Here is a 143,085-nt window from a genome sequence, read left to right as displayed (position 1 = left end):
AAGTTAAAGATGCTGTAAAGAGTCAGTGCTATGTTCAAGATTTTTGTATAACTGAAATATATCCACAGGTAGATTTATTATCGAATAGTTCAAATGAGTGCTAATATAAAAAGAAATGTAAAGAATACTTAGATGAAATCATAAGAAGGATAGACAATATTTAGAAATTAAAACCTAGGGGCGCCTGGGTGGCTCAGTCATTAAGCGTCTGCCTTCGGCTCAGGTCATGATCCCAGGGTCCTGGGATCGAGCCCCGCATCAGGTGCCCTGCTCGCGGGGAGCCTGCTTCTCCCTCTCCCACTCCCCCTGCATGTGTTCCCTCTCTCGCTGTGTCTCTCTCTGTCAAATAAATAAATAAAAACTTAAAAAAGAAATTAAAACCTAAAATAATAATATTGAATAAGTTGATATAATTCTTATAATGTATGTATTAACACTAAGCTTGTTAAACATCTAAAACGATCTCTTCTGAGACTTTTAAATGTGTCTTATGTAATATTTTTGCATCACTGGCTCAACCGATGAATTCTTAATATGTTGAAACTTTTTTAAAGATTTCTTGAGGAGGGCTCTTGCAATAAGCTCTGGGTGCAGCCTTGGGGGTCCCTGAGATGTCTTGGCCTACACGGAGCCTCCAGAAGACCCCCGGGACTATGTCTGAACTGCACGCTTGCTTCCTCCCATTTCCCAAGCCAGAGGCCCAGCCCTTCAACTAGGACCCTAGGATGCAGAAGTGGACAAGGACAGTGTTTGCTGATATCACAGTTTCTAAAATGCAAACCCAGGTACCCAGGAGTGGGAGCTGCTCGCTGGTGCAGAGCTCTTCTCCCCAGCCTGCTGCCCTAGTTGCTGCGTGGAAACTAGGAGGAAGAGGAGCCTGAGCACAGGTTGGGCCAAGAGGGTCCTGCAGCCAAAAGGGGGCACAGGGGACTCTTGGTGGCTCCTGCTGGGACAGACTCCCTCCTGGAGTGACAACTGTCCAACCCCCCACATGGTGACTTGCATGCCCCTGGTGTTCTCCCACTGGTTGCCCCAGGAGCTGGTTAAGAGTGCAGAGTTTGGGTTCTGGAGGTGGAAGGGGTTCCTCAGAGGAGGGTCTAAAAAGCACAGCCCCAGGGCTTGTCCCTGGACACAGCAGGGGTGTTTGGGGCAGAGACCCAACCTTAGTTCAAAGAGAGTGGTCCCAGTGATGGGGCCCACATGACGAGGACATGACAAGGACACCCAAGGGTGGCATGTGGCGAGGACACCTTGAGAAGGGGGAAGGAACCAGCATTCTCAGACTTCTCAGCCCATCCAGGCAGTCAGCTTTCTTCATCCTCAGAAGAAACTGAGCTCAGCAAAGGGAGAGTTTGTCCAGCTTAGGTCACTGCTAAGTGTCAAAGCCAGGGTCTGACCCTGAGTCTGTCTTCAGAGTCCAAGCTCTGACCGTGTTGAAATGCTGCCTCACGCCTGACATATGGAAATGCCCTACTCTTCAGTGAAGCAAAAGAGAAATATTTTCTCTATAATATTTGGAATTAGGTATTTCTTTTTGCAAATTCAGTATGTTTTTTTTTAAGTAAGTCTTTGGGGGAAGATATGAATAAAAGTGAAAGGAAGATGGGCCTATATTTAAATCTTCAATCTTTATTTTCCTAGGAGCATTTCTAAACACAATACCACAGGAAGAGTTTTGTATGCATATCTGAATTACCAAACTTCTGTCAGATTCCTTATAAATAAAAACCAATCATAAATCTGTCATTTGAAAAGTATTGTGTGTTTCTACTCACAATAGCCAAAGGCTTTATAAGAAGCAGTGAATTCCATCCTCCTGGATCACACATGTAGGAAAGATACTTTCTCACAGGGCAGAGTATTCCAGTTGCTATTGCGGGAAAACAAACTGCCCCCAAACTCAGTGGCTCAGAAAACCCCCATTTTATTAGATCTATGAGTTCCGTAGGTCAGGATTTGGGCTGGGCTTGGTGGAGCTATTCTTTTGGCCCGTGTGGTGTCAGCTGAGGTCCTTGGTGGTATTCAGTGGGCGCTTGCGTCGGTCCAGAGGGCCTGTGGTGGCCTCGCTCACACGGCTGGGGCCTTGGTGGAGACGACTGGGAGACTGGGCTGAGCTGGGACAGTCCGCTTGGGCGCCGACACAGTCTCTCCAGCAAGCTGGTTTAAGGATGGCCAGCTTCTTACGTGGGGCTGCCTTTCTGCAGAGGGAGCATCCTGGGAGAACAGGGTAGAAGTTACATGGGCTTTTTTGACCTAGTCTCAGAGGTCATGTGGGTCACTCCCCACATTCTGTTGGTTACAGGTGGGCAGAAGCCAGCCCAAAAGCTAAGGGAGGGGTTTAGACTTTACCTCTTGGTAGAGAGGTGGCAAGGTCACACTGGAGAAGACCCTGTGGGAAGGGAGAGCTTGTTGGGACCAACTTTGGAAAATACAGTCTGCTCTCTGGCCATGCCCCATGCACATACGAAATAAACCCCCCGGACCTCCAAGGCCTCATCCCATCGTGGCAGCTAGCACTCCAGGATCTCAGCACCCACATCAGGCCCACGTGCGGATGAGGTTCCTTGAGTGTGACACCTCAGGACAGCTTCTTGAATATGTTTCCTGCTCAACTTAGGACACAAGTGACCTGACTGCATGTCCCAGTGGTGGGACAGGGAGAGGCCAGCCATACTAGTCTCTCCTGTTCAAAAGGGGGAATGGGATGGTGGGAGCAGGCGCTGTGCATAGCAGTTCTGAAACCCAACCCGGCACACGTCACCAGTCCCTTGAGTAAGGGCCAGTCGTGTCCCTGCGAATGACTCTCCGTGGCTTCTGACCTTGCATTCTGGGATCTTGACTCCATCCTTCAAGTCATTCCTCCTTTTCGGTAAAAAGTAGCCCATGCTTGCCGCTGAGTAGTTTGCCTGCCTGTGGTGGCACCGGGCTCCGAATGCCTCTGTCCACTCTGTGCTATCTCTGGTTCTTTTAGTCCAAGTTGGTGTGGGTGCTGCTAGGACAGTTCTCCTAATAACTGAGTCTTGTATGGACTTCACTGACATTCACTCCACTAGACAGAACCGACACCCCGAACCTCTTTGAAACAGGCCCCTTGCTTGTCAGGGCCCGTGGGACTGTTGTGGCCAGGGCCCTTCGGTTCCTAGAAGGCTGCTGAGTGAGAGGCACATGGACAAGGTCCACAGAAGGCCCGGGCCCATCCGAATGGGTCTGCAAGACACCAACTGAAATTTTTCAGAGCCTTCACAGCGGGCTGTCCTGTCCCAGCATGCCTCGTGGTCATCTGAGACCACATTTTCCCAACAGTGCCATGGAGTCTGTCTTTGCCCTGAGCTCTCTCCTTTGAGAATCTTCTGCTGGGAGAGCTGGGGGTAAAACAGAGCTTCATTCTGAGCCCAGCCGCTCCTGGCTCCTTTGCAGCTCTTTCAAGGTCTATGTGAACACAGAATCATTCCTTCTCTGGCTGCTCTCTCTCTAAGCAGTCCTTATTATGTGCATCCACAAGGTGCCTCTTGACCCTTGTAACTCTGCCTGAAAACCTCCTTGACCAACCCTACAGTTGATGGACATTTTCTCCCCCAGCTCCATGCAGGCTACTGCCGCACCAGACTTCCCACCACCTAGTAGCAACAGACTTTTCCTCGCTTTTCGTTGGGACTTGCTGACAGCCTCTTCAAGCCCGGTCTGTCTCACACTAACATGGTCCACAGGGCCCTTCCAGCTTCTCTCTGTGGCCTCCCAAGCTCATGCCACAGGCTGTAGACTGGTTACGGCAGCATCCTGCTTCAAAGTACACAGTTCTGTTCCAGCTGACAGCTCGCAAACCTCAGCCGCTTTCCTAGTCTCACTGGGCGTAAGGCTCAGGGCACAGGGCACAGGGGGCACGGCTCAGCGTGGCTCCACAATGCTCGGGGCCTCAGCTGGGAAGACCAGCACAGCCAGACTGGCTCAAATGAGGGGGGCGGGATCACCCTGAGGCCTCCTCAGTCACCTGTCTGCACCCGGCGAGAAACCCTGAAGGCTGGGCTCAGCTGGGCCTGCTGTCTGGAGCACGGTGTGGTGGGCTTTTACAGTGCCTGGGTTCCTCGAGGGCTGTCCTGAGAACCAGCATTCCGGGAGAACCAGAGGAAGCCACGTGGTCTCTGTGAGCTCACCTCGGAAGTCACTACTGGTTAAAGCAGATACAGGCCCACCCGGATCCTAGGAGAGGGGACACGGGGCCTATTTCTTGATGGGAAGGGTGTCAAAGAATTCACAACCACTTAAAAAGTCACCACAGTTCACCTCCAGCCCAAAGTATTTACAAATCGTAGAGGGCACAAATCTTTTTAAAGACATCATAAAGATTAATTTCAGTTGAGGTATACTTTACATTGTGTATATTACATAGTATACTACACAAATTTTATCCTTTTAAAGGTATGGAACATTCCGGCATCCAGAAGACTCCTTCATGCCCATTCCCTTCACTATGAACCTTTCTTGTACTTGTCTTTTGATGAATATATGCTTTTTTTTTTTTTTTTTTCTGGAGAGGGTACACACCTATGAGAGGGATTACTGACTTATGGGATAGGCATATGTTTCACTTTTCTAGAAACTGTCCAATAGTTTTCTAATGTAATTATACCAGTTTACACCCCCCCCCCCCCAGCAGTAGAGGAGAACTCTAATTGCTCAAGATACTCACCAACACTAAGTATTCTTGGTCTTCTAAAATTCAACCGTTCTGATCGGTGTGTGGTGACATCTCATTGTGGTTTTATTTTTTTATTTTTTTTAAAAGATTTTATTTATTTGACAGAGTGAGAGCACAAGCAGGGGAACAGCGGAGGGAGAGGGACAAGCAGACTTCCCGCTGAGCAGGGAGCCTGACAGGACTCTGGACTCAATCCCAGGACCCCGGGATCATGACCTGAGTCGAAGGCAGACGCTTCACCCACTGAGCCACTCAGGCGTCCCTCATTGTGGTTTTAATGAGCACTTTTTTGATGTATCAGATGAATGCTGGTTCTCAGGACAGCCCTTGAGAAACCCAGTCACTGTAAAAGCCCAGCACACCGTGCTCCAGACAGCAGCATATGTTTGCTGCATACCAAACTGTCCCAACATTTAGAGTTCTAGAACAATTGTTTATTTAGCTCATGATTCTGCGCATTGGTTATTTGGGATTTGTTCATCTGGGCAGTTCTTTTTTCTTTTTTTTAGAAGAGTGGGAGAGAAGGGGGAGGTGGAGCAGAGGGAGAGGGAGAGAGAATCTTAAGAAGGCTCCACACCCAGCATGGAGCCTGACGCGGGGCTCCATCTTACAACTCTGGGATCATGAGCTGAGCCGAAATCAAGAGTCAGATGCTCAACTGACTGAGCCACCCGGTGCCCCTACCCAGGCAGTTCTAATGTTGGCCTCATCTGGCCTCATTCATTTGTCTGTAGTTCCCCTTGGTCATCTAGCTGGTTCTGCTCATTGAGGAGGCTGGTTGTTAAGTGTGTATGTGGGGTGTGTGTGTGTGTGTGACTCCGTCAAGAGGATGAGAATGGAAACTGAATGGCTTCTTGAACCCTAAACTGGGAAACCAGACAAGATCACTTTTGCTATTTCTGCAGGTGTATCACAAGACCAGCCCCAGATCCAGAGGTCCACCTCTTGCTGGAAAAAACTGCAGAGCATTATGGCCATTTTGGCAAATCTCCCACACTTAGCTCTCTGGCCACAAGATACGTTCCTCAAATGCAAAGCATTGCTCACCTTATCTCAGGAACCCCAAAGTCTCATCCAAGCTTGAAGCTCAGGATCTCACGATTTAAATCGGGTGTAGAAGCTGCCGAGGCTGCCTAGGTACAGCTCTTGTTCTAGAGGTCTGTGCACTAGGAGAACAAGTCCCCTGCGCCTCCCTGCACACACACCCAGCACGTGCTGGTGAGCAGGGACGGTAGACACAGTGGACACTCCCCTTCAAACAGGGGTAGAGTACAACGCGCATACTCATTACCGGTCCACCGCAATCCTGAAGTCCTGCAGGGTTCCCCAGGTCCAGGGCAGTAAATATGTCTTGATTAGAGCCTGGTCCTGCTCCTTGCAAGTGGCTCACAGATGAGAGTTGCCCAGCGCTCCCTGGGAGTGGCATCACTGGTCTCTGCCCTGTGAGATGTCCTTCCTTTTCCATAAGGAATGGCTCATGTTTGCTGCTGGGTTGCCCATAGAAATTTGGGGGTCCACAGGCAGGCCTGATTTCACTTTGAACTATCTCTGTCCCTTTTAGTTCAAGGGGGCCATGCTTCTGACAACGTAAACTTCCCGAGTCGTGTTCCACTGTATGAATATACTACAATTTGTATATCCATCTTCCTGTGGACCGGCATTTGTAATGGTACCAACTTTTTTGCTGTCGTAAATAAAGTTGCTAAGAACATTCTTGGACAAGGTGTTTTTTTGGATGTATGTTTTCATTTCTCTTGGACAAATGCCCTGGAGTTCTGTTCCTGGGCCATAAGTGTTATGAATTGTAAGCCCTCAATATCCATATGTTGGAGCTCCAACCCCTGATGTGACTATTTGGAGACAGGGTTATTTGGGAGGTAATTAAGGTTGATGAGGTCATGAGGGTGGGGCCGCAGTCCCATAGAACTGGTGTCCTTAATAAGAAGAGGAAGAGACGCTAGACTCTCGCTCTGTCACATGAGGACATGAGAAAGCAGCCGTCCACAGCCAGGATGAGAGCTCTCACCAAACTGAATTTGCTCGCACCTTGACCATGGACTTCCAGTTTGCAGAACTCTAACAGATAAATGTCTGCTGTTTAAGCCAGCCAGTCTGTGGTATTTCCTTATGGCAGGCAGAGCAGCAGACTTCCAGAATATGCTTAACGTGTTAGGAAAGTTAAGAAAAGACACAAAAAACAAAAAAACTCTACAGCTGCACCGAAAAAAAAAAAAAAAAGGTGGGGGGCACCTGTGGCTCAGTTGGTAGCGTGTGCGACTCTTGGTCTGGGGGTCCGGAGTTCAGCCCCACGTTGGGCCTAGAGCTTACTTCAAAAAAACAGCAACACAGCTGCCCCCACTCATTCACGTATTGTCCACAACTGTTTTCATGCTGCAGAGGTGGTGGTGAGTAGTTCTGCCTGAGGCTGCCTGCAATCCCGAACATATTTACCACCTGGCCCTTTACAAAACAATGTTTGTTGATCCCTGGTTTTATTTCCTGACTTCTAATTTTATTGTTAGTGCTTTTTACATCTAAGGAAACTTTGCGACCTCTAAGTTTGAAGTTCTACCTTTCACGTTTGCATCTATAATCCATCCCAATGAGCTTCTCTGTAGTGTAAGGTGGACATCTAGGTTCATCATTTCTAAGCAGCCAGGTCCTCCTGTGGCCCATCTTCTGGAAAGGCTTCCCTGTTGGAGATCAATGACTGTGAACGTGTGTGTCTACTTCTGAATTTTCTTTGCTGTCCCATTGAGTTTTTGCTTGTCATTTTGTTAACACCACATGGCCTTGAGTACTGTATCTTTACAGGAATTCTTGAAGTCAGAGGGTGTATATCATACAATACTATTCTCTTTTAAGATTGTTCTGTGATTGTAGGTCCTTTGCATTGCTCTATAAATTTTGGAATCAGTTTGTTGGTTTCTGGAAAAAAGGCCTGTTGGGATTATGTTGAATGCATTGATCACACTGTGGAGAATTGACTTCTTAAATTTGTTGAGTTTCCAATATGTAAACATGGAATCTCTCGCCATTTAGAGCTTTTAAACTTTCTCTCAGTGTTTAAATAGTTTTAGTGTAGAACTCATGCACATATTTTTGTGCACATTTTCGCATATTTTGTTAAATTTATTCCTAGGCATTTTATTGTTATACATTTTATTGTTGATGCTTGCTCTGCATTAGTCTTGGCCTGTCTCTGGTGATGCCACCCACTAGAAATGCCTGGGGGCGCTCACCTGCACAACCCCCCCCCCCGCCCTCCCCCCACCCCGGTCGTGGCAAGCCTGCACAGATTTTTCCCCAGGTGCAGCCAATGTTGTGGCTGGACCAGCCCTTGTTCTTATTAGGATTGCAAGACACATCACAGCAACAACCATCAGGGAACTTTGAAAATGTTTATTACTCACAGTCCCTGGAGGGTACATGCCCAGGGCCACACAGGGAGGTCATGGTGGGGTCATGGTGAGGCTGGGGGAGAGGAGAGAGTGTGGGCCTGGGGCTCTGCCTTTATTGGGGTCAAGGCTGGTGGCCTAGGGTTTCAAGGGTTCACTCTTTACTGGGGAATTTGAAACATAAAAGCAGGAATTAATCGCAGGAAAGGAAAAGCAAGTGATCAAAAGGTTGGTTTGGTCAACTAGTGCTTTCTGAAAAAGGGAACTTGATGGGTGGGTGGGGTGGCTTCATGGCTTTCCATCTAGTGTGTAGTTGGCAATGTGTCTGCTGGAGATGGGTGTCTGTGACAGAGGACGCCCTGGCAACCAAACCGTGATGTCAGGCACTCACATTACAGAAAGGTAACCGTCAGGTGCTTACCCTACAGTGCGACACATGGGTTTAAAGATTTTCTTTGAGAGAGAGAGTGAGTGGGGCGGGGAGGAGCAGAGGGAGAGGGGCAAGCAGACCCTGCACTGAGCGCAGAGCCTGAGGTGGGGCTTGATCCCACTACCCTGAGCCGAAATCAAGAGTCAGACGCCCAACCAACTGAGCCACCCGGCCACCCTACATGGGTTTTTTTAAAAAGTTCATTTTCGATGTTTTGCTCCTAGCAAATAAAAAAATACACTTCTTTTTCTTTTTAAAGATTTTATTTATTTGAGAGAGGGTGAGCAGGAGGGAGAGGGAGAGAGAATCAGAAGCAGACTCTGCACTGAGCAGAGGCCGACACAGGGCTTGATCCCGGGACTGCTAGATCATGACCTGAGCTGATACCAAGAGTCGGATGCTCAACTGACTGAGCCACCCAAGCACTCCTATAAAAATACACTTATTTTTCTATGTAGACCTTTATCCTACAATCTTGCTAAATTCACTTATTTATTCTAGTAGTTTTGTGATTCCTTAGGCTATTCGATGCAAACCATCTAATCATCTGTGAATACACATAATTGTGTTTCTTTTGTCCTAATAGTTATTCCTTTTATTTATTTATTGCTTGACTTACCTATTGTGCTGGCCAGGATTTCCTATAAAATGTTGAGTAGAAGTAGTGAAAGTGGAAACATTTGCTTGTTTTTAATGAAAACTTTCAGTATCATATCACTATGATTTTAGTGTTAGGGTTTCTGATAGATGCTTTTTTAGAGATAGAAGATGTTCTGTTTTTACTGATGAAGTAGGGAGGCTGAAGTGACTCCATTTGAGAAAGGCTCTGTCTCTGCCGTTTTTCTGCTAGGCCCCATTTACTCATGTTCCATATTTTGCCTTTGAATAAGCCAAAGAAGCTATGTTCCCACTTCAAGGGGCAAGTAGAAAATTAATCATTCTCTGAGTCTCATCCTAGGCCCCAAACACCTGATAACATCTAAGACAAGCCAGATCCCAACTGGACTCCAGGACGTTAACTTCGAACAAACCTTGGCTGACATGGCATCAACACCCTCTACCTTCAGGGCAACCCTGTTGGGACCCCTCTCACTCCTGAGAGCTTTTTCTGTATCCTTGCTTAATAAACTTCTATCGTTTTACTCACAAAAAACTCCCCCAAAACAAAAAACAAAACAAAACAAAAAACCCCCACCCTCTACCTTCAGTGACTTATGGCATAACACCTATCACTCATCTGACACTCACCTTTGGTTGGACCTTACCTTGGATTCCTGTAGGAACCCATCCCGTAGACCCCTTTCCAATATAAACCCCTAACCCCAAGTGACAACAAGACTCATTCTGTTCCCTTTTCCAAGTCTCCCAGACACTACATCTGCTATTCTCTGTCACTCACACTGTTCAATAAACTCTGTTTTCACTTTCTCTGGCTCACATTTGATTTCCATCCTGTGAGAAGCCAAGGACCCCCTTGGCTGGTCCTGCGGGACCCCTCCTCTGGGTCCTCTGACCTAGCCTGCCTGTATCACTGATATTTAAAAAAAAAATCATGATTGGGGCACCGGGGTAGTTCAGTGGATTAAGCGTCTGACTCTTGGTTTCCACTCAGATCATGATCTGGGGGTCATGCGATCCAGGCCTGCTTCGGGTTCCATGCTCAGCAAGGAGTCTGCTTGACACTCTCTCCCTCTACCCCTTCCCCTGCTTGTGCTATCTCTCTAAAATAAATAAATAAAATCTTAAAAAAAGTCATGATTTGATATTGAATTTTGCCAAATCCTTTTCAAAAATTTATTGAAAGACCATATGGATTCTCTCCTTCATTCTGTTAAGATTGTGAATTACATTGATTTGCAAGTGTTAGTCCAATTTTGCATTACTAGGATAAACTTCAGTTGACCTTAATAATGTATTACCTTTTCTATTTATTATTGGGTTGATTTGCTAATATTTTGTTAAGGATTTTTGTATCTATTTTTATGAAGGATATTGGTCTGTAATTTTCTTGTATTTGTCAGGTGCTTGTATCAGAGTTAAGCTTCCCTCATAAAACAAATTGAAGAAGTGTCCATTCCCTGTTTTCTTAAAATTTTGTTTAATACTGGTGTTATATTTTCCTTACACATTTGATGGAATTCACCAATGAAACAATTTGGGTTTGGCATTTTCTCTGTGGGAAGGTTTTTTGATAACACAATTTAGTATATATATTTTTCCTTTTCTGTTGTATCACTTTTGATAAATAATGCCTTTAAAGTAGTTTGTCCATTTCATGCAAATTATCAAATGTGCTGGCATAAAGTTGGTCATGGTCTTCTATTTAACTTTTTTTTTAAAGTTTATTCATTTATTTTTTCACAATCTCTACACCCAATGTGGAGCTTGAACTCACAACCCCAAGATCGAGAGTCCCATGCTCCTCTGACTGAGCCAGCCAGGCACCCCCTATTTATCTTTTTTAACATTGGTGAGATCTGGGAAGAAGGCCCCCTTTGCGTTTCTAATATTGATAGTTTTCTTTTTACATTTTTTCTTTTGATAATTCTTGCTTAAAATTTATCAATTCTAATATTTTTTTTCAAAAAACCAACTTCTGTTTTTGTTAACTTTTTCTTTGTTAACTTGTTTTCTAGTTCACTGGTTTATTTATTTAATATTTATTTAACTTAACATTCATTTAGTTAATATTTCCTTTCTTTGACTTAGTTGGGTTTTAATTTGCTTTTCCTTTATTTTTTTAATTTTAGCTTCTTAAATTGGAAATTTAGATCACTGCTTTTAAATTTTTCTTCCATTCTAACACAAGCATTGAAAGCATCAATTTCTTTCAAAACTCTGCTTTATCTGCATCCCCCAAATTTTAATACATATTTTCTAGTCCATTTGGGTTGTAATAAATGGCGTGGCTTACAACAATACACATTTCTTTTTCACAGTTCTAGAGGCTGGGAAGGCCAAGATCATGCAAATTCAGTATCTGGTGAGGGTTTCCTGGGTCACAGACGGCCATTTTTTTTTTTTTTTTTTTTTTTTTTTTGCTGTTACCTTGTATGGTAGAAAGGTAAAGTGTCTCTGGAGTGTCTTTTTAAGGGCACTAATCCCATTCATGAGGGTTCTGCTCTAATGACCCAATCTCCTTCCAGAGGCCCCACTTTTGAACACCGTTCTATTGGGGGTTAGGATTTGAATGTAAGAATTTTGGGAGAACACAGACTTTCAGACTATAGCAGTATATTTTCATTAGCATTCAATTCTTAAAAAACTCTCTGGTTTCTTCCTTTGACCCATGGGTTATTTATATGTATGCTGCTTAATTTCCAAATATTTGGGACTTTTCTAGATTTCTTTTATTTTCTAATTTTATTTCATTATGATCAGAGAACATACACTTTAAGATTTCAACCTTTGCAATTTATTGTGACTATTTTATGGTCCAGCATGTGGTTTATCTTGGTTAGCATTCCATGTGGTTTTAATAATAAGGTATATTCTGCAGTTGTTTATGATGGTTAATTAAATGATTGGTGTGATAGTGTTGTTTAGATCTATATCCTTACTGTGTACATGTTTGTCCCATTCTGTTATCTACTAAAAGACAGATGACATTTGATGTTACTTGGTGTTTTTTTTTTTTAAGATTTTATTTATTTGACAGAGAGAGACACAGTGAGAGAGGGAACACAAGCAGGGGGAGAGGGAGAGGGAGAAGCAGGCCTCCCGCGGAGCAGGGAGCCCGATGCGGGGCTCGATCCCAGGACCCTGGGATCATGACCTGAGCTGAAGGCAGACACTTAACGACTGAGCCACCCAGGCGCCCCTACTTGATGCTTTTGTACATGGAATTTTTAGATTGCATTTTCTGTTGATTGCTACTACATTGGCCCTTCATCTAGAGACTAGGGTATTCACTTATTAATTACAGTATTTTATTTGTAGATTATTTTGGATTATCTGCAAACACAATTATGCCATCTGTGAATAATGAATTTTACTTTTTTCTTTGAGTCTTTACACTGTCTTTCTTTTGCCTTCTCGCATTGGGGTAAGACCACCTGTACACTGCTGAGTACAAATTATGGAGGACATCCTTCTCTTCTTCCCGAATCCAGGAGAAAAGCACCCACTACTTTGCTGTTACTTGTTTTTAAATTATGTCTAAGATTTAGATATTCCTTTCTTTTTTATTTCTAGTTTTGTGAATTAGTGGGTGTTGAGTTTTATGAAATGCTTTTTTTTCTGCGTCTATGTAGATGTTCATATGGTTTTTGTCCTATAATCTGAAATGTGGAAATAGTGATTTTTAAATTTTAAACCATCTTTCATTCCTAGAGTAAATCACACTTGGTCATGATATGTACTCATTTTATCTTTCACTGGATTGTTTGTGCTAACATTTTATAGCAGAGTTATGCTGGTCTTGTAGAACCAGTTAGGAAGTATTGCACTTTTCTGTAATTTCCAGAATTTGTGTAGCACTGGTATCATTTTCTTCTTGTATAGTTGGAAGCATTTACTAGTGAAGCCATCTGGGCCTGGAGTATCCTTTGTAAGAAGGTTTTAAATTATAAAATTAATTCCCTTAACAAATATAGAACCATGCAGCTTTCCCAAATATTCTTTTGGGAAGAATTTGTTGTGTTTTTCAAGGAATTTTTCCAATTTATGTGATTTGTCAAATTTTTGACATCGTTTCATATTATCAGTTATCTTTTAAAAATCTACAGATCCTGTATTGAGTTCCTTTTTCTTTCCTCATGTTGATAATTTGTTTTCCTGCTCCTTTTTTATTGTGGTCAAATACATATAAACTTTACCACCTTCACCATTTATGAATGCACAGATCAGTGGTATTAAATACATTTCCTTCGTTTGTGACCATTGCCAACATCCACCTCCCTCTTCTCATTTTTTTTTAAAGCAGGCTCCACGCCCAGCACGGAGCTGACGCGGGCTCAGTCTCACCACTCAGACTGAGGCCTGAGTCAGATCAGGTCCCACGCTTAACCCACTGCGCCAGCCAGGCGCCCTCCCTCCGTCTCTGGAAACGGAAGCCCCACACCCCCCGCATCCATCACCTCCTTACTCCCCTCGCCCCCGCCACCACTACTCCACGGTTGGTTCCCAGGACTCCAGTGCTGCCACCTGCCCACCCCGAGGCCGCCCCACAGTCAGGGGCTCTGACGCTATCCAGTTTCCCTTTCAATCTCCACTTCCTCCCGGTGAAATAAAAGCTTCATCACTGCCTCCATTTGTCAAGTGAGAAGAATGACAGGTCTCCCTTCACAGCAGAGATGGGAAGGTGCAGAAGGGAGGTCCTGCTCCAGAAATCTGCCACTTCTGTCCCTCACAATGGGCTCTGTTCCCCAGGCCAGGACGGGCCCCGGGCCCAGCCACCCAGCTCCCCCCAACCCGGGTCGGGTCGCGGCCCCCGCGGCGACCCCACCGCCCACCCGTCACGACAGGAGGTCCGGCTCTCCCGCGCGCCTCGGCGGGAAGCGGAACCCGGGAAGTGCGCCTGCGCGGGGCGCTCTTCCCAGGCCAGGACCTTCTCCCAGACGGGCCTGAGCGACTGCGCCTGCGTGCGGCCGAAGGCGGTGGCTCCATTCTCCGGACGAAGGGGCGAGTACGGACTGCGCAGGCGTGGGGAGCGGGGCCCAGGGAGGGGCTCCGTCCGCGGCCGGCCTGCGCGTACTGCGCCTGCGCGAGCCGAGGGCGGTGGCTTGGGCTGCTGGTAGGCGTCGTCCGCCCCTCCGCACCCGCGGTGTGGACGCAGAACTCAGCGGAGAAAGGCGCCTGAGGTAGGTTTCCCGTGGGCAGCTCGGGCGGCTGGACCGCACTGAAGCAGGACGTGCCAAGTGAGTCTTTTCCGGGCGTGTGCGTCAGTGGGTCGACCGAGGCCTCTGCCCCCTTGAAGACCCCCAGCCTTCCCGGCTGTGTGCTGGGCGCTCCAGCGGCTGACTGCAGGCTGGGCAACTGCAGGGCCACGCCCCTTCCTCCGAGCCACGCCCACCGCCCTCGCTTCCTTCCCCCCACCCCGCACCACGCCCTGCCCCGCCGCGCCTCTCTCCCCAGCCACGCCTTCTCAGAGCCGCGCCCACCTCCCTTCCGGGTGCGCGGGCCCCTCCGAGCCCCGTCCCTTACCCCGGGTCCTGCTCCTGCATCGCAGCCCTCCGGCCCCCCCCATTCTTTCTCTTCCCACCCCACTCATTGCCGTTGGCCGCTAGTCCCTGGGGATCCTCGGTCCTCCTCCCCACCGCCTGGTCTGCTGACCTGGCCCTGCCCTGTCAACCAGGCCCCGCCCCACCCTGCTCTAGGCCCCCTCCATCAATCCAGCCCCGTGCAGGCTCCATCCCACCCTGGCCCCAATGCCAGGGTTTGCCAATGAAAATGCAATGTATATATAAGTGTTTGTTGCTAGCCTTAAAAAAAAAAAAACCCTGCTAGTTGTTTTACCAGCAAAAATGGGTTTATTTAAGAATAGCAGAGAATTGCAGTCCAGGATAAGGAAGCTAAGGCTGGGAGCTGGAAGTGTGGTGGCTTCTTGTTGGCTGGGCTGTTGCCGGGGCAGGAGGAAGCCCTTCCTTCTGCTGCAGGAGTGAAGTAGTATCCGCGGCAAGGTCTGCCTCTTTCTGCTGCGCGTGCAGGTAGCTCCCCTTGCTGGCCTCCCAGGTCCAGTCTGAACAAGGTCTCGCCTATTAATTTTTACGCTCTAATTACAGATGTCACAAAAATAAGTATTAAGTCTTGAGAAGTGAAGCGTGCATTTTAAACAAAGAATTGTTACGTAATAAAAAACATTCATCTTGGAGCATAGTATGGATTACACTGCCACTGGGAAAAATGAGAACTGAGAATGAGAAGGAAAACCCTCTGCAAGATGTAGAATTTGGTTCCTGTTAGTGGAAACACTTGAAATCCCCAGATGGTGTTGACCTTGAAAATAAAATAGCCAGTTATTTTACCTGCAAATTGGGTTTGTTCAGAAATGGCAGGAATTGCAATTTCAGACTTGCAAAACTAAAGGCAAGTCTGGCTAATGTAGGAGAGGAGGGTTACTTTGCAGAGAAAAAGGAGGAAGGTGGGAGGAGCTGCTTTGAAAGAAAATCCATTGAAGGATAGTGAGTGTGGGGTGGCAACAACCTCCCATTGGCCAGGCTGTGACGCTGTGACAACCTCCCATTGGCCGGGCTGTGACGCTGTGACAGCCTCCCATTGGCCGGGCTGTGACGCTGTGACAACCTCCCATTGGCCGGGCTGTGACAGCCTCCCATTGGCCGGGCTGTGACGCTGTGACAGCCTCCCATTGGCCGGGCTGTGACGCTGTGACAACCTTCCATTGGCCAGGCTGTGACGCTGTGACAACCTCCCATTGGCCGGGCTGTGCCACTGTGACAGCCTCCCATTGGCCGGGCTGTGACGCTGTGACAACCTCCCATTGGCCAGGCTGTGACGCTGTGACAACCTCCCATTGGCCAGGCTGTGACGCTGTGACAACCTCCCATTGGCCGGGCTGTGACGCTGTGACAGCCTCCCATTGGCCGGGCTGTGACGCTGTGACAACCTCCCATTGGCCGGGCTGTGACGCTGTGACAGCCTCCCATTGGCCGGGCTGTGACGCTGTGACAACCTCCCATTGGCCGGGCTGTGATGCTGTGACAACCTCCCATTGGCCGGGCTGTGACGCTGTGACAGCCTCCCATTGGCCGGGCTGTGACGCTGTGACAACCTTCCATTGGCCGGGCTGTTCCACTGTGACAGCCTCCCATTGGCCGGGCTGTGACACTGTGACAACCTCCCATTGGCCGGGCTGTGACACTGTGACAGTCTCCCATTGGCCGGGCTGTGACACTGTGACAGGCTACCATTGACTGGGCTGTGACGCTGTGACAGGCTCCCATTGGCCGGGCTGTGACGCTGTGACAACCTCCCATTGGCCGGGCTGTGACGCTGTGACAACCTCCCATTGGCTGGGCTGTGACGCTGTGACAATCTCCCATTGGCTGGGCTGTGACGCTGTGACAACCTTCCATTGGCCGGGCTGTGACGCTGTGACAGGCTCCCATTGGCCGGGCTGTGACACTGTGACAACCTCCCATTGGCTGGGCTGTGACACTGTGACAGGCTCCCATTGGCCGGGCTGTGACGCTATGACAGTCTCCCATTGGCCGGGCTGTGACAACCTCCCATTGGCCGGTCTGTGACGCTGTGACAACCTCCCATTGGCCGGGCTGTGACACTATGACAGTCTCCCATTGGCCGGGCTGTGCCACTGTGACAGTCTCCCATTGGCCGGGCTGTGCCACTGTGACAACCTCCCATTGGCCGGGCTCTGACACTGTGACAACCTCCCATGGGCCGGGCTGTGACGCTGTGACAACCTCCCATTGGCTGGGCTGTGACGCTGTGACAACCTCCCATTGGCCGGGCTGTGACGCTGTGACAGGCTCCCATTGGCCGGGCTGTGACGCTGTGACAGGCTCCCATTGGCCGGGCTCTGACACTGTGAGTCTCCCATTGGCCGGTCTGTGACACTGTGACAACCTCCCATGGGCCGGGCTGTGACGCTGTGACAGCCTCCCATTGGCCGGGCTGTGACTCTGTGACAACCTCCCATTGGCCGGGCTGTGACACTGTGACAACCTCCCATTGGCCGGGCTGTGACGTTGTGACAACCTCCCATTGGCCGGGCTGTGACGTTGTGACAGTCTCCCATTGGCCGGGCTGTGACGCTGTGACAACCTCCCATTGGCCGGGCTGTGACGCTGTGACAGTCTTCCATTGGCCGGGCTGTGACGCTGTGACAGGCTCCCATTGGCTAGGCTGTGACGCTGTGACAGGCTCCCATTGGCTGGGCTGTGACGCTGTGACAGTGTCCCATTGGCTGGGCTGTGACGCTGTGACAGTCTCCCATTGGCTTGGCTGTGATGGTCTCCCATTGGCCAGGGCTGTGACGCTGTGACAGGCTCCCATTGGCTGGGCTGTGACGCTATGACAGGCTGCCATTGGCTGGGCTGTGATGGTCCCTATTGGCCGGGCTGTGACACTGTGACAGTCTCTCTGGCCGGGCTGTGAAGGTCTCCCGTTGGCTGGGCTATTGCCTGGGTAGGAGATCGTCCTCCTGCTATGGAGGTAAAATGAGCTTTCTCCTGTTGGGTCTGTAAGCGGTGTGTGGGGGTGAGCGCTCCCCCTGCTGGCCTCCTGACTCCATTTCACATGAGGTTTCCTTTATTTTCACAGCAGGGAATTTCAGTTGGAGTGAATCAGTTGGAGCTATCAGGGTTCTAAGAAAAGATTTGACATTGATTTGTTGTTTTAAATCAACCCAGTAATCTAACAGAAACAGTGTTCATTCAGTAAATAAGATCAACACCTTTGCAGACTAGTGAAGAAAACATACTATTAGAAGTCATAAATTTTAAATGCTTTCCATTGTTTCTGTAAAGAATTGTATTTATAAATTTGATTTCTATTTCGTTCTTTAAACACCCGTTTTACTTCCATTTGGCATAGGATCTTTACTATAGGATCTTCACCAGGACCTTAGAAGTGAAGCGAATGTAACAAAGTATTTTCTCACTGTCTCTCTTTTTAAAAGTAGAAATGGAGGGGAAAATGAAGTATTAAAAGTGGCAGCGATGCGGCAGATCCTAAGAGAACCATGGCAACATCAGGTGACTGCCCCCGAGGTGAACTGCAGGTAATTTCAGCTCTGGTGTGTAAGGACGTGTATGTAAGGACCACAGACATTGCAGAGAGCATGGCTCCGCCACCAGCCATGGGCCGCGTAGATGGAAGAAATGCAGTGTTTGTAAGGCTTCCACGTGACGTTCTGAATTGGGTTGTAAATACCTGCATTGACTCTACCTTTGGTACTTAACTGCTGAAGCACGTACACTGTTTTAGTTGTTTAATAAAGTCCCAGGCTGGACACATTAGAAATGATTGACTTATTCATACTTTTTTTCTGCCTGGGACACACACATCTAGTTTCATTCAAGCTATTAATAAAAAAAAAAAAGACCCTAAATTTCAAGGAATGTTGATGATATAAAATTAAAAACCAGATGAATACTCTAACAAATGTTTTTTTAAAAATCAAACATTTTCATATCTGTGATGTCAATGTTAACATTTCTTTTTTTCTCTGTCCTTCCAATGGTGGTTGTAATTTCATTTGAGTTTTTATACATAGGAATTTGATTCATAATTGGGTCATTTCACTAATCTGTTTCTTAAAATTAATCATAAAACTTTTAAATTCTGTGGATGCCCTGTTCTTTTGAGAAATTTAAAAAATATTGGCAGATTTACAGAATAATATTGTAAACATCAAGTCCATACCACAGAGAAGTGACAACTTGTTAACATATTGTAGTATTTGCTTTAGAATGTGTATGTGTATACATAGGTGTACATATTCTGAAGGAAACCATAGGTGGTTTGCTCCCTAACCCCAGCCCCATTCTTCTTCCTCTGTTTCCGCAGGCAAGTACTACTGTGAATTATGAATTGATCTTTGTGCTTCTGCACCATTTTTTATGCTTTTATACCTAATATAGGCATCTTTGAACAGTATATGGTATTGTTTTGTGTACTTTTTAGAATTTGTCTAAGTGGCGTCATATTCTGTGTCATCTGCAACTTGCCTTTTCTGAGTGTTGCTTCGGGGGGTTTGCCCTTGGTGTGTGTAGGACTAGCTCAGTGCTGCAGGGCGCTTCTGCAGCGTGCTCCTCGTGTGGACGTCACATCTGTGCGGGTCTGCTGCGGTCTTACTGCCGTACAGCACGTGGGCACTTAGTGTTGTTTCTAGTTTTCCTCTGTTTCAAGCAGTGCTGCAGTGAATATTCTCCTACCGTCTCCTTGAGCATATGTGCTCCAGGGTGTATACCTAGTAATGGCATTGCAGGGTGGAAGGGTGGCACAGTTTCAGTTTTACTAGGTAATGAGCAATCGTTCTCCAGTTTATGGGTCTGCCAGTAGCCCACAGAGTACTTGCTGACACTGGAGAGCATCAGATTCTTTTTTTCCTAAGTATGTAAATTCAGTTTAGTTAACATATACTATACTATTGGTTTCAGAGGTAGAGGTCGGTGATTCATCACATGCATACAACACCCAGTGCTCATTCCATCACGTGCCCTCCTTAATGCCCGTCACCCAGTTGCCTCAACCCCCCACCCCCCACCCCTCCAGCAACCCTCAGTTTGTTCCCTAGGGTTAAGAGTCTCTTATGGTTTGTCTGTCTCTCTGTTTTTATTTTATTTTACTCTTCCTTCCCTTCCCCTATGTTCCTCTGTTTTGTTTCTTAAATTCCACATATGAGTAAAATATGGTATTTGTCTTTCTCTGATTGACTTATTACACTTAGCATAATACCCTCTAGTTCCATCCGCTTTGTTGCAAATGGTAAGATTTTATTCCTTTTTGATGGTAATATTCCACTGTATATGTATTCCATTGTATATGAACCACATCTTTATCCATTCATGTGTCGGCAGACATCTGGGCTCTTTCCATAGTTTGGCTATTGTGGACATTGCTGCTATAAACATTGGGGTGCATGTACCCCTTCGGATCCCTACATGTGTATCTTTGGGGTAAATACCTAGTAGTGCAGTTGCTGGATCGTAGGGTAGGAGAACATCAGACTCTTAAAATTTGCTCAGTCTGATAAGTTAGAAGTGGTATCTTGTTATTTTACTTTTCTCAATTACTTGTGAGTTAGTCATGGTAGTATTTCAGTAATATTTGTGTTTATCCTGTTAATTGTGTCCATCATTACAGAAGAGATCCTTGTTACAGTTTGTGTTTTATTTCTCCTTTCCTCTTGATCTATCTTTTAAGGGGTTTTATCAGTTTTATCTTTTCAAAGAACTGGTTTTGTCTTTGTTGACTTTCTCTTTGTTCATCTGCTTTCTATTTTATTGATTTCTGCTTTTATCTTTATTTCTTTTATTCTCTGGCTTTAATTTTCTCTTTTTATAGCGTCTTGTGATGGAAGTTTGCATCACTGACTTAAACCTTTCTTCTCTAATATATGTTTTTAAAGCCATAACTTTTCCTGTGATCATCAGTTTGCTGTGCCTCACACACTTAAATACATTATATTTTCATTGTTGATCAGTTAAAATACTTTATAATATGTCACAATGGAAATTAGAAAATTTCTGGGCTGTTCAGAAGTGTGCTGCCTATTTCTGGACATTTAGGAATTTTTATTCATCTTTTTGTTATTTAATTTTGGTTTGATTATGTTTGGTCAGAAAATATACTCTGTAAAATTTCAGTGTTTGGAAATTTATTCAGGCCTGCTTTGTGGCCTAGTCAGGTGGGCTATTTTGGTGAATGTCCCACATGCACCCAAAAGAATATGTTTTCTGTGGTTGGTGGTTTTCTATAAATGTCATTAAGGTGAAATGGGTTATTAGTATTGTTAAAATATTTGTGTTCTTTCTGACTTATTGCCCATTTGTTGTGTAATTATTGAGAGAGATGAGCTTCAAAAATTTCCACTATGGGTGTGCCTGGGTCGCTCAGTCAGTTAAGTGTCCGACTCTTGGTTTTGGCTCCGGTCATGATCTCAGGGTCGTGGGATTGAGCCCCCTGTCGGGCTCTGTGCTCAGCAGGGAGTCTGCTTGGGATTCTCTCCCTCTGCCCCTCCCCGCAATCACCCAGACACCTGCTCTCTCTGTCTCTAAAATAAATAAATGTTCAAAGAAATTTCTACTATGGTTGTAGATTTGTCTTTTTTTTTTAAATTTCCTTTTGAATCTATCACTTTTTGCTTCATATACTTTGAATCTGTTATTTGGCACATACATTTATGATACTTTTTACTTTCTAGACTAATTGACTTTTATTTTTATGAAATCTCTTTTTACCTGCTAATATTTCTTGCCTTGCATCTCTTTTGTCTTATATTAACATAGCTGTTCCAGCTTGCATGGTACACATATGCCTATATTTTGAATCTAAGACCTTATATTTAAAATGTTTTTCTTGTAAAGAGCCTGTAGGTGTGTCATTTTTTTTTTTTTTTTACTGTCAGGTAATTTATGCTCTTTAATTGGAGTATTTAGTCCATTAACATTTAACATAGTGACTAATATGGTTGAGTTGAACATCTTGCTGTTTGTTTTCTATTTCTTCTTGGTACCTTTCTCCAGTCTTGCCTCCTTTGGGATTAATGAAATATTATTTATAATTCCACATTATCTCCTCTGTTGGCTTTTCACCTGTATCATCTTTTACTAATATTTTAGCGGTTACCAAGAAATTGTGATATGCATCTTTAACCTATCCCAGTCTTTTTTTTTTTTTTTGACCACTTCACAATGTAAGACTCCTCCAAATTAGTTCCATTTACTAGCCCCCATTTTTGTGCTATTTGGGCTATTGATGTATCATATTTTACTTCTATATATGTCATAAACCCCACAATAAATTATTATTATCTCCTTATACTATTAAAAGTCTTTCTTATAGAGTATAAGAAATAGTCTTGTTTCCCCACATATTTACTTTTTCTGGTGTCTCTACACCTTATCACTCTGGCAAAAATTAAAGACCATCAGAATGCCTGTTGCTGGTGAGTATTCATCAGAGGGTACTCTCAGCTTTGCTGGTGAAGTGTGGAGTGCTACACCCTTTATGGAAAGAATCTGGCAAATGTGTGAATGAAAACCATGCTTATTTTTCAGCCCTGGTGATCTATCTCATAGAAATAAAATGTCATTACATAAGGATAAATGTGTATAAATGTTGTGGCCGCATTGTGGTAGAAAACTGGACACCAAGAGAAAGTCCATTAATCAAGAATGACTGAAGAATCAGGAAGAATTCCTACTGTGGAATATTATACAGTCATTGAAAATTATAAGTTAGAGTTCTAAGAATTGGGGAGTTTTTCACAAGGTATTATGTGAGTAAAAAAAGCAATATAAATAGAAGGGTTTGTGACATCCTTCACCAAACACTATATCAGAAGAACAACTGTGCATGTGTGTGAGTGCATGTGTGCATGTATGTGACTTGAACATGGAGAAGGCGGGAGAGGCGTACGCCAGGTGAGGACTAGGGACGGTGGTGAGAGGGTGATGATGTGGCTGGAGCAGGGACGGGATGGAGGGCAAGCTAAAAAGAAAATGATAACTGCATAAAACTAATCATGTTACTCTAGTAGGAAAATGTGCAAAGGACACAAATAGGCGACTAACAAAAAAGATGACCAATAAGTACTTGAAAAACATGTCTGCCCTCACCAGTAATTAAAGACAAATGGAACTAACAAAGACAGTGTTTCTGCCTCAGAGTGGCAGAGGTTTGAGTGATGAGGCATGCCCACTGTTGATCAGGGTGTGGGAAAATCATTCCATTATTCGCATGTAGGTCTGAGGAACCATCTTTCTGGAGGGCATTTGGTGATGACATTAAAAGTTATAAAAGTACACAGCATCTTAATCTGCCATTTTCCCATTCAGGAATTTATCCTAAGAAAATTGTCATGGATAGACAAAATGACATATGTTTAAGAAAGTTCGTCTTAACATAATTTGTAATTGTATAGACTGGAAACAGTTTAAGGGTACAAAACTAGGAGATTGGATAAATAAGTTATGATTCATAGAATGGAATACTATCAGATGTTAGCAATGTAGTATTTAGAAGTAATTTAATAAAGAGGAAAAATGGTCAGAATTTAATAAGTGGGTGTTATACACAACTAATGAATCATTGAACACTACATCAAAAACTAATGATGTACTCTATGTTGGCTAATTGAACTTAATAAAAAAAAGAATTTAATAAGTGGGAAACATAACACAAGGCAGAATTTCATGATCCCAATAAACACCCTGATGCACATGCTATATGTACACTTTAAAAGAAGCCTGGGGGCGCCTCGGTGGCTCAGTCAGTTGAGCATCCAACTCTTGGTTTCGGCTCAGGTCATGATCTCAGGGTCGTGAGATCGAGCCCCACGTTGGGCTCCGTGCTCAGCAGGGAGTCTGCTTGAAATTCTCTCTCTGCCCCTCCTCTCACACATGTGTGCTCTTTCTCTCTCTCAAAATAAATAAATCTTAAAAATAAACCAGAGGGACACCTGGGTGGCTCAGTCAGTGAAGCATCTGCCTTCTGCTTAGGTCAGGGTCCCGGGGTCCTGGGATCGAGCCCCACATCTGGCTCCTTGCTTAGCAGGGAGTCTGCTTCTCCCTCTGTCTGCCACTCCCCCTGCTTGTGCTCTCTTGCTCTGACAAATAAATAAAATCTTAAAAAAAATAATAAAGCCTGAAAAAATATAAATGTTAACGTGTTAACCATCATTATTTCTGACCAGTGGGCGAGATTACAGATGGTTTTAATTTTCCTCTGCGTACACGTGTGCCTCACACATTTTCCAAAGAACATGAATTATGTTTAAATTTAGGAAACTTTGTTAAAAATGTATATGTTGGGACGGGGTTGCTTCATTGAACGGGAACATGTGCTTGGAGGTCCTGCCAGCTCCAGTGGACACCTTCCAGACAAGCCTGTTCGGGTAGAAAGTGTAGACTGGGCAGTGTGTGGGCTCCTGAGCAGCCTGTGGGCTCGGGCTCCCCTCCGGCTCCTGAGCAGCCTGTGCGAGCAGCAGTGTGGTCCAAGTCAGGCCGTGAGGGTCGTGCCCAGTCACTGGCACCTTCCAGAAGCCTGCCCAGCTCTGTCCTTGGGTCTGATGAGGTCCCGAGAGCGTGAGGCCCAGAAACAAGTCTTCTTTCTCTTGGGGCCGGTCACAACTTTCAGAGGGAGTTGCTGGTGATCAGGGTCAGTCACCAAGTAGACACTAAAAGTGCCTCTTTTCTTATTTGATGATCTTCTTAGGATGCAAATAATTTTGTACTAGAAACAAACAGTAAAGGTGGAGTGAGGGTGAGATCCCTCGATCCTGCTAGTGAAGATGATCCAAATTGTATGATTAAACCTGGTCACATGAATCTTCATTTGAAACCATCCTAATAACCTGTAGCCTTTGGTTATTAGGATGGACAGAGAGAGAGAGAAGCCCCATAGTCATCCCCTGTTCTTTGCTTGGCTTTGAGCAGGAGGGAGAAGATCATGTGGAGTGTGGTGACCAGGAGCATCTCCAGGAGGGTGTGCACCCGGAAGAGTTTGTGGCCATTGCAGACTATTCTGCCACTGACCAGACGCAGGTAACCCTAAGCACTTGCTCACATGCAGGGGCCGTGGGCCTTGGGTCCATGTTTTATGGATTCGGCTAAATGCCATGCTGAATGACAGAATTAGATATAAATTTTGAAGAAGTCATACCAAAGTTAAGTAAAGAAGTATTCAGATGTTTAGAGCCAAATGAGACCTGTGAGGGACCCTTCTCTTCCCAGCCTAACAAATTCCGATGCCAAGCCTGAGGTGGAAGATACGTGGGTAAGGAAGGAGGGAAGGAAGCACCTGCTCCAGTTTCTTTTAGGAAACCTTGATTTAGAACCTAGTCTAGTTAATGAAAAATAAGGCTATAAAATAAAAGTATTGACTTGAGGGGCGTCTGGGTGGCTCAGATGGTTAAGCATCTGCCTTGATTTCAGCTCAGGTCATGATCTCAGGGTTGTGAGATCAAGTCCCGCATCGGGCTCCGTGCTCGGTGCTCAGCGGGGAGTCTGCTGGAGGTTCTCTCTCCCTCTCCCCTCTGCCCTTCCCTCCCACTCACACTCTCTCTCTCAAATAAATAAATCTTGAAAAAAACATCGACTTGAATGTAGCTTTTTCTACTCCAGTAAATGAATCAGCTATCACTTAACTGAGTTACAGTGAAGAGGCTGTAGAGAAATTCTGCCTTAAGCCATTCAAACATGTTTACTCTTTCCTTTAAAAAATATCAGTTAAGCTGTGCTTTTCTTTCATGTAGATGTTCCACAAAAGTCTCTAAGTCTTGGTATCATTTTCAGAAATTGTGAGTTTGTATAATTACCCATTGAGTCCTTTTTGAAATAGCTGTGATTTGGGCCCCAATGATGGGGGATTTATCACTGAGCCACAATTGAAATACCAACTACAGGTTTTTCTTGAATTTTGACTTCTATGCATGTTTTTTTCCAGCTCAGCTTCTTGAGAGGAGAAAAAATTCTCATCCTGAGACAGACAACTGCTGATTGGTGGTGGGGCGAGCGTGCGGGCTGCTGTGGGTACATCCCTGCAAACCACCTTGGGAAGCACCTGGAGGAGTGTGACCCTGAAGACACGTGGCAGGATGAAGAGTACTTCGGCAGCTACGGAACCCTGGTACTGCTGCCACCACTGAGGTGGTGGTGCCCTGTCTCTGGTTTAAAGTTAGCTTCGGCTGGGCTGCTGCTCTTCATGGTTCAGAGCAGGGTTTGCAGACTTTTTCTTCGGCTCACCAGGCCGTGTGGCTACTCATCTCTGCCATTGTAGTGCAAGAGCGGCCATAAAACCATAAAGAAATGAGCATGGCATGTTCTTTTGATTTTTAAAAAAAACGATTAAAAACTGTAAAAGCCATTCTTAGCTTGCGGGCCCTACAAAAGCAGGTGGTGGGCTGGATTGGCACGTGGTGGTTTAGAGATGTTATCTGAGCAATGGGATTATGAACTTTTCTCAGCATTTAAAAAATAGTAACATTTTATTTTAAATACAAAAACGTTACACAAGTCAAAAATAATACCTCTAAATAACTAGCTTATTAGTTTTTTGGATTTTTTTCCCAATTTGGATGAAGACCTATAACCTTATGGACCAGACAGCCCCTGTTTGTATTTTAAAGCTAGATAAAAACAGATGAGTGCAGAATAAACATTGCAGACATAACGTTGAGTGAAAGAAGCAAGACATCAAAGAATAACTTTTGATTCAGTGATATCAAGTTAAAAAGCAGTGTTAAAAGATGTTTATGAAGGTAAGTGATCAGGGAGCTGGTTCCTCGGAGAATCAGGATGGTGGTTCCTGTTACCAGGGGGTCTGTGATGGTGTCAACCTTAAAAATTAAATAACTGTCATACCAGCAAAATGGGTTTATTCAGGAAGAGCAGAGGAACTGCAACCGAGGACAAGCGCCTTGTGGGGCACCACGGGCCAGTCTGGACCCAAGGCGAGGAGGCTCTTTACAGAGAAGGCGGGGAGTGGGCGGGGCTGTGTGGAACGGAGGGCCTTTGCAGGGTGGCGGCTTCTCCTCGGAGGGGCTGTTGCTAGGCCTGGGGAAAATCTTCCTCCTGCTGGGTTAGTAAAGTAGGCTTCTTCCTTTGGAGTTTGCCATGGTGGAGGGCTAGTGCTGAGCCTGCCCACCCCCAGGGCACCCCCTGTCCATTTTAAGGGAGGTTTTCTTTCCCGGCTTTCGTGGCCGTGAGGCTGGGGTGGGAAGGTGTGGGATGCTGGCGAGTGTTCTGGTGTGGTTGCATGAGTGTTTGCTATGTAACTGTATTGACAAACTAAGCGCTTTTTAGGTAGGTAAGTCCTGTTTCACAGTTAAACATGTTACAATAAATGAAAAGCCCCTGATGTATGTTCATGATTAGAGCTTTCAAACTATAAGAGTATTTTGTTGATTTCAAAAGGACCCTATTGGTGATTTGCTTATTTAACAGCTTTGCCGTGTTGCCCCATGACAAGCCACGCTGTAATGGATTCCCTCTTACAGGAATCTTTAAACTTCTGCTAGACTTTCTGTTGGATAAATTTGTAGGGCGTGTGTATGTATTTCTTTTACTTTGGTGGGTCTTGCCAGTTCTGCCAGTCTGCAGAAAGATTGGCTGACTGTACGCCACCAGGGTAGGTGAATGCTCGTTTCACAACCGCACATCTCCAAAGCCAAGGGATTTCTCATCTTAAAGGTGAAATATGGTATCTCTTGATTTCGGTTTCCATTTTTTAAAGTCAGATTGGTCATCTTCTATATTTTGTTGGCCATTTCTATTTCTTCTTTTTTGGGTAAACTTTCATATAATTTGCTCATTTTTCTTTTTATTTCTGTCAGTTTATATGTTAAATAAGCAAGTTAGCCCGTACTTACGGTACGTATTACACTAACCACTCACCTCTCTTTTTTCCCATGGAACTTTTTACCTTTCTGTGGTCTAATTTGTCCTTTTTGTGTTTGTGACTTCTGGGTTTTGTGTCCTACTTCGAAGACCTTCTTCCCTCCAAGATTATAAATGTCCACACTTTCTTTTAGTACTTTTGTGACCCCATTTTTAACAATGAAATATTTAAATCAGTCTGGAGTTTACTAGTTGTAAAGAATAAGGTAAAATTACAACTTAATTTCCCCACAAATACCCAGCTGTTCCAGCATCAGTTATTCAATGAGCCTCCTTTTCCTGATTACATGAAATGCGTGTTTATCATATGTTAAATTTCTATGGTCTAGTTCTGTAATCTCTGTTTGTTTCATTGATCTGTTCATTTTTTCTGTCATTCCAGATGCTTTTCATTATTGAAGCTTTTAAACATCTGGGAGAGCTGGGCCTCTAGCAGTCCTCATACTTTTTAGTACTTTGATGGCTAGGCTGGTCTGTTTAATTTTTTGAAGCTAATTTTATTATCATTTGTTATTCACCCTTCCCCATGCCAAATTGGCTGGCATTTTAATTGGTATTGCGTGGAAAGTCTCCCATTAATTTAGGGAGAAGTGACATGATGGTAACATCACACTGACTGCCCATTTCTTCAGCCTTGTTTCTGACCATATAGGGTGCTGTATCTTTCTTGTTAAATCTATTCCTAGGTGGTTTTTGTGTATTGTTATTAAAATTGGTGGGGTGCAGTGTTCTATAAATATCAGATTAAATTGGTTTTGATAGTATTGTTCAAGTCTATGTCCTTACTGATTTTTTTTCTACTTCTCTATCAGTTACTGAGAGAAGGGTGTTGGGAGTCTCTGACCATAATTGTGAATTTGTCTATTTCTTGTTGCATTTCTGTTGCTTTTTGCTTTGTATATTTTGAAGCTTTGTTACTAGGTTCAAAACTATTTAGAATTACGTCCTTTAGCTGAAGTGATTCTGGTGTCACTGTGACCTCACCCTCTTTGTTGCGGGGAATATTCTTTGATCTGAAGTGTGTTTTGGGTGATGATAATGCCACCACCCAACTTTCTTCCCCTGACGTCAGCACGGTACACCTCAGCATCCTAGTTCTGACTTTCTACTTAGGTGGACGACTCCAGGCGGGATGGCTGAGTCCTGAGTGTGTCCACTCTGACCCTCAGTCTCTTTGTTTCTCAGTGCTCAGTGTCTGTGCGGAGCCACGGTGGGCTCGTGAAGGCCCTGTGCGCGCTTCCTGTCTGCTGACCTGGGCTGGGTAGCTTGCGTGGCTTCCTCGCAGCTGCGCTGTGTGCGGCTCGAGACCCGAGGCGTGGGGCGTGGGGGACGGTGCTCTGGGTTCAGCCCTTCTGGGCTCTGACTGCCACCCGTGGTTTCAGGGACCATTTGGAGGAGGCTTTCTCTGTTTCTCTGGGGAGTAGCATGATTCCCATGGGGTGTTATGTTATCTTGGGTTTCATGTGTTTTCCTCCCTCTGGACATGGCTGGGGGCCTTGAGCTCACCCCCTGAGGGTCATCGGGGTTGTGACGTCCCTCCGGAGCTATAGTTTCATGTGGGGTCTGTGTGCCTCCTCTAGCATCTCTCCTGGTGGCTTGTCCACATTCTCTCTTGGTGGATACTTGGCCAAGTTGTACCTGATGGGGAATTTGGTGGTTGCTCCTGTCTCAGGTGGGAACAGCGGTCAGGAGGGCAATGTCTGCGCCACCTCCCGAGTGGTCCACCCCTGCCTCTCTGCTCATCTGGCTGTTGGGGAGGTGTAGGGAGAAGCTGTAGGCAGCATCACACTGAACTGGAAGGATTCCAGAAGCTTCCATTTCATTCCTTCACTGTTGTATTTTTATCTACTGGCATATTTAGGTCTTTCGATTTTTGTGTCTTTTTGTTGCTCATATTTTTAGGCGTGGTATGGTGGGATCAAGGGGGTTAGCTCAGTCTCTGATCTTCCTTTTTAAACCAGAGCTCAGCACAGCTCAGATTACAAGCAATGATTCCTAATGTGTATTTCCTCTAGAAACTTCACTTGGAAATGTTGGCAGACCAGCCACGAACCACTAAATACCACAACGTTATCCTGCAGAATAAAGAATCCCTGAAAGATAAAGTGATTCTGGACGTTGGCTGTGGAACTGGGATTATCAGCCTCTTTTGTGCACATTATGCACAGCCGAAAGCCGTGAGTAAGACCCAGCTGCCCTTCAGCAGCTCCGAGCTGAGTCTTGGGGAAGTGTCATCCGTGTGCAAAGGCATCGTGTCGGTGAAACGGGTGGTGCGTTCTTGCACCCTGAGCCTGTCGGGTCATGACCTCGCTTATTGAGTCACAAACAGCACAGAGTAGAATAGGATGGAATAGAAAATACCTGAGTGAGTTGCATGTGGTGGGATATTTTTTGTAAAATGTCTATTTCAGTTAGATAGAGAAACACTTGTGTCCCTGTGTTGGGGCTGGGCCACTTGTGTAGATCACTATCCAAGTGTTATCCCTGCACCGAGCAGGGACCACCTGGTAAGGACAGAACAGACCAGTCTCTATGACCCATGTTGGGGTCCTTCATCCTCTTCCCTTCAAAGCATGTGTGGGGCCTCCAGAGTTGAAGGGTCATGATGGCCCCTGACACAGGTGGATGAAACTCCTAGTTCATAAGGGAAACTGCAGGACAGTGGTCCCTGGAGTTCAGATGCTGTCAGAACCAAGACGTAGCACTCAGGACCTTCCTCTGACAACCTGGGCTTGAAATTGTCTCAGCCACTGCTATCCTGAATGTCGGATTGTTCTCAGACCCGTGCTGGGAATCTCCGGTGTCAGTTACGGGGTATGTGGCTGTGTGTATGGGAGCCGGGCCACTGGGTCTGACCCATTAGGGCCCCTGCGATGGGTGCTCAGCGTGCATGCAGAGGCTTCTTTCCACCAGCAGCCCTCTGTCTGTTTCAGGCAGAAGGTAGAGTTAAGATTGGGGGTAGCTCCCTTGTTAGGGCTCCGTCTGTTGGAGGTCGCACAGTGTGGCCCAGCTGCTGTCCCTGCTATCCAGCACGCTCCCTTCCTTCTGTCCCTGTTTCCTCTGAGGCTGGTTCTGACTTGGCTGTAGCCACAGGCCCAGGGAGAGCAGATGACAGGCTGCTTTGTGGGTGGGACGCACACTGACGGCCCTGTGACGTGCAGGTGTATGCGGTGGAGGCCAGCGAGATGGCCCAGCACACAGGGCAGCTGGTCATGCAGAACGGCTTTGCCGACATCATCACCGTGTTCCAGCAGAAGGTGGAGGATGTGGTGCTGCCGGAGAAGGTAGACGTGCTGGTATCCGAGTGGATGGGGACCTGCCTGCTGGTAAGGGGCGCCGGGACACGCGGGATGGCCGTGGGTTGCGCCGAGGAAGTGCAGATTCCAAGGAAGGGGTGTGAACTGGGTTCGGGCTCTTGTGAGCAGAACATCTTGGGGAGAGCCGTGGCTGTCGTGCTCAGTCAAACCACCTGGTGCTTCTCCTGGCGCTGACTTCTGTTTAGTGCAGGGCAGCCGTGACGCCATAATGTCCCGCCGTCTGTGACGTGGACGGACCTTGAAGGCGTTATGCTAAGTGAAGTAAGTCAGAGAGGGACATGTGGTATGATCTCACTTACATGTGGAATCTAAAGACAGCAACACAAAACTCACGCACCACAGTCCTAGAAGAGGGATCACATTTGTGGTTAGCAGGGGGCGGGGGGGGAGGAATGGGAGGACTGTGGTCACAGGGTACAGACTTCAGGTGGCAGACAGGTGAGTCCCGGGCCATGATGTACAGCGTGGCGACTACAGCGCGCCCTGCTGTGAGATGTGTGGGACCGTCATTACCAGAGCACCTTCAACCCTCGAGCAACGTGGGTTTGAACCACGTGGACATGGGATTTACACGTGGGATTTTTTTTTATAAATATAGGACAGTACTGTAAGTGTATTTCCTTTATGATTTTAACATTTTCTTTTTTCTAGCTTACTTTATTGTAAGAACACAGTACACAATATAAATAACAAAATACATGTTGATTGACTGTTCATGCTCTTATTAAGGCTTTAGGTCACCAGTAGCTTATTAGTAATCAAGTTTTTGGGGAGTCAAAGGTTATATGTGGATTTCAGCTGCATGAAGAGTCAGTGCCCTATTCCCTGCTTGTTCCAAGGTCAGCCGTAGATCTAAGAGGTTTTATCACAAGGCAAAGTTTTTATCTTTTTAATGTGTCAATATGAGGTGGTAGATATTAACTAAACCTATTGTAATCATTTTGCAATATATATAAACCAAATTACCATGCTGTACACCTTAAACTTGTAATAATCCTAAAGAAAAAACATTGGTTGGTGGTATTTTTGAAAAAAGCACCAAAAAGCATGTACAATATGAGTCCAGTTTTTTTAAAAACCATACATAGTGGGGCATCTGGGTGGTACAGTTGGTTAAGTGTCCCCCTCTTGGCTTGGCTCAGGTTGTGATCTCAGGGTCGTGAGATTGAGCCCCGTGTGGGGCTCCGTGCTGAGCTCGGAGTCTGCTTAAGACTCTCTCTCCCTCTGCCCCTCCTTACTGTGCACTCACGCTGCCTCTCTCTCAAATAAATACATTAAAAAAAAAAAATCATACATAGCAATGACCTTGCTTCAGTTCCAGGTAAGATGGAGTAAGCACACTCCACCCTGTCTCCCAGTTAATACAGCTATAGATCCAAGACAGGGTGCAGGGAGATGCTGTTTGAGGACTTTGAAAAGCATATAGTAGCAGGAATGTTGGGAAAGAAGACCAGAGTTTGAAGTACACTGACCGGGTCTTGAGTTCATTGTTATTCCTTCTCTGTCTCTCTCTCCATACGTAGCTTCAGAAATTTAGATGAAAAAGATCCATTCTTTTGAAAACTGCAAACTTCCACAACTAACTCGCAATGAAGTAGATAACCTGAATAATGAAATAACTAATAAAGATATTGCACTTACAGTTGAAAACCTTCGGAAGAGAAATCTGTAGACCTAAATTATTTCACTGGCAAAATATGCAAACACATTTCAGGAAGAAATAACGCCATATCTGAACAATGTCTTTCAGAAAATGGAAGAGGACAGACTCTTCCCAGCTCATTTGGTGAGACCTGCATTACCTTAATACCAAACCCAAACCAAAAACTGCAACCTAATAACTCATGTTCATAAATGCACAAATCCTCAAAAATACTAGCAAATGTAATCCTGCAGTTAGAATAACATTCTAACAAAGAAGAGATTAGCTTTGGAATTCAAGGCTGGTTCAGTATGGAAAAATAAGTCCGTGTGATCTTTATTAACAGTCTACAAAAGAAAACTCACATGACTCTATCAATTAATGCACAAAAAGTTTGGCAATATTCAAAATATTTTTAAAATTTCTGTTGAGATGTCTTCTTTGATCCGTGTGTTTTTTTTTCCAGAAGTGTTTTTTAATCTCTCAAGTATTTTTTGATTTTCCAGCTATCTTTCTGTTAATTTCTAGTTTAATTCTGTTGTGTTCTGAGAGCAGACATTGTATAATTTCTGTTGTTTTAAATTTGTTCAGATGTGTTTTATGGCCCAGAACGTGTCTCTCTTGGTGAGTGCTCCATGTGAGCTTGAGAAGGAGGTGTGTTCTGCTGTTGGATGAAGTGGTCTGTAGGTTTGCATTATGTCCTGTTGGTGGATGGTGGTGTTGAGTTCGATTGTGTCCTTACAGACTTTCTGCTTGCTGGATCTGTCCTTTTCTGAGACAGGGGTGCCTGATTCATCTCTTTCTCCTTGCAGCTCTCTTTGCTTTTGCCTCACCCAGTGATGCTCAGTTGTTAGGTGTATAATGTCTTCTTGGAGAATTGACCCCTTCATCGTTATGCTGTGGCCTTCTTTATCTCTGATAACTTCCTTCCCCTGAAGCCTGCTCTGTCTGAAATTAACAAGTTACTCGGGCTTTCTTTTGATTAGTGTTAGAATCGTATATCTTTCTCCATCCATTTACTTTTAATTTATATGTGTCAGTATATTTATTCATTTTATTTTTCGTTTAAGTAATCTCTACACCCCATGTGGTACTTGAACTCATGACCCTGAGATCACGAGTTGCATGCTCTTCTGACTGAGCCAGCCAGGCATCCCTGTGTCCGTATATTTAAAGTGGATTTCTTGTAGACAGTGCCTAGTTGGGTCTTAGTTTTTGATCCACTCTGATAATCTCTGTCTTTTAATTGGTATATTTAGACCATTGGCATTCAGAGTGATTATTAATATAGTCAGATTAATATATCTACCATATTTGTTACTGTGTTCTATTTGTTGTTCCTGTTCTTTGTTCCTGTTTTTTTCTTTCACTCTTTTTTCTTATGTTTTTTTTTAAGCAAATAAAGTTAAGGAATTTAATGAGCATAAATTAAGGGTGAATTAATTTAATGCTCAGACGCATGTTGGTTTACAACCTGATATGAACATGCTTTGATAAAGTGAACAAGATTCATATTTTCATAAATTGATGTTATATTCACTTTGTAGACCATTTCCAACTTTTAAAAATATTCCTCAGTTGTAATCTCTCTTGAAGCTCACTTCTTTATGTGTGATCTATTTATCTGTTGTCTGTCTTCACTTCCATTGAGGTATAATTATAAAGTCATAAGATAGTAAAGTACAGGATGATGATTTGATATTTGTGTACATTATCGACAGCTTCCCCTCACCCCCTGCCCCACTGAGTTAGCACATCTGTCACCTCACAATGACGGCATTGTCACCTGTAGTCACCACGGTATGTAGTAGATACTCAGACCTGACTCAGTTAATAATTGACAGTTTGTACCCTTTTACCAATGTCTCCCTGTTTTCCTCACCCCTGAGCTCCTGGTAACCACTTTTTTACTCTCAGTGATTCTGTGAGTTCAACCTCAAATTTTTTTTTTTAAGATTTCACATATAAGTGATATGATGCAGTATTTGTGTATCTCTGTGGCTTTTTTCATTAGCACAAGGCCCTCTGGCTTCACCCATGGGTTTGCAGATGGCAGAGGTTCCTTCTTTCCCACGGCCGAGTAGTGCTCCGTTGTGCATGTCCCTGTCTGCGGCGACATGTCACACACGTGTCACGTCTGTGCCTCGTACTTGATCCATTCATCTGTCAGTGGACACCTAGGTTGTTCTCATATCCTGGTTATTGTGAACATAGGAGTACAGACACCTCTTTGAGATAATAATTTTGTTCCTCTGGATATAAAACCAGAGGTGGGATTGCTGGATCACATGGTATTTCTAGTTTTAATTTCCTGAGGAACCTCCGTACTGTTTTCCACACTGGCTGTTACATTCCCACTGACAATGTTCAGGGGTTCCCATTTCTATATATTCTTGCCAGCATTTGTTACCTTTTGTCTTTTTTTTTTTTTTAAAGATTTGTTTATTTATTTTAGAGTGAGAGAGAGGGAGAGAAGCAGACTCCCTGCTTGAGTGTGGAGCCTGACGCGGGACTCGATCCCATGACCCTGAGATCACAACCCGAGCTGAAGGCAGACGCTTAAACGACTGAGCCACCCAAGTGCCCCAGCTGATAAAAAGAAGAATAAAGTTGGAAGAATTACATGCTGCCTGACTTTAAAACTTAGCATAAAGCATAGTAGTCAAGACAGTGTAGTATTGGTGGAAAGGGTAGACACATAAGCCAATGGAATAAAATGGAGAAATAGATGCCTAAAACTATAGCCAATTGATTTTAACAGGGCAGCAAAATCAGTTTAATGGAGAAAAGGTAGTCTTTTCATTAGAAGATATTGGCAGTTAGTTGGCCATCCATATGTGAAATAAAAAAAAGAAGAAAGAAAAAAAGAGCTTCATTTTTAAGCCTCATACCTTCTACAAAAATGTTAATTCAAAATTGATTCTAGATCTAATAACTTGGACTATAAAACTATAAAACTTTCAGAAGAAATCTTGGGAGAAAATCTTCATGGGTTAGGCAAAGAGTTTTTAGTTGATTCTTAAAGCATGATCCATTAAAGAAAAAGTTGATATGCCAGACTATCAAAATTAAAAATGTCTGCTCTGTAAAAGAAAATGAAAAGCCATGGTAAGATTAGGAGAAAATATTTGCAAATCACATATCTAATGTGTATCCTGAATATACAAAGAACTCTCAAAATTCAGCAGGAAGAAAGTAAACAACCTAAGTGAAAAATGGGCAAAAGACTTGAATAGAGACTTTGTACCAAAGTATATATAGATGGATGAGAAATAAGCATGTGAAAAGACATTAAACAGGAACATACAAACTAAAACTAACGAGGTACCGCTACGCGCCTATTGAAATGGCTAAAATTGTAGTAATACCACGTGCCATGGACAGCTAAAACTCAGTAATGACACAGCCACCCTGGAAGACCGTTTGGCAGTTTCCTATAGGAAACTTACCCTCCGACCCCGTAATTACACTTCAGGGTATTGGTGTTGGAGAAGCAGGCTGTGCTCACACAGACCTGTACGTGAGTGTTCATACCAGCTCCGGTTACAATTGCCAAAAACTGCAAACAACCCAGGTGTCCTTCAGCAGGTGATTGGAAGCAGCTGTGGTACATCCACACAGTGGAATACTACTGGGCAATAAAGAATGAACTACTGGGGCGCCTGGGTGGCTCAGTCATTAAGCGTCTGCCTTCGGCTCAGGTCACGATCTCAGGGTCCTGGGATGGAGCCCCACGTCGGGCTCTCTGCTCAGTGGGGAGCCTGCTTCTCCCTCTCCTTCTGCCTGCCTTTCTGCCTACGTGTGCTCTCTCTCTCTCTCTCTGTCAAATAAATAAATAAAATCTTTTTTTTTTTTTTAAAGATTTTATTTATTTATTTATTTGACAGAGACACAGTGAGAGAGGGAACACAAGCGGGGGGAGTGGGAGAGGGAGAAGCAGGCTTCCCGCCGAGCAGGGAGCCCGACGTGGGGCTCGATCCCAGGACCCTGGGATCATGACCTGAGCCGAAGGCAGACGCTTAACGACTGAGCCACCCAGGCGCCCCAAATAAATAAAATCTTTAAAAAAAAAAAAAAAAAAAGAATGAACTACTGATACACAAATATGGACAAACCCCAGAGACGACATGCTGGCATCATTAAAGTCACATAGAGTAATTAAAACAGTGTGATACTATAACGAGGAAAGACACAGAACAGGATAGAAAGCACAGGACAGAACTTCTAGCCTATGAAGAAGTTGATATTATGAGTGAAAGAAGCCAGTCTCCGAAGAGTGTGTACTGTAGGATTCTGTTTATGTGACATTCTCAAAAAGACAAAGCCACAGGGAGGCCAGTTTGTGGCTTCCAGAGGTTGGAGGTGGTGGGAGGAGGTGACCACAAAGGATATCACGAGGAGTGCTTTGGGGTAATGGAACTGTTCCATATCCTGATTGTGGTTGTGTTACACAGATCCAAAGAAGTGTTAAAATTTGTAGACTGACTTACTATTGGTAATTTAACAAAATAAAATTAAAAATTATCTGTATACAATTTTCACACGTGTGCATGTGTGTGTACGTGAAGAAGAGTCCTTGAGGATAAGCTGCCAAGCAAACAATGGTTCCTTTTGGGTGCTGGGTTTACTCATGACTTTTATTTCTGTTTGTGCTTTTCTGAGTTTTCTGAATTTTTCCATACTGAACATAAACTACTTCTGTAATAAAAACTGCCTGAAGTTACTTAAGAAAAAGCCCCTCTGGGGCTTCCCATCGGCTGCAGGATGAAGTGCCTCTGGTCTTCCCTGCATGGTCCCTGCACACTCCCCACACACTCCCTGGTTCAGACACAAAGGCTGGCTTCTTGGGGCTGCTCCCAGCCCCCGCTGCCCATCTCAGGCATCACATGCCACCTGTCCGGTGCGTTCTGAGGGTGTGAGGTGGCGTTAAGCTGCTCTTATGACTTAAGTACCATATGAACTTCCGTGGCATGCCTGCTTTAATGTTTCATGTTTTTAAGAAGTGATCTCAGTCAACTTACAGGGTTACGAAAATGCTGAGAATACCCCAGAGGCCAGATTTATACGGTTTTACAGTGAAAACTCTGCAGTGCTTCGGGGCTGTTAAAAATGGAGTTGCAGTGGACTTGGGCTGACAGAGATGGTGAGAGGGAAGGGCTCTCCCGTCGGCCAGGCCCAGTTGTGAACCCAGTGCAGTGTGAGCTGGTGTGACTCCACCCCAGGCTGGGGTAGGGACCAGCGACACCACTGGTGTGGGTACGAGGTAAGTCCTCCCAGACCGTCTGTCGCAGGCACGGGCCTCAGTCACCATGTCCCCTGTGTGTCTCCCTCCTGTGCAGTTTGAGTTCATGATTGAGTCGATCCTGTACGCCCGGGACGTGTGGCTGAAGGAGGACGGGGTCATCTGGCCGACCACGGCCGCGCTGCACCTGGTGCCCTGCAGCGCGGACAGAGACTACCGCAGCAAGGTGCTCTTCTGGGACAACGCCTACGAGTTCAACCTGAGCGCCCTCAAGTGAGTGCAGCGGGGTGCGCGCCCGCGTGTTCCTGGCCGCCTGGCTGGGCGCGCCGCGGGCTTGCTAGACACAGAGTGCCTCCTCCGTCGTAGGGCCTGCCATGACGCGGATCTGAATTCATTCACAGGCCTGAGAGCTTCGCACGTTGACTTTCATGCCTTCAAACTCGTAACAGATGTGATGGGAAATGACAAGGCTTTTGCAGTCTAAGTTCTCAGATATAATGGGAAAAATGTGGTCATGGTTAGAAACCAGGCCTTTCTAAATATGTGGTCTGTTAACACACAAATACGTGTTCCTACTAAGAGCTATTCATTTTGAAAGGATCAGAAAATGTATTTGTGGAGTTGTTCCTGGCAGTTTGCAAAGGAAGCAGTGCTGCAGCATAGCATAATTGCTGTCCTCATTTTAACACACGGACACGCTTGTACAGTTGGACTTCAGGTTGTAATAGAAAATGATTGGCTGACACGGCCTCGTGTTTTTGGTGTTGCCTTTGGTAAGAGGACGTGACAGAAGCTAGCATGCCCTGGTTGTTCGGAGGCACCAGCGTCAGCCTGGAACGTGGGGGAGGCTCCCGCTGGTCAGGATCTGCAGGGAGCCTCGCTTACGCAGTGGGGGCCAGGTGAGCGTGGGTGCCTGCTGGCTGCCCCGATGGGGGGCTCTGGGCCTTTGTGGTTTCTTCTAAACAGTTCAAAAGACGAGATGATAATGCAAAGGTAAGAAATCTTCCCCAGTTAACATGTTGAAGCATTGCACTCTCGACCCGAGCCCCAGAGGGGATGGAGAGGAGAGGTCCCCGGCAGAGCTGTTCTGTCGTTGTCTAGGGGAAAATGGGCAGGCGGGGCTGGGAGGGTTGACAATAGAGCAGCGAGGAGGTTCCGATGTGGCCGGGTGTAATGTCTAAGCTGGAGGCACCGGGATGAAGGCAGAGTGGGCCTGAGACAAGGAAGGACAGAGCAGCGGCACAGGATGGACACGCGCAGAACGTGTGTGCGAGAGGTGGGGCGTGAGGGGCACAGGTGGCAGAGTGTTCTGGGCCATTGGTGAGCCCCTTGAAACCTCTTTCCTTCTCTCATACTGTACATTGAAATTTAATTTCACGTGGGTTTAAGAGTTTTGTGTTAAAACATCTGCATCAGGTACAGGAATCCGTGGGGGCCTCTGTGTCAGGCTTTAGCTAGGAAGTCAACAGGAAGAAGGCAGGCGGCACTGGACTTGAGTCTGTAAAAATCGACGTCTGTGTGTCAGCAGCATGAATACAATTTAAAAAGGCGGCGACTACTTAGAGGAAGTTGCTAGCTGACAGATCCTAGAGTCAGAAAAAGATGTATGTCCAGTGAAGTTATAGCCAAGTCACAGGAATAAGCAAGTCACAAAAACTAAATAGTCACCAGTTGATATTTGAAAGAAATCGCAACATCATTAGTGATTGAAATGCAAATTAAAATAAATGCCATTTTTGCCTACCAGATGAACAAAGATTAGACAGCAGTTGGTGCTGTTTGAGCTGCAGGTGAGATGGGGGAACGAGCCCGTGTGCCCAGAGCTGTGGGTGCGGGGGGCCCTGCAGGCTGGTGTCCGGCGTCCACCCCCATCTGTCCCGGTGCCACGTCGTGCTCTCATACACACAATGTGGGGAACAGACAGTGTTCCAAAGGAACGTGGCTGGGTTGCTGTATGTCCACCCAATGGATTAAGAGACGGTGAAAGTAGTAGGACACAGACCATGTCTACAGAATGGCTTCTACTGTGCATAAAAACATATATGAATATATGTCCGGGGGAGAAAATGACTAAATATATCCGAGTGCCGAGGCAAGGGCATGGGAAATTCAAGTTTTTTCTTTGTCCTTTTCTAGATTTTCCCAGTTCCTTATACGTGCATAATTATTTTTATCAGAAAATACTAAAAATATGTCCATATCGTGGCATCTTTATTTAAAATGTTGACTTTTAACTGCTATTTCAGAAGTTAGTGCTGTGCTTGATTTTTGAAGCGTTTCTGTGGTAAATGGTAGGTGACTTTGGGCAAGCACAGCGTTCAGCAGTGGAACGGGCGGGGGTTAGACGGGGTGACGACGAGACGACCGTGCAGGGGCTCAGCCCCTGTATGCAGGGACTCCTCCTGAGAGTCGGGCTCTACTTGCTGGTTCAGTACATTTCTTCCTGGGCCATCCACAACAGGAGTATCTTATTTGCTGTGACGATCTCAGGTCCGGTCCTCACCTTCTTACTCTGCGAGGTGATGAAATGTCCACGTAATGAGGTGAAGGCAGGCGAGGGACCCGTGGGAGGCTCCCGTGGACCTTCTGTCCACAGGTCAGGAGGAGGGCCTCGAAGTGGGTCCGGGCACTGCCCGTGTGGGAAAGGCTGGTTTCTGTGTGTTCAGGCCCCGTGAGGAGGATGGAGGTGGGAGCCCTCCAGCCCTGCCTCGGTGCCCTCGTGCGCTGGCCATGGCTTGGAATTCCTGCTAATGCCGGAGGGAAAGAGCGAGTGCTGTGGACGTGCGTGTGTGTGTCCCGGCCTGAGATGTGGTACACGCCTCAGAGCAGTGCCTTTGACTCTTTCCCTAGATCTTTAGCAATTAAGGAGTTTTTTTCGAAGCCCAAGTACAACCACATTTTGAAACCAGAAGACTGTCTCTCTGAACCATGCACCATCTTACAGCTGGACATGAGAACCGTGCAGATCGCTGACCTAGAGGTGAGAGAAGACGCGCGCTTCCCTTTCACCGTAAGGAAGCGGCCCACACACGCCGAGACTTCCGTGCGAATGTTATGAACTTGCCTTTGATTTTTCCAGTCTTTTTTTATGCTCTGATTTTGTATTTTATATTTTACATTATTTTCTTTATTGCTAACCTCTTTAACATCATCAGTCCTTCTTATATATATGTTTAATATTTTCAGCATCTTCAGATTCTAATCAATTATATCCAGTTTCTTCAAGGCCTTTCAATTAAAATTTTTTTCGCTACTGTTGATGACAGAATTCTTAATTCTTACTTTTACTTACGCCCTGTTGCCACGAGGTGGCGCGTGTGGATTCGGGAGGATCTCACTTTAAGGGTGTGCTGGGAGGCGCAGGTGCAGGAGAGTGGGGGTCACTGGGAGCCCCTGCTGGGGTCAGATGGGCAGAACAACGTGGGGACTGAGCTCTGGACTCTGCACTCAGCTTTGCAGAATAGAGACCCAGCCTGGAACTTTATTGATGCAAAGAATTGAGAAGAAACAGTATTCCACTCAAATTTGGGCAAATGAGGCCCAAATTGCTTGAAACCTTTTCTGATTATCTGCAGCATTTGAATTTATGATATCATTTTTAATACTTTCCGGAGGAGGAAATTTTATGTGGTGTTTGCTGTGTTCCACTAAACTAGCAAGTTACAGTCGTAGTTACTGAACTAGACGGTGGGGCTGCTGAGTGCGGTGCAGGGAGGTGGGATCTGTGAGGTGGGGCCAGGCGGAGGACAGTTGCTAATTCTTGCTCGGGGAGACCCTTGCGGCCTGGTGTGACGTGCTTACGGAAACCATGCCCCTTTCTTATCATTTGCTTGAACAGACAATGAAAGGCGAGCTGCACTTTGAGATCAGGAAAGCCGGCACTCTGCATGGATTCACAGCCTGGTTCAGTGTCCGGTTTCAGAGCCTGGAGGAGGATGAGCCCCAGCTGGTGCTGAGCACAGGCCCGTTGCACCCGTGAGTGTGCGCCTCCCGCGGGGGCTCCGCACAGCAGCCCCGGAGGAGCGGGCGCGGTTGGCCAGCCTGCGCGTTGTCAGCATGGCAGCCGTGGGCAGAGATCTGGCCGTGCTGGCTCGTTGGCCTGGGCTCTGCAGACCAGGCTGCCCTGGTCCTCGAGCAGGGTGTGCAGGCAGAGGGTGGGCGAGTCCCGGGGCCGTGCCCCACCCGGCCCTGCACTGGGCTTCCGTGGGCTGCCCTCTGACCCCTGCGTACATAGGAGCAGACTTGGGCTTCCTCAGTTGCCCCGGACGCTGCTTTAGCTTCCCATGGTCTCACACAAACACAGTCCACAGAGCTCTAGGGGCTTTTAACTCAGACTTCCTGGGGGAAGGTCAGTGCCTCTTGAGACAAATCTCTTAAAAAAAGATTTTATCTATTTGTCAGAGAGAGAGCACGAGCAGGGGGAGGGGCAGAGGGAGAAGCAGACACCGCACTGAGCAGGGAGCCCGACGTGGGGCTTGAACCCAGGACCCCGGGATCATGACCTGAGCTGAAGGCAGACACTGGCTGAGCTACCCAGGCGCCCCTCGAGACAAATTTTTTATGCAGTAACGTTTTGATGCTGCTCACTTGCTCGAGCATCCTGGGAAGCTGACGTCGTCTGCTTCTGTGCTGGACATGGCAGCCCCCCTGGAAACGCTGCCTGCCTCTGGGGCCTTTGCTGTCCTGTTCAGTAACTGCCCTGGACCAGGGAGGGTTGCAGCAGCGTCTGGGTTAGATGCTGGCTGTGGCAGTGGGCCCAGAAGGACCCCAGACGTCCTTCTGTAAAGCGGGGGCAGAGCCGAGGGGCTGTGTGCTCTGTGTGCTGAGTGTCCTGTGGCGGTGGCAGGGCTGGGGCTCCAGCCAGCCTTCCTTCCAGATCCGGCCAGCACAGATGCGAGCTGTCACCAGATGAGGGTAGGAACACGAGAAACCCAGTGGACAGTCATGTGCCTGGGTGGTCTTCCCCCAGTGTGTCCACACACAGGTGGGGTGGGGCTAGCAGGGTGCAGACAGGGGACAAACGCTCTGTGAAGGCGGAGAGAGACTCTCACAGTGGGTGAGGCAGGAGGGAGGGTGAGCCGGTGAGCGTGGCTGTGGGGTGCACGCCAGGTGTCGGCCAGAGGCGGTCGTGCCCTGCTCTCAGAGCCGGTAGAACCTAGAGCTTGGGAGTTGTGACCATTTCTCCCAAATGTTACAGTTGTCATGCTCACCTTCCGCCTGACTCTCCCAGGAATAATCACTTTTTTGGACTGCAGAGACTAGATCTCGGGCATTGGCAGCTTAGAGACCGCGCGGGGGACTTTGGGTAGATGCCTGCTGTGCCAGGATGCAAGGGGCCTGTGCCCGACCATGTGTCCTCTGAGCCACCAGCACCAGCTGCCCTCACTCTCCCGGAATCTGGGCAGCGTCCAGGAGCTGCGTCCGCCCTGGGTTGTAACTCAGTCCCTGCAACACACAGAGGCCGTCCGGGTCGTAGGGCTGGGCTGTGTCTGTCCCGCGCGCGGGTAAGCCTGAGAGTCCGGCTCCAGAGAGGTGACCTCATGCCCTGTGTCTTGCAGCACCACCCACTGGAAGCAGGTGCTGTTCATGATGGACGAGCCTGTCCCCGTCCTCACGGGAGATGTGGTCACAGGCTCGGTTGTGTTGCAGAGAAACCCCGTGTGGAGGAGGCACATGTCCGTGGCGCTGAGCTGGTCCGTCACTTCCACACAAGACCCCACATCGCAGAAAGTAAGAGACTTAGCTGTCAAGTCAGGTGCTGGGGCGCTGGTCCTGGGAGACGGGTCTGGGGTGATCACGTGGCCAGACCACATGGCCTCCTCTGCTGTGTTATTTTCCTGACCCTCCTGATGGGAAGTGAATGCTGTCACTTGCAGAACAGGAATCAGAGGGCGAGGAGGTGAGTCTGTGAGGGCAGAGGCCCAGCCCAGCCAAGGTCCACCCTTCGCGTGTCCAGGAGGCCCCGGTGGAGAGCCGGGGCTGGGGGCTGACCCACTGCCGGTGGTGCGTGATGTAGGCGTGTGGTGTGGGTCGCCTTCCCACCGTGGCAGCGGCTCGAGGGCTGAGGAACCATCCCGCCCACAGTGAAACTGTGGCCAGGTGGGGCCCGGGGCCTGTGTCTCCCAGAGGCTGCTGAGCGGGGGATTCTCATGGGTTAGTGCGGGGCAGAAAAGAAAATCAGAGGGCTTCTCTTTATGTTTTAATACCTCTTTTATGCTTTGTTTTATACTAATTGTATAAGTTTTAATGTTTGTCATTAAAAAAATTTCTGCACCTAAATGTCGTTCTTTTGTAAAATACTGTTATTAGGAAGTACTGAATGTTAATCATACTGAAGTGATTTCTGATTTGATTGCTTTGTTTTGTCTTTTTCAGGGTGGAGAGAAAGTCTTTCCCATCTGGAGATGACAGCTGAAGTTCCGTGGGAAGCAGTGTGCAGACACTGCAGGAGTGAACCCGAGCGAGCGGAGACGCACCGGGACGGGGGCCCACGTTCTCGCTGCCTGGCGGGCGGCAGCGCCCGCGTCTGTGGGCTCGGTCCCGTGGTCAGGGTCGGCCAGCGACGACTGCGCTGCGCTGGGCGGGAGCCCCCCACCGCCGTCACTGCCCGTGTCCGTCCTCTAGAAGTAGGCTGTGTCTCCGGGTGTCCACCAGTGGTGTCCACGGTGCCGGCTTGTGGGTGAGTCGGTGGCACAGTGTCCCTAGCTAGGTCTCGTTCTAAACTCGTAGGACACACACGCATCAACCTCGTACTCCTGTGACAGTGGCTCTTCACGCATCGTGTGTCATGGTGTCCTTGCTGCCCTGGTCCCTCCTGCGCCGTGCAGAGTGTGGGGTCCCTGCAAGCCGTGCGGGGCCTGCAGCTGGAAACGCATGTGACGGGACTCTGCATGGAAAATACAGTTGTAGAGACGTCTTCCAGATAAAGTATGTGTCGGCACACAGCACATGCCCAATAAATATTTTTAAATAAATGAATGTTGGTGTGTATCCCATTTCTGTGCACACACGCTCTGGTTACCAGCGTGGGGTCGCACTGTATGCCCTGCTTCGTCACCTTTCTCCTCCAGCCTGGAGGGACGGGTTTACAGTTTTTTGTGTGTATTGTTTTGATTTTTAGTTAACTTTTTATTGAAATATAAGCTATATAGCCCAACCGCATAAGTCATGAGTGTACAGATGGGTGAAATTTCACAGGGTGGACCTCCGTGTGACAGCGCCCCTTGCACTCAGCACCTCCCAAGGGTCGGTAATGCTGCACTTCTGACACTGTGGATTGCTTTTGCCTGGTTTTGAGGATTGCGTGAGTGGAGTTACAAGTTGTCTGTTTTCTCTAGAGTGTTTGTGTCCTCCCCAAATTCCCAGGTTGAAAACGACCCCCCAAGGTGACGCTATGAGGAGGTGGGGACTTTGGGAGGTGGTTAGGCCATGAGGGGGGAGCCCCCGTGATGGGATTTAATGCCCTTCGAGGGGAGAGTCCAGAGGGCGGCTCGCCCCTGCCCCCACGGGAGGACCCAGCAGAAGGTGGCCGTCTGGGAACCAGGAAGCGGTCTCTTCAGACACCAGATGTGCTGGGGCCTTGACGTTGGACGTCCAGCCTGCAGACTGTGAGAAAGAAGCTGATGTTTAGGCTGCCGGGTCGGTGGTGGGACAGTGTGGGAGCCTGGACGGTCTAAGGGTCCGTTTGCGTCTGCCTCCTTCAGCTCCCATTACAGGTGGGAGGCCGGTCCGCGGGTCGTGGGCAGTATCCTGCCGTCCGATGTGCCCCGGTTCACGTCTTCCTCCCCCGTGGGGGACAGCTGGCTTGTTCCCCGCGAGCGGCTGCCATGATGGGTGCACGTACGTACGTGCACACCGAGTTCAGCTTCGCTAGGAACGGCCAGATGGCCTTTCAGACGTCCCTCCTCGCGGTCGTGCGAGGTACGGCGCTGCTCACCCTCAGCCCGCACTGTCGTGGTGGTTCGCCCTTTGCCTGTCCTGGTGGGTGTGGGTGTAGCGGGCCGTCGTCTGTTTCTCCTCAGTTGTGCAGGCGTTCCTGAGATGATCCCGCTAGGAGTCCTTCGTAGGTTTGTTCTGTGAACACTGACTCTGTGGCTTGTTCTTCCCTCTCTTTAGAGTATTTTAAACAGAAGTTCTTAAGTTTTATTTTGTCCAGTTTGACATTGTTTTCTTTTATGGGTAACACTTGCTGTGTCCTGTTTAAGGAATCTTTTCCTATTCCAAGGTCTAGAAGATGTGCTGTAGTCCCTTGTATAGCTTAAATTGTTTTATCCTTGGCGTGTAGATCAGCACTCCACCTGGCCTGGGTTTCTGCCACAGCTGTGAGGGAGGGGTTGAGATTAATTTCCCCCCATGAGGTAGATGCTTCAGTCGTGGATTTTCAGCTTCTTTCCTTTTCTGATGCATGCACCAACACTTGACTTTTCCTTTAGAAATGCTTTAGCTGCAACTACATATTTTGATATATTTTTAATATCTCCCAGTTTCAAATATTCTGATTCCCATTATGATTTCTTCTGTTGTACCATGGGCTACTTAGAAATTGTGGCATAATTTCAAAAGATGGGATTTTCTAGTTATTTTTTCTTATTAATCTCTAGCTGAATGTCCCTGTGGTCCAAGAACAACCGGAGTGATTTCACTCTCCTGAAATTTGCTGACTCGCACGTGTCAGCTGCGTTCGCAAGTACTTGAGTGTGTCTCCTGTTGTTGGACACAGAGCTCTCGACACGTCATCAAGATCAAGTCTGTCAGTTGTCTTGTTCAGACAGTTGGCTCTTGACTGATACTTTTGTCTGCTTGTTCTGTCAGCCGGACTTAGAGTCTCTCAGTCTGCTCAGGCCGGGTGGTGGAAACAACGGTTGAGCTCTGGAGCCTGGGAAGACCAAGACCAAGGGGCCAGACAGTTTGGTTCCAGATGGCCGCCTTCTCCATGTGTCCAGGGAGAGGGAGCAGGGGCTCTCTGGTGTCTCTTCCTGGAAGAGACAGTTCTGCCTGAATGAGAATGCACCTCAGTGACCTCATTTAACCTCGCTATTTCCTTAAAGCCCCGATCTACAAATACAGTCACATTGGGGGTCAGGGCTTTGCTATGTACTGAATGTTGGTGCCCCTCCAAAACTCATAGGTTGAAATGTAATCCCCCCACTGTGATGGTATGAGGAGGTGGGGTCTTTGGGAGGTGATTAGTTCTTGAGGATGCAGCCTGCATGAGTGGGGTTAATGCCCTCATAAAAGAGACCCCAGAAAACACCTTGTCCCTTCCTCCACATGAGCACACAGCGAGCAGCCCATGTGGGAACCAGGAAGCAGGCTTTCACCAGACACGAATGTGCTGGTACGTTGATGTTGGACTCCCAGCCTGCAGACTGAAAGAAATGAATTTCTGTTATTTATAAGCCCCCGAGTCTATGATCATCTGTTATAGTGGCCGGAGCAGACAGGCCTCAACCCATGGATTTTGGAGGACACAATTCAGACCATAGCATCCTGCCTCCTGGCCCCCAAAATTCATGTCCTTCTCACATGCAAAATACATTCATTCCATCCCAACAGCCCCAAAGTCTTAACTCATCCCGGCACCTACTTCAAAGTCTACACCAGAGCCTGGGGCAGAATACCTCTCCTGTGCTGAGCTTCTAAAACGGTGATGGGGCGGGCACAGTGCAGACGTCTGCAGAGGAGAACTTGGAAGAACAACAAGGTGGGAAACCCAGCAAGCAAAACCCACCAGCTCTTCAGGATCATTAACCTTGTTGGTCGGATGCCCACTGGGGATGGGCATTGGGGCAGCAACCCATCCTGCTGCTCTAGGGGGAAAGAGCTGTGGGGGGCATGGCAGCCCTGGGGCCCTTCCCTTTCCTGGCTGGCGGGCTGTAATGTCGATCCCACGTTCTTCTGGCTTTTAACATTTGCTCTGCAGCTTTGGTCTTCAGCAGTTTTATCACATTGTCTCTGTGTAAACTTTTTGAATAGCCTGGAGTTCATGAGCTTCTTGAATCTGTGGGTGGATATTATTCATTGATCTTAGTACAACCGGGGGGTTTTGCTTTACATGTTTCTGCCCTGTTTTCTCTCTTCTCTGCATTTGGTCCCAGTTACACATCTGCTAGCAAACTACTTGCCACACCCCACATGACTCTACGGTCTTCTTTATTTTTCGTTATTCTGGATGCTCATGCTTCCATCTCATGCTGTCCTATCCTCTGTGTCTGATCCTGGGCTCTGGGGTGCTTTCTTGGCCATGGCCATGGGGAGCATGGGGGACACAGAGCCCCTGCTTGTTTTCAACACCCAGGAGACACCAAGCAGATGGTGCAGATGAACTGCCAGCCTGGAGGACAGGAGGAAGGGGAGGCAGCCCTGAGCCAGCAGAACAGAACTTCCCGCAGAGCGCCGAGCGGGGGGTACAGCTCAGAGGAACTGCCGAGCTTACTGAGTTGTGTGTTGTCCTGGGTGTCTGTGGTCACGTGCTGAGGAAGCTGAGTGTCAGTGCGGCCCCTGGAGCAAACGTGCAGTCGGGATGGCTGTGGACCTCGGAAAACCAAGTGGGGATGGGTGAGCCCACAGGGGATATAGGCTGTGCCTGGGTAATGTGGCGGGGAACGAGGAGTCACTTTGTAGGTATGGCCAGAACACGTCTTCAGAGTGTGGAGATCACCCAGGGGGAGAGGCTGAGGCTCCAGCCCTGTGAGGACATGCAGGAGGTGTGGGCCACGCCGGGGTCTGTGAAGCTCCATGGGGCCACTGTCCTCCGGGCATGGAAGGTGAGCTTCTGCAGACTGTGAGGAGGGCCAGGCTTGGGGAGGAACGGAGGGAGAGGGTGAAGGCCCTAAGTAACAGGTAAGCACCAGCAGGGAAGCAGCTCTGTCTTCAGCTGGCTCACCTGGGGGCAGGGCCATGGCAGCATGGAATCCAGAGTCCCTCTCTCACCACCTACCCCTCACCACAGCCATGTCCTAAATGGAGAGCTGTGGGTCTGAAGGGCAGGGGGAAATTGTCAACGGTGTCTCTCTGGCTGATCCTATGACTCAAGGTTCTTGTCCCAGCTGAAGATGCTAGAATGGGGGCAGGGCTCACCAGAAGCCCTCACCATCCAGGGGCACAGAGCATGCGGCCCCTGTGCCAGGCAGGAGCCCAGACTGGGCATAAGGGGGCTCTGTCTACCTGGCTCTCCCTTCTAATCCTAGGGCTCTCTCTCTGAGCACATCTGGAGTCCAGCCAGGGCTCCCTCTGCAGCACATCTGGAGTCCAGCCAGGACTCTCTCTCTGTAGCACATCTGGAGTCCAGCCAGGACTCTCTCTGCAACACATCTGGAGTCTAGCCAGGACTCTCTGCAGCACATCTGGATTCCAGCTGGGGGTCTCTCTGCAGCACACCTGGCGTCCAGCTGGGGCTCTCTCTTTGCAGATCTGGAGCCCAGCCAGGGCTCTCTGCAGCACATCTGGAGTCCAGGCAGGGGCTCTCTGCAACATATCTGGAGTCCAGCTGGGGCTCTCTCTGCAGCACATCTGGAGTCCAGCCAGGACTCTCTGCAGCACACCTGGAGTCCAGCTGGGGCTCTCTCTGCAGCACATCTGGAGCCCAGCCAGGGCTTTCTCTCTGCAGCACATCTGGAGCCCAGCCAGGGCTTTCTCTCTGCAGCACATCTGGAATCCAGCCAGGGCTCTCTGCAGCATATCTGGAGCCCAGCCAGGGGCTCTCTGCAGCACACCTGGAGTCCAGCTGGGGCTCTCTCTGCAGCACATCTGGAGCCCAGCCAGGGCTTTCTCTCTGCAGCACATCTGGAATCCAGCCAGGGCTCTCTGCAGCATATCTGGAGCCCAGCCAGGGGCTCTCTGCAGCACACCTGGAGTCCAGCTGGGGCTCTCTCTGCAGCACATCTGGAGCCCAGCCAGGGCTTTCTCTCTGCAGCACATCAGGAATCCAGCCAGGGCTCTTTCTGCAGCACATCTGGAGTTGAGCCAGGTCTCTCTCTGCAGCACATCTGGACTCCAGCTGGGGCTCTCTGCAGCACATCTGGATTCCAGCTGGGGCTCTCTGCAGCACATCTGGAGTCCAGCCGGGGCTCTCTCTGCAGCACATCTGGAGTCCAAGAGGGCTCTCTCTACACATCTGGAGTCCATCTGGGGCACTCTCTGCAGCACATCTGGAGTCCAGTCAGGGCTTTCTCTCTGCAGCACATCTGGAATCCAGCAGGACTCTGCAGCACATCTGGAGTTCAGTCAGGGCTCTCTTTGCAACACATCTGGAGTCCAGCTGGGGCTCTCTCTGCAGCACATCTGGAGTCCAGCTGGGGCTCCCTGCAGGACATCTGGAGTCCAGTCGGGGCTCTCTGCAACATATCTGGAGTCTGGCTGGGACTCTCTCTGCAGCACATCTGGAGTCCAGCCAGGGCTCTCTGCAGCACATCTGGAGTTCAGACAAGGGCTCTCTGCAGCACATCTGGAGTCCAGGCAGGGGCTCTCTGCAGCACATCTGGAGTGATGAGGGAAACCTGTGGAGCTCTGACCACAGTCCTTGGAAAAGTAACTGAATGAAACACCCCTCCTCCTTTGGTTAAAAATGATACTACTTATCTAGATTTCAAATACACTTTTTGTCTTCAGTGAGAGTATGTATAAATATTGACAAATATAAAAATGAGGATGGAACAAATGTGTTGCTACAATACAATGTTTTAATTAGATAATAATAAGTGCAACCTAAAATTTTTGTTTCTAAAAATGAAATAAAAAAAGACTTAGAAGCAGGGTTACTCATGTTCTACAAACCTGGACTTTCAAATGTTTCTAGAATCTGGTTTCTGTTCATGGTAGCATACACCAAACATGTTTCTGGGTCCATTTGGTCATGGTTTGGCCAGGACCCCTCAGCGGTGTCCAAAGCCTCAGGGCAGGGTGTTCGCCCTGTACACCTGTCTTCCCTGAAGGCGCCGCTCTCAGCGGATGGCTGTGCTTTCTGTGTCTACTGAGAAAATAAAGCAACCATAAGAGAGCTTCTGCACTCTGGGAGAACAGAATCAACAAACTCAGAAGGTCGAGTGATGATAGAGCTGTGAAGAGAATGTTCTGGATGTTTATATCAAGAAAAACAGAGGCTGTCAGTCTGGGTGTAGGTCACAGAGGGTGGTTAGAAGAGGTGTCTTTGAGGAGGTGGCCTGAGGAAAGTGGGCTCTGTAGGCAAAGGGTAGTAGTGCAAAGGCCCTGGGGTGGCGGGCACCAAGCAGCCTCTGGGCACCCATCGTCCTGGTACCCTCCCCACCTCAGCCCCTCGGAGTCTGCAGCTACAGACAAGAAGTTACAGAGCCCCAACCTATGTCGTTCAGAGTGTGAATAGCTTTCCAGTACCCTGCCTCCCAGCCCTCCTCCAGAGTCCCTTTTGGCTCTGAAGCCAAGCAGACAAGCAGTTGGCCTTTGCTTGGGGCGGGGGTTGTGTTTAGGAATACTTGTCTGCTCACTGGTCCTGGTCCCCACTGTGTGGTTTCTGTCCACCGAGTCCTTTGCATCCTCGAGCTGACAGCTGTGAGCATCTGACCCCAGAGACTGCAAAGCAATCTCAATATTGTGACAGGAAGACCTCGTGCGAGATGCATTTGGCCGGTTCTTTACAAAACGTGCTCTGCACACACGCAGATGGCGCCCCAGGGGTCCAGACTGTGCGTGCGGGGCTTCTTTCTCTGGAATTCAGCTGCTAACTGCATCAGCAGGCTTTCACCCAGCAGGGGGCTGGCTAATGCGTGTGCAGCCATGTGAGCTCAGATGAGACCCCAGGCCGCAAGACCACCCGCCGGCAGGATCTTTCTGCAGGGTGATGAAGATTCTCGGCTCCACCCTGCCTCAGGCTGGGGCGTTGGAAGTCCTGTCACTGGACTGGGCTCCGGCCTCTGAGGGTTTGCCTCATCCTGGCCAATCCGTGCACCCCAGGTGCTCTGAGTGTGGACAGTCCTGCTTAGCAAGGGGGACGAGAGGCCCCACACCTCACTGATGTTTCCAGCCCTGTGGGGCTGAGTCTTCCACAGCCAGCACCAGGGGCAGCATCTCCCTCTCCACTAAGCAGCTGAGGTGGGCCCAGGTGCAGCACAGGTGTAACCTGAGTGTGGAAGATGGTTGGTGCAGAAGCAGAGGGACCCGAGGACCAGCCTGAGAACGCAGGCTCCGGGAGGACCCAGAGCCTTTGTCCATCAGCAGAGGACATGAGGCCCATAGACACTTAAGTATACCACATGGCTCCCTTGCAGCCCATTGGAGCCAGCGGGTTCTCTGCCTATGGAAGTACCTGGTGTCGTTTTCCTTTAAGTAGGAGGCCGTTGGAGGTTCCCTTAGTGAATCAAAGAGGACTTAGGGGTCAACTGGGTCAAGTTCCAGCTTTGTGTCCCTCTCCCCCTCTCAACTGTGCCTCAAATGCTGTTGGCCTTGTTGCCCTGAAGACCAAGACCTTTTGATGCTCCGTGTGTGTCTGGGGGCGACTGCCATGCTCCGTGGCTAACAGAGGGGTCTCTGTGTTCATCAGCTCTGCCCAGTGTCTCTGGGGCCTTTTAGGAAGGGGCAGCAGATAAAATGGTGACTGACCCTCACATGCAAACTCAGGCCCTTCTTTTCCTCCCACTGACTGTGTGTGGGCCTCCTCTTTCACGGGTTTTGTGGAATTTGTGTCCCCTACTCCAGCAACCCCACCTGAGCAGGGATCCCCCTGGGCTGTGCCTGGCGGGGGCTGGGACATTGAGCCATGGCTGAGGGGCTTGGGCCCCACACGCCTCCAGAACGAGCTTGCACCCCTATTTGGTGGGTCCAGAGGGGCTTCCTTAGCTCTACCATCGGGACCCTGCATCTGGTGGGGCCCCTGAGGATTTATATTCCTTCCCTGAAGTGAGCAGAGCCACTGAGCTCTGGCCTTCCTCCACCCCAAGGCTGACACTCAGGCCAGCGGCTAGTGAGAGGAGAGGAGAGGAGAGGGTCCGGGCTCTGGGATCCCTGGGCTGGGACCCCAGCAAACACCACGGTCTCTGTAAAGAGGGTCCTGCAGAGAGTTTATGAGAAAACCTGCAAGCAGCTTGGGGCCACCCAAGAGAGAGGGACAAAGCCAGTCTCCAGACACTCGAAGCTGAGGACCAGGGACTGCTGGTGCCATCCCTACAGGTCAGCCTCCAGGTAGGAGAGGACAAGTCCAGGCCAGAAGAACTCAGCAGCCCTGCCAGCCCTGGGGTGAGGGTCAGCCCTCTGCCCCCACACCCGCACCCCCACAGGGACAGGCCAGGTCCTGAGTTAGAGCCGCCAGGGGCCATAGCATGGCTGATGCCCTGAGGAGGGCCTGCATGCACCCCTTGCCTTGGGCAAACAGCAAGCTGGCTATGTGGGAGGGGGAGGCTCATGGAAGCACCCCCTCCCCAGGAGTGAGAAGGGGCAGGTGGAAGGACAGTTACAGGGGAGGAAAGTCAGAGAGTGACTTCAGGGCTCTGCCCTGGCGAGGGCCGGGCCGGGCCCGGCCAGGGTGGGTATTGTGTTAGACGCTGCCCTTTGCTGTCTGCACCTCTCTCCTGGAAAGTTAAAGATCATGACATCATCTTTGTGATGACCCAGCATGTTGAGAGAAGCCCATCTGGGATTGATGCTGTGTCCCAGCATCTAGCTTGTGACCTACTTTCACAAGAAATGAGGCAAGTACAGAGTGGAGCCCCTACAAAGGCCTGTTGGTCCTGGACTGGACCTGAGCAAGGAGGTGGGAGGAACTTCGAGCTTTGCATCTTGTCTCCGGAACCCTCCCCCCAGAGCTTGCGGCAGCCGGGAGGCCCTGGGCATGGGCTTTATTGGTACTCAACATATGCATTTGTTTCGAGTTTATATTAGCATACATTTAAGTTATATGATACAGATAATTCAGGTTGACACAGTGAGATAGAAATTTTTTTCTTTAGAAATTGTCCATACATTATCCATGCAAGAAATATTGGCCTGACACAAGACACATGTCCTCAACTTCGCAACACGGTGAGAAGTAACCAGGATATACTGCGCTTTACTGTGGAAACCAACACCCACTTCTGCTCCCGCCAGAGGCTTGGGACGGTTGCTTTATTTTCAAGGGGACTTTACCTTCCCTGCCCACATCACAGGGATGTGGCGAGGATCAGGTATATGGAAATGTGTTGGAATCTGCAAGGCAAGAGATATACTCCATCCAGCCATCTGTCCATTTGTCCATCCATCCCTCTGTCTGTCCATCCATCTGTCTGTCTATTCATCTGTTTGTCCATTTGCCTTTATTAAGCTTTCTTTGCTGGAGTCAGCCCCATTCACACTCATGAACACGGATGCTCACAGAGCCCTGAGAGTCACATTAATCCTATAAAAATAGACTAATAAATGGAACATGAAGAGGTTAAGAGGCTTCCCCAAGGTCACGCAGCTGCCAGGCGGCGCTGGACTGACCATGTGTTGTGACAGACGTTGGCGTGATGGATGGTGATTTCGGGTGTGTTAAGAGAAGGCCCCTTGTGGATTGGGAAGGGGTGGGGACGGGCAGCCTTCTTCATTGCCCTGCAGCCCTTGCTTTCTCCCTAATGCACAAACCTCATTTGAGCTGTTCTGCTCCACTGCACACAGCCCAGAGGGCCATGAGTAATGCGGAGGAGCTGGGACCTCTGGGGAAAGCAAAGGGTTGGCTTTTGGGGAAGACCGGCCACATCAGCTGGGAGTACTGTTAAGTGTGGCCTGGGAAATTAGTCCCATGTTTAAAACTAAAATGCCATTTAATAAACTCACCCTGGAAGTGAATGCATTCTCTGCCATGTGAGGGGCTCCGCACGTATTCAGAGCAAATCAAATTGTGGTGATGCTGGTGATAATGATGACCATTGACATTTACTGCTATTTTGGGCCAGACTTCATGCAGCATCTTAAAGAAGGTAAGAGTGCCAATTTTACAAAAAGGAAATGGGCTACATATTAAAAAACACATAAAAGTAGAGGTTGAGTGAAGCCCTAACAGGAATAAGTGTGTTTGTTTTTTAATGTGCTAGAACATAATTAATATTAAATGACTTCTAAAATAACTAGGAAAACACGGCCGTAACCCTCAACAATCTACTCTCTTTTGCATCCAAGGGCAACATCTCACCTCCAAAATCCATCAAAGTTCAGTCTGAACACAGAAGAGACAAGGTGGAGGCAAGCATAACTTCAATATTTTCAGCATTATTTTGTATTAATTTGATGTTTCATGTTGCCCTTTTTATATTTTGGGGAGCTATATTTGTTGAAATATTCTCCCTTAAAAAATACAGTATTTGTCAGGATTCTTCCAAGAAGCAGAACCAATAGGATTTATGTGCATATACCTGTATCATCTCTCTATTTCTATATCCACCTATATCATCTATATCTTTATCCTTGTCATCAATATCCGTATACGTGTATCGGTGTCCTCTCTCCCACAGGCTGGAGACTCAGGACATGTCATGCTGGAGTTTGAGTCTGAAGGTAGTCTGCTATCAGAAACCCCTCTTTCTCAGGGAGGTCAGTCTCATCTCTACTAAGACCTTCATCACCCTAGAGAGCGTCATCTGCTTTATTCAAAGTCTAATGATTTAAATGTTAATCACATCTAACATATACCTTCACAGAAAAACCTAGAATAATATTTGGCTAAATAGGCCTAGCCCAGTTGGCACAAAATTAACCTTCACAAGTACCATTCATTTTTTTTAAAAACATATTTAGTTACTTAAATATTCTGGGAAAAAAATGGATCCTGCATCTAGTCAAACATTTAGAGCTAACTTCTACTCTGCAGGAAACAGATGGTAGAAGGACTAGTGAAACAGCAGTCCACGGGAACGGGAAGCCAGGTCTGAATTTAGGAATTCTGGGGGAAGGATACACGACTCAGTCACTTGACATGGCAGTGACAGGACAGATCCTGTCCACACTCGGAGAGGGTGGGCTGAGAGAGAGGGCTTGGTAAGGAAGAGGTTTAGGAGACACAGGAACAAAATACAGTGTGTATGCCATGTTTGAATCCTGATGGGAATGAAACCAACCATGGAAGAACATTTTTCTTTTTCAGACAATATGGCAAGTTTAAATGTGAAATAGGCACTGACATTAAGAAATTATGGTGAATTTTCATAGGTGTGAAAATGCCATTGTGGTCAAATAAGAAAACGTCTCTCTCTCTTTTTTTAAGATTTTATTTATTTGAGAGAACGAGAGTGAGAGAGAGAGAGAGAGCAGGGGGAGGGGCAGGGAGAGGGACAAGCAGACTCCCCGCTGAGGGCGGAGCCCGACCTTGATCCCAAGACCTGACATCAGGACCTGAGCTGAAATCAAGAGTCAGACACTGAGCCAGCTGAGCTGCCCAGGCACCCCAGAAAATGTCTTTTTTATTTGAGATGGGACTGTTGGTTTTGCAGGTGAAATGACGTGGTGTTTGGGGTTTTCTTTGAAATTACTCCAGCAAAAAGAAAGGTGAAGATTAGTGAAACAAATATGGCAAAATGCTGATAATTGCCAAAGCTGGGTGACGTGCATGAGGCCCACTGCACTATTTCTGTGTATGTCTAGACATTTTCATCAAAAGAAGTATAAAATAAGTAAACCTATTAAATATCAAAAATTTGCATGTTTACATATACATATAAATAGATATAAATAAATCTATTACATTTTATATTGATTTTCCATATCAAAAATCTTATGTAACAATTTGAATTTGTGCTGGTAAAATTGTATTTGTTGAAGTTCTTTTCAGCATCTTTCTTTTTTTTTTAAGATTTTATTTATTTATTTGACAGAGAGAGACACAGTGAGAGAGGGAACACAAGCAGGGGGAGTGGGAGAGGGAGAAGCAGGCTTCCCGCTGAGCAGGGAGCCCGATGCGGGGCTCGATCCCAGGACCCTGGGATCATGACCTGAGCTGAAGGCAGACGCTTAACGACTGAGCCACCCAGGCGCCCCTCTTTTCAGCATCTTTCAAGTGCACCTTATCCTTTCTTTGTATCCAAGATAAAAGTCACATGCTTCCTGGTCTGTTACATTAATAAAACCCAACTGTTCTTTCTACATTCCCATCTCTGCGCTAGGACATAAATCTCATTAGGGCAAAATGTTTGTTTGTTCACTGATGGGCCCTAGCACCTGTAACACTAATATTTGTTGAATGAATAACTACTTTTTGCCCCAAAAGTACTCTAAATTGTGAATAATCATTTCATAAATTTGAACAATGTTTCCATTCAACACAACCTGATGAGGAGCCAATCCAACTTTTCAGTAATTAATGAATGAATATAGCATCAGTTCTGTATCTTCTTTTCAGAATTTCTTTTTTATAATCTATACATTTTACAAACCTGATAATATAGTATGATCACACATTAGGATCACTGGTAGATTACAAAAGATTCACTTTAAATTGTTCCAAAAGTATATTTATGAATCTCAGCAGAAAACATTTAAAAACATCTTACACTTTTCTCAAATACAACTACACAACACAGCTCAATAAAGGGAAGTCAATTTGGTGTCCTGAGCAGGTGGGTTTACTCCTGGGTTATCCTAATAACAAGTTTCATCTGTAAATGGTGTCCTGTCAGGAAACCCAGGAAGTGGGTCCTAGTCTGCCAAGCCCAGAGCAACATCGGACGAAAACTGGCTTCAGAGCAAGTAAGAAATGTTTGTGGTTTTTTTAAAAAGATTTTATTTATTTATTTATTTATTTGAGAGAGGGGGAGAATGCATACAAGCAGGGGGAGCAGCAGAGGGAGAGGGAGAAGCAGGCTCCCTGCTGAGCAGGGAGCCAGATGCGGGACTCGATCCCAGAACCCCGAGATTATGACCTGAGCTGAAGGCAGATGCTTCACTGAATGAGCCTCCCAGGCGCCCCAAGAAACGTTTTTTGAAGGACAAAATTCCTTACTGGTTGCTTCTTAAGGCCATGTAGCCGGCAAAAGTGGATTTTAGTGATTTAAGACACTTACACTGTTAACTGCTTATTTGGGCTAGGCCACCGAATAAACAGATGAGAGAGAGAGAAAGTTGAAGACTTCAAGCTGGCTTCTCCACTTTTCATGCAGGGCTGGATGACTCACAGCCAGGAAAGTGTTGACCTTAAAAGACAAAATAGTTATTTTACCAAAAAATGGGTTTATTCAGGAAGAGCAGAGGAACTGCAACCGAGGACAAGCGCCCTGTGGGGCACCACGGGCCAGTCTGGACCCAAGGCGCGGAGGCTCTTTACGGAGAAGGCGGGGGGTGGCGGGGCTGTGTGGGACGGAGGGCCTTCGCAGGGCCAGGCTTCTAGCTGGCTGCGGGTGACGGCAGCTTGCCGGGCGGGGCTGAGAGGAAATCTTCCCTCTTCCTGCTGAACTATGCAGGAAGTGCTAAGGCATGCGTTTCCCCTTCAGGGCGTCCTGACTTTATTTTACTTTATTTTTAAAAAAGATTTTATTTATTTGAGAGAGAGAATGCACACAAGCCGGGGGGAAGGGGCAGAGGGAGAAGCAGGCTCCCCGCCGAGCAGAGAGCCCGATGCGGGGCTCGAACTTGGGACCCCGGGATCATGACCTGAGCTGAAGGCAGACGCTTCACCGACTGAGCCACCCGGGCGCCCCATCAGCCTGACTTCATTTAAGTGAGGTTTCCTTTACTCATTTTCGGAAAAGCAGTAGCGGGAGGGGAGGAGGAGGCCTCGCTTCAGTCCTGGCCTCAAGGGGCCCACGGATTAGCTCCTGAGATCGCACCGGCAGGTGCGGGCAGGGGTGCGGCTGGGCGCGGCCCCTGGGCTCTGTGCTGCCGCCTCCTCTGAGCTTTGTGGGCAAAGGCCGCTGGGGAAACAGCCTCAGGGGCTTCTCTGCACAGTGGCCAGGCCCCCAGGGCAGGTGACCTGGTCAGTCGCGCGGCAGCATCTCCATCCCAGCTGTCCTCCGGAGGGTGACCGCGCTAGGCCTGAGTGCGGGCGGGGCCTGGGACTGCGACCAACTGAAAGCTGCGGAAGCGACAGAGCGCTGATGCGGCCACAGAAGCCCCGCCTGGCCGAGGTCAGCACCCCCAGAACTTTTGCTCCGCCCCCAAAGCCCCGAGGGTGTCGTGTGAGGAGTGCGGGCCGCTGGTGGGAGAGAGGTTCCGTGTCACCGCTTACCCCGGGTGAGCCGGCAGGAGACACAGCCCGGAGTGAGCCCGTCAACTCCGAAACCGAGCAAGAGGGAAACGTGGGGCTGTTGTATTTGTTTATGTATCTGACAGAGACACAGCGAGAGAGGGAACACAAGCAGGGGGAGCGGGAGAGGGAGAAGCAGGCTTCCCGCCGAGCAGGGAGCCCGACGCGGGGCTCGATCCCAGGACCCCGGGTCATGACCTGAGCCGAAGGCAGACGCCCAACGACGGAGCCCCCCAGGCGCCCCGCAGGCTGTTTTAAAAGAACAGACGCACTCAGTCCAGGCCAGTGTCTGCTCGTGAGTCCGCAGCCTGACAGAGCCACTGGGGAGCCCTATGGAAAGGGGGGGTGGCTCACAGTCCAAGGACAACGCTGGGGTCCAATACACGGGACCGCCTCACACATGATCTTTAATTTCTTTCTTACTGGATTTGGTGGTGTAGACAAGGTCCAGGAAGAATATAGCACCCCCACCCCTCCTCTCAAGTAAGGAAAAAGCCAGTCAAATGCTCAATGACAATCTCTGTGGCATACAGCCCTGACACTCCTCAGTGACCTTGGGTTGATCCCTTAACTGCTGCAATTTACTCATTCGATGAATGTTGAGCTGCTGTGCCCCGGCTGCCGGGGACACAGCTGGTGACATGATGAGAAGGACGCTTCCTCCTGTAGCTGGGGTCTGGCAGGGGAGAGACGCAGTGCAGTACAGCATGGGTGAGGCCCGCTGAGACAGTGGTGAGTGGGTAGGGGCTGGGGGTGCGCCAGGGGTGGTTTTCCACAGGTGGCATGTGAGCGGATGCGGAGTGACAGAGGTGGAGCACGGGGAAGACCCAGGGGATGCTGAGATCAGAGGCATGGCATGTGGGAAGTTCCTGAGGTAGGAGTGAGTGTGGAGTGTAGGGGCAGTGATAAGACCTCCGTGGGGAGCAGGGGGCACAGTTCCCAGAGCGGGAGGAATAAGTTTTTGTTGTTTATAAGCCACCCAGTCCATGCTATTTTGTTCCAGCAGCAAATGGATGAAGACGGAAATCGGCGCAGAGCGGTGGGGTGCGGCTGCTGTCACAAACACCTGGAAAACGGGGACGTGGCTTTGGAACCAGGTGACAGGCAGAAGCTGGAGGCGCTCTGAGGAGCTAGAAAAAGCGCCCTGCTGTGCATGGACCTGCAGTGGTGACTCTCTTGAGGGTGCGGAAGGGAAGGAGGAGGGCTGTAGAGCTCTGATCCAGAGGAATCGCTGGGTAATCCTGACCGGGATGTTGGAGGAAATGTGGGTGAGAGGGCCACTCTGATGGCCTCCCACGGACATGGGAGCACATTAGGGGCTACGTGGGGAGGGCCATCTTGTTACAAAGGGCAAAGAACGAGGCTCAGTTGGGTTCATAGCCCAGTGATTTATTGAAGGTAGGACTTGCAAGGGATGGAATTGGATACTTGGCTGAAGCCCTTTCCAAGCAAACTGTTGAAGGTGTGGTTTGCCTGCTCCTGGCTGCTTATGACAAAATGTGAGAAGAGAGACATGAAATCATTAAGCAGAAAGAAAGCAGAACTTAAAGATTTGGAAAAGTCTCAGCCTATCCATATTGCAAAAAATGAGAGCACTAGAGTGTGGCCAAGTGACTGACAAGGTCAGTATGGGTCAGCTGTCTCCACAGAAGCTGGGAGCTACTCTCCGAGACGATGGAAGAAGCAGTTCAGAGATCAACGGAGCTGCCGTTCCCATCAAAGGAGGGGCCATTGGTGCCTGTGGGACCTCGGCAGGTGCTGCCCGGCGCCATTCCTCTGCCGCCCCAGGTGTGGCTCTGCGGGGCCCTGGTGTGGTATGGGCTGTGGTGGCCTCCACTCTGGGAGGTGCGGTGCCGTCTCTGCCAGTGTGCAGGGTGCATGGGCTCAGGGTGCACGAAACCTCTGCCCAGGTTTCGAAGGACAGAGCTGCCTGGAGCCTGGGCACGGGAGCCCAGGCCCGGAGAGCTGCCGTGGGCCATCCCATGGAACCGTAGGGGTGATGTTACCACCTTGCGAGGCAGAGCACTGCGCTAAAGAGGATTATTCTTAAGCCTTAGATCTTGTGGAGTTTGTCTTGTGGTTGGACTTACTTGGGATCACTCTCTCCTTTCTTCTTTGCTATTTCTCCCCTTTGGAGTGGGAATGTGTCCCATCATTGTATCTGGGAAGCACATGACTTGTCTGGTTTCAGAGGTTCCCAGCTGGAGAGGAATCTGCTACCTCAGGTCTGACTTCAGAGTAGGAGCTGGAGTGCGTTAGGACTCTGGGGCTGTTGGGATGCAGTGAGTGCATTTGCATGTAGGAAGGACATGAATTTTATGTCAGGGGCTGAATTCTGTCCTCCCAAAGTTCATGTTGAAACCCTAGCCCCCCCTAGTGTGATGGTATTAAAAGACGGGACCTTTGGGAGGGATGTGGTCATGAGGGTGCAGACACTAATGGGGATTAGTGCCCTTACAGAAGACGCCGCTGGGAGGTCCTGTGCCCGTCTGCCACTCGGAGACACAGCGGGAAGATGGGTGCCCGAAGCAGGAAGCAGCCCTCCCCACAGACTGAATCTTCGGGCTCCTGCAGATGGTGAGGAATACGTGTCTTGTTGAAGCCCCCGGTCTGTGCTATACTTGTGATAGCAGCCAGAAGAGACCAAGAATGGCAACCTGCAGAGTGGAAAATCCTCCCGAGAAGCAGGAAGAGTCCCTGGGGGCCCTGGAGGCATTTTAAGGTGGGGATTTTAGTGTTGGAAGTCTGTTTGCCTGGCCTTTGGGGCTGAAGGAGCGGGTAAGTGGCAGATTTCCGAGCGGTTTCCAATCCTTCCCACCCTGCAGGCCCGCCCCTTTGGTCCTGCTTCCACTGCTCCCTTCCAGCCGTGGACTCCGGGCTCGTCCACATGACTTCTCTGGCCAACGAGACATCGGGAAACACGCTCCAAGCAGGGGCTTGAAACGCCTTCCCCTGCTGTGCTGCAGCCTGTGAGTAAGCCCAGGCCAGGCTGATCTCCACGCTGCCCTCTTACAGCCCCTCCTCTGCTCTGTCCGCAGCCTCCCTCTGGCCCTCCCTGTGAGGACACTCGTGGAAGCATTTAGGGCCCACCTGCGAAATCCAGGACGGTCCCCCGTCTCAAGACTCTCAATTTAGTCGTCCACAAAGATCGCTTTTCCATAGAAGGCAACATTTACAGGGATGAGGACCCGATATTTTGCGGGGCAGTGTTCAGCCCTGCCAGCCCCATAGCAGATGACAGCTGACCGTTGATGCAGGAGCGAGCCTGCAGCCAGTCAGAGAATCTCAGCTGCCCCAGAGGAACTGCTGGCCACGGAATCCTGAACTGATAAGTGATCCTTGTTTTAAACCATTAAGTTTTGGCGAGGTTTGCTATGCAGCAAAAGCTGACTGAGACATGATGATTTGGGTTGACTGACAGCACCTGAAAGCCGCTTCCCACCCCATCCTGTCCCTCTGGATTTGGTTTATTTCTCAACATGCCTCGTGAATATTAGTACAGTGATTTCCTTAGTAATTAGAAGGGTTTCTTTCCCACATTTGCCTCTGTTGCTCATCACTAAAACCATGAACCAAACTTTGTAAAATAAAACCAGTCTCATAACGGGCAAGATAAGAAAGGAGCGAACACCCCCTGAAGTTATTTCTCTAATTTCTGTATTTACCTGTGCATGTATGGATGTACTTTTTCCTAGCTCATATATTGCACAAATATGACTGTTTTGAGACACCAAATGTACTTTGACAGTAGGTGGCAACCTGGTTTTACAGAAGGTTACTTTCTGGTCTGTTCATATTAATAACCAAAGGGTTTAGCCCTCTGCTACAGCTCGTATTCTGTGAGCTCACGGAATTCTCTACGGGAGTAGGTGTTGACTGCCCTCTCAGATCTGCATATGTATGTGTGAGTGAGTGTGTCTGCCCCTGAGATCTCCACGGATCACCCTGTCAGTGCTCTAGCTCCCACCTTGTACCCGACACCTCCTGACTCGAACATGGGCCACCTCAACTTGGGTTCCATTCCTTGTCCTTTTGGGCTATGGTTTCCCTCCTTCCATGTAAGTCCCACTTACTTGTGGTGTTTGGGGTCTCTAGTTTGTGACGGTGTTGTGGACAACCTCTTTCCTGAAAGCATGTCTTCTCGGCCACCTGTAGGGGCTTGGGTGGGAGGGCAGCTCCATGCCGGCTCAGGAGGGCTTATGGTGAGCAGAGCACCATTCTAGTTGCTAGGATACAAGATGCAGCACAGACAAGCCATCTTTGGGTAGTTTGCAAGCCCGCGTCCCCCCTAGGGGCGCAGCTGGAGCCTCGACGATGGCAGCTTCTGGATCCCACTGCTCCTGCTGCCGAGGGGCCTCCAAGGGCTTCATCATTCTGAGGGTCCCGCGTGTTCTCTGACACTGAGCAGGCTGCTCGTCTGTCGTCCTGCTGGGGCCCCTGCGGAAACCTCTGCCTGAGTCCCGTGCTCCAGTGTCCACTCTGACCCCCCGCCCTGTGAGAGCCTCTGTGTGAGTCCCCCAAACATCCTTTGAAACATGGGCATGATCCTGCATTGTTGGATGAGGTAACTTGGAGGATATGAACAAAATGTAGCTGATGCAGAGTGGGTGTCAGTAACTTTTCTGTGGAAACAGAGGGAGCAGCTGCGGTCACCTGTTCTTTGAGATGCCGCGGCCTGGGCTCTGCGTGTGCCGTGGGCGTGCGTGAGGGCTGTGGTGGGCGGGGTGCTTATAATGCACACAGCTTGCCTCTGGCTACCGTGTTTCCAGAAGCCTGAACCTCCACTGTCCTCTTAGTGCCTTTTTATGTCTTCTCCCCACTCCCACCCCAGGACTGTGTTTATTTCTTAGATAATGCCACTTGTATCTTTGTTTCTCTGATTCCTGCCAAGCCTTGGGAGCCATGCTTTTCATGCCCAGAGCAGATTATCAAGGTGTTCTTTTGTTTTCAACAGATAAGACCATCTATTGCAGACACATTAAGCCACCCCTCCGTGGGAGTCACACATCACATTTTCTTCCTTCCTTGTACACACACACACACACACACACACACACACACGGTCTCAGACCACATCCATACCCCAGTGGCTAAAGTCAACATTTGAGGTACATCTTCACAAATGTGCGATCATCTGTGTACAAAGTTATTCACTGAGCTATTACTTGGTAATAGCAAAGTATTGGAATACGCTCAATGTCCAACCATCAGAGACTGGTTGAATTAATTCTGGTATATCTCAGGATGGTATATCCCCATCCCCTATGCAGCCGTAAAGAAACAGGAAAGTTTCAGGGTGCCTGGGTGGCTCGGTCGGTTAAGCATCTGCCTTCAGCTCAGGTCATGATCTCAGGGTCCTGGGATCGAGCCCCACGTCGGGCTCTCTGCTCAGTGGGGAGTCTGCTTCTCCCTCTCCCTCTGCCTCTCTTCCCGCTTTGTGCTCTCTCTCAAATAAATAAGTAAAATCTTAAAAAAAAAAAAAAAAAGAAACAGGAAAGTTTCTATGAACTGATATGGCTTGATTCCCAGGGTATATTGTGAAGTGAAAATAACAAGGTGAAAAGAGTCTATTAGTAGGCTGCTTTTTGTATAAGAAGGGAAAATATAAATACATGTATATAGGTATTTATTTTTCCAAAAGAAACCATGAAAGGCAAACCAGAAATCAAGGAGAATGGTTGTCTCCAGGAGACGGTGGGGACAGGGTGCCCTTGGAGCCCTGCCACACAGCAGCTGGCGGCGGGACATGCAGCGGGGAGAAAAACATGGCAACTAAACGCCCTTCCGGTTCACAGCAAAGAATATCCATGTGACCCTCATTAATGCATTTGCATCTTTGAAGACATTATTCTAAGCAGGCAAGCAAATCTTACCTGTAAGAATCAGGAAAATTGGAAGAGCTCCTGTAAATGTTGAAGTCTGCCAGTGTTTTCTTCTCCACAGTCCCCCAGAACGCCTGCTGAGTAACAAGAGTGTCACTTTATGTACAAGCTGAGGGAGGCAGATCGCCAGAATATACAACAGCAACAACAACCGTAAAACTGGACAGGGTTATCGGACCTCTTTCAGATTTCATTTTCTTCACTAGACTTCCCCTGAATGCAGCAACAGAATTTGAGTCATGGAGCTTAACGGGGAGCAGCAGGAGTGTTGAGCGATTCTCTGAGGGTTCCTGTCGTGTGAAGCCTCTTGGCCGAAAGCACAGAAGCTGTGGCACCAGAAGCGGCCGCGTGCAGGTGAAGGCTGGGAAAGGAGGGGAAACAGCTCTGGGGAGCACTACTTTAGTATTTTGGCTTGTTTTATTTTTTTTTAAGATATTTATTTATTTATTTAAGAGATAGTGAGAGCGAGAGAGATCACAGAGGCAGAGGGAGAAGGAGGCTCCCCACTGAACAGGGAGCCTGACCTGGGACTCGATCCCAGGACCCTTGGATCATGACCTGAGCCTAAGGCAGATGCTTCACCAACTGAGCCACCCAGGCACTCCAGTGTTGTCTTGTTTTGATTAAAGTTTTTTTTTTTTTTTTCCATTACACAATCAAGACATTTCTTCTACAGACCATTTGGGAAAGAGTGATGTGAGAGAAGGAAGAATTCCCCACTCTTGCCCCCTAGAGACAATTGCCTTCCACTTACCCTGTCTCTAGAGGAATGGCCACTTCATTTTTGGAACTCATCTTCTGTAGCCTTTCAGACATCTGTGTGCAGGGCGGCACCCTCATGGTCTGCCGGGTCCCCTCCCAACGAACCAGATGCTCTGTCAGGCCCTCCTTCCTCCTTCCCTGGAGAGGATCTTGTGGTTTCTGCCCAGCCTGCACACCAGCTCTTGCAGACGAATTCCACACTGGCTGAGGACCCAAGGGCCTCAGGCGTCTCTCCTAAGCTCCAGATGGGGAGATCTGATGCGCCCGGGACTTAGAACCCAAGTCCCTTCCCTGAGTGCTCTGGACTTTCAGGCTTCAAGGCCTAACTCTGCCTCAAATGAGCGTTCCATCTCCCCATGCCTCGGTTTCCTCATGTGTAAGGTTAATCCCGTACCTTCTCCAAAGGGTCATCAGGAGGACTCAGTAAACTACTGGGAATATCTCCAAGTCATCTCCATAGCTCACGAGACAGATACCAGAGTCCCTGCCAAGGCTTCGCGGCCTGACACTGTGACCTTCACCCCATCTGGCCAGGAGCATCTCTTGCTCGCTCCGTCCTTCCCTACCTTGTCAGTGATTCTGGAACCCAGAGGGGAGGTGCCACAGCAGGACACCCTGTGGTAACGGAAATGTTTGTTCCTTGATTGGATGGGGCTGCAGGGAGGTGCGCGGGGCCAGCTTAGAAATGCCGCCTCCATCCCAAGGTCTGAGCAAGAAGCCTTGGTGGCTCTAGGAAGCCAGTGTGGTTGCTGCTGGGTGGCGTGTTGGCTCACAGGATCAGGCGCACTGGGCGTGAGTCCTGAGCTCAGAGGCTGGCCACACACGTAGGGCTGCCCTCGTGTCCTGGTGCCTGGCTGAGCCGACTCTGTCTGCCCTTGTCTGCCCCCAGATGAGGCAGGAGGGGTGACCCACTTGCACCTCTAGACAAATCCTGACTGCTGAGGCCAACTTGGAGCCCCATCTGTTCCCAGTGATGGCTCAGGTCTGGGGGAGGTCCAGAGGGGAGGCCCACCCTTTCCTGCTATTGTGAGGTGCACCCCGATGGCTGTTCTCACCTTGCTAATGGCACAGGCTGAGGTTCAAATCCAAGGAGAGGCTGAGGGACCAGCAGGGGACAGATCCTGCGGCCATGCGCTCTCCTCACCTTGGCCTTGAGGCTGACGCTGACAGCTCAGGAAGCCCTTCCTCTAGCACTCTTCCACGATCTGGCAAGAGCTGGGTTTAGGGAATGGTGGGCAGATCTGTCTTCAGAGGAGATGGAGCAACCCCTTGCATCAACAGGGCCATGGTCTGTGCTCACCTGGACCCACCAAGGCCAGTGGACCCTCAGCTGCCTGTCACAGTCCTCCTGCCCAGGGGCAACTGTCTGGGCAGGGAGACATGTTTCCCCACATCTTGAGCACGGAGTTGTTGAGGATAGGAGCTTCCACCCTGGCAGCATCTCAGGGTAACTCCAAGAGGAGGGTGCACTATTAGCCTGGCTGTGTGTTTGTTTTAGCAGATCAAGTGGGACTCAGATATTCTCTGTCCATTTCAAAGGATCACTGTGGAAATCGAGTGACATGTCAGTGCTTTCTCAGGGGCCAGATGAAGGACACACATGGGCCCACACACTTGGGCTGTGTCTGTGTTAGACAGGGCTGTTCAGACAACCCTCAGCTCCAGAGTAAAACAACAACCCCCAGCCCCAGGAAACCACTGGTGGGAGAGGTTGTGGGCTTGGGGAGAAGGCGCAATCATGGGTTGGGGGGTAGGGCAGGTCACAGGCCGATTTGCATAGGGGCCCAGCTGCCTGCACCCTGTCCCTGCTCCGAATAGAAACTGGAATTGCTCAGGGATCCATGGCGTGCCCTTCCCTGCTCAGGACCAGCTCCTGCCATCGTCCCCATTTCCTGAAGAGGAGACTCTAAGGAGGTGGCCTGGGACTCGGACCCCTTTCCATGGGGCCCTCTACCCCCACCGCTCAGGGACTGTGGTGAGGCATCCTCGCTCTGTGTTCTTAAACTTGGTTTCTTGGTTGAAGCATCAGGGGAAGACAAGATCTGTGGAGTTTGCTTGGTGGCCAGGAGCTTCCCAAGCCGGACCTAGCCCCTTGGAAGTCCTCCCCTCCATGCTAAATGTAAACCTACTTCTCCAAATTCCAGGGCTAGAAAAACTCAGAAACCTAAAAAAATTGGACCCCAATCTGTGCACTTGTGTGCATGCACAAAAACAACACTAGTATGTGCATGCTTTCCCATATGGTTGTCATTTTAAAATGAGTTCTTTACTTGGTTGAAATAAGATTCTCACTTCCAGCCCAAGATCCTGGGTTTCCACAAGTCAGTCAGTAAAGCTTTGGGGCCACACAGGTCACCATGGGGGCCCCCAAGAGCCCGAGGGGTTTCCAAGGAGAATAAGGAAAACAAGATGGGGAGGTGGGCAGATGCCCTTCCACAATGAGCCTTACGATTTCCATCTTCCTTGGATGTACTCTGCCTGTGTGTGTGTGTGAGGGGAGAGAGTCCATCTAGAGGGTGGCAAGATAGCATCCCTTTCACACTTGAGTCCCCTCCCCAGACTGTGTCATGAGCCTCCTGCAAAGTTCCCGTATTTGGAGATTTTCTGCTTATCTTTCCTTTATTGATTTCTAGTTTGATTCTGCTGTGAAGGAGAACACCTTAGTCATAATTTCAATTATGTGTAATTCATGAGGCTTGTTTCATGACTCAGGATGTGGTCTATTTTACTCCATGTCCCCTGAGTACTTGAAAAGAATGTGCATTCCACTGTTGTTGGGTGGAGCGTTCTATTCATGTCAAGTAGCTGCTGCTGGTTGGTGGTGGTGCTGAGTTCTTTCTGAGCCCTGCTCATTTCCTGTTTAGTTAGTTCAGCAGCCCTCCAGAGAGGACCGATGGAGCCTCCATCTGTATTTCTGAATTTGGCTAGCTCTCCTCTTAGCACTACATGGTTTCGCTTCATGTGTTTTGTAGCTCTGTTGTTTGGTGCCTGAATGGTTAAGATTACTATGTCTTCTTGGTGGGTTGACCCTTTTGTCATGATATAATCTCTCTCTCTTTTTCTTATAATTTTCTTTGCTGTTAATCTACTTTATCTGATATTAATATGGCCATTCTTGTTTTCTTATGTTGATATTTTCATGATGTATTTTTCCATCCTTTTACTTTCACACTCCCTATATTGTTATATTTGAAGTGAGTTTCTTATAGACAGCATACGGTTGAATCATGTTTTCTTAACCAGTCTACCAATCTCTGTCTTTTAATTGGTTTATTCAGACCATTTACATTTCATGTAGTTATTTATATATTAGTGCTGTCTGCTATTTCATTTTTTTTGTTTTGTTTCTCCTGTTTTTCCTGCCTTCATGTGGATTACCTGAACAATTTTTTAAATTCCAATTTGATTTACCTATAGTGTTTTTGAGTGTTTCTCTTCATATAAACTTGACTTGACCATGGGGTGCCCAGATATTTGGTTAAACATTATTCTAGGTGTGGTTATTCTAAACGTTATCTATGAGGGTGGTTCTGGATGATATTAACATTTGATTTGGTAGAGTAAAGCAAATTGCCCTCCCCAAGACGAGTAAACCTCATCCAATCCACTGAAAGCCATAATAGAACAAAAGGCTGAGAAAGGGTGAATTTGTTTCTCTGCCTGCCTATGAGGTAGGGCATTTGTCCTGCAGACTCAAATTCAGAATCAACTACAGCACTGGATCTTCTGGGTTTCCAGTTTCTCTCTCAATGTCTTGTATATAAGATTTATAGTTATGTATCTTCTGCTTATCAGTGTCCATATTTTACAGGCTAGTAAATTGTGGAAAACTTACATTTTTGTATGTTCCTTTACACTCCCTTATTTATGATATAATTATCTTGACTAATTCCTCCACATTAATTTAGGTAGAAACACTTCAGATAGTGTTATACTTTTGCTTCACCTGTCAGACCTAATTTAGATGATTCATGATGAAAATGTCTATTTAATTTCCCATATTTTTGATCATTCTTTCTTCCTTTCTGGTGTTGTAGTTTCCTTTGCTATTGTCTCCTTTCTCTTCAGAGCGTGTCTTTCAGCCTGTTTTATAAAGGGTAGTTCTGTTTGTGACAAATTCTCTTAATTTTCCTTCATTTGAAAATGTCTTGACTTTATTTCTGAAGGATATTTTTTGCTGGACATAGGAATTTAGATTGGCCTTTCTTTTCTTTCAGCCATTGAAAAGGAAGTGCTCACTTCTTCTTCTTTATCTTTTTTTAAAGATTTATTTATTTATTTATTTATTTGAGAGAAAGAGAGAGAGTGCAAGAATGAGAGAGCAAATGCAGGGGGAGGGGCAGAGGGAGAAGCAGACTCCCCACTGGGCAGGGATCCTGCCATGGGGCCCAATCCCAGGAACCTGGGATCATGACCTGAGCTAAAGGCAGACACTTAACAACTGAGCCACCCAGGCACCCCAAGTGCTCATTTCTTACCTCCATGATTTCTGGTGAGAAGTCACTGTTATTTAGTGACCTGGAGGTAGATGCCATCTTTCAGCTGATGCTTCAAGATTATTATTTTTTTTAGTTTTCAGAAATTTGGCCATAATGTGTCTTGGTGTGGATTTCTTTGAGTTTATCACTTTTGGATTTTCTCAGCCTTGAATCTATAGGTTTGTGTCTTTTGCCAGATTTGGGAAGTTTTCAGCCATTCTTCTTTTTTTAAAAAATTTTTATTCTTTTATTTTAATGTATTTCTGTGTTGAAACTTCTTTTTTTTTAATTATTATGTCATGTTAATCACCATACATCACATCATTAGTTTTTGATGTAGTGTTCCATGATTCATTGTTTGTGTATAACACCCAGTGCTCCATGCAGAATGTGCCCTCTTTAATACCCATCACCAGGCTAACCCATCCTCCCACCCCCCTCCCCTCTAGAACCCTCAGTTTGTTTTTCAGAGCCCATCGTCTCTCATGGTTCATCTCCCCCTCCAATTTCCCCCCCTTCATTCTTCCCCTCCTGCAATCTTCTTCTCCTTCTTCTTCTTCTTCTTCTTCTTCTTCTTCTTCTTCTTCTTCTTCTTTCTTCTTCTTCTTCTCCTTCTTCTTCTTCTTCTTCTTCTTCTTCTTCTTCTTCTTCTTCTTCTTCTTCTCTTCTTTTAACATATAATGTATTATTTGTTTCAGAGGTACAGATCTGTGATTCAACAGTCTTGCACAATTCACAGCGCTCACCATAGCACATACCCTCCCCAATGTCTATCACCCAGCCACCCCATCCCTCTCACCCCCCACCACTCCAGCAACCCTCAGTTTGTTTCCTGAGATTAAGAATTCCTCATATCAGTGAGGTCATATGATACATGTCTTTCTCTGATTGACTTATTTCACTCAGCATAACGCTCTCCAGTTCTATCCACGTTGTTGCAAATGACAAGATTTCATTCCTTTTGATGGCTGCATAATATTCCATTGTATATATACACCACATCTTCTTTATCCATTCATCTGTTGATGGACATCTTGGCCCTTTGCTCAGTTTGGCTATTGTGGACATTGCTGCTATACACATCAGGGTACACATACCCCTTTGGATCCCTACATTTGTATCTTTGGGGTAAATACCCAGCAGTGCAATTGCTGGATCATAGGGTAGCTCTGTTTTCAACTTTTTGAAGAACCTTCATACTGTTTTCCAGAGTGGCTGCACCAGCTTGCATTCACACCAACAGTGTAGGAGGGTTCCCCTTTCTCCGCATCCCTGCCAACATCTGTCGTTTCCTGACTTGTTAATTTTAGCCATTCTGACTGGTGTGACATGATATCTCATTGAGGTTTTGATTTATATTTCCCTGATGCTGAGCGATGTTGAGCACTTTTTCATGTGTCTGTTGGGCATTTGGATGTCTTCCTTGGAAAAATGTCTGTTGATGTCTTCTGCCCATTTCTTGATTGGATCATTTGTTCTTTGGGTGTTGAGTTTAAGAAGTTCTTTATAGATTTTGGATACTAGCCCTTTATCTGATATGTCATTTGCAAATATCTTCTCCCATTCTGTAGGTTGTCTTTTGGTTTTGTTGACTGTTTCTTTTGCTGTGCAAAAGCTTTTTATCTTGATGAGGTCCCAATAGTTCATTTTTGCCCTTGCTTCCCTTGCCTTTGGCGATGTTTCTAGGAAGAAGTTGCTGCGGCTGAGGTCAAAGAGGTTGCTGCCTGTGTTCTCCTTTAGGATTTTGATGGACTTCTGTCTCACATTTAGGTCTTTCAACCATTTTGAGTCTATTTTTGTGTGTGGTGTAAGGAAATGGTCCAGTTTCATTCTTCTGCATGTGGCTGTCCAATTTTCCCAACACCATTTGTTGAAGAGACTGCCATTGGACATTCTTTCCTGCTTTGTCAAAGATTAGTTGACCATAGAGTCGAGGGTCCATTTCTGGGTTCTCTATTCTGTTCCATTGGTCTATGTGTCTGTTTTTGTGCCAGTACCATACTGTCTTGATGATGACAGCTTTGTAATAGAGCTTGAAGTCCGGAATTGTGATGCTGCCAGCTTTGCTTTTCTTTTTCAACATTCCTCTGGCTATTCGGGGTCTTTTCTGTTCCATACAAATTTTAGGATTACTTGTTCCATTTCTTTGAAAAAAGTGGATGGTATTTTGATGGGGATTGCATTGAATGTGTCGATTGCTCTAGGTAGCATTGACATCTTCACAACATTTGTTCTTCCAATCCATGAGCATGGAATGTTTTTCCATTTCTTTGTGTCTTCCTCAATTTCTTTCATGAGTATTTTATAGTTTTCGGAGTACAGATTCTTTGCCTCTTTGGTTAGATTTATTCCTAGGTATCTTATGGTTTGGGTGCAATTGTAAATGGGATCGACTCCTTCATTTCTCTTTTTTCTGTCTTGTTGTTGGTGTATAGGAATGCCACTGATTTCTGTGCATTGATTTTATATCCTGCCACGTTACTGAATTCCTGTATGAGTTCTAGCAGTTTTGGGATGAAGTCTTTTGGGTTTTCCACATAAAGTATCATATCATCTGCAAAGAGTGAGAGTTTGACTTCTTCTTTGATGATTTGGATGCCTTTTATTTCTTTTTGTTGTCTGATTGCTGTGGCTAGGAGTTCTAATACTGTGTTGAATAGCAGTGGTGATAATGGACATCCCTGCCATGTTCCTGACCTTAGGGGAAAGCTCTCAGTTTTTCCCATTGAGAATGATATTCGCTGTGGGTTTTTCATAGATGGCTTTTATGATATTGAGGTATGTACCCTCTATGCCTATACTCTGAAGAGTTTTGATCAAGAAAGGATGCTGTACTTTGTCAAATGCTTTTTCTGCATCTATTGAGAGGATCATATGGTTCTTGTTCTTTCTTTTATTAATGTATTGTATCACATTGATTGATTTGCAGATGTTGAACCAACCTTGCACCCAGGGATAAATCCCACTTGGTTGTGATGAATAATCCTTTTAATGTACTGTTGGATCCTATTGGCTAGTATTTTGGTGAGAATTTTTGCATCCATGTTCATCAAGGATATTGGTCTGTAATTCTCCTTTTTGATGGGGTCTTTGTCTGATTTGGGGATCAAGGTAATGGTGGCCCCATAAAACGAGTTTGGAAGTTTTCCTTCCATTTCTATTTTTTGGAATAGTTTCAGAAGAATAGGTATTAATTCTTCTTTAAATGTTTGATAGAATTCGCCTGGGACACCATCTGGCCCTGGGCTTTTGTCTGTTGGGAGATTTTTGATTACTGCTTCAATTTCCTTGGTGGTTATAGGTCTGTTCAGGTTTTCTATTTCTTCCTGGTTCAGTTTTGGTAGTTGATACATCTCTAGGAATGCATCCATTTCTTCCAGATTATCTAATTTGCTGGCATATAGTTGCTCATAATATTTTCTTACAATTGTTTGCATTTCTTTGGTGTTAGTTGTGATCTCTCCTTTTTCATTCATGATTTTGTTTATTTGGGTCATCTCTCTTTTCTTTTTGATAAGTCTGGCCAGGGGTTTATCAATCTTGTTAATTCTTTCAAAGAACCAGCTCCTAGTTTCATTGATCTGTTCTACTGTTCTTTTAGTTTCTATTTCATTGATTTCTGCTCTGATCTTTATTATTTCTCTTCTCCTGTTGGGTTTAGGCTTTATTTGCTGTTCTTTCTCCAGCTCCTCTAGGTGTAGGGTTAGGTTGTGTATTTGAGACCTTTCTTGTTTCTTGAGAAAGGCTTGTATTGCTATATACTTTCCTTTTAGGACTGCCTTTGCTGTATCCCAAAGATTTTGAACAGTTGTGTTTTCATTTTCATTGGTTTCCATGAATTTTTTCAATTCTTCTTTAATTTCCTGGTTGACCCATTCATTCTTTAGTAGGATGCTCTTTAGCCTCCATGTATTTGAGTTCTTTCTGACTTTCCTCTTGTGATTGAGTTCCAGTTTCAAAGCATTGTGGTCTGAAAATATGCAGGGAATGATCCCAATCTTTTGGTCCTGGTTGAGACCTGATTTGTGACCGAGGATGTGATCTATTCTGGAGAATGTTCCATGGGCACTAGAGAAGAATGTGTATTCTGTTGCTCTGGGATGGAATGTTCTGAATATATCTGTGAAGTCCATTTGGTCCAGTGTGTCATTTAAAGTCTTTATTTCCTTGTTGATCTTTTGCTTAGATGATCTGTCCATTTCGGTAAGGGGGGTGTTAAAGTCCCCTACTATTATTGTATTGTTGTCGATGTGTTTCTTTGCTTTTGTTATTAATTGCCTTATATAATTGGCTGCTCCCATGTTAGGGGCATAGATATTTACAACTGTTAGATCTTCTTGTTGGATAGACCCTTTAAGTATAATATAGTGTCCTTCCTCATCTCTTATTATAGTCTTTGGTTTAAAATCTAATTTGTCTGATATAAGGATTGCCACCCCAGCTTTCTTTTGGTGTCCATTACCATGGTAAATGGTTTTCCACCCCTTCCCTTTCAGTCTGGGGGTGTCTTTGGGTCTAAAATGAGTCTCTTGCAGACAGCATATCGATGGGTCTTGTTTTCTTATCCAATCTGATAGCCTGTGTCTTTTGATTGGGGCATTTAGCCCATTTACATTCAGGGTAACTATTGAAAGATAGGAATTTAGTGCCATTGTATTGCCTGTAAGGTGACTGTTACTGTATATTGTCTGTGTTCCTTTCTGGTCTATGTTGCTTTTAGGCTCTCTCTTTGCTTAGAGGACTCCTTTCAATATTTCTTTTGGGCTGGTTTGTGTTTGCAAATTCCTTGTTTTTTTTTTTTGTCCTGGAAGCTTTTTATCTCTCCTTCAATTTTCAATGACAGCCTAGCTGGATATAGTATTCTTGGCTGCATATTTTTCTCATTTAGTGCTCTGAATCTATCGTGCCAGTCCTTTCTGGCCTGCCAGGTCTCTGTGGCTATGTCTGTTGCCAGTCTAATGTTTCTACCATTGTAGGTTACAGACCTCTTGTCCCGAGCTGCTTTCAGGATTTTCTCTTTGTCTCTTAGACTCGTAAGTTTTACTATTAGATGTCGGGGTGTTGACCTATTTTTATTGATTTTGAGAGGGGTTCTCTGTGCCTCCTGGATTTTGATACCTGTTTCCTTCCCCAAATTAGGGAAGTTCTCTGCTATAATTTGATCCAATATACCTTCTGCCCCTCTCTCTCTTTCTTCTTCTTCTGGGATCCCAATTGTTCTAATGGTGTGTTGTCTTATGGTATCGCTTATATCTTGAATTCTGCCCTCGTGAGACAGTAGTTGTTTATCTGTCTTTTTCTCAGCTTCTTTATTTTCCATCATTTGGTCTTCTATCTCACTGATTCTTTCTTCTGCCTCATTTATCCTAGTAGTTAGAGCCTCCATTTTTTATTGCACCTCATTAATAGCCTTTTTGATTTCAACTTGGTTAGATTTTAGTTCTTTTATTTCTCCAGAAAGGGTTTCTCTAGTAACTTCCATGCTTTTTTCAAGCCCAGCTAGTATCTTTAAAATCACCATTCTGGGGGCGCCTGGGTGGCTCAGTTGGTTAAGCGACTGCCTTCGGCTCAGGTCATGATCCTGGAGTCCCGGGATCGAGTCCCGCATCGGGCTCCCTGCTCGGCAGGGAGTCTGCTTCTCCCTCTGACCCTCCTCCCTCTCATGCTCTCTGTCTCTCATTCTCTCTCTCTCAAATTAAAAAAAATAAATAAATAAATAAATAAAATCATCATTCTGAACTCTAGTTCCAACATCTTACTACTGTCCGTATTGATTAGGTCCTTGGCCGTTGGTACTGCCTCTTGTTCTTTTTGTTGAGGTGATTTTTTCCGTCTTGTCATTTTGTCCAGAAGAGAATAGATGAATGAGAGAACAAAATGCTAACAGGGTAACAACGTCCCCAGAAAATATACACTAAACAAATCAGAAAAGACCTGAAACCAGGGGAAAAGAAAGGGAAAGAAAGAAAAAAGAAAAAGGAAAAAAAAAAAAAGAAAGAAAAAGAAAAAGATAAAAACAAACAAAAACAAAAAAACCCAATATGATCAGATATGATCAGGCTGGTGCATAGATCAGTTCCACACACTAGATTTTGGGTGTATTTTGGTCTGTTAGAAGAAAGTGCCTCCCAAAATTTTAAAGAAAGAAAAACTTATATATGTACAAAAATAAGGGTTAATACGATGAAGGAATGGAATATGACTGTAAAGATGAAATTATAAAAGATTTTATAAAAGGAATTGATAAGAAGTTGGTTGAAAAAAGAAAGAAGAGGATTAAAGAAAAAAGGGGAGAGAATGTGATCAGGCAGGAGACTAGAACAAAGCCATACACTAGAGATTTTGGGTATATTTTGATCTGTTAGAACAAACTGTATCTCAAAATTTTAAAGAGAGAACAACTTATATATATATATATATATACCAAAAATGGGTAACTACTATGAAGGGATAGAATATGACTCTAAAAATGAAAAATAAAAAATATTTTTTAAAAAAGGGATTGATAAGATGTTGGTTGAAAAGGGGAAAAAGAAAAATTAAAAAAAAAAAGTTAAAAAAATTAACTTTGAAAGACTAAAGAATCATGGTAAAAAAGCCATGAATTCTATGTGCAGTATTCCCCTAGCACTGGAGTTCTGCCGTTCTCATTGATCGGTAAACTTGGTCTTGGCTGGCTGTTCTTGCTGATCTTCTGGGAGAGGGGCCTGTTGCCGTGGTTCCCAAATGTCTTTGTTGGAGGCGGAATTGCCCCGCCCTTGGCGGTCCGGGCTAAGTAACCTGCTCGGGTTTGCTCTCCGGAGCTTTTGTTCCCTGCAAGCTTTCCGTGCAGCTTTGGAGGACGAGAGTGAAAATGGCGGCCTCCCCATCTCCACCCTGGAGGAGCCGAGGGCCCCACTCCTCAGTGAGCCCCCAGAGAAAAGCAGTCAATCACTCCTGTCTCCCCGGTCTCTGGCCGCACTCCGTGCTCACCTGGCCTGTGACCGAGCATTTCTATCTCTGGCACCCAACCCCATGTGGAGTCTCCAAACCCAGCAGATCCCTGTGGTGCACTCCTGCGCCACTTCTCCTGGGGGAGGAAGGGGAGTCTCCCCGGATCTGCCGCTTGTTGGGTCCCTGCTGGAGGAGCAGGGGCCCGACTGTGCCGTGGATCACAGTTTATGGCAACCCCGAGCTGAGAGCCCGCTCCTCTGCTCCGTCTCTGCAGCCGGCTTCCCCGCTCCAATACCTGGGAGCTCTGCCACACTCAGGCACCCCTGGTCTTCCTGTGACCCTGAGGGTCCTGAGACCACACTATCCCAATGAGGGTTCCACCCCCCGCTTAGCCACTGGAGCGACGTCCCTCAGCGGAGCAGACTTCTAGAAATTCTGATTTTGTGCTCTGCTGCTCTATCACTTGCCAGTAGCAGCTGAGGGAGGCCCCCTCCCCCGCCGTCTATCCTCCCGAATATCGTCTCGGATTCACTTCTCCACACGTCCTACCTTCCAGAAAGTGGTCGCTTTTCTGTTCAGCAAGTTGTTGCTATTCTTTTCTTTGATCTCCTGTTGAGTTCGTAGGTGTTCAGAATGGTTTGATCCCTATCCAGCTGAAGTCCTGGGACCAGATGAAATCCAGGTCTCCTACTACTCCTCCATCTTGCTCCGCCCCCTCCTTTTTTTTTTTTAATTATTATGTTAAGTTAGTCACCATACCGTACATCATTAGTTTTTGATGTAGTGTTCCATGATTCGTTGTTTGCGTACTAACACCCAGTGCTTATTACAACAGGTGCCCTCCGGTGATGGGTATTCAGCCATTATTTCTCTGAGTACTTTTTCAGCCCTGCTCCCCTCCTCCTTTCTTGAACTCTGATGGTACACATGCGAGAGCTTTTATTATAGTTCCCTAAGTCCCCGAGATTCTGCTTCCCCCCTTCCCAATCTATTTTCTCTCTGCTGTTTAGATTGGGTAATTTCTCTTGTTCTATCTTCCAGTTCATTGATACTGTTTTCCACTCCCTTGTTGTTGAGTCCATCCAGGGAATTTATTTCAGTTATTATATTTTTCTGTCCTAAAATTTACATTTTATTCTTTATATTTTTCCATTTCTTTGCTGAGACTTTCTATTTTTTAAAATTTGTTTTATGTGTTTTTTTATGGTGGTTTCTTTAAAATGTTTGCAGGTAATTCTAACATCTCAATCACCTTGTGTTTGCATCTATTGATCATCTTTTTTCATTCATGTTGGGCTATCCCTGGTTCTTGGTATGACAAATGATTTTCAACTGAAACCTGGATATTTGGGGGTATCATGTTATGAGACTCTGCATCTTAATTTAGATCTCCTATTTTAGCTGTCTTCTGACATTGCTTTAGTAGGGGAAGTGGGAGCACTGCCTCGTTACAGCCAGGTGGGCATAGAGGTCCAGGTTCCACACTTGGCCACCATTGACACTGAGGAAGGGGCTCTTGTTATTTCTGGGCAGGGATGAGAGTTCTGGCTTACCATAATGTCCCTACCGATACCTCTGGCTGAGTGGGGTTGGAGTGGCTTGTCACTGCTACCTAGCTGGCCTCCACTGACACTTCTGGCTCTGGGGTCTTGTTAGTCCCACTGGGGCACAAGGCTTGGCTCCCAACTTGACATTCTCTGACTGCACCCTGGTGGAGGGTTTGTAGTGCCTGGAAAAGGTGAAAGTCTAGTTCTTTGCTCACATGAGTGGGTATGGGTCACAGTATTTTCTGTGGTGTTTCGTTGAAATACAGCAATCATGTCTAAAAGTTTTCTGTCTTGATAGGTGGTCCCCCTTCTGGTTATTTGATTAGAGAGATCCAGTTTTTGTTGGAGCCTTCTTAGTCTGTGCTCACTGGTGTTTCCAGCTGGCTTCCTCAGCTCCAAGTCTGGGATACATTAAACAAACAAACAAACAAACAAAGAAACAACAAAACCCAACCCAACCAAAACCAAACAAAATAGGGAACTCAGTGTGGTGTTATTCCTTGGGTTCTAATGTTTCTAGTTGTTCTGTCTTATTCTCTCCAGTCTTTTTTTTAATGTGAAGCTTATACATAATGTCTAGGGTTTTCAGTTGTACTTAGTAAAAGGATAGGGGAAAAAGTCTCCGTTTTCCTGGAAGTAGAATTCTGTATTACTTTTTTTTTTTAATGGAAAAGCAATATAATTTGCCATGAATAGATAAGCAACCCCCCACCCAATAATGTGGAAATGAAACAATGCAGTTCCATCCAGGTATGATGATTGGGAAAGTACCCAGCTGAGCGCTGGTTTCTGCTTAAAAAAAATTGAAGTTTACGGTGTTACAGACTTCCAAGTGCCATACTGGGGGATTATCCTTGATATTAACAAGATTCCCTACATCATGTCCTGAGGATCCCACACTGTGGGAAGTGCCAGTATATGTAACTGGTCCCTCTTACATTAGAAGCATAGGGTGAGTTTTAAAAAATATTTTTAACATTATGGAGCATAGTACATACAAATGAATAGTAAAAGGACCCTGATGGGCCCACCACTGGTGCTAAAAACAGAACATTACCAATATCGGGAATACTCTGCTCACCCCTCCCAGTCACATTGTGCTTTTTGCCACCCCCTGCCTCCACAATTTTGACATTTAGGATTTACATTTCTTTAATACGTGTGTGTGTGTGTTTTATTTTTTAATTTAATTTAATTTAATTATGTTATGTTAGTCACCATACAATACATCATTTGTTTTTGATGTAGTGATCCATGATTCATTGTTTTCGTATAATGCCCAGTGCTCCATGCAGTACGTGCCCTCCTTAATACCCATCACTGGGCTAAAGATTTTATTTATTTACTTATTTGAGAGAAAGAGAGTTTGTGTGTACTTTTAGTCATAGTGTGTGTATTTTTCTGTGATTTTCATGTTTTATCCAACAGTATGTTTCTGAGACTCATCCATATTAACGCATGCAGCAGTGATTCATTAGTTTCCATTGGTGAATGCAGTACCCATCATATGGCCATGACAGAATTCACTTGCCTTGTTGGTGATCATTTGGTTTGTTTCCAGGCTTTAGCAACTGCAATGTCTGTGCATATGGTGTACCTGTGCAATCTTTTATCTTCTTGTGTGTATCTAGGAAGAGTAGTGTTGAGTCAAAGGGTGTACACTTGTTTAACTTCACATGATAATGCCAAATTATTTTCAAAATTTGTAACAATTTAAACTCTCACCAGTAGAGTGTAAGATATTCCACATCTTTGGGTTCATCTTTTTTGTAGCTCTCTGGGCTTCCTGGATCCAAGTAGGGGAATTATTGGATCATATATCTATATCTATCTTTAATTTTTTGAGGAACCTCCATACTGTTTTCCATAGTGGTTGCTCCAGTTTGCATTCCCGCATGCTGTTGAAAGGCATAACCAGAAAACCCAACTCTGTTTCCCTGTGAGGGTTTCCTGTTCTCTACATCCTTGCCAACATTGTTATTTTTTGTCTTTTTGATTCTAGCCATTCTGACTGTGTGAGATGATATGTCATTGTGTGAGACTTTGATCTGCATTTCCTCAATGATGAATGATGTTGAGCATCTTTTCGTGTGTCTGTTGGCCATCTGTATGTCTCCTTTGGAAAAATGTCTCTTCATGTCTTCTGCCATTTCTAAACTTATTTTTTGGGTGGTGAATTGTATGGAGTTCTTTATATATTTTGGATATTAACCTTTTACCGGCTATATAATTTGCAAATATCTTCTCCCATTCAGTAGGTTGCCTTTTTGTTTTGTTGATGGTTCTTTTCTCTGTGCAAAAGCTTTTTATTTTGGTGTAGTCCCAATAATTTATTTGTCCTTCCATTTCATGTATGGCATATTTCATGCATAAAGGTTGTTAATTTTTAATATATTTAAAAAGGATTTCCAATTCTTCCTCCTCCCTTTTTTGCTTTTGCTCTTTATATCTTGTTTAAGAAATTCTTCCCTATCCTGAGGTCATAAAGATTTTCTGTTATATTTTTTTCTAAAACTCTGAAACTTTTGCCTTTCCTAATTATCTGCTCCATTTAGACTTTATGTATGAGAAGACCGAGACCCCATTTTATTTTTCTTCCATATGGCTAACCCATTGTTTCAGCTCCATTGCTAAATGACCTATCTTTCTCCCACAGCTTTTTTTTTTTTCCTGCAAAAAGCTTTATTGCTTTGTTTCCATTTAGTCCATGGCTTGGGAGAGGGTGCCAGGGTGTTTAAAAAACCACCTAGTAGTTGAGGGAGAGGCTCAAGCAGAAGCCCTGGCACCAAGAGGATGTCGGTGTGTCCTCTCAAAGGATGCAGGGCTCCAGAGGCTGCTAGTCATGCTTGAGGGTGAGCCTTTCAAAGAGATCTTCACCCAGCCCAGCCGGGGGGCCAGCCAGCCTGCAGAGGTTACTCTGATGGTCTCCATCTTCCTCATCCAGGAAGTGTCTCTTCAGGAAGTCACAGAAATAGGGGTCTGCACTGGCAGAACCCAGGGCATGTAGACCCAAAATGGCCTGGTTCCTGTTCTTCTCCAGAAACAGGGTGGCTTCCATGGTGTCTTGGGCTTTACCCCACTCATCTTGAGACTCCTTCTGCATGTCCTGGAAGAGGGTGTGGCTGCTGTGCTGGTTTTGCATCTTCTGGAGATGCTCAGTGCCCTTGTGCTTCTCCTCAGCCAACTTGCAGCCCTCCAGAGCCATGTCCTCATGGTGGAAATTGAAGCCCAGAGAGAGGTAGGTGCTGGAGGCCTGCAGATGCATGTTGGCCAGGTGGTTGATGGTGGCCTCCACCTGGCTGGAATAATTCTAATGAGTCTGGGAGCTCATTGTTGATTGGTAATAAGAAGCTAGCTCAAAATATGGTGTTGGCTGGCCCTGGAGGTAGAGGGTGCCGGGGAAGATGGCTCCGAAGGTTGCCACTGGAAAAAATGTTGGAGGGTGGTTGGAGGCTGGTAGAAGGGGAGTCCCTGGGTCTGTTCCATCTAAATACTGTTGAAGCAAGAGATAGATCTGTGGGACTGCCGGGTATACTGCCTTTCCCCATAGTTCTGATCACCTCCATCATATATCAAATTCCTATAGATGTGTGGTCGGCTTCTGGGCTCCTACTCTATTCCTCCACTGTGTGACTATGTACTAACACCATAGTCTCTTCACTGTTGTGCTTTATGAAAGCCTTGATAGGCAATATGGCGAGTATGGCCCTTTGTTCTTCTTTATGACTAGATGTCTTGGTTAATCTTGGCCCTTCATCTACCTCATACAGTTTTGAATCAACTTTTCAAATTTCATGAGAAACATGGTAAGTTTGACTGGATTTCACTGAATCCTTAGGTCAATTAGGAAATACTGATACTTTATGATATTGTGTTTTCCAATCGGAGCTGGGGTGAGAGCTGCCCTGGACTTTCACAGGCCTCCATGTTCAGAGTTGGGTCTGTCTAGACTACAGCTCTTGTGTTACTGTGTGTCCTGTGGCCACCTGTGGGCCTAGCATAGCTGCAGGAAGCAAAGCTCATTAGATGGTAAAGATGGAGAGCCCACCAAGCCTTCAGAAGATTCATGGCTGCCTGTGTCTCCAAGACCTCTCTGCTCATGGTACAGTCACTTCTCTATTGAGGCAACTCTTGGGAATATGAGATGAACCCAGCTCCAGTGCTGGGCTCTGGGTCTCCCAAATCTACCTGGGAAATTCCAGATAACCCCAGGCAACCCCACCCTCCCTGTGTTCTTCTCCCATGATTAGTTCATACACAGGAACGTGACCCATCTTGGATCAGTGGAATGTTATTTCTGGAAACTCTGGGGGAAATTTTACTTGCTCTTGAGAGAGAGGGACAGGAAGGAAGGATAGTCTCCTATGTGGCACGTTGTGGCTGTGGTTTGGGCTCTGGACCTGCTACCTGTCCAGAGTGAAGCAAACACACTGCACAAGGCAACACCAAGAACCAGAGAGAAACACCAGCAACACTGGATTATCCCAAAGACTCCCTTATGCACTGGGCTTCTAGCTAGGGGAGTAATCCCTAGTCCAGCTGTTTAAATCAGACAGAGTTGGGTTTTCTGTTTATGTCTTCCAACAACATCTCCTCTGATAACCCCTAAAGAGAACTCCAAATTCTCTCTAGGAGACTCCCTACCCCACTCTCAGCCCATGTGCTTGGGAGGGACCTCTGACCCAGCTCCAGGAGTGGTATCCATGAATTTGGCTGAATGAGGGGCATATTCAATCCATGAAGGTCCTGAAGGGGAGCCTAGTGCAGCCCTCCCAGGCTAACTCATAGAAACCCTGCAGCAGTGGAGGCCCCTCTGGTCGTTTTATGCCCTTTGAGTTCTGATGGAAGAAGCTCCCTTGGTTTCTCGAGCTGGTTGGAGCCCGGCACCTTAGAAGGTGGTGTGTGCCACATCCCACAAAAGAGTGAACAAGTACAGCCAGTCCCTCTAGCCAGCTGCGACTGCTTGTTTATGACCTCAAAAGCCTGCCCACTCTCTTTCCCCTTTTACTCCATCCTTCCTAGCCCATCTTCTCGTGGCCAGTCCTAGCACTGGGCAGTCAAGCACTTGGCCTCCCCTCCATCTGCCCTGGCCTCAGGAAGCAGTCCCCTGAATCAGTGACAGCAGCACTCTTATAGCATTGGCACAATCTGAATCATGGTAGTTGTAAAAGAATGTTTGGGGAACTGTCTACAGTGTCCTGAAGCATGTGCGCCAAGTTAAAAGGACAGTCATCGAATTACTTTCAAGTTATACTCAGTAGAAAGGAAGAGTACTGTTTAATCATCTGAGCTCATCAGTCAGGCTGATTTTCACACACACATTTGCTTCAACTCATCCTGCTTGGGCCAGACCACAAATACAAGAGAACCAGAAAGGCTGTACTCACCACAGAGTCAGACCTGTAACTAAACACGCACATATATGTGCACACATTTACTATCTGTTTTAATATGCTGAATAATGATTACATTAGTAAGAGGTTATGGTATTACTGGCCATGTAACACATACTTCTTTTTTAAATAATGTAATAATATTTTGCTGAATGTATGGGTTATATTTGATTAAAAGTTATTATTTCCAAGATGTTGATGAAACCAAATATAGTCTTTATTATACTGTACACCCAAATTATTAGGAAGGCTGATTTTGTTCCTTTTAATGATTGATGAGTCTGGGACAATTTGACTGCATCAAGGGTACTGATGAGGGGTTTGTGCTTTACCTAATGGGAATCCTGTAACTTCTGGGACAAGAGTGCAATTCACAAGAAACTGAAGGCTTTGGGGCAACATGAGCACATTCTGTGGAGGCAAAGGACAAGTACAGAATTTGGACATCACCTTGGGCAGTCACAAAGCTGGCTGTTTGGCAACATTAGCTAATTAAGCTCCTTCTTGAAAAGAATTTCGTGTTGCATGCTTTTAAAATGAGTTATATGTTTGTGGTTATTTTTTACATGGGTTGCTGTCTCCAAGGACCAGCCCAGCTTCACCACCCATGAAATAGACTTTTGTACACTGGTCCCTGAAAGACATTTTCTGGGGCAAGTTCCGGATGACTCATGTTCACATGGATGTGGTGGATGCCCCTCACCTGTTACCCAGAGATTACTGCTCCCAAGAGTGTTGCGGGAGGGGACGGCTGTTTGTTGGTGTCAATGAAGCCTCCCTCCCAGTGTTACGTTCCTGATTACCCTCCATTTTGATTCTGGCCTTGGCCATGTGACTTGGCTTGATCACCTGCCCTAGCAGAGGCTTGATAAGCACTTGGACACGGGGGCTTGACTTCTTGGAGCATGCTGCAGCCAAGAAATCCTGGTGTCTTGGGAAGGGAGGGAACCAAGGAGCCTGGCTGACACCCAGCAAGCTACCAGACATGTGAGTGAGCCCCTGCTGAGCTGCCAGATGACCACAGCCACATGAACGATGCAGGCGAGACCCACAGCAGAACCATCCAGTGGAGCCCACCAAACTGCAGAATAATAAGCAAAGAGACGATTGTTGTTTTAATAGCCTACGTTTTGTGGTAATTTGCTACTCCACATATGAATGAAACACCAGACATATTCTTGTGAGCTGTGCATTGACTGCCAGTGTTTCATTATAGTCCATGGTAGTAAATAAACAACACAGAGAAATGGAATGTACAGATTGTTACACATGTAATGAGTCTGCATTTCACACGGAACATTTTAAGTAGTTTTAAAAAACTTGTGACCCAGTTGAAGATACCATGGAAGGACAACTCTTCACATCAAGGCAGGCCTCAGAGTGTCCAAGAACATGCACTGTTTTGTGATTAAACCGTTTACTTTGGACAGAAAAACATAAAAAGTACTCCAAATAGACCATGGTTTGTTAAGACATACTGCCATGTACAGATTCTAAATGAGGTTAGAGAATTTCCCCTTTCCCCATGATGAGAGGCTGTAATTTTTGGTTTGAGAGAGCAGGTGGAGGGATTTATGAGTACTGGTGAACACTTCTGTGTGTGTTTTCTCCCATTTGTCAGGCTGCAGGGTCTTAGTTGATGCTTCAGTGTTTTAGGTCCAAGGGTCCAAAATGGCAGACATTCCATACATGAAACAACATCAACCATCACCCGATCTGATGCTGTGGAAGATGAACATGGTGGCTTATCCTGTGCAGGTCACATGGTTTCTGGTAACTGCTGGTGGACCTGGTGGCATCAGAGGGGTCCTTCTGTTGGGTTCTGACTGGGCTGGTTCCCGGACCTCTGTGTTCCTGTGCTGTGGTTTCTTCACCTGTGCTTTCATTCATGCACACATACAATGGACATTCATTAAGCACCTACTATGTGCCTGGTTCTGGGTGACACTGGTGAGCAGGTCCAATGGTGGTCATACTTGATGACATCTGGTCCATTTAGCTCCCGAGCAATGAGTCCTGTGGTGGAAGCCACAGAAGTCAGTGGAAGTGCTACTATAACCCTCAACCATTCTGAGTCCTTTATGGAAGGAGAAGCAGTGGCCGCCAACCTTTTTCCTTTTGCTCTGTTGGGAGACTGAGATGCATGCACCCTGTGCTTCAAAGGTGTACCACTGTCTAGATCTTCCATCTGCCATGTTCCCATGCCATCCTCTAGGGCAGAACACCATTCCTCCTGCACATGGGCTCCACAGAGGACCCACTTCTCCTGTGTCCAAGATACTGGGTGAAGGTCAAGCCCTCTCCAGGGGTCTAGGCCAAAGGGCACATATCCCTTCCCCACGTGTGGCTGTCAGCATGTTACCGTGCTGTAAGAACCATGTGTCTGGATGGCCCTGATTGCAAACAGGTTGTCTGATGCTGGCTTCAGCTCTGAGCTTGGAAGTGTCATTATGAAGGCAAATGTTGGAACATGTCCATAGTGTCCCCTTCCTATTAACACTTTTGTGATTCAAAAGTTACTTTTTAAACAAAGATGAGAATTCCATATGTGTCTTGAGTATAAAGTACACAGAATGAAATGAACACACACACACAAACACATCTTTGGGATCCAGAGAATAAGATTTCAGATAAGTGTGTATTTATACACACAGAAAAAAGTTAAATATTCACCCAGCAATATGAAAAATTTAAGATACTTCAATTTCAGGGAAAATGTCAGTAGTTAAGACTCCAGATCATGTCCACAGACAGGGGCAAAAAGCACGATACGGTCTTTCTAAGTCAGAATTTGGAGGAAAATGTGCTTCCTTTTGGGCCTGGAATCCCAAGTGCTATGGTGCTGTGCACTTTGTTTTGGTCACACTGCTGATGGGAAAATGGGAAACATTTAGAGCAGTTAGAACAAAATTACAGAAGACAAGGGTTAACCCAAGGACTCTAAAATCATACTTGTTTATAAAAGATGTAAGTTTGAGGCTTTAATTAGGAATTACTTTGGTTTCAGATAGAAGTCTAACAAATTCGGTCTTCTGATCTTCTAACTTACAACAGGTGGAAAATAAAAAATTGGAAAGGGGGTATGAGCTGAGGGACCCCGAGGATGCCAGAAATGAGAGGTGGCAGTGTGACATGAGAAGGGGGCAGAAAATCCAGAGAAGTGAAGGGGAGCTCCCAGTGAAGCTATATCGGGCTGCCTGGGGTTCAGGGAAACCACATTCCAGCTGCGCCCTGAGGGCAGCCCTATGTCACCGGAAAGGCACATCTGCTCCTCTGTGTGAAGTGGGAGGGGTCACAACGCTGCTGGTGTGACTTCTATGTGAAGCTGCATTTAAGGGTGTGCATTATGATTATTTGCAGGATCTGTATGTGTGTCCTCATTCCCTGCCAGCACCAGGCAGTGAGCAATGCTTCAGCACTAACCTGCTTATTGGTGTTGGAAATGGTACCGGGGAGACACAGCAGAAGAGGGTGTCAAATTCAAAATACAACCAATCCAACTCTGGGTGTCCAAAGCTGGGCTAAATCACATTACAAAGTAGGTGTCCAGGTGGCTTAGTGATGCCCAGAAGACTGCAGCTGGAGGGCCCACCAGGTCATAACCACACTATTCCCAGGGGTAAAGCCCCTCCTGCCACCATTACTAGCCTCAGTTGACCAACACTGACAGTGACCTGCTACATTTGAAGAATCCCTCCATGTATCCCTGCACTGCAGCTTCACAGTAATGCTGTGCTTAGGACCAGCTGGGCTGGTGGGATACCCCTCCTATACTGGCCAGCTGGGCAGATGCCCCCTCACATCCAGATTTGCTAGGAGCTCTGCACTTGACCAGTGAGGTAGAGTGCCCCTCCCTGCTACCCACAAATCCCCGTGGTCCTGCTTGCTAACACTTACCTGGAGCTGGACGTCACGGCTGCCCTGCATAGATGCAGGTGGCCAGGCAGAGTCAGGAGGGCAGGGAGGCAGGGTCAGGCTAGACTGCACCTGGGGTCTCCCCGCAGCCCCTGGGGCTGCGATGACCAGTCTGTCCTTGCTGTGCCTTGTGGCTTCAGCTGGGCTCTTGCCTTGGCTGCTGCCTATGCCTAGGGAGCTGTTCTTGGAGGACAGGAAGAGGCTTGGCTTCAGGGCCTGGGGGATGGCATCTCTTGGGCAGCCACCCAAGGGCTGGGCACTTGGCAACCCTTCTCTCACTGGTCCACAAGCTTCCTGGGTCTGCAGCCCCATTTGTACCCACTGCTGTTGCTTGGCAGCTGGGCAGGGGTCCATGCTGTCAGAGTCCTGCATAGCCAAGGGTATATGCAGGAGCTCCTGGGAAGGGCAGGCAGAGCTCCCCGAGAGCTGGCTCACCACCAGGGAGTGGGGTGGGTGCTCTTGACTCCCAGCTGTATCCTTTGGGTTACCCGCTTCTCCCTGCACAGATGGGGGCAAACCCCAGCACAAGTTAGGAGGAATGTCACTGGCTGGCCCTGCCCATGGAGGGCACAGGCTGGCCATGGTCGACCACAGGTGGTGGAAGGGGTCAGGCTGGGCCTGCCTTGCTACCTGCCCTGCCTCCACCTCCACAGGGACTAGTGCTGGCTGGCCCTGGATCGGGGAATCCCAAATGCTTTCCAAGGGATAGGTGCCGCAGGAGGTGGGATCTGAGGTGATCAAGGGCTCTTGACACTGACCACTGTGTGAGGCTGTCCAGGGCATGGGTTCTTTGTAAAAATCCAGAACACCAGCACCTGGCTGAGCCAGGTGTCTAGGGACATTTTCTCCTAAAGGGAGTGAAGATGTGTGGTTTGGCTGAAACACCTGGGCAGGTTGGCTGGGGCTGGAGGCCTCAGGGAGGGGGCTGAGGTCAAATATTGTTGGTTTCTGGCATATCCTGAAATTCAAAGGCATATCCTGGCTGTGCTGAAGCTGCCACTGTGGAGAACTCTGGAGTGTAGGGCCAGAGATGAGAAAATGCTGGGTGTGTGTGTGAAGGTAGCTGGGCACTGTGCCCATGTGCTGAGGTGGAGTCACTTCCACGGTAAGCTGGCCCGAGCCCAGCGAAGGCTGTGGCTTCAGGGTCTGTGGAGCAGTTGTGCTGGATGGTGGGGGTAATGCCACATTCCCACTGTCATGAAAAAGCACTTTCTTTTCCCTGTGGGAGCCCCCTCCCTGGCTTGGTGGTAGTGGGTGGCAATTCTGAGACCCTGCAGGGCCTGAGTCAGCCCTGAGAAGGCTCTCTTCCCACACACGCTGGCTGAGGTCAGTGACCCCCAGGTGCTGGAGAGTGCAGCAGAGATCAGGCTGTTCTTCTGTGTCCTTCTCCAGCAGGGTCTCTGTGAGAGCCAGGAGGGAGTTGTCTTCCTCCTCCTCTTTCTCTTCCTTGTGCGCATGACTGTCATTGGACCTCCACCTCTCCAAGGGTGAGCCTTGTGGGGTTGGGGCAATGCAGGACAAGTATATGGATTCATCTTGCTGCATCATGGCTCCCAGAAGAGAGCCTGGGCGCACAGGACCCTGACCAGTGGGGGTGCCCTTTCTTGCCCTGATCCTCTTCCTGGCTGGGAGGGCAGTCACAGGGCTCAGGGGGCTGCTGTCATACAGGATGGCTTCCCCTGTGGTGAAGATGAATGGCAGCTGCAGGGCTCTCTTGCGCAGGTGCTCCTCCCCCTCTGCATTCCTGTGGTTAAGGAAACACAAGACCACATCTGAGAATGGGTGAATGAGTGAGAAAGGGAGTCTCCTGGTCAGGGGACAGTAATGGCCAAGTAACTGAACAAGTGAGCAAGGCGCTGGACATCAGCTGTTCTGGTTTTTCCATCCAAGGGAGAAGACATAATATTGAACTTGCTTCTCTTTTGCATTCTTTGGAGTATAAAATCTTGGCCAATACTTTCTGTCTTGAATTCTGAAGAAGTCTCAGAGGAAACTGCTTATTTGTGGGATGAGTATTCCAAAAACACATGTAGAAATACCCTAAACTTTAAGTTTACGTCGAAAAGGATAAATCATTATGCAAATATGATACATGCAACTGTTTTTCACTGGGAAAAATAATTTTCCCGCCCTTCCTCCTCTCCCTTCTTCCCTTCCAAAAGACACATGGTATATGGCTGCTATAGGCCGCCCCAACAGCCATGTAACACCATGCTCAGCAAGGTGAAAAACCTTCACTTGCTGGCCTGACTCCACTTGGAATCTCACATTTGGTTTGTAGCTCCACAAAGGAAAACTGAAGTAACATGGAGTGTCTTTGACAGAAGATGACCAGGATGCTGTGGGCATAGGAAACCCCATCACTGGAGGGACCTTTAGAGAAGCTGGTATCTCACCTTAAGATCTCTGGTCATAGCCTTTGTCCTTAAGTCTACTTTGTATGATATGAATACAACCACTCTGGCTTTCTTGTACGTACTGTTTGTACCACACATCTTTTATTTTATGTCTTATTCCTTTCAACTTATTTGTGTCACTATTTAAAAATATATCTCTTGTGCTTGCTTCAACAGCACATATACTAAAAATATATACTAAAAAAATATATAAGGCATATGGTTGAGTGCTTTTTTAAAAATCCATTTCGACAATCTGTGTGTTTTAATTGGAGTGTTTTATCCATTAACATTTAGTGGCATTATTGCTATGTCTGGATTTGGGTCTTTTATATTATATTTGTTTGTCCCCCCTTCTTCCCCTCTATGCACCCCTTTCCTGCCTAGATACATTAATTTTTTAAGAAATTCATTTTCATTTATATACTGGATTTTTGGTTCTATCTTTTGCATTATATTTTTAATGGTTGCTTTAGAAATTATGAAATATACCCTCAAGATTTCAATGTCTACTTAGAATTAGTACTGTGCCACTTTACATAAAACATATGCATCTTGCAATGGTCCATGTACTCCTAACACCCATCCTTTATCCTAGAGGTGTCATATATATTACATCTATATATGTTATAAATCCCATACTATATTTTTGGCTTTAAGCAGTCACATGTATTTTTTAAAAAGGAAAAATAATATTTTATATTTATCCACATGTTTACCATTCCTCATCCTGCCCACTCCTTTTTCAAGGTTCAAGGTCTTAGTGGATATCATTTCCCTTCCACCTGACATATTTCTTTTAGCATTCCTTATAGTGCAGATCTACTGGCAATAAATTGTTGGATTTTTTTTTTCCTTTAATGAAAATGTCTTTGTTTGTTATTATTTTTGAGGGCTATGTTCATTGTTCACAGAATTCAGAGTTGACAATTTTTTAAAAGCACTTCAAAGATACTGTTCTAATGTTTTCTGATCACCATTTTTTCTGTTGAGAAGTCCACAATAATCTAATTGTTTCTTATATGTAATGTGCTTTTTATCTTAGACTGCTTTTAAAGTTTTCTCTTTAGCTTTGGTGTACAACAATCTGACCAGAATATGCCTTGGTGTGGTTTTTTTTGTATTTATCCTGCTTGGAATTCGCTGAGGTTCTTGAATCTATAATTATAATTTTTCCCAAACTGGAGACGTTTCTGGTCATTATTTCTTCAAACATATATACACACACGCACATAAATATATAGATAGACAGATATAGGTATAGATATATTGCCCACTCTCTCTGTTCTTTTTCTGGGATTCCATTTACTTATAAAACTATGTATAGGATATAATTTCAAGTATAAAACTTAAATATGAGCCAAAACATACCTGAAGGAAATATATCGATATATTGACAACAATCTTGACTGATCCGCAATCACATTAGCCTCGGACCCTTCCTTGGGCCCTCCCTTCCGGCCCTCATTTGCGTGGAACACCACCCCCCCCCCCCCCCCCCGTTCCGGCCCTCCTTTGCGTGGGACCCTCCCTTCCGGCCCGCATTTGCGTGGGACCCTCCCTTCCGGCCCACATTTGTGTGGGACGCTCCCTTCGGGCCCGCCCTTCCGACCCTCGTTTGAGTGGGACCCTCCCTTCGGGCCCTCCCTTCCAGCCCTCATTTGCGTGGGACCCTCCCTTCGGGCCCGCATTTGCGTGGGACCCTCCCTTCGGGCCCGCATTTGCGTCGGACCCGCCTTTCCGGCCCTCATTTGCGTGGGACCCTTCCTTCGGGCCCGCCCTTCCGGCCCTCGTTTGCGTGGGACCCTCCCTTCAGGCCCTCATTTGCGTGGGACCCGCCCTTCGGGCCCTCGTTTGCGTGGGACCCTCCCTTCGGGCCCGCATTTGTGTGGGACCCTCCCTTCGTGCCCTTCCTACTGGCCCGCATTTGTGTGGGACCCGCCCTTTGGGCCCTCCCTTCCGGCCCACATTTGAGTGGGACCCTCCCTTCGGGCCCGCCCTTCCGGCCCGCATTTGCGTGGGACCCGACCTTCGGGCCCTCCCTTCCGGCCCACATTTGAGTGGGACCCTCCCTTCGGGCCCTCCCTTCAGGCCCTCATTTGCGTGGGACCCTCCCTTCGGGCCCTCCCTTCCGGCCCGCATTTGTGTTGGGGCCTCACTTAGGGGCTTTTATTTCCGTCTTGTTTCAGGATCACACGTACGTCGGGACCTCGCTTTTACGACATGGTCCTCACCGGGGGGAGGGGGCGCAAGAACCTCATTTCTGTCAGTTCGCTCTGCCGTCGTCGGGCCCCGCGGACGTCGGGCCCTCATTTACGACAGGGCCCTCACTTCCCGCCGGGGCCCTACTTACGTCAGGGCCCGCTGTCGGGCGACGATGCAGTCGGGCTGGCCGCCGCGGAACAGCAGGCGGGCGTTGGACTGCACCCGCAGCCGGAACACCGTGAGGCCGCTCTCGCCCGTCCTCATCACTGCCGACAGAGACAGAGAGAGAGAGAGAGACTGCGCGCGCGTCGGAGCCTCGGACCCCCCCCCCCCAGCCCTCTGCAGCGGGCGCTGCGGGAGGAGGCGGGAGGCGGCCGCGGGGCAGGCTGGGCCCCGACAGCGCCTCCCGAACTCACGCCGCACGTGGTTCTCGGCGCAGTGCATCATGTCGGCCGCGTGGATGAACTGGTAGCCGGAGCCCCTCCTGCAGAGCTCGCTGTCGGTGTAGCCCAGGACCAGCTTGCCTCTGCGGACGAGACACGGCACCCCGCGGCTTACAGCCCTGCCGCCCGCCCGTCCCAGCGCCTCACAGGGAGCCTTCGCAGGCCGTTCGGCTTGGCGCCCAGGCGCCGGGAGCGGTCTTCTCTGGGCGGCCCAGGTCCGGAGGGGGCGCCCCTCCTAGCCGCGGGGCTGGCGCAGACCCTGAAGAGGCGTCGGCCCTGACCGGAGTGTGCGCCCTGTCAGACACTTCTGCCGCCCACCTGTTCCCAGATCCTGCTGTAAACCTGTGCTGTGGAACGGGGGTCAGTACCCACGTTAACTTTGTGGAGGACAGATTCCACCGCCTTCGTCAGAGGGCTCTGTGACTCCCCAGCATCTTTGAGGAGGAAACAGAACTTGTAAGTTCCAGTACTAACAGTGCATGGAAGCACTTGTTCTTAAGCCAGTGCTTTCCAGAATGTGTTCTAAGGGGCGTTGGCATTGTAGCGTGTTAACTGATTCCCCCAAGAAAGGTTCAATGGTCAAATAAGATTTGGGAACAATTGGGTCAAACCTAGTTAGTTAGATTTTTCATAGTGGGACTTCTTGGGGCTTCACTATGATTTGTTACTGGAAGTTTCTGAGAGGGAGACGAGTATTACTTGGGATTTGCTTTCTGCATCATACCCTAAACCCCACACTCCTACATTGCCCTTATAAGCGGCACCTTTTCTACTAACTCTCATTACAGAACCTGTTTGGACAGGATTGGCCAACTGTTCTTGCCTTGCCTGTGGTTCTAGACTCAGGATTTGGACCATAATTACTCTGGGAGCACCCTTGGTTCCCTAGGAGTCATGATTTCTGGTCAGAGGGATGTACCTGGAATCACAGGCTATAGGTGTGAAATCCAATTTGTGTTTTGTTTGGAAAAGAAATGTTTCATCTTGGAGCTCCAGGATGGTGAGTGGCTGGCGAGGTGCTGCAATGGCGAACAGGGTGCGTTGAGGAGACATGAGGATACCATCTTCTAACCTATTGTTCTGTCCAGGGAGGAACTTCAGATGGCCATGGAAATTCAACTCCTAGAAAAAGCAGACCCCAAACATAATGAGAAGAGAAAAGAGAAGAGGATGTTAAGTAGCTAAAATAGTCGATATGACTTTCCTCTTAGGGAACTCAGAGGGTCCCGTACCCTCCTTGTAGTTGAACAGGTAGGACTCAGTATAGGTGTGTGCAGGTTTGGAGCTTCCTCATTCTGCTCTGCCCATTAGGCCCTGATCATTTTTCATGGCTTCCCAGTCTTCCCTTCGGTCCCTGACCCACACAGCCTTTTTCAAAGAGCTGCGGAGTTAATTGAGCTGTGAGAGGGTATACAATTCCAGGAATTGGTAGGCACTTTTAGCTGATTTGGGGGACGGTGAAGAAGGTGGATGTTAACATCCTGAGTTCACCAGGGATCTCCACTTAGGATGTACTATAGGTAACAGGTGTAACTAAATCCCAAGTAAACAAATCCCATATCTTAACCAGGCAGAGGAAGGTTCAAAAGAGAACTTGGTATTCTGAAACGGCAGTGAGCTGAAGGCCAGATTCACCATCCTGGGATGGTGAGGAAGCCTGGCTCAACCCTTGGGCAGTGTCCCATCTGGGCAGAGCACTGGTATAGGAAGTTCCTGAGCCTATAAGGACAGTGTGATTACCAGAAACCCAGAAGAATTGTCCAGCAGGCAGCGGAAGCGACAAACAAAACTTCTTTCCAGATAGGAAGGGTCATCCAAGGGCTGATGCTGCAGGCTGTCTGTGGAGGAGCCACTAAGTGAGAGAAACTTCTCTCCTGGCAGAGCTGGGAAGACAGACAAATGAGGAAGCTCTACCAGAACACTCATCATCACAGAACTGAAATATCTATAGTTCCCAAAGAAGCTGGTGGGTGGAGAGAATGTGGGGTCACAAGCCCTGTGGCCCAGTGAACCTTAGCCTTGCCCAGTAGGATGACCTTGATCCACCACTCCAGCTGGCTTTCTCATTCATGAGATGATGCTAGCAGTCCTGCCTGCCTCCATGCCTTAGAGTGTCATGAGAATCAAATTAAAAATGAGATGCTGTGGGTGCCTGGGTGGCTCAGTTGGTTAAGCGACTGCCTTCGGCTCAGGTCATGATCCTGGAGTCCCGGGATCGAGTCCCGCATCAGGCTCCCTGCTCGGCAGGGAGTCTGCTTCTCCCTCTGACCCTCCTCCCTCTCATGCTCTCTGTCTTTCATTCTCTCTCTCTCTCAAATAAATAAATAAAATCTTAAAAAAAAAAAAAAAATGAGATGCTGTACATAACATATATATCCAGGAACCCTACTGGTTCTACTGTCGGAGCCAACTACTTCTCATCACTTCACTCTGCTGTGCTGGCCAGTCTCTCATTATCAGCTGGGTGGAACATCTAGTTGAGAAGAGCATGGACCCTGGACAAGTTATGTAACATCTCCATGGGCCCCAGTTATCTGATCTGACTTAATAAGGTTGTTAGGAGAAATATATTTATATATGTAAAGCAGTTGGAATAGTGCCTGGCACATTGTAACCTCTATAGAAATTGGCTGTTACTCTCATCATTTTTTCCCCCTTGCTTTAAATTTGCCATAGCCTTCTAACTGGTGTCCCTGCTTCCACCCTTGCTCCTATGGTCTGTCCTCCACTCAGTAGCCAGAGTGACTTACTTTATTTATTTATTTATTAAAGGTTTTATTTTTATTTTATTTGGCAGAGAGACACAGTGAGAGAGGGAACACAAGCAAGGGGAGCGGCAGGCAGAGGGAGAAGCAGGCTTCCCGCGGAGCAGGGAGCCCAATGCGGGGCTTGATTCCAGGACCCTGGGATCATGACCTGAACCGAAGGCAGATGCCCAATAACTGAGCCACCCAGGCGCCCCCAGAGTGACTTTAAAATATAGGTCAGATCACGTCCATTTTGTGTTTAGAACTCTTCAGTGACTTCCTCCCTTAAAGACTGATTCCTTCCCGCACCCTTTCCTGCCCAGGCGCTGGCCAGTTTCCCCTTCCCTGTGCCCTTCTCAGTGGCCTCCTGGCCATTCCTTATCTATGCTAAGTGCACTTCTGCTTGGGGGGCTTTGCATTCATGCTGTTTCTTCCCCCTGCACTCTCCTGCCCCATTTATCCATGAAAAACAATGCTGCTTTCACCTGTTCTGGAGTGCTGGTTCAGTTTGCTCTCTTTCCTGTCCTAGAGGTTTGTAGGGAAGTCTTTGCAAAGGATAATGAGAAAAATCCCAAACTCTTGGGTTAAAAACAGAAGTACCAATGAAGCTTCATTAGAAAGTCAAAGATGCAAAAACCAAATTTGTTCTCTTTTGCTGTAATTTTCTTTCTTTTTTTTTTTTTTTTTAAAGATTTTTTATTTATTCATCTGAGACAGAGATACAGAGAGAGGGAGCATGAGCAGGGGGAGAGGCAGAGGGAGAGGGAGAAGCAGGCTCCCTGCTGAGCCAGGAGCCCGATGCGGGGCTCGATCCCAGGACCCCGGGATCATGACCTGAGCTGAAGGCAGACGCTTAACGACTGAGCCACCCAGGCGCCCTCTTTTGCTGTAATTTTCAACCTGACAAGTCAGATTATAGTTACACGGATGGTTTTCCCTGTGTCACATGAAAATTGATTGGTCTAGACTTAAGTGCTGCAGAAGAATAAAAAAGCAGGCTAGAGGGAGGAACAAAGGAAGGCTTATGATCTGATAAGTTTTACTACTTTTGTAATCTCATTTAATAAAACCCCTAGCACAGTGCCTGGCACATGATATACCCTCAATAAATGTTAGACCATATACACACATGTATAAAACACACTTGAATTTGGTTTAGTTGGGTGGTCTTCAGACATTTTTCTGGCATTTTTATAGCATGGCATTAAAGTTTTACTTTTATTCTGAAGAACTGTCATGCATATATTTATAAACATGTAGGTACACTGCTGTATGGTTTCTGCTATTGCAGGGGTATAACAGTGTAAAAGGTATTTAAAAGTATGAAATTATATGCAAAATTCCAGAGTATCCATTGTTAAGGACATAATTCAAACTTGGCAGTATCAGGAGCTGTATGAAAGTCTGAACTTCAAATTTCTTTTTTTTTTTTTTTTTAATTTTATTATGTTATATTAGTCACCATACAATACCTCAAATTTCTTTTCCTTTCTCTTTTGATCCTAGCTGGTCAACAGGGACAGGGGTGGAGGCACAGAGGTGCAAAGCTCAATGCTGAGGACAGGGTTCCTCCCTTCAGTGAGCTGATAATCTTATGGGAAAGAAAAAAAGTGAAGACCTATTTTGGGATAAGTAACTACCCTGCTGGACTTACGGCAGGTCAAGACAGAGTCTTAGGCAGAATGTCTGGAGTGGGAGCAGGCTTCAGAAAGAGACGGACTAAAATCACAGCAGCCAAAGCTGAACTGAATAAAGCTGCGTCTTATGAAGTTACACAACCATATCTTATAGTCAGTCTTGTAAGTTTATTCGTGCTTAGTATTTTAAGTTATCCATCACAAAAGCATGTCATTATTAGTGTGCAAACATTGGCATATGGATTCATTTTTTTCTAATTGAAGCCTCTGTTTTTTGAGTATTTTATTTTTTTCTACCCATCCTTCACAACAAAACAGGGAAGAGCCTTTCTTTGCAGCCTGTGTGGGTGCATTAAATGTACTCTAAATACTTGGAAAGGGGTCCTGTATCTGGACTTACAAAATAACATTTAATTGTAAATGACAATATTGCCTTTTGCCTATGGTATCCCACCAGTTGGCAGAGTAACACGCTATGGCCATAATGGCCTCATATCTTGTATACTCACCAGATACACAAATATGAGCCCCTACCAGCTCGATCATCGCTCAGGGGATGCACCTGTCTGCCGTTAGGGGATGCTCTTACCTGGGCAGGCAGGGTATTTCCTCCAGCGTGAGTCTTATCACTCACCAGTTGGATCCATCTGGGCAAACATCACTCTCCTCATCTGAACATTTATATGTTTACTTTGTCTCAGGTACTGTTCTAGGCACTGGGAATACAGCAGTGAACAAGATCGGCAAAAATCCCTCCCTGTATCCTACTGGTAGTAAAATCAACAGATGCTCATGCCTTATGTGTATTTTCCAGTTCCTAGGAGGATCACATGAGGTCACAGATATGAGATGGTTCTGAAAGATGCAGAGTCCTGTGCCAACACACACTACCCGATTTCCCGATGCAGCCCTTCCTCTTCTCTTCCCCTCATACACCTGGGACTTAGTGAGTGCTCCATCAGTGCTTAACGAAATATACATTGGAGCTGAGAAAGCCTGGCTTCCTGGTCTGATTTCTTCCTCATGGACTATAAGGGTTGAAACACATGTACAGGGTTGATTCTGCATTTAGCCCTTTCCCCCCCACAAGCCTTGGTGACTTACGGTGGATGTCCTGCTCACCCTCTCTGCTGACAGGTGCTGCATCTGCAGGCCAGAGAAACTGGCTCTGGAACATGGCTCTGTCCTCCTTGTGGATCAGCTCGAACACACTCTGATAGATGACATCTGACTGCAAAGACCCAAGTGACAACATCACCCTCCTGGGGATGCTTCTTGCCTCTCTGAGGCAAGTGACTTGTTCACCTCAAATGTCCCTGAGTCATCTCTAGCACCTCTGATCCTTCTAGGCATCCTGGACTCACCTGTCCTTGTCCCTCCCCATCCTGGAGGCTGGCTGGTGCATACTGTTCCTGTTTCCCTCTTCTGGTTTTGCACAGCCAACTTCTCAGGCTGCTGCTGTCCCCAGACCCAGAAAATACCCATGAGATGGGCACTCCCATGGTGTTGGAGGCCATGCCTGTATTGTGTCTTGAAAAGGGTGGCAGTTTTTGGGGCCAAGGGAAAAAAAGAGAGACTGCCTAGCAGACAAGTCACAAATCATCATCAGGGAGATGTCCGAGGTGGGGAGACACATAGGAAGCCACTGAAATAGCCCTGGAGAGTTGGCTGAAAGTTTGTGGAAGGAGAATGTCGAGTTTCCCGGGAAGTCAGTCATCAGCTATTCTGGATGACACAATTAGACTGAATTAGAGCAAAGATCTCATTTCCAGGGAGATCCAAGTTTGTTCTGTCATTTGTTGAAGGAGATGAGTGAATATAAATGCTAATGTAAACTCAAAAGAAAGGGGTTTGGCAATGTAGTGACTTGAACATGAACAATAATTAAGGTATCCTGTCCTCATACAGATTTTGCAAATATTTTACACATAAAGAGAATGTTAAATAGTTTTCAGATCAGTTTGCCTTGAGAAATCTTAGTGTGTTCCTTGTAAATCAAACAGGTTTAATTTAAAAAGTGTAATGAGTCTCTCTACCCTTGCCTGTAGTTAACCATTTATTAAGTTATGTTTTATTTGGGTAAAGTTTGGGATTCTTCTTGATCTTCTGAGAGGAATTAAGTGCAGATGAAAGTTTTCTGTCAGCATTAAAAAGTTCCGATGGCCTAAATTCTACTCCAAATAAGTTATATTCTTCCCCACTCTTCCCCTGCATCCCCCAACCCACACACAACTTGATTTTTAGGAACCTGTTGTATATAACCATTTTCTGCACAAAATTCAGGGAAAATGAACTTTTCAGGAGCATCTCCATCTCAGTACATGGCAGGTGCTAAATATTTATAAGGGTCTGGTCTAATCTATGAAAGGACAAAGATGTTGAGTGGGCCTCCAGGCTGGAAGGAGGTGAAGGGCCAGTGGCATGAAGACCTGAGGAGAAATCACAGGGATGGCAGCATGGGAGCTGAGGCCAAGGGAGGCAGGCTTCCGGGGGACCACCAGGGCAACACAGAACAGACCCCGTGGAGGAAAGCAACAGGACTCTAGCGGAGCGCAGCACCCAGTATGCTGGTGCTCTCTGCCTCCACCTGGTCGCTCTATAAAAACAGCCGCACGCAGTAGTGGTATGGGAGAGCTGTGCACACAGGCAGAGGCCCCAGGCTGTGACCTTGACCTCTCTCCTGTTCACCCGTGTTGCTGTCATTCTGTCTGCAGCTCTGCTCACTGCCCCTGCAGGTTCTGAAGGGGAAAGGCATCGCAGCCGGTCAGCACCTCCTCTCCTAACCATGCCGCACAGAAAAACCCACAGCATTTCTCTGAGATGAAGGGCTTTAGCCAAGTTTATTTTTTATTTCTTTTGGAAGCTCCTCTTTATAGGGGTTCCTGTCTCTGAACCCTCCCCTACATCACGTTTGTCCTCAGCAATGGCAAGGAAGCAGGTAGCTCGATGCTGACAGTGCGGATATGACGAGTGCCCAGGCCTCCGGTCTGCCTTTGACAAATAAAACTCCTCAGATTCTCATCTAAAAACCAGATACAGCATAATGGTACTGACTTTTTTTTTCTAAAGGAAAGGTGAAGGGGCGCCTGGGTGGCTCAGTAGGTTGAGTGTCTGCCTTCAGCTCAGGTCATGATCTCGGGGTCCTGGGTTCGAGCCCCGCATCGGGCTCCCTGCTCAGTGGGAAGTGCTTCTTCCTCCCCTCCCCGCTCGTGCTCTCTCTCGCTATCTCTGTCTCTGTCTCTCCCAAATAAATAAATAAATAAAATATTTAAACAAAACAAAGGGGAAAAGACTGTAAAACTCAGCAAGTATGTTCTCATCACAAGTGAGGGATAAAGTCCAGAGCTGGTGTTGGGTATGAGCTGCACTGCACAGGTGCAGGGTTGGCATGGGAACGTGTGATGGGTGGAGATGGGGGATTTTGAGTCTTCCTATTGCCCTGATTTCAGAAAACCTTCTGTTGCCATGGCTTTGTATGAGCCCCTTCCACTACGTGGTGCGCAGTGCACTTGCACAAGCACTGCTGTTTTCAGTCTGCACAGCAGTTGTGTGGAGCATGGGCTGTCTTCCCTCAGCAGCAGGCCATGAAAATGCCCCTCAGGTCTCCAGCTGCAGGGAGTATAACTCAGAGGTGTCCCAGCTGCTGCCCACTGAAATCCACTGGGGCAGCAACTCTAAGGCAGGCCTGCTCCTGGGAGACGGGACTTCTCTGATGGGCAACTTGGCCTTGAGGGCTCCCCTTTGGCCTTGTCCAGTTTCCTCAGAGCCGTACGGTTGGCTAATTCTCCTTCCCTAGGGTCAGATCAGAACTTTCAGGACACACAACTTTACACCCTGGCAGGAACCTCAGGAAATGGGACAAACCAACTGCTGGGGTGGCTCTTAGATTTAGATGCTGGGAGAAGCCAGTGGTCAGTGAGGTGCTAATACTTGAGTTGTTCTGGCAGATGGCAGAAGAAGGAAGAAAAAGGCTGAGGGAAATGGGTGTATTGGAATGAATGCAATTCATTAGTCAAGAAGACCCAGCAGAGATTGCATACCACGGGAGGGCCCAGGGACAAACTATACACCAAGGCCATGAGGAGTGCAATATTGGAGGGACATCAACACCACTAAGAAATTTGGTGGTAGGTGACTGTCCTATTGCAGGTCAGGGCTGATGGAAGGAGAGGAAGACACTGGGCTGGGCTCAGAAGAGCTGGGCTCATGAATGTCCATTGGGATGATGGAGCCCTGAGGTAGGAGAGGCCAGATGGCTTCAATTACAGTGATGGCTAGCAAGGCAGAAGAAATAATCAAGGGGGCTTGGACCATAGGGTGTTGTGGAGTTGGTTAATAGAGCATGGCATCTCAAGGGGCAAAAGAGATGGGCAGCCAACAATGATACTGCTTAACATCTATAATTAAAGGCAACAGTGCAAAGTCAGGAGGCTGAGGGCTGTTATCCTGATGAAAAATGACAATCCTTTGCTCAGTTTCTGGACCTGAGACAAATTTCAGATCTGAAATCCACTGACTGAAGAGGTGGCATGGTCCCTAGGTAGAAGGGCCCTACAATACCATGGCAAGGTATTTACTCAAGATACTCAAGATATTGACCATGCCTTCTACCCAACAGCACTATCCACGACCTCCCTGGGATATGATATTGCCTGTGATTTACTATCTTGACTGGTGTTGGAGGGGGTAGTTTCAAGGGTTTCCTCTTGGACTTTTCTACTGTGATATCTCTCACTTTATGGGCCAAGAACCTAGTCTGGGGGTTACTCCAGTTGTCAACTAGATTGATTCCAATTACATGCTCAGGAAATGGACAAATGACCACTGGGTCGGTCCTGGACTTGGTAAGTTTGCTGTGAACCAGACTAGAGCTGGCACTTCATGTATTATCTGGCCCCAATGGGCCTTCACCCTGACGTGAGGACCATGATGGTGCTGGGTCCCTGGACTCAGAGATGTGCTGAGGTGATGGCTGAGGGTGAGCAGAATTCAGAATGGAGAGCAGAGGAGGGCCAGGTGCTACCCTGAGACCAGCTGCAGTTTGTCCCACTCACCTCTCTCTTTTGAGGTCCCCCCAGGGAGAGAGGCTCATGGGAATTCCTCCTGTGGAGGAGTACATTGGTGCAGCACAAGAAGTCAGTATGTGCCTCTCAGGTTTCTGACTGAGGTGCATGTGAGGTTGCCCCTCTTGGATGCACACTTGTTTGTGCTGGGGCCACTCTTCCTACAGATTGCTCCCAGCCAGTGACTGAGCATGGCAGGGACACCAAGGCAGGCCTATTCCTGGGAGCAGAGGGGCTTTTCTGCCAGGTGACTTTGGATTGAGGATGCCCCATTCTACCAGGTGACTTTGGATTGAGGATGCCCCATTCTGCTGGGTGACTTTGGATTGAAGATGCCCCATTGACCCTGTACTGCAGTTGAAGACACTTCCACCCACCCCCATTCTTTCTGTCTTCTTCCCAAGGGTCAGACCTGCTGCCCCCAACCCCTGTTCCCTCCCAGGTCCTCCCAGGATTTTCTCCTGAGGAATCTCTTGCTCATCTCATCCTGCCTTGGCATCTGCTCCTCAGAGGATCTAGGCTACCATGCCCTCCACCAGATGAGGAAGTCAGTACTCTGGGAAGGCTCAGTTGAAGACTTACGATGTGCATGTGGGAGACTGAGATGGAGACCCAGGTCTTTGAAATTCCATTATAGTCCCATGGAGACAAGCATCACATGGCCCTGTCTCCCTCCTCTCCCAACTAGATTCACCCAAACTCTTCAAATGAAAAGTAAAACCACTCACTTGATGAAATCCCAGGTAGTCCTGGACTGTGGGAGAGACGTAGAAAACATAGCCATCCTCTGTAACAGCCATGAGGAAGCCGTTGAGAGCCTGGGGAGAGGCAGAGAAGAGTTAGTTTGGGTTTATTCCTTATTCCTCAGTCTTGTGGAGCTCCTAAGGGCCAGGATCCAGGTCTGTGAGGGGTTTCTGTGAGTTTCCTTTTGGTGAGCAGTGCCACTCATATCCTGAATTGTCTCTTCTAAAGCAGGGCCTGGGATATCCTGTTACAAATATCTCTCACTCATACCAGCTCCTGGAGAGAAGACAAGTGTGTGTGTATATGTGTGTCTGAGTCGGCAAAGTAGAGCCAATTCCAGCTTCAATCTATTGAGAACACTGCAAACTGAATAATTAAACAAATACACACGCACATATTCTGTTTTTCCCTCTGCATCTCTGTTGTGGGTCTCACCCTTTGGTTAAAAAAAATCCATTCAAGCCTTCTCATCTGTAGGAGATGAAAAAGCAGCTCCATGTTCTCCATTGGCTGAGGCTGCATGTTGGTCTCACCTGGGCAGGTGGCTAAAAAAAAAGTGCTCATTTATCCTCCCACCCTTCTGGGATCCACCCTATTAGAAACTCTGAGTATAACTTTTTAACCATTTCCCCTGGGGATCCTGAGGAGGCATCCAATCTAAGGACATGGTTTTGGTCATGATTGAGATGCATTTTAATTTTAAGCTTTCAGGGGAACCACGTGGTTATTGTTTGCTTGTAAGTAAATAATAGTTAATCTACTCTGCTCCAGAAACCTCATGCTTGCGTTCAGGATTGTGGAAATAAATGAACACCAAACAAATGAGAAAAGCAGAGGCTATGTATTCAAAGCTTGCTAGAGCAAGGGAGTCAGCCGTGGTCACTTGAGTTTTAGCAGAGACTCAAAGGCAGACAGACAGAGGAGGAGGGAACGCTTCATAGTGGAGAAGAGGGATGGCTTCGGGTGTGACCTGCCTGGAAGCTGTTGGCATGGTGAGCCTGGAGGTGGCTAACTAGAGGCAGGGTCTCCTACATGACTGGTTAAGGGAGCATATCTGGCTTTCTCTCTTTGGTTATAAGTTGGAAGCAGGGAGAAAAATTAGGGAAGCTGTCAGTTATTCATCACGTCCTGGCCATTCTGGGTTGATTGTTACAGAAGTCATTGTCCTGATTCCTGAATGTTACTAGAGATAGTAGTCTGATTTTCTATAACTCTGACTTAAAACAGGCTGACTTTTGGGATAAATGTTTATTGTAAACAAGGGTTTGGATTCCTGGAAAGGCTGCTGCAGGCTGTGAGTCAGAGTCCTATTTTTATATATGGTCTGGCCGTTGTCTCCTTGTATATTCAGTCTCCTAGGATAAGTATAATAGAGAAAATGAAAGATGTGGTTCGTATATACAATGGAATATTACTCAGCCATCAGAAAGGATGAATACCCACCATTTGCATCGACATGGATGGAACTGAAGGGGATTATGCTAAGTGAAATAAGTTAAGCAGAGAAAGACAATTATCATATCATTTCACTCATATGTGGAATATAAGGAATAGCACAGAGGACCACAGGGGAAGGGAGGGAAAACTGAATGGGAAGAAATCAGAGAGGGAGACAAACCATGAGAGACTTTGGACTCTGGGAACCAAACTGAGGGTTACAGACGGGAGGTGGGTGGGCAGATGGGGTAGCCAGGTGATGGGCATTAAGGAGGGCACATGTGGTGATGAGCACTGGGTGTTATATGCAACTTATGAATCATTGAACACCACATCGAAAACTAATGATGTACTATATGTTGGCTAATTGAACATAAGAAAAAAAATAAAAATGGAGGGAAAAAAGCCCCAAAACAAAAAAAACCCCAAATAAATAAAATCTTTTAAAAAAGACCCAAATAAACTCATAAATGAAAGACATTAAAATTGATAACAAATAAATATGTAGTATCATAAGAGACTACTGCAAACATCTGTGTTCCAAAAAACTGAAAAACCTAGAAGAAATGACCTATATTTGGAATCTGAAAAAGCTGAATTCAGAGAAACAAAGTTTAATGATGGAGCTAGAAGGTGGCAGAATTGGTAAGATGTTAAAGGGTACAAATTTGCATCTAGAAGATGAAAAAGTTCTGGGGATTATGCACTGCATTGTGATTATAGTTAATATTGTGTTACATACTTCAAAGTTGCTAAGACACTAGACCTTAAATGTTAGCGCAGAAAAGAAATAGTAATTATGGGACATGGAGCTGTTAAGCCAATGCTATAGTGGTATCATGTTGCAATATATAAATGTATCAAACAACATGTTTTACACCTTATATATACCTTTGCACAATGTTATTTATCAATTATATCTTTAGGAAATGTTATAACAAATATGATCGAAGAGATTAAGGTTACTGAGAGTACAAATGAGACTTCAGGAGTGACATCAGCAAACTGGCAGAAGGTCCCATAAACCCTCCTGTGGCGGAAAATGAGAGCAAAGTGAAATAAGCCAGATGCAGAAAAAGACAAATGCTATATGATCTCATTTATATGTAAATTCTAAAATAGTCAAACTCATAGAAGCAGAGAGCAGAATGGTGGTTGCCAAGGCATGGGGAACTGTTGATCAAGGGGTACAAAGTTTCATTTATATAAAAGGAGTAATTTCTGGGGATCTAATGTATAAAACTGTGACTGTAGTTAAAGTGCTATATTGTATACTTGAAATTTGCTAAGAGGGTTATCTTAAATGTTCTCATTACTAAAAAGATAACTATTTTAAGTGATAAATATGTTAATTAGCTTGTTTTATATTATTTAACAATATATACATATAAAACAAGATGAAATCAGAGAGGGAGACAAACCGTAAGAGACTTTTAATCATAAGAAACAAACAAGGTTGCTGGAGGGGCAACCTTGGGGGGTAACTGAGTGATGGGCATTAAAGAGAGCACGGGATGTAATGAGCACTGGGTGTTACATAAGACTGATGAATCACTGAACTCTACCTTTGAAACTAATAATACACTATATGTTAATTAATAAATTTAAATAAATAAATAAATGGAAAAATTTTTAAAAAAGAAACATCAAGTTGTATGCCTTAAATATATGCAATTGCAATTGTCAATTAATCTTAATAAAACTGGAGAAAACACAGGCAAAAAAAAAAAAGGGATAATGAAAGATTTTCAGTCTCTCTTCCTGGGTAAAATCTAAGAAGTGATTATTGTGAAGCGATTACTAAGAAGTGGTGAGTCGAGCCAGAGGAAGCCTGTGACTCGTCATAGCTCCCCAGCCCAGAGCGGGTAGGAGAGCCCCTCTGACTGACTTATTTCACTTAGCATAATACTCTCTAGCTCTACCCATGTCATTGCGAATAGCAAGATTTCATTCTTTTTTATGGCTGAGTAATATTCCATTGTGTATATACCACATCTTCTCTGGCCATCCATCAGATGGACATTTGGGCTGTCTCCATAGTTTGGCTATTGTAAATAATGCTGCTATAAACATCAGGGTGCATGTATCCCTTTGAATTAGTATTTTTGTATTCTTTAGGTAAATACCTAGTAGTGCAGTTGCTGGGCCATAGGGTAGCTCTATTTTTAACTTTTTGAGGAAGCTCCATCTTGGTATCCACAGTGGCTGCACCAGTTTGCATTCCCACCAACAGGGCATGAGGTCTTCCCTTTCTCTGAATCCTTGCCAACACCTGTTATTTTTTGTGTTGTTGATTTTAGCCATTCTGACAGGTGTGAGGTGGTATCTCGTTGTGGTTTTGATTTGCATTTCCCTGATGATGAGTGATATTGAGCATCTTTTCATGTGTCTGTTGGCCATCTGTATGTCTTCTTATAGATAAAATGTCTACTCATATCTTCTGCCCATTTTTTAACTGGATTATTTATCTTTTGGGTGTTGAGTTTGATAAGTTCTTTATGGATTTTGTATACTAACCCTTCATCAGATATGTCATTTGGAAATATCTTCTCCCATTCTGAAGGTTGCCTTTTAGTTTTGTTGATTGTTTCCTTTGCTGTGCAGAAGCTTTTTATTTTGATGAAATCCCAATAGTTTATTTTTGCTTTTGTTTCTCTTGCCTCAGGAGACATATCTAGTAAGAAGTTGGTTGATGTCAAAGAGGTTGCTGCCTGTTTTCTCCTCTAGGATTTTGATGGTTTCCTGTCTCACATTTAGGTCTTTCATCCATTTTGAATTTATTTTTGTGTAAGGTGTTAGAAAGTGGTCTAGTTTCATTCTTCTGCATGTGGCTGTCCAGTTTTTCCAACACCATTTGTTGAAGAGACTGCCTTTTTCCTGTTGGATATTCTTTCCTGCTTTGTTGAAGATTAGTTGACCATACAGTTGTGGGTCCATTTCTGGGTTCTCTATTCTGTTCCATTGATCTATGTGTCTGTTTTTGTGCCAGTACCATACTGTCTTGATGATTACAGCTTTGTAATATGGCTGTAAATCTGGAATTGTGATGCTCCCCGCTTTGTTTTTCTTTTTCAACATTACTTTGGCTATTTGGGGTCTTTTCTGGTTCCATACAAATTTTAGAATTGTTTGTTCCAGCACTTTGAAAAATGTCATTGGAATTTTGATCGGGATGGCATTGAAGGTATAGATTGCTCTGGGTAGCAAAGACATTTTAACAATGTTTATTCTTCCGATCCCGAATCTTCGACAAAGCAGGAAAAAACATGCAATGGAAAAAAGACAGTCTCTTCAATAAATGGTGCTGGGCAAATTGGACAGCCACATGTAGAAGAATGAAACTCGACCATTCTCTAACACCATTCACAAAGATAAACTCAAAGTGGATGAAAGACCTCAATGTGAGACAGGAATCCATCAAACTCCTAGAGGAGAACATAGGCAGTAACCTCTTTGACATCGGCCACAGCAACTTTTTTCAAGATACATCCCCAAAAGCTAGTGAAACAAAAACAAAAATGAACTTTTGGGACTTCATCAAGATAAAAAGCTTCTGCACAGCAAAGGAAACAGTCAACAGAACAAAGAGGCAACCCACAGAATGGGAGAAGATATTTGCAAATGACACTACAGATAAAGGGCTAGTATCCAAGATCTGTAAAGAACTTCTCAAACTCAACACCCAAAAAACAAATAATCAAGTCAAAAAATGGGCAGAAGACATGAAAAGACACTTCTCTGAAAAAGACATACAAATGGCTAACAGACACATGAAAAAATGTTCATCATCATTAGCCATCAGGGAAATTCAAATCAAAACCACATTGAGATACCACCTTACACCAGTTAGAATGGCAAAAATGGACAGGGAAAGAAACAACAAATGTTGGAGAGGTCGTGGAGAAAGGGGAACCCTCTTACACTTTTGGTAGGAATGCACGTTGGTACAGCCACTTGGGAAAACAGTGTGGAGGTTCCTCAAAAAATTAAAAATAGAGCTACCCTATGACCCAGCAATTGCACTCCTGGGTATTTACCCCAAAGACACAGATGTGGTGAAAAGAAGGGCCATATGCACCCCAGGGTTCATAGCAGCAATGTCCGCAATAGGCAAACTGTGGAAGGAGCCGAGATGCCCTTCAACAGATGAATGGATAAAGAAGATGTGGTCCATATATACAATGGAATATTACTCAGCCATCAGAAAGGATGAATACCCAACTTTTGCATCAACATGGATGGGACTGGAGGAGATTATGCTAAGTGAAATAAGTCAAGCAGAGAAAGTCAATTATCATATGGTTTCACTTATTTGTAGAACATAAGGAATAGAATGGAGGACATTAGGAGAAAGAAGGGAAAAATGAAGGGGGGGAATCGGAGGGAGAGATGAACCACGAGAGACTATGGACTCTGAGAAACAAACAGGGTTTTAGAGGGGAGAGGGGATGGGGGATTGGTTAGCCCAGTGATGGGTATTAAGGAGGGCACGAACTGCATGGAGCACTGGATGTTATACGAAAACAATGGATCGTGGATCACCACATCAAAAACTAATGATGTATGGTGAATAACATAACATAATAAAATTTAAAAAATAAAAAATAAAGTAATTAGTATACCCTTAAAAAAAAATAAAATGGAGTGGGGGGGGGCAGAGGTCGGAACTCTCACACCCTGCTACTCATCATCAGGACCCCAACAGGAAGAGACAAGTCTATACCACTTTAGGTACTTTACTATTCCCCAGGAAAAAGAATGGCTCTTCTCATCCCCCTAGCAATAGCCCAGCCAATGAGAGGCTGTCACAGCCCAGCCAATGAGAGGCTGTCACAGCCCAGCCAATGAGAGGTTGTCACAGCCCAGCCAATGAGACAGTCACAGCTCAACCAATGAGAAGCCATTACACTGCCAGCTCCCAGTTTACTCCGATGGACTTTTTGTTGATAAGAGCCCTCCCAACTCCCCCTTTCCTCTATAAGAGAGCATTGTTATTGTTTGTTCTCTGGACTCACCTATGGTTTTGCCCTAGCGTGCTTGTCTCAAATTGTAATTCTCTGCTATTCCCAAATAGACTTGCTTTTGTTGGTAAAATAACTGACAGCTTTATTTTTAAGGTTAACAGTTCTTTATCAATTGAAAGAAGTTTATTTTTTTCCTTAGCAACTAAAATTAATTTTTACAGATATCCATTTAAAATGCAACTAAACATAAAGTTGTGACAGTTAGCTTTATGTGTCAATTTGGCTAGGCTGTGGTGCCCAGAGATTGGTTCAAATACTAGTCTAGATGTTTCTCTGAAGGCATTTATTTTTAAATATTTTTTAAAAACAATTTTTTTAAATTTATTTTAGAGATAGAGAGAGCACGAGCGAGCAGGGGGAGGAGCAGAGAGGGAGAGAGAGGGAGAGAGAATCTGAAGCAGACTCTACACTCAGCATGGAGCTTGAAGTGGGGCTTGATCTCATGACCACGAGATCATGATGAGCTGAAACCGAGTTGGAGGCTTCATCAACTGAGCCACCCAGGCACCCCAAAGCCATTTATTTTTAAATGTGAATAACATCTAAATCAGTGGACTTTGAGTAAAGCAGATTACTTTCCATAACATGGGTGGGTTATATCCAATCAGTTGAAGGACTTAAGAGAGAAAAAACGCCGAGGTTCCCCCAGGGAGAAATAATTTTGCGTTCAGTCTTTGGACTCAAGACTGCAACATCAATTCTTTCCTGAGTATACAGGCTTCCAGCCTGCCCTACAGGTTTCATATTTGTCACGGCCCACAATCACATGAGCCAATTCCTTAAAATCTCTCTCTCTCTCTCTCTCTCTCTCTCTCTCTCTCTACACACACACACACACACACACACACACACACACACACACAACCTATTGGGTCTATTTCTCTGGAGAACCCTGAATAATTCAGAATTTTGATCATTTTTAGCTAAACAAACATTTGAAATTATTCTTTAGGAATTTCATTATAAGAGATGCTTTGTGTTAAAATTTCTATCTTAAGGATAAAAGTACAAAACAGTTCAAACTCACTAAAAAGTAGAGAGATCAAACTAACTAACAGTCATGTATCCAGATTTAACATATGCTAATATTTGTAGCGGGTCTCTTTTGAAGTTTAAAAAAAGATCTGAAGCATTAAAAATGTAGTTCTTTCAGCTTGAGGGTGGGGGGAGGAGACAACAGACTACCTTTAAGTTACTCTGAGAAAAGTCTAATGATTTATCTCAACAGGTAAATGAACCCTTACTATACAAATAAAAGATGCAGCAATCTTTCATGCCATCCCCTCTTTCCTGAAGAGATCCACCTGCTTCTATGGCCAATCACCCAGTGGTTATGCATGTTCTTCCTGGACTGTCTGTGGAAGTTTTGTACTTCTGGTTTGTGAGAGGAAGATCTGCCATAGTTGTGTCACCCAGAACCTGGATTCCTTGCTAAGGTACCAGCAATATATTATATTTAAATAGAGAATTCCAGAGAAAGAAAGTTTTTAAATGTTCAAAAGTAGTAACAATGAAATATGGTATGCTAATATTGCTAATATTTCCATATACACAAAATATATTTTTCCTTTGTACATTTGTTTCATTTCTTGGGTTTGATGGCTTATAGTATGATTTGCATATACATCCCTCTCCTTGAGTCTCACAACCCTGAGGCAGCTAGGGGAAATCAACATCACCCTTGTGGGGAGAGGTGGCTGCTACTTGACTAGCAGGTGGCCATCAGGGACTGACCTTCAAGGTTTCTGACTCTTCCCATGTGTGACTCTCACCCACATGGCAGTATGGTTACAGAATTGTCAAAAAAAATGGGGAAAATAGATATAGAATACTCTACTCAACCAGAAACTTGACATGATAATTAAAGATAAATTCAACAAGAGTTGAAACAAAATGTTTTCTGGAAAACTCTGAGGTCTGATTCTGTTATAATCATAACCACTGACAGGGAATAGAGATGGAAGATATCATACAGTACCTGAAGAAGCAAGTCCCCTTCAGGAAACAGTTGTAGATTGACCTGTGGAGAGGTATGCTCACTTCCTCCTGGATTCATGGGTGGGTCAGCTGGGCAGTCTTCAATGCTGTCCCTTAGGGTGGCTGAGGAGGAGAAAGCGTTATTGAAAACAAATGTTTAACGATCCTCTTTGGCATAGCTCTTGTTTAAGGAAACCATTTTACAGCCACAAAATTTCCCATTAAGTGATCTGGTCCCAATTCCTGGAAAGAAACCCAGGGGCTACTGGAGCTGCTCATGCTTGTTCAAGCTAACATCAATGACAGAGTAGCTGTGAGAAGCCAAGTCTGCTTGAAATCAGAGGAGAATCATTTGTACATAGAGGTCTGGGAGTCATTTTACTTCTTAGTAAGCCCAAAACAAACACCCTTTCCTGTTATTGCAGAACCCTGTGGAAACCAGGGCAATCCTACCTCTGTGCTCTGGCCCAGGACCACCACAGTGGCCCTGGGTCAGATGGTTCTGGAGATGTGGCTGGTTGTCTGTGGAGGATAAAGGTATGGGAAGGGGGCTTGTGTGAGGAAGGAATTCAACCCAAGAGCAGCCCCACACTGAGTTATCCTGGAAACAAGACATTCTTCTCTGCAGAGCAAGGCATTTGGGCCAGGCCCAGGCTAGCAGGGATCCAGAATGCCCACATACCTCTAGTTCTGCACCACCCACAGAGATGCTCCACATCTTCTCAGGTCTGCACCTCCCTGCATGTTGAGGGCTAATGTGCTTGTCCACCAGGTAGAGCAGCCCCAGCCAGGACATCCCCCAAGTTCCCAGAGGATTGTGAGCAGTGGGTTCTCATTCAGCCAGTGGTCTCTTTGGGACATGTGGCAATGTGCTTTTCCCCCATGTCTCCAGCAGAATCTCTCATCTGCTTACTCTGCAGTGGGCCCCATCCTGTCTAAGACCCAAGTGATGGGCCACCCAGTCTCCTCTAGCTCAAGTTTGTGGCTTCAAACTACCTCATTTCGCATGGCAAAAGAGGCTCTGCCCAGTGCCGTGAGAGCAGGCTCATCCCTGTCTCTCTCTCACTGCCATGCCCCCTTTGGAACCCTTCACTTCTCTGAGCCTCACTTTGCTATCTGCATGGGGGGATAAATGACAATGCCTCACAGACTCAGAAGAGCAAAAAGCCTGGCTCACAGAGGATGATCAATAGACAGCAGTTCTTTCTTTTTGAGAATAAATTACATAATATGAAAATTATATAATGTTGAGTCACAGAGAAAGAAAGAAAAGAAAGGGAAACAGGGTAGCCAGATTTGAGGAGCATACAGTGGATGAATATGGGCTAACAGTTTAGTTATGAAACTTTTGAAACATGGCACCTGTCCTGTTGACTGTGGAAGTGGGCGGGGGCAGAGAAATGCTCCCCAGAAGCAGTTGGACATATCTACCCCGTTTACCAACCTTCCAGTGGATGCATAGGGAAATGGCATGAAGGTAGCCAAGAAGGGTTGGGATTGATATAACATAGTCAGAAGAAACAAAATCAGAATGTGCTGGAGAATATGCCCAGAGTTAAACATATTGATTCAAAGCCCATTTGGGCCAACTTTAGACTTTTAGGTCAACTACACCTCTTTTGGTTCAGTGATTTCATAACAGTAGCTCAGAAGAGGCAAAGGTCCAGGTGGTGGAGCTCCCCTTGCACTGGGAAGGGGGTGCAACAGGAACATGCAGGAGGCTTTGTTCACACACACCCTTCTCCCAGGAGCCTCTGTCCGCATGTCCAGCTCCCAGATACTTTGGGGAAGGTGTTGGTAGGAGGAGTGACAATGGGCAGTGTAATGGGGGTGTGTGGTTAGTGGGTGGAGGAAAATCTCACCCCCACCCCATCAGAGCAGATGGCTCCTCTGCAGCCCCCTGGTCTCTATAGAGCCTCTCTTGGCATCACTGCAGCTCCCTGGTGAGACTAGTGCCTTTCTAACTGCAGAACACTGAGGTCCAGGCCTTGGTGACCACCTGGCCTCCTGCCTGGTGAACATTCTCTGGAAGAGCAAGTGCCCTCAGTGTTGGGGCAGGTGAACTCTATGGGACATGTCCCTACTGGGTTTGGACAGGCGGTCACTCCATGAAAGGGCTGCAGACTTGTCCCTGACTAAGACATGTGGTAAGAGTTACAGGGACAGACTGGACAGGTTCATCTCATTGCCTTGAGCTTAAAAAAACCATTATGGGTCTTGTTGGCTCTTAACCCCTAGCTGAGGTTAAGAAGCATTTTCCAAAGAAAGGTGTGGATTTCTACTTAAATCTTTAATTTTAACTTTAGCCAGTCATTTAAAAAAATATGTCCTTGTTCAGAACATGGAGATTTCTAGAGAAAGGGTGGTGGAAGCTGGTCTTCAGCTGCCCTCTCCCCTGGGGATGGCCTGCCTGGCTCTGTGTGCAGGCAACTCTCTCCCCCTCAGTCCACTTGGGGTGGGTGCCGTGGGCTCCTAGGAGTAGAGGCAGCTGCCTGACTGTGTCTCACCACACTGGGCGCCTGCCACCCAATGTGCCTGCATGGAGCCCACCTGACCCCTGACCAATACAGAGGACAGAACGTAACCCAGGGTGGCCATCAGCTGCTGGCCTTGGGGCAAGGGGTTGTGCCCACCCATGCAGCCCTTTGCCTTGTTGTCTGACTGCTGGACTCCCTGCCTTGCCTGGTGCAGCCCCTGAAAGGCAGATGGGAGTTAAATAGGTGCCAAGCCCTCAGGGTTTGGTCTCTCTCCTCCATTTACTGGACACTAAATGATAAAGACAAACTGGCACCTGCTCTTTCAGGCACCTTGGAAGGAAAATAAAGAGGGTCACAGAGTCACACATTTCAGAGCTAGATGGCCAGAGCTGCAGAGGGTGTCATGAGGGGGCCAAGGGTTAGCTCAGAGGGGGAGGAGAGCAGGGCAGGGGACATGAGGAGTGGTGGAGATCAGGCAGAGGACAAAAATGGGAGGGCAGGGCCATGAGAGCTCCAGAGTTGGGGGCAGGGGAGGAAGACCCAACCGAGCCTCGAAAGCAGGCTTTAGAGTCCATCCACAGTGGGGAAGGAAGGCCCTAGCCACAATCTCAAGCCATGTCAGGAGGAAGCTGGGCCCTTGGGGTAGCAGCCCAGTGGATTCTGTGGTTTGGGGAGGCTAGGATCCTATGGACAGCAGCGTGTCTTGAACAAAGCCTTCAGTGTGGATGCTGTGGCCCAGCCTTCTGTCTTCTTGAGGGTCCAGCAGGAGTGGGGACCGTTTTCCCCAGGCTGGCTCTTGAGGTGGCTGTGCCTGTCACCCAGACTCTCCCTACTCCTGTCTATACAAGAAACAGCGTTGCAAGTCATCTATCCATTCAGAGGAGAGACCCAGAGGAGGAGTGTACAGAAATAACGGGAGAGACAGGACTCAGATCCACAGCTCTGAACAAACCAGGGCTTGGACTGGCTGAGGATCAAGGTGTTTCCATGTGAAAGCAGTTCACAACACACAAAGGCACACGTGTGCCTCTTTCGTTTGGGCCACCCTGGGGAGAAATCAGACCTAGGGCAGAGGCTCTGAGGTCTCCACCACTGTCAGTGGCCTGCAACACAGCTGAGTGGGTGAGGACAGGCCCCTTTGCTTATTGGCCCGCACCAGGGACCTCTGGAGGAGAAAAGGCCCTGGCCCAGCCCTGGGCAGGCCACCTGGAGACAGATGGCAGAGGCAAGCAGAGGAGCCATTCAGGGCCTTTGAGTGCTGAGAGGGCTGCAAAGAGCCCCTGCCTCCCTTCCCCCGAAGGATTCCAGCCCCTGTGGGATTCATGTAGCTTAAAATGAACCATTTTAAACTGAGCAGTTCAGTGGCATTGAGCACATTCACAATGTGGTGCAACCGCCACCTCTCTCTAGGTCCAAAATACTGTCACCACATCAAAAACTAATGATGTATTGTATGGTGACTAACATAACATAAAAAAAAAAAAAAAAAAAAAAGAAACTCCACCACTAATTTCCTTACCAGCAAAATAAGTAGATCCACGCCAACTTTGCAGGGTTGTTGTGGGAGTTAATAGAGATTGTAGTTTCTTGACTCCGGGGATGTTCTACAATTTAATTTTTGCTGTAATTCAGCACCTAACCTAGTGTCTCTTACCTTATAGGAGTTTAATAAATATTGATTGAGTGATGAATAAAAAAACAACAACAACAAAAAACCAAAATATTGTCAATACCCCCAAAAGAAAACCCTATACCCATTCAGCAGTCCTCCCCAACCCTCTGATCCAGCTCCTGGCCACCACCTCAGACGTGCTTGACCACCGCATGGACAGGCCACAGCACTGTTGTACCTGATTACACAGCTGCGGCTTCTTTGCAGTTATCGCTGTGTTTTGGGCAATTTCATAATTCCCAGGGTATTTTCAAGGTTGACTGGACCCATTTGATTTTTGAGTTTCTTTTTTGAGCTGCTATTACAATTTGTAACATGTTGTTCAGGCCCAGAGTCTTCCTCTGTCTGTCTTGCTGCACTGCAGCTTATCAGTTATGGGGGGTTACATCCTCCTCCTCCAAGGGAAACAGGAGGCCACAAGCTCACTTGTGCTCAGGTGCATCGCCCAAGTTACTGAGTACAAGTTCCACTTGCAGGAATGGGTTAGAACCATCTTTCAGCAATGACACGGTGAATTATTAGCAGGAAGGACACGGAAGAGTAGACTGTGCCTATTACATGGTAAAGAAGTTTAGAAGAATAGGGCTCCAGAAGATGATAAGAAATATCCCAGTTCATGTCTTAGTTTAGAAATGTCTTTGTTCTGAGCCAAAGCTCTACAAGGTGGAGGGACACTTGGTTTATCACAAGAAATGACAAAGCAACGGAAGGAAAGAAGTCAGGCCATCAGCTAGGGACTTCTGCACATGCTATTCTGTGAGCCTGATGTGCAACATAGGCAGGCTGGGACCTGTGCCCATCTCCTTCCATGGAGAGCCTGAGAGATGGTGCAGAGCCCCGGGTTTGTACATCATGTTGGGCATGAACCGATGCACCTGTGTTCTGGTTCCCCTATTGCACCTGTGCTGAGCATAGTGCCTTCCTCCTCTGCCCAAGACCCAAATACTGTGATGCAGCTTTTGCCTGGACAGCAGGTAAACTCCAAGTGCATGTGTGCACAGCCACCTCTCATAGCTTGTTTTGGAACCACAGCTGCCACTTACCTGCGAAGTAGCTCTTCACCTTTAGATAGCCCACAATCAGCCTGAGGATGGAGAGCTTGTCAAGGCGGGCCCGCACATCCTCGGGGAAGGGCAGCAAGTTGGTCAGTTTGCTCAGCTCTTGATTCAGGCGGTCCCGGTGCCGTTTAGAAGGGTTGGACTTGGCTCCCTCTGGAGGCTGTGGTTTAGGACTTGATGGAGAGAGAGAAGCAATTATTCTCTACCTTCCTCTTCACTTTCATTTTTATCTCCTGTGGGGCCCCAATGCCATGCCAGACACTATTTGGCCCCATTTCCTGGTGTTTGGAGGCAGAAACCCTTGTTGTACAGTTTCACGTTCTGCCCATCCATGAAGCCGCATTGGGGTTCTGCCCTCACTACCCTCCTGGCCAGTGGGCCCTGGGTAGGGACGAGGCCACTTCATACTGTGCACATGTTAGACCTGGTTGTCCTCAAAGCACCAAGGCCTGGGGGCTGGCTATCCCCTCCCCACTCTCTGGTAGCCTGACATATTTGCATCCATACATACTTTTTAAATTAGGAAATCTCCATACCACAATTAACACCGAAAAGGCTGAAACTCCATTTAGGAAATTCTAGTTCATTAAGAATTGAGCCTACACACACACAAACATACATTAACATACATCTATATATATGCTCTCTTTCTTTCTCTGCACACGCACACCCACACACACCCCAGACCAAGGTACATCATAATTACATTGCTAAAAACCAGGGATGGAGAGAGTCAGAGAGAAAAGACCCATTTCATACAGGGGAATAAAGAGAATGAATGCCGACTTCTCATCAGAAAAAATGCAAGCCAAAGCACGATGGCATGACATCTTTAATGTATCAAAAGAAGGAAGCTGTTAACCCAGAATTCCATATCCAGAGAAAAGATTCTTCAAAAATGAGGGCAAAGGAGGAAGAGCAAGATGGAAGAGTAGGAGACCTAAATTTCCTCTGGTCCCAGGAATTCAGCTAGATGGTTATGAAACCATTCAGAACACCTACAAACTCAACAGGAGATCAAGGAAAAGAATAGCAGCAACTCTCTGAACAGAAAAGCGACCACTTTCTGGAAGGTAAGACTTGCAGAGAAGTGAATCCGAGGCGATATACAGGAAGATAGACTGCGGGGGCAGGGAGCCTCCGTCAGCCGCTACCGGCAAGTGATAGAGCAGTGGAGCACAAAATTGGAACTTTTAGAAGTCTGCTCCACTAAGGGATGTCGCTCCAGTGGTTAAGCAGGGGGTGGAACCCTCATTGGGACAGTGTGGTCTCAGGGCCCTCGGGGTCACAGAAAGACCGGGGGTGCCTGAGTGCGGCAGAGCTCCCAGGTATCAGAGCGCAGAAGCTGGCTGCAAAGACAGAGCCAAGGAGTGGGCTCTCAGCTCGGGGTTGCCATAAACTGTGATCTGTGGCACAGTTGGGCCACTGCTCTTCTAGCAGGGACCCAACAAGCGGCAGATCCAGGGGACTCCCCTTCCTCTCCTGGGAGAGGCGGCGCGGGAGCACACCCCAAGAATCTGCTGGGATTGGAGACTCCAAACGGGGTCATGTGCCAGAGATAGAAATGCTCAGTCACAGGCCGGGTGAGCACAGAGTGCGGCCGGAGACCGGGGAGACGAGAGTACTGACTGCTTTTCTCTGGGGGCTCACTGAGGAGTGGGGCCCAAGTTCTCGGCTCCTCCGGGACCAGAGATTGGGAGACCTCCATTTTCACTCTCATCCTCCAAAACTGTATGGAAAGCTTTCAGGGAACAAAAGCTACTGAGCAAACCCCAGTAGATTACTTAGCCTGGCCCCTGGCAAGGGCGGTGCAATTCCACCTCCGGCAAAGACATTTGAGAATCACAGCAACAGGCCCCTTCCCCAGAAGATCAGCAAGAACATCCAGCCAAGACCCAGTGTACTGATCAATGAGAACGGCAAAACCCCAGCGCTAGGGGAATACAGCACATAGAATTCATGGCTTTTTTAACATGATGCTTTAGTCCTTCAAAGTTAATTTTTTTAATTTTATTTTTTCTTTTTCTATTTTTTTAGTTGAATTTTTCTTCTTTCCTTTTTCAACCAACATCTTATCAATTCCTTTTTAAAAATCGTTTTTAATTTTTCATTTTTACAGTCATATTCTATCTCTTCATTGTAGTTAACCTTATTTTTTGTATATATATAAGTTTTTCTTTCTTTAAAATTTTGGGATACAGTTTCTTCTAACAGACCAAAATATACCCTAAATCTAGTGTATGATGTTGTCCTAGTCTCCCACCTGATCACATTCTCTCTTTTTTCATTCTTTTTTGAACCAACTTCTTATCAATTCCTTTTTTATTTATTTATTTTTTTAAGATTTTATTTATTTATTTGACAGAGAGAGACACAGCGAGAGAGGGAACACAAGCAGGGGGAGTGGGAGAGGGAGAAGCAGGCTTCCTGTGGAGCAGGGATCCCTATGCAGGGCTTGATCCCAGGACCCTGGGATCATGACCTGAACCAAAGGCAGACGCTTAATGACTGAGCCACCCAGGCGCCCCATCAATTCCTTTTTTAAAATCTTTTTTTAATTTTCATCTTTACAGTCATATTCCATCCCTTGATCATATTTACCCTTATTTTTGTATATATATTTTTTTCTTTCTTTAAAATTTTGGGAGGCAATTTCTTCTAACAGACCAAAATACACCCAAAATCTAGTGTGTGGCTCTGTTATTTTCACCAGCCTGATCATACTCTTTTGTTTTCCCCTTTCTTTCCCCCCTGGTTTTGGGTCTCTTCTGATTTGTTTAGTGTATATTTTTCTGGGGCCATTGTTACCCTTTTAGCATTTTTTTTAGCATTTTGTTCTCTCATTCTTCTATTCTTCTCTGGACAAAATGACAAGATGGAAAAACTCACCTCAAAAAAAAAGAACAAGAGGCAGTACTGACTTCCAGGGATCTAATCAATACAGACATTAGTAAGATGTCAGAACTAGAATTCAGAATTATGATTATAAAGATACTAGCTGGGCTTGAAAAAAGCATAGAAGATACTAGAGAATCCCTTTCTGGAGAAATAAAAGAACTAAAATCTAACCAAGTCGAAATCAAAAAGGCTATTAATGAGGTGCAATAAAAAATGGAGGCTCTAACTGCTAGGATAAATGAGGCAGAAGAGAGAATTAGTGATATAGAGGAACAAATGATGGAGAATAAAGAAACTGAGAAAAAGAGAGATAAACAGCTACTGGATCACGAGGAGAGAATTTGAGAGATAAGTGATACCATAAAGTGAAACCACATTAGAATAACTGGGATCCCAGAAGAAGAAGAAAGAGCGAGAAGGGCAGAAGGTATATTGGAGCAAATTATAGCAGAGAACTTCCCTAATTTGGGGAAGGAAACAGGTATCAAAATTAAGGAGGCACAGAGAACCCCCCTCAAAATCAATAAAAATAGGTGAACACCCCAACATCTAATAGTAAAACTCACAAGTCTCAGAGACAAAGAGAAAATCCTGAAAGCAGCTCGGGACAAGAGGTCTGTAACCTACAATGGTAGAAACATTAGATTGGCAGCAGACCTATCCACAGAGACTTGGCAGGCCAGAAAGGACTGGCATGATAGATTCAGAGCACTAAATGAGAAAAATATGCAGCCAAGAATACTATATCCAGCTAGGCTGTCACTGAAAATAGGAGAGATAAAAAGCTTCCAGGACAAACAAAAACTAAAGGAATTTGCAAACACTAAACCAGCTCTACAAGAAATATTGAAAGGGGTCCTCTAAGCAAAGAAAGAGCCTAAAAGTAACATAGACCAGAAAGGAACACAGACAATATACAGTAACAGTCACCTTACAGGCAATACAATGGCACTAAATTCATATCTTTCAATAGTTACCCTGAATGTAAACGGGCTAAATGCCCCAATCAAAAGACACAGGCTATCAGATTGGATAAAAAAAACAAGACCCATTGATATGCTGTCTGCAAGAGACTCATTTTAGACCCAAAGACATCTCCAGGTTTAAAGTGAGAGGGTGGAAAACCATTTACCATGGTAATGGACACCAAAAGAAAGCTGGGGTGGCAAGCCTTATATCAGACAAATTAGATTTTAAACCAAAGACTATAATAAGAGATGAGGAAGGACACTACATCATACTTAAAGGGTCTATCCAACAAGAAGATCTAACAATTTTAAATATCTATGCCTCTAACATGGGAGCAGCCAATTACATAAGCCAATTAATAACAAAATCAAAGAAACACATTGACAAAAATACAATAATAGTAGGGGACTTTAACACCCCCCTCACTGAAATGGACAGATCATCTAAGTGAAAGATCAACAGGGAAATAAAGGCTTTAAATGACACACTGGATCAAATGGACTTTACAGATATATTCAGAACATTCCATCCCAGAGCAACAGAATACACATTCTTCTCTAGTGCACACGGAACATTCTCCAGAATAGATCACATCCTAGGTCACAAATCAGGTCTCAACCGGGACCAAAAGATTGGGATCATTCCCTGCATATTTTTGGACCACAGTGCTTTGAAACTAGAACTCAATCACAAGAGGAAAGTCGGAAAGAACTCAAATACATGGAGGCTAAAGAGCATCCTACTAAAGAATGAATGGGTCAACCAGGAAATTAAAGAAGAATTTAAAAAATTCATGGAAACTAATAAAAATGAAAACACAACTGTTCAAATTCTTTGGGATGCAGCAAACTCTTTGGGATGCAGCTAAGAGGGAAGTATATAGCAATACAAGCCTTTCTCAAGAAACAAGAAAGTTCTCAATAACAGAACATAACCCTACACCTAAAGGAGCTGGAGAAAGAACAGCAAATAAAGCCTAAACCCAGCAGGAGAAGAGAAATAATAAAGATCAGAGCAGAAATCAATGAAATAGAAACCAAAAGAACAGTAGAACATTGATCAACGAAACTAGGAGCTGGTTCTTTGAAAGAATAAAAAGATTGATAAACTGAATCACCAGGGGAATGTTGAAAAAGAAAAGCAAAGCTGGTGGCATCACAATTCTGGACTTCAAGCTCTATTACAAAGCTGTCATCATCAAGACAGTATGGTACTGGCACAAAAACAGACACATAGATCAATGGAACAGAATAGCGAGCCCAGAAATGGACCCTCAACTCTATGGTCAATTAATCTTCGACAAAGCAGGAAAGAATGTCCAGTGGAAAAAAGTCTCTTCAACAAATGGTGTTGGGAAAATTGGACAGCCACATGCAGAAGAATGAAACTGGACCATTTTCTTACATCACACAGAAAAATAGACTCAAAATGGATGAAAGACCTCAATGTGAGACAGGAATCCATCAAAATCCTTGAGGACAACACAGGCAGCAACTCTTCGACCTCAGCTGCAGCAACTTCTTCATAGAAACATCACTGAAGGCAAGGGAAGCAAGGGCAAAAATGAACTATGGGGACGTCATCAAGATAAAAAGCTTTTGCACAGCAAAGGAAACAGTCAACAAAATCAAAAGACAACTGACAGAATGGGAAAAGATATTTGCAAATGACACACCAGATCTCGGCATCAGGGAAATCCAAATCAAAGCCTCAATGAGATACCACCTCACACCAGTCAGAATGGCTAAAATTAACAAGGCAGGAAATGACAGATGTTGGAGAGGCTGTGGAGAAAGGGGAACCCTCCTACACTGTTGGTGGGAATGCAAGCTGGTGCAGCCACTCTGGAAAACAGTATGAAGGTTCCTCAAAAAATTAAAAATATAGCTACCCTACAACCCAGCAATTGCACTACTGGGTGTTTACCCAAAGATACAAATGTAGTGATCCGAAGGGGCACATGCACCCCAATGTTTATAGCAGCAATGTCCACAATATCCAAACTATGGAAAGAGTCTAGATGTCCGTCAACAGATGAATGGATAAAGAAGATGTGGTATATATACACAATGGAATATTATGCAGCCATCAAGAAAATGAAATTTTGCCATTTGCAACGATGTGGATGGAACTAGAGGGTATTATGCTAAGTGAAATAAGTCTATCAGAGAAAGACAATTATCATATGATCTCACTGATATGAGGAATCTGAGAAACAAGACAGAGGATCATAGGGGAAGGGAGGGAAAAATGAAACAAGACGAAACCAGAGACGGAGACAAACCATAAGAGACTCTTAATCTCAGGAAACAAACTGAGGGTTGGTGTAGTGGAGGGGGGTGGGAGGGATGGGGTGGCTGGGTGATGGACATTGGGGAGGGTAAGTACTATGGTCAGCGCTGTGAATTGTGTAATACTGATGAATCACAGACCTGTACCCCTGAAACAAATAATACATTATATGTTAATAAAAAAAATTAATACACACACACACAAAAACAAACAAAAATGAGGGCAAAGTAAAGACATTTTCAAACAAACAAAAACTCAAAGAATGTGGCTCCTGAAGATCTGAGCTACAAAAATATTAAAGAAGTTTCTTCGAGCTGAAGAAAAATGATACTAGATAGAAATGTGGATCTCCATGAATGAATGAACAATAGACACTAAAAATTTAATGATTTTAATTTATTTAAATGATAATTGCATAAATAAAAATAGCAGTGTTGCATCATGGGGTTTGCAACATATATAGAGTAAAATTTGTGAAAACAACAGCACAAAGGATGGGAAGGGCAGTGGAATTATATTGTTGTAAGGTGCTTAAGTTTTCCATGAAGTAGTTTAATATTATTTGAAAGTAGACAGTAATAAGTTAAGATGTGCATTGTAAGTCTTATGGTAACCACTGAAAAAATAAAACAAGTACAGCTAATAAGCCACAAAAGGAGATACATGAGATGCTAAAAAAGAATTAAATCCAGTGGAAGGAAGGAAAAGAGGAAAAATAACAACAGATGGAACAAATAGAAAACAGCAAGATGGCAGACTTAAACTCAACCATATTGATAATTACAAAAATGTAACCAAGCAGAGACTATCAGACTGGCCCAAAAAACAAAACCTGATATATGGTGTCTGGAAGAAACACAATTTAAAGGTAAAGACACAGATAGATTAAAGTAAAAGGATTGAAAAAGACACACTATGTACACATTAGACATAAGAAAGCTGGAGGGGCTGAGTGGTTATATTATCAGACAGAGAAGACTCACCAAAGATAAAGAGAGACATTTTCATAATATCAAAAATGTTAAAAAATGTTAACTATCATATGCATTTAATAACAGTTTCAAAATATGTGAAGTAAGAACTGACATAATTGCAAGGAGAAATAGACAAATCCATAACTAGAGTTGGGGACTTCTGCACTGTTCTCTCAGTAACTAATAGGACAGATTGTTAGAAAATTTTTAAGTATGTATAAGACATGAACCCTATCCTCTAACTTGGGTTTTATAAATGATTGACATTTATAAAACACTATACCCAACAACTGCAGAATAACGATTCTTTTCATGCACATGTAGAAATTCACCAAGGGAGACCATATGCTGGGCCATAAAATAACTCAATACATTTAAATAGATTGAAATCATACAGAGTACATTCTCAGACCACAATGATGTTTAGGAATCAGTAAAAAAAAAAAAAAAAAAAATCTGCAAAATCCTCAAATATGTGAAAATTAACACATTTTAAAATAATTCATGGACCAAAGAAGAAATCACAAGGGAAATAAAATATCTAAACGGTAATGAAGGACAAAATGCCAAAATTTGTGGGGTACAGAAAGGATTGTGTAGAGGGAAGATTATGGAAGTAAAGGAGAAAGTTTTACAGTAAATGATCTGAGTTTCCTCCTTAAGAAGATAGAAACACAAGAGTAAGCTAAGCCCAAAGCATGTAGAAGGAAGGAAATAATCAAGTGAAAGCAGAACAATGAAACAGAAAATGGAGGAAATAAATGAAAGCCAAAACTGAAAATATCAATGAAATTGATAGTCATCTAGCTAGAGTAATGAATTCCCCTCAAAAAGAAAATGCAAATTACCAACAGTAAGGAAAGAAGGGAGATAGTTATAGATCCTACAGACATTAAAAGGAGAAAATCTTTATGACCCTGCAATATGCCAAGATTTCTTAGATGGGTCACCAAAAGCACTAACCATAACAAAAAAGATTGATAAACTGGACTTCAACAAAATTCAGAAACCGAAAAGGCAAGGCACAGAATGGGAAAGAATATCTGCAGTACATGTAGCTGAAAAAAGAATTGTATCCAGAATACATGAAGGACTGTTACTAACCAATTAGAATGGGTAAATAATTTGAATAGATACTTCACTAAAGAAAATATACTAATGGTCAAAAAGCATATGAGATCACAGGAACCATAATTCATCAGAAAATGCAAATTAAAATAAATCACTTGTACACATATATTAAAATGGTTAAAATTCAAAAGAGTGACAACACCAAGTGTTGGAGGGGATTTGGAGTAACTGGAACCCTCATTCAGTGGAAAACTTTCAGTTTCTTAAAATGTTAAACACGACCTAGCAATTCCACTCCTAGGTACTTACTGGAATGAAATGAAAACATATGTCTGCAAAGGACTATTTATAGCACTTTATTCATAATGGCCCAAACTGGGGGGACCAGCCAGCCAAGTGGGTGAAGAGGGGGCTCAATAACTCAGCCCCCCCCCCCCCAAGGCTTCTTGGAGCCTGCTCACAAGGTGACCCTGTCCCACGAGGTCTGCCCTGGTCTTCTCCAGCAGGATCCCAGCCTCTTTCAACAAGCCACAGAGAGGGGCCAGGTTCAAGTGAGGCGGCAGGTAAGGTGGCTATCCTCCTCACCACCCAGCCTCGTTGCCTCAGCCCTAAGAGGGGATGGTAACAGAAATCTCTACCTCCTAGGTTGCCTGAGGATCAATGAAAACACATAGATGCCATGGTGTAGAACCTTGTGCCAGCTTTGTGTAGTTTGCTAACAATGTTAGTCTGTGTGTCCCTGTCATTGTACTATGTAGAAATGTGGACAATTTCATTTTACATTTGTAAAAATTGGGGCGCTGGAGGATATAACTAACTTCAAAGGACTTTGGGTGGATTCATTTGTTAAATCTTCATAAACTGCTTTGAAACAGAGCCTTGAGGAGGTTTGTAGAGCAGAGTGATGCCACCAACACCTGGATTTGAATCAGCAGAACAAGATTGGCAAATTGTATATGTTGATGTTCTCACTTAAAATGTACAGTATATGTAATACTCTTAGAGACCCCCCACCCCATTTTAAACATCTTTTTCAATTAACCAATGATGACTGGTTTCACTGCCCTGGAAAAATAACTTCTGATGAGCTTAGTTCTGGGATACCTATGTATCCCTACTGAGAAGTGTCATGGTATATATATATTATTGTGGTAAAATACACACACCATAAATTTTACCATTTTTAAAGTGTACCATTCAGTGGCATTAAGTACACTCAGGATGTTGTATAAGCATCACCACTATCTAGTTCCAGAACTTTTTCATCACCCCAAGGGAAACCCCTAACCCATTAGCAGTCACTCCCCCTCTCCCTCGACCTTGCCACCACGGACCTACTTTCTGGGTTACCTATTCTGGACATTTCATATAAATGGTATCATGGGCTATTTGCCCTTTTGCGCATGGCTTCCATCATGGCATTTTATGTATTTTAAAATGACATGGAATTATAATTGATATTTCGAGAGGTTTTGGAAATTTCTCACAAAGCCGCCCCCATGCGCTGGGAACCCTGCGCCCCTGGGGGTTGTGCCGCCAGGCTCCGGGGTCTCCGCGTCCCTGGGGAAGCCCTCTGAAGACCGGTTGACGCCAGGCCTGGGTCAGCGGGGGGCGGGGGTGGGGGGTGGGGTGTGGGGGGGATGGGAGCGTCTCCGCCGCCCTTGCTGCCAGGTGTCCTGCAGCCTCCGGGCCCCGCCCCCGCCTCTCCCGGCCACGCGAAGACCCTTAGATATTTGGCCCAAGGACTCTGCCCAAGGAGTGTCCTCTCTACAGGACTTCTGATTTGTTGTCCTCAGGAACGTCGGCTGAGCCCGAGGGGCCACACAGATCTCTTGGGCCAGGTCTTAGGAACGTGGAAGGGACCCTGCCCGGGATCAGAGGGGTCAGGGCAGGCCAGTGGGTCCTCAACCCCGCGGGGCCTCGGCATCCCGTCTGTAAGTGGGGGTGGGGGACCACGCAAGGTCTTTCCCTTCCAGTCCCCCGCTGTGACTCGGGACCCCTACCCCAGCCCGCGTGTGCTCCCCGGTCCCGGGACTGTGGTCTCGGGAGACCTCCGCGCGCCCTTCTCAGACAGCAATCGCCATCAGCATTCCCGCTCCCCCAGGCCTGAGCAAGGCCCCCAGAGAGATTTCCGGGGTGGGACGGGGGAATCTTGGCATTGCATTCCATCCTCCCCAGGCCAGTACCCTCGGCGTTGGATCCCGCGGAGCTCCGGCCGCGGGAAGGGCTTGGGTGCCGCAGACACGGGACTCCCACCCCACACTCGCGGCCCCGCGCAGCCCGCGCCCCTGCACCCCAGTACCTCCTTCGCACCGGCTTTTTCCTCTTCTTCACCGCATACCTGCCCGCGGTGGACAGCATGGTGCCCGCCCGCGGCCGCACAAAGGGGCGCGGGTCCGGGGCGTAGCCGCCCAGCGCCTGGGAAGGGGCGCCCCCGCCCGGAGGGCTGCCTGCCGGTTTGGCTCGCCACACCCGGACAGGTCCGTCCCGACCGGTTTCCAGAACCCGAGCGCTAGGGGCGGGGGTGGGGGCGAGGAGTGTCCGCCTCACACTCAGTACGAGCCCCGCGGCGCACGATTAGCCGATTTTCCTCTGGGGGTCCTGTGTGCAGACAAACGCAGGTTTCCTCATCTGCAGGTGTGTGCGACACACGCAGGTGGCGAGTCAGCGCGACACAGCCCAAGTGGAAAGCGCTCGCTTCCGCGAACGAGCCCCCGGGAGGAGTCGGGAGAAGTCCTCGTCCCCACGCGCCGCGCTTCCCCTCCGCGGGTCCTTTGCGCAATAAAGCCGGACCCCAAACGGACTCCCTCGACACGCGGCGTCAGCGCCCGGGAACGCGCTCTCTGGGAAGGGAGGTCTCCAAGGAGAGACACGTTGCAGGGGCGCAAACTCGGGCACCGAAGAGCCCCTTGCAACCTGAGGTCCATGCAGACAGAGGGACCCGCCCGCCGGGCCGCCCAGACCCCATGCCGCGACCAGAGGAGCCTGCCCGGATGGTCTATTCCAGATCATCCGTGGCCACTGGCTGACATTAGACCCCTGAAGCCAAGGCCTCTGTGGGTGAGTATGTCTGTGCCCAGGAGCCTTTATACTTCATCCTATTGGCTGCGCGCGCGCGCGCGCGCGCGCGCGTGTGTGTGTGTGTGTGTGATGCTTCCGATGTTTTTGTGGGCCAGGTATTATGCAAGTAATGGAAATGCCTCCGGGCTTCCTGCTCTCAGGGGTGACAGGTGAGATGTGGTTCTCCCGGGAAGCTCCCAGGGCGGAGCTTCCTTGATGTTTAGGTCATCCCAGGGCCCGTGTTTTAGGACCTTCAACTACTCACTTTGGCATAGGGATGAGAACAAGAAGTGCTTTTATTTTCTTTAACTGACCATAAAATGGAAAATAATCAAGGACACTTAAAAAAAAAAAACAGTAATAAAATTCATTAGTGACTCTAGATTCTTCAGAAAGCATAATAGGCATCTAAGTATGTTCATATCAGCATCAGACTCCTGCTTTGCTTTTTATCAAGTTGATTAGAGTAGTGGATGCAGAAGCACTGAGTCCCAGTCTTGAGAGCACCTTGCAGCCAGGCTGTTGCAGACTTCAAAACAGCACTCAAGTTTCTCAAAGCCACCTCAGCAAACTCTGAACTGCAGTGGGAGGTGTTTAGCCAGCGGGCCGAGGAGATGAGGTTGGCAGGAAAGGGCTCTCGTGCCCCGCCCCCCAGGACCAGCCGTGCGGGTGCAGCCCCTCCACAGCCATAGCGGGAGACCCCCAAACAAGTCAGAAAGTCATGGTGATGCCACAGAGACTGGCTCTTCTTCCCCGGTTTCTCTCTCTCGCTCTCTCTCTGCTTCTCCTTCTTCCCTTTCTTCCAGGTGAGAGAAAGGCCAATTCCTGCAAAATCTGGGAATGTGTTTCATGGCCTCCGCCTGCCGATCCCTCTACCTGCCGATCCCTCAGCAGGTCCGGGAATTGGTACATGGCAGCCTCTTTCTCTCTAATGTGAGGGGTGCTGAAAAGGGGTCTCTAAGTCCTTTACAATCTTTCCTCAAAAAAGACTTGTAGAACTTCTGCTTCTGATTCAGCGGCATCTTTATTCCTGGAACCACTTGAGTTCACGTGGTGTCCCCTAACCTCCCCGTCTGCGGTGTCCTCCAGTGTTTGTTCTCTGCCTATTTTTAAAAAACAGATGAGGTAGATAATGTGAATATCAAACTGGGCCCCTTTCTTTGGACTTTATAACAAGGAAAACTTAGTAATAATTAATTAGATAAGGGGTGTAGATAGGCTTCCTAAAAGAACCAGGATGTGTGTTTCATTTTATAATTGGACATCCTATGTTCATTATTCAGCAAGGGTGCTGGGTCTTGGGGCCTAGCACTCTTGGTGGAGGATCCAACGTTTTTAGGGTGTGTTAGCTCTTTATTGAGGCCATCAGTGAGGCGGTACAAGACTGATATATTTGGTTTCAGTCCTGCTGATTTGAGGGCAGAAGGCTGTCAGCTGGAAAAGTATCCTGAGATTTAAGAAATGCACTCTGCCTGTGGCCAGGGACCAGGGCCACTTAAAATTCAGCAATTGTCGACCTTCTTGAATTGCAAAAGCTGAATTATTTGCCCTATGGCAGAGTTAGGGAGGGGACCATCAAACTGTGGTATTCTGGAAGCTGGGATGTGATAGCCTGGAGGATCAGGGGGATCCTGGACCCTAAGCCCCTCTTGCTATGCCTGCTGCTGTTGAAGGTTTGGACCTGCCTCTCTGCACCTCTGCATCTGCCATAAATCTGGGTGTGGTTGTGACCTGGGGCCTGAGCAGGGTTCTGGGAATGGTTGGGGCTGCCTGGATACCTCAGTTCTTTGTTCCCACTGCTTGGAGGCAGAGAGGAGGCTGGGCCAGAAGCCACTGACTAAAGTCATAGAGACAGGGGCAATTGTCATGGCAGGAGTCAGGAAATAAATCAGTTGGCATCAAAACAGTGTTTGAGATGGTATCAGCAGAGGGTGACCTGCCTCAGGAGCCTCTTACTGTTCAGTCCCCTCCAGGATGGTTACCTCCACCCTCAGAATGTTGTCCCCAGGTTATAACCCTTCCCAACACCCCTCTCAGGCAAGGCCACAGAGAACAGAAGGGAGCAGAAACCAAATCTTCCATGCAGGTGGAACCCAGCCAGCCAAGCTGTCCATTGATCAGGACCTCACTTCCTCCCTACCCAGAGGGGCATGATGTGTTATTCAGACCACTGATGACTGGATTTATGTTGCCTTTTCTGAAAGAGTTTTTATTCTGATTGTTTTATTTTCCTCCTTGATTAGGTTAGGTATCTGGGTAACTGTTAAATCCGTGGCACCTAGAGGTTGCAAGATCATGAAACTCAACATTTTCATCTTCCATGATGCGTGGACAGCACCTCCAGGTCTTCAGCTTGTTGCAGTATGATCTACTTGGATCCAGTCCTGAGCCATCTCCCAAGGGAAGAGGAGGAGTACTTTTATGATTGAAAGAAGGATTGTTGCATTATGATAAGTGCAGTCATCTTTGGAATTATCAGTTAGGGAAAGGGTGTGTGTGTGCATATACACGCATGCACGCATGCATGCATACTCAGGAGCCAAGGGGTGGACTGTAGTTGAATATGTCTTGTTTTTTGTTTGCTCTGTTGTATTAATTTTCAATTACTGTTGTAACAAATCACTTGGTGGCTTAAGACAACACAAATTTATTCTCTTTCAGTTCTGTAAGGAGTCAGAAGTTTAATACAGGTCTCACCAGGCTAAACTCAAGGTGTTAGCAGGGCTGCATTTCTTTCTGGAGGCTCCAGGGGAGAAGCTGTTTCCTGTTCATTCAGCTTGGTGGCAGGATTCAACAAGTTGTAGGACCAAGGTCTCCATTTTCTTGCTGGTTATGAGTTGAGGGCCATTCTCAGCTTCTTCTTCTTCTTTTAAGATTTATCTATTTATTTGAGAGAGAGAGAGAGCGAGCAAGCATGGGCAGGAGGGGCAGAGGGAGAGGGAAAGAGAATCCAAAGCAGACCCTGTGCTGAGTGTGGAGCCGGACTCAGGCTTAATCTCATGACCCTGAGATCATGACCTGAGCCAAAACCAAGAGTCAGACACTTAACTGACTGCAACACCCAGGCACCCCCATTCCCAGCTTCTAGAGGCCAATCACATGCCTTGGTTTGTGGCTCCTTCCTCCATCTTCAGTGCCAGCAATGTGAGTCCAGTCCTCCTCACAGACTTTTCTGCCTTCCTTCTCCATGGACTCATCTCATTAGATTGGGGCCACTTGAATAAATCCAGATAATTTCCCTATTTCAAGGTCAACTGATAAGGTAACCTTAATTGTCTTTTGCATGTAGCACAATATATGCACAGATTCTGGGGATTAGGTAGCCATCTTTGGGGTACCATCATTCCACCTGCCATGGTTACATGCCCAGGAAAGGGAGGACTTAAGGGTGGTAGACTCTGCATATGATCAGTTTTACCTGATTCTGCGAAATCATTTTTTAAAGTGGTTGTACTCACTGAACACTATTCTGTTTCGTTGATGTATTTGTTTATTCTTATGCTCATACTGTCCAAGCTACTATAGCTTTTTATTAGTAAGTCAATATCTGGCAACGTAAATCTTCTTTCTTCTTCTTTGAGATTATATTTGCTATTTTAGTCTTGCATGTCCATGTAAATTTTTGAATTAACTTGTTGACTTCCACAATACCTGCTGTAATTTTGAATGGGATTGCTTAGATTCTATAGATGATTTGGGGGAAGAATTCACATTTTATAATAGAGTCTTCTAATTCATGGACAAGGCATATCTCTCTTTATTTGGGTCTTCTTTAAGTCTCTCAATAATATTTTACATTTATCTATCTATCTATCTATCTATCTATCATCTATCCATCTATCTATCTATTTATTTTTTAGAGAGGGAGGTCATGAGAATGGAGGGAGGGGCAGGGGGAGAGGGAGAGAGAAAATCTTAAGCAGACTCCTCACTGAGCAGAGAGCCCCACTTAGAGCTTGATCTCACCACCCTGAGATCATGACCTGAGCTGAAATCAAGAGTTGGGAGCTTAACTGACTGAGCCACCCAGGCACCCCAAACACTTAGATTTTTTTTTGGTATATATTTCATTAGGTTTTTTCCTAAGTGTTTGGTATTTTTGAAGCAATTATAAATGGCATCATTTAATAAATAATTTTCCAGTTGTTTGTTGCTATTGTTTAGAAATACAGTTGATTTTGTACACAAAATTGTGTTTAGTAACTTTGATTATTAATCATAGTAGTTGCTCATAGACTTCTTTGGATTTTTTTTATTGTTCATATGATGTAATCAATAACTAACAACAGCTTTATCTACCCCTTTCCAGTCCTGTTACCTTTCTCTTTCTTGCCTTATTGCCTGGGTGGCATCTCCAGCACAACGTTGAATGGGGACGGTGTGAGCAGCCTTTTGTATCTTGCTCCCAATCTCAAGGAGAAGGATTTTAAGATTTTAACAGTAAGCATGATGTTTGGTGTAAGTGTTTTGAAGACATATTAACAGATTAAGTAAACGTCCTTCTATTCATAGTTTGCCAAAAATTTTTCCTTTTTATCATGAATCGATTTTTAAGTTTATACAATGATATTTCTGCCTCCACTGAAATGATCATATGTCATGTAGGTATGGTTCATTACTTAAGTAGATTTTTGAATGCTAAATGAATCTTGCTTTTCTAGAATGAGTCTATTTGATCACATTGTACTACCCTTTAATATTGTTTGATATTTTGATAGCACTTTCCTTTTTTTGTTTTGTTTTCTAATATTTTGTTTAGCAATTATAGACTTGACTTTCATTTCCCTTTTATTTTTTATTTTTTTATCATCTGCATTTTATTTTTTATTTAAATTCAATTAGCCAACAAATAGTACATCATTAGTTTTTAATATAATGTTCAGTGATTCATTAGTTGCGTATAATACCCAGTGCTCATCACATCACATGCCCTTCTTAATGCCCATCACCAAGTTACCCTTTTCCCCACCCAATCTCCTTCTGCAACTGTCTGTTTGTTTTCCAGAGTCAAGAGTCTCATATGGTTTGTTTCCCTCTCTTATTTCTTCCCCTTTAGTTTTCCCTCCCTTCCCCTATTGTCCTCCATGCTATTCCTTATGTTCCACATATGACTGAAACCATATGATAATTGTTTTTCTTCTCTGATTGACTTATTTCACCTACCATAATACCCTTTAGTTCCATCCATGTCGATGTAAATGGTAGATATTCATCTTTTCTGATGGCTGAGTAATATTTCATTGTATATATGGACCACATCTTCTTTATCCATTCATCTGTTGAAGGACATCTGGGCTCCTTCCACAGTTTGGCTATTGTGGACATTGCTGCTATGAACACTGGGGTGCATGTGCCCCTTCTTTTTACTACATTTGTATCTTTGGGGTAAATACCTAGTAGTGCAATTGCTGGGTTGTCAGGTAGCTCTATGTTTAACGTCTTGAGGAACCTCCATACTGTTTTCCAGAGTGGCTGTACCAGCTTGCATTCCCACTAACAGTGTAGGAGGATTCCCCTTTCTCCACATCCTCACCAACTTTTGTTGTTCCCTGTCTTGTTAATTTTAGCCATTCTAACTGGTGTAATGTGGTATCTTATTGTGGTTTTTGATTTGTATTTCCCTGATGCCGAGTGATATTGAACATTTTTTCATGTGTGTGTTAGCCATTTGTATGTCTTCTTTGGAGATGTGTCTGTTCATTTCTTGACTGGATTATTTGTTTTTTGGGTGTTGAGTTTGAAAAGTTCTTTATAGATCTTGGATACCAACCCTTTATCTGTAATGTCATTTGCAAGTATCTTCTCCCATTCTGTGGGTTGCCTTTTAGTTTTGTTGATTGTTTCCTTTGCTGTGAAGAAGCTTTTCATCTTGATGAAGTCCCAATAGTTCATTTTTGCTTTTGTTTCCCTTGCCTTCAGAGATGTGTCTTGCAAGAAATTGCTGTGTCCAAGGTCAAAGAGGTTGCTGCCTGTGTTCTCCTCTAGGATTCCTGTCTCGCATTGAGGTCTTTCGTCCATTTTGAGTTTATCTTTGTGTATGGTGTAAGAGACTGGTCTAGTTTCATTCTTCTGCATGTGGCTGCCCAATTTTCCCAGTGCCATTTTATTGAAGATACTGTCTTTTTTCCACTGAATATTCTTTCCTGCTTTGTCAAAGATTATTTGACCATAGAGTTGAGGGTCCATTTCTGGGCTCTCTATTCTGTTCCATTGAGCTATGTGTCTGTTTTTGTGCCAATACCATGCTGTCTTGATGATCACAGCTTTGTAATATAGCTTGAAGTCAGGCATTGTGATGCCCCCAGCTTTGGTTTTCTTTTTCAACATTCCCTTGTCTGTTCGGGGGCTTTTCTGGTTCCATACAAATTTTAGGATTGTTTGTTCTAGCTCTGTGAAAAATGTCGATGGTATTTTGATAGGGATTGCATTGAATGTGTAGATTGCTCTGGGCAGCATAGACATTTTAACAAGGTTTATTCTTCCAATACATGAGCATGGAATGTTTTTCCATCTCTTTGTGTCTTCATCAATTTCTTTCATAAGTGTTCTGTAGTTTCTAGAGTACAGATCTTTTACCTCTTTGGTTAGGTTTATTCCTAGGTTATCTTATGGTTTTTGGTGCTAATGCCTTTGTCAAGCTCTTGTCTCCAGGTTACGTGAGCCTCAGATATTGAGTTGGGAGTGTTCCTCTTCTTCCCTTTCTCTGTGTAAATTGATTTAAGTTTGTATTATTTTGACCTTAAGTGCATGGTACAGCTATCCAGCCTGGGGTTTTTGGTTAGAAAGTGACCCAGGAGGGTTGCTTTCAGCATCAATTTAGTGTCCGATGGTCGGTTCAGTGTCCAACTGGTGATTTTCGCTCAGGTCATGATCTCACGGTCCTGGGATCGAGTCCGGAGTCTGGCTGCATGCTCAGCAGGGAGTCTGCTTGAGGATTCTCTGCCTCTGCCCCTCCCCTCATTCGTGCATGCACATGCATGCTCTCTATCAAATAAATAAATTAATCTTAAAACAAAAAGAAAGTGACCCAGGCATAAGGGATGCAGGACCTGCCTGTAGTGGAGCCAAGGAATAGAGATAGAAGGAGGCATCTGAAGGAAACAAAGACAGGACTTACAGCATGTTAGCTACCTGGCTCCTCTCCACACGAAAAGGGCAAGTGTCTGAATCTCAAGGCCTGGGAAAATTTTCTAAACCTGTGCCCATAAGTGGCTGACTTTCCTCTGATATGAACCAGCATCAACTGTCAAACTATAAACTCCCTCATTTGCTCCTCTGTTATCCTTGGCTTGTTAAGAGTTTAAATAAAAACGCTTTAAACTAAGAAACAAATAATTGAGGGGCCTGAATCCCAAGACTTCAGTGAGTCTGACTTCCTGCTGCTTCCCCTCAAAGTGCCCACTGTTTCCTTGGGCTGAGAAGTTGGGCAGAATGCGGCTGATCAGAAGCAGATGATAAGCAGTGAGCTCCAGCACCTGAGAAGACAGAAACTGGAATTCTGGGACATGATTCTACAGAAAAGTGAGCCTCACACTCTGTGTTCTCTGCCCACAACAGTATGAAGCTAGAAACCAGTACCGAGGTATATTGATACATAAGGTATAATAAGGTATATAATAAATAATAGATGATGATGATAGATAGATAGATAGATAGATGATAGATAGATGGGTAGTAGATAGAAAGTACCTATCTATAACACCTAATAACAATGAGCCCAGATCTTGGCTCTGAAGGAACCAGAGCTCCCTGGAGAAGTGGCTGATTCCAGGGCCATGTTAGGGAAATTACAAGGTGAAGCCCGGAACATCTTATGCCAAAAAAGAAAGGAGGGGCTCACAGGCTGGAGGCAAGTCACAAAGACACAGGAGCCAGCGTGGAGGGCCTCCCATTGGTCAAGTCTAAGATAGTTTGAATGTCAAGATAAACAGTGAGATAACAGACTGTAACTCACTGAATAAAATAGGAAGTCGTAAAAGCATACAGATATAAGTACCTAAGTGATTACATTGAAAATTCTATGAGGAAGGGGATATTTATACAGTTGGAAAGTATCTCCCCACAAAATGCTTAGTAATTTCAAAGGAGGAAGAGTATCATCATGGTGGAGACCCCGGGAGACCCCACCTTCATTGGGTGATTGTCAGTGGTACAAGGAGAACCTGTGTGCCTCCTGCTAGGACACAGGAACAGCGTCACCTCAGGATGTTTGCCAAAGACACATGACCTTAATCTACTCAGGAGGACATGTTGGAGGATCCAGATAAGGGACCTTCCATGTTCCACAAACAGCTGGCCTGTGGTCTTGGAAAGTCCCCAGGAACTGGAGACGAGACATGCCGTGCAGCAGGGATCCAGAGGGTCCTTGTCACTCTGCAGGGTGTTACTGGGATGATAGATGAGACTCAAGGACAGCCAGAGGATAAGGTGTCAACTCTATATCCATGACAATCCCTGATTTTCACGGATGCGCGGCAGTTATGTGGGAAAAAGTCCTTGTTCGTGGGAAATACGTGCCAGAATCTTCAGGGGTGATGCAACTTTCTCACAAATGTATGTCTAAATTTTCTCTAAGTTTGTGATTATTTAAAAATTACAAGAAACAAATTGAATTTATAACTTTCCCACTCAGAAAACTCCAGGCCTAACTGGCTTCATTTGGTAAATTCTATCAAAAACCTAAGGAATAATTAAAGTCAATATTACACAAAATCTTTTAGAAAATAGAGGAGGGAATACTTCTCATGTCATTTTATGAGCCCGGGATAACACTGATGCCAAACTTGACAAGGATATTACAAGAAAAGAAAATTGCAAACCAGGATCCCTCACGAACATAGACAGAAAAATCCTCAACAAAATATCAGCAAATTGATACAGCAATCCATAAAAGGAATAATACATCACCACTTCCTTGTGTGACCTTGGGCATTTTACTTGGCTGCTCTGAACCTCACTTCCCTCACACACCCTTCCGGAGGATAATGCCTGCAATGTTGGTTGTAAGAATTTCCCCACCCTTTTCTCAGTGGTAGGCCAGGGTGGGCCTGTATGAGGACCCCAGCCCCCGGGGTCATTGGATTAAGGAGCAGGCACACTACCTATGCTGGACCAATCAGGTCCTCGCTTCCTGGAACTCAGATCTTGAGCAGACACACCCAGGGACCAAAGGCAGCAGCAAGAGGACATGAAGGTGGCACCTCCAATTCCCGAAGCAGCCTGGACTCTGTCTTCCCAGGTGTCTGTCTTTCCCTCACCCCTCAATAAATCCCCATTTGCTTTGGTGGTCAGAATGAGTTTCTCTTGCTTGTAACCATCACCTCTCACTGACATCGGGGTGCTCCAGACCCTGCCGTGGGAGAGGGGAGGACGTGCCTGGACATTGGTAAGAAGGGCAGGACTTGAAGGAAAGGCACTGAGGGCTGAGTCCCTGAGAGCAGGTCACACGGCCAGCCCTGAGGGGAGTGACCTCCTCAGGGTGGGCAGTGGAGGGAGCAATATTTACATGAATATGGCTGAAACCTGCCAGGTTGATGGAAGATTTTGTAATTAAGAGTCTGACTCAGTTTTTGAGGTTGCACTGCTGACAGCATCCCAGCCTTATCTCCCTCTTTCCTTCTGTCCCATGTCTGGGTGAGCTGGTGAGAAAGTGAGGTGCTCCCTCCTTTGGCAGGTGGGAGATTCAAACCAAGAAAGCCCCGCAGCAGGAACTCTCCCCCTGGTTCATCCCAGCCACAGTAAAAGGCCAGGCCAGTCTCCTTTTCCTGGCCTCTCAAGCCATTTTCAGTACTGCATGGGCTTTCCACTCAATGAAGGCACCTAGAGGAGGGTTGGGGGATGTGAGATGGGGTTAGTGCTATGGTAAGAAGAGACGCCAGAGAGCCCCCTCTTCTCCCTCCCTCCCCTCCTCTATGCCAGGACAGAGTGAAACCATGGCCATTTGCAAGCCAGGAAGAGAGCTATCACCAGAACCCCACAGTGCTGCCCTTCCCCATCTCAGACTTCCACCCCCCAGGACTGTGAGAAAAGAAATTCCTGCCTTTTTGAGCCAGCCAGTCTGGTACTCTGTTATGTCAGCCTGAGCTGATGAAGACATCTGCGAACAGTCATGAGCTAGAGCAGAGAAGGCTGCCAGCCCCCAGCAGCTGGGGAGGAAAATACCTGAGCATCTGGAGAGCAGAACTGTGTAGAGAAGGCAAATAAAGTCCCAGGCACTTCAGGTTCTAAGTATGTATAATAATATCTGTCAGGAGATAAGGGGCACATAGCAACATAAAGCAACACAAAACTACACAAAACTTATAAAGAAGAACCAAGTAGATATAGTGGATATAAAAATACAATTCTCGTAAAAAAAAAAAACAAAACAAATTCAATAGATGGGATAAACAGCAAATAAGAAAACAACAAAATATCTTGACTATGGTGGCATTTCATGACACCCCAAATTAGGACACATTTTTATGAGTTTCCAGAGAGAAAAAGATTACAAAAAAGAAAGAAGAAAAGAGAAAAGTGGGGAAAAAAAGAAAGCAAATCAGAATGACCAAGTAATTATTACACTCTGCTGTGGAAAGGCCTTGACCCAGGTCAGCGCATGGATTGTGAAGAAAGAGCCAACACGGCAGGTCTGGTTGCTCAGTCTTGCACGATCTGCAGGAGCCTGAAATCATGACTGCCTCAATTCTGGGGGATGTGACCCTGGGAAAGTTCTTTATGCTAACTGTTGATGATTTTGTTGTGTACATCTGGAGCAGTGGGCCATGCCACATCAACTTGTCAGAATTACTTTGCACAAACATCAAGATTGGTGATGTGCACTTGATTTCGTTGTTGGGGTCCTGAGTTTCGTTTACCATGGCTAGTTGGAGCCAGATGTGCCTATGTGACCAGACTTTTTCTATAAAACCCCTGGACCCCAAGATTCAAATGGATTTCCCTGGGCAGTGACATTTCACATATGTCTCTGTAGTTTGTCCGTAGAGAGAAAACATGAGTGTCCCTGGACAGGGAAGAGCTCAGAAGCTTGTACTTGGTCTCTCTGGCCCTCTCCCCTCCAGATGCATAAATTCTTCCTGTTGCTTTGCACTCATCCTCTTGGTGTAATAAATCTGAACCCCCACTATAACTGGAAATTGAGTCTTGGGAATCCTAGTGAAGCAGCAAACTTGATGGTTGTCTTGGAATCTCCAAGATAGGAATGAAGTTCCCTTCTGCTCATGGAACCTTGGAGAATGAAAGCTGAACATTCTCTCCCTAAAGAGTGAGCCCTCCAGAATCCAACAGTCACAGCTCAGTAAAATCCCCAATGTGTGTAAGGATCAGCTCTACTCATTAACAAAAGTAAATTAGGTACAACTTTATAGGAATACTGTCACCGACAAGGCAGAAAAGTGTGTATATTTTAAATCGCTTTTCATCAACAGATAAACAGCACAATTTGTGTAATTAATAAACTTTTATCGGGACACCTCTCTCTAATCCCACCCTGGAGCACCTGGGGAGGTGCTGTTTACAGAGCCAGTTCCATATTTAGGGGCATATAATCGTCAGCAAGGCATTTGGATTAGGCCTCTCATCTAGACAAAAACCATCTGCTTCTAGAAACATGTTCAGGATTTTTTTGCCTATGTAAACCTTCTCCTTCTAGATGTGGGTGGTCTGCTCTTGATTTAGTCACTCAGGAGTCACCTAGTTGCTCCTTTGTACCCTCTCCTGTCATCTCAAGAGGTATCAAGCCGGCTGACCCCACTGCTTGGGGCCTCCCTTCTGTTCCCTCAACCCCAACCCCACCAACACTGCCTTCATTCAGGGGCTCAGACCTTTCACCTGGTGCAGCCCCCTACCTGTGGATGCTCCTCCTATACTTTGGCCATTTTCCACAGCAGGAGACCAAGTCAGAGTTCAGAAAATTCAGCTTTCCAGATTCCTTGGTGCTAGCTCAGGCACGTAGCCATGGAGCCCACCAGAGGTGTCTACAGGCCTGGGGCTCTGAGGGCATGATGTGAGCAGGTGGCAGAGAGCCAGGGAGCTAGCTGTTCACTGCCAGCCATGGAGGTGGGCCACCTGCTTCTTGGCATTCACTGGAGGGAACCATGGTCTCTGGGTGGTTGCAGGAGCTGTGTGTTCTGTTTGAGCTCACCCTTCAGTGTGCTGGGCACTGCCTGCCCTCCAGAAATCATTTGAGCTTCCCAGTATCACTTAAGCAATTCCCTTTCTGCTTCAACCAGCCAGAGCAGATTCTGTTTTCTTCAGTCAACAAACTTGCCCTGGACTCCTGGCCAGTTAGTCTGTCCATCTTCAGAGACACTGTCCTCCTAATGATTCATCTTTTTTTGCAGGTCTGAGGGGTCATCTTTCTAAGAAAAAATGATCACTATGCTGCCCTCTTGTTTGAAATCCCTCCATAGGTTCCCATGACTTGGATCAACACACTTCTGAGCCTTTGTAAATGCCTGTGTCTGTCCCTTCAGATGCCTCTGAGGTCCCACTGGATCCAGTTACACACTGCTCTTTGTGCTTGAAAACGGTTTCCAGACTCCACATGTCTCCACTGCCCTTAACATTGTCTTCCTTGTCGCAGAATGTTCTGCCCTGACCTCTATCTGACCTATGAATTTTTATTCATTCTTCAAAATGCAATGCAGGTCTTCTGAGACCTTTCCCCCAAACATCACAAGTCAGAGGCACTGTCTGTCCCTCCACCTCCCTTGGGACTTAATATATCCCTCCATATAGCTCTTGGTATACTGATTTAACCCTATAAAAAATAATTTATTTCCTGGATGTGAGAATCATATATATTCATTGTACGACATTTGGAAAATCCAGATATGTATAAATAAGAAGGTTAAAATCAGCTGAATCTCACCAGTCAGGGATAATCGTTGTTAAACTTTGGGCTTCTGTCCTGTTAGGTGCTTTCTTCATGCACATCTGCTTTGTAAACATTTGCTTGAACATCTCCCTCATCAGACTGTGATGCCCTTGTTATTTTGTGCCTAGAGTAGTGCCTGCAGTGTGTGCTCTGGAAACAGTGTGTGTGCAGAGAGAAGCATGAGAGAACTGATGACAATTCCGTGTCATTCTCTTTTGGTGTTGCCCACATGTGCTAATTCTGCAGTCTTGCATATCTTCCATCCTGGGTGCTCTTAACTCCTCCCTGTCACAGTGAATTGCTTTCATTCATACTAAACAAATAAGGAACCACAGCTCCACTTACACAGGCCACTCTCTATCTCCTGATCCACTTTGCAGTCCCAGGCTGCGTCCCCTGACTCCTGCCACAGCACGTGGCCATGCATTCTTTCTGGTTGTTTCTCCATTTTTCTTTCCTGCCATTCTGTCAGCTCCTTTGGCAAAGATGTATTTTCTTTCCCTACAAGGCACAGTAAGGAAGAGAATCACAGTCATGGTCCGAACTTTGAGCCAGTCTTTGTAGGGACTTTCCAGAGAGCCTTAATCAGGTGCATGGTCTTCCTAGAGCATCAGGCACTTGGAGCCTCACAAGCACTCTCCAGGGCTGTTCCTAACACTTTCCTCTAGATCTTTCCCTTTTCCTCTCAAATAACCAATACCCAGTGCTCAGCAGATTCCTGCCATTGTGCTAAACAGTCTATGTAAATTATTTCATTTAGTTTCTTCAGCACTCTTACGAGGTAGGAATTATTATTACCATCCCCATTTCATAGCCAAAGGTCCACCCATTGTCACGGAGCTGGTAGCCGATGCCAGAGCTCACTCGGCTGAGCTCTCAGAGTCCTACCACACGTTTCTCATTTCACAGAATATTATAGATGTTCTCAATATTCAAGCAAACCAGTGATGAGGGGAGCTGGTGAGATGGAGATGAATGTGCCTGTTTGATAGACGGGGAACTGAGGCTTCACAGTGGGCTTATAAGCCCACACCCAGGGCCCCAAGAAAGCTGGAACTAGAAGCCAGGTTTCCTTGATTTCCTTGATGCTGTCCTGGTGATCACAGCTTTGTAATATCCAGTGGAACAGAATAGAGAGCCCAGATATGGACCCTCAACTCTATGGTCAAATAATCTTTGACAAAGCAGGAAAAAAAAAGCAATGGAAAAAAGACAGTCTCTTCAATAAATGGTGCTGGGCAAATTGGACAGCCACATGCAGAAGAATGAAACTCGACCATTCTCTAACACCATTCACAAAGATAAACTCAAAGTGGATGAAAAACCTCAATGTGAGACAGGAATCTATCAAAATCCTAGAGGAGAACATAGGCAATAACCTCTTTGACATCGGCCACAGCAACTTTTTTCAAGATACATCTCCAAAGGCTAGTGAAACAAAAACAAAAATGAACTTTTGGGACTTCATCAAGATAAAAAGCTTCCGCACAGCAAAGGAAACAGTCAACAAAACAAAGAGGCAACCCACAGAATGGGAGAAGATATTTGCAAATGACACTACAGATAAAGGGCTGGTATCCAAGATCTATAAAGAACTTCTCAAACTCAACACCCAAAAAACAAATAATCAAGTCAAAAAATGGGCAGAAGACATGAAAAGACACTTCTCTGAAGAAGACATACAAATGGCTAACAGACACATGAAAAAATGTTCATCATCATTAGCCATCAGGGAAATTCAAATCAAAACCACATTGAGATACCACCTTACACCAGTTAGAATGGCAAAAATGGACAGGGAAAGAAACAACAAATGTTGGAGAGGTCGTGGAGAAAGGGGAACCCTCTTACACTGTTGGTGGGAATGCACGTTGGTACAGCCACTTGGGAAAACAGTGTGGAGGTTCCTCAAGAAATTAAAAATAGAGCTACCCTATGACCCAGCAATTGCACTCCTGGGTATTTACCCCAAAGACACAGATGTAGTGAAAAGAAGGGCCACATGCACCCCAGGGTTCACAGCAGCAATGTCCACAATAGCCAAACTGTGAAAAGAGCCGAGATGCCCTTCAACAGATGAATGGATAAAGAAGATGTGGTCCATATATACAATGGAATATTACTCAGCCATCAGAAAGGATGAATTCCCAACTTTTGCATCAACATGGATGGGACTGGAGGAGATTATGCTAAGTGAAATAAGTCAAGCAGAGAAAGTCAATTATCATATGG

At 46.2% G+C, this 143,085-nt stretch overlaps 2 protein-coding genes, 1 long non-coding RNA gene and 1 pseudogene across 9 annotated transcripts; 2 read left to right on the top strand and 2 right to left on the bottom strand.

Moving 5' to 3' along the window:
* Positions 1 to 14,177: 14,177 nt before the first annotated feature.
* Positions 14,178 to 44,322, top strand: PRMT2 (protein arginine methyltransferase 2). Of its 4 annotated transcripts, none has more exons than XM_036081658.2 (12): positions 14,179 to 14,325; positions 18,126 to 18,224; positions 24,607 to 24,714; positions 25,616 to 25,798; positions 29,583 to 29,744; positions 30,729 to 30,893; positions 32,635 to 32,670; positions 37,866 to 38,041; positions 40,619 to 40,748; positions 41,607 to 41,743; positions 43,327 to 43,498; positions 44,144 to 44,322. In XM_036081658.2, exons 2-12 carry the CDS (start codon positions 18,186 to 18,188, stop codon positions 44,174 to 44,176), a joined length of 1,341 nt encoding a protein of 446 aa, XP_035937551.1. In that variant the 5' UTR covers positions 14,179 to 14,325; positions 18,126 to 18,185; the 3' UTR covers positions 44,177 to 44,322. The 4 variants fall into 4 exon arrangements, with proteins under 4 accessions (XP_077925132.1, XP_035937551.1, XP_035937555.1 ...); XM_036081662.2 differs by having other exon boundaries at positions 43,418 to 43,498; positions 44,144 to 44,284; XM_036081660.2 differs by lacking the exon at positions 32,635 to 32,670.
* A 15,369-nt stretch (positions 44,323 to 59,691) lies between these two features.
* LOC118528942 (uncharacterized) lies at positions 59,692 to 62,522 on the top strand. The gene is made up of 4 exons (XR_004913874.2): positions 59,692 to 59,796; positions 59,929 to 60,710; positions 61,383 to 61,644; positions 61,748 to 62,522. It is a non-coding gene; the product is annotated as an uncharacterized LOC118528942 (long non-coding RNA).
* Positions 62,523 to 81,360: 18,838 nt separating this feature from the next.
* On the bottom strand, positions 81,361 to 81,855 carry LOC118528944 (ferritin light chain pseudogene; annotated as a pseudogene).
* Positions 81,856 to 85,044: 3,189 nt separating this feature from the next.
* LOC118528964 (aryl hydrocarbon receptor-like) lies at positions 85,045 to 127,963 on the bottom strand. 4 transcript variants are annotated; one of them, XM_078067204.1, is made up of 11 exons: positions 127,219 to 127,963; positions 116,698 to 116,885; positions 111,507 to 111,628; positions 103,052 to 103,141; positions 98,365 to 98,491; positions 94,617 to 94,759; positions 93,796 to 93,998; positions 92,850 to 92,959; positions 92,582 to 92,699; positions 87,815 to 89,576; positions 85,045 to 86,785 (listed from the first exon to the last, which is right to left on the bottom strand). In XM_078067204.1, the coding sequence occupies exons 1-11, from the start codon at positions 127,275 to 127,277 to the stop codon at positions 86,702 to 86,704; spliced, it is 3,006 nt and encodes a 1,001-aa protein (XP_077923330.1). In that variant the 5' UTR covers positions 127,278 to 127,963; the 3' UTR covers positions 85,045 to 86,701. The 4 variants fall into 4 exon arrangements, with proteins under 4 accessions (XP_077923330.1, XP_077923731.1, XP_077922601.1 ...); XM_078067605.1 differs by having other exon boundaries at positions 85,045 to 85,933; XM_078066475.1 differs by lacking the exon at positions 85,045 to 86,785 and having other exon boundaries at positions 86,831 to 89,576.
* Positions 127,964 to 143,085: the final 15,122 nt, after the last annotated feature.

The sequence above is a fragment of the Halichoerus grypus genome, chromosome 1, assembly GCF_964656455.1.
Source record: "Halichoerus grypus chromosome 1, mHalGry1.hap1.1, whole genome shotgun sequence".
In the NCBI taxonomy this organism is placed as follows: domain Eukaryota; kingdom Metazoa; phylum Chordata; class Mammalia; order Carnivora; family Phocidae; genus Halichoerus; species Halichoerus grypus.
The sequence above is the reverse complement of the archived record's forward strand: the minus strand, read 5'-3'. Positions and strand labels throughout refer to the sequence as shown.

Bases quoted from the DNA above. Each gene is read 5' to 3' on its own strand.
- LOC118528964 (XM_078066475.1), bottom strand. From the start codon at position 127,277: ATGCTGTCCACCGCGGGCAGGTATGCGGTGAAGAAGAGGAAAAAGCCG. The intron at 111,629-116,697 runs GTAAGTGGCAGC...TCTCCTCCTCAG, and splicing joins GGTGAAGAGCTACTTCGCAG to CCACCCTAAGGGACAGCATT. The intron at 92,700-92,849 runs GTGAGTTCGGGA...CTCTGTCGGCAG, and splicing joins CGCCGAGAACCACGTGCGGC to TGATGAGGACGGGCGAGAGC.
- PRMT2 (XM_036081658.2), top strand. From the start codon at position 18,186: ATGGCAACATCAGGTGACTGCCCCCGAGGTGAACTGCAG. The intron at 40,749-41,606 runs GTGAGAGAAGAC...TTGCTTGAACAG, and splicing joins TGCAGATCGCTGACCTAGAG to ACAATGAAAGGCGAGCTGCA. The intron at 43,499-44,143 runs GTAAGAGACTTA...TGTCTTTTTCAG, and splicing joins AAGACCCCACATCGCAGAAA to GGTGGAGAGAAAGTCTTTCC.